This window comes from Leucopleurus acutus (genome assembly GCF_964270905.1).
Source record: "Leucopleurus acutus genome assembly, chromosome: 16".
Lineage (NCBI taxonomy): Eukaryota > Metazoa > Chordata > Mammalia > Artiodactyla > Delphinidae > Leucopleurus > Leucopleurus acutus.
Genome location: NC_139158.1, coordinates 36,401,089 through 36,522,984, shown reverse-complemented (window position 1 = coordinate 36,522,984; position 121,896 = coordinate 36,401,089). Strand labels below are relative to the sequence as shown.

Here is a 121,896-nt window from a genome sequence, read left to right as displayed (position 1 = left end):
CGCCAGAGCTGGGATTTGAACACAGGCATCTGACTCCAAGCTTGTGCACTTCCTTGGGGACAATCTGGCAACATGTTTAAAAAGTTCTTATGGACTTCCCTGGTGACACAGTGGTTAAGAATCCGCCTGCCAATGCGGGGGACAAGGGTTTGATCCCTGGTTCGGGAAGATCCCATATGCTGCAACTAAGCCCGTGTGCCACAACTGGTGTGCTTGTGCTCTAGAGCTTGTGAGCCACAACTACTGAGCCCTCGTGCCACAACTACTGAAGCCCACGTGCCTAGAGCCCATGTTCTGCAAAAGGAGAAGCCACCGCAATGAGAAGCCCGCGCACCACAACCAAGAGTAGCCCCCGCTCGCAACAACTAGAGAAAGCCCGCGCGCAGCAACGAAGAACCAATGCAGACAAAAATGAATAAATAAAAATAAATAATTTTTTAAAAAACTTATCAAAAATAAAATAAAAAGCTCTTAAGACATTTGCCTTCTTTTACTATTTTTTGAAATTTCAAGAAAGGGGATAATCAGATGTCAGGAATTTAGATACAAAGATATTTATAACGTAATAAAATTAGAAACAACCAGTAGTCAGTGGATTATTAATAGATAATGGCAAATAAATTCATGAAGGCCTTTGAATGACTCTGAAGAATACCCAGGAAATGACCTGGCCCCTGGAGAAAGGATTGGAGTTCGGTGGAAGCCGTGGCTGCTGAACCGAGGGTGGTGATCAGGGATCTGCAGAGCCAGGGCGGCGGTGGCGGGGTGAGGCGGGGGAGGAGGGAGCTAGGAGCCTTTGTAGAGGCAGTTGCAGGTTCTGCTCATATTTGGACTTGAGGAGGAGGATACAGGAGAACGCGGGAGAACTGGAGGACATGGCGGATGCAGAAGATGCGGAGAACGTGGGAAATGCCTGAAGTCCAGGTCAGGCAGGCCTCATGGCACCTGGACCTGCACCTGCTGGGAGCCCAGGAGCAGCTTTAGAGCAAGAGAAAGAAAGGAGGAGAAGAAGAGGGGTGTCCGGGGAGTGACGTTTTCTAGAGAGCAGCAGCGTCTTCATTCTGCCAACGTTAGGACGCGCAGCTAAAAGAGTGGGGGCTCTAGCGGGGCGAAGGGGGACGGGGGGAGGGCTGCGGAGGGTCGCAGTGAGCGGAGGGCCCGGGGCGCCGTGCAGGAGGGGTGGCGGGTGAGAGGCAGGGCGGGTGTCAGCTCGGAGGATGCTGGGCCACTCTGATCGCCACCCGCCAAGTGTCCAGGAAAGCAGCCCCCAGGCTCCGCAGCTCCCCGTGCGGGAGCAATCCCGGTCTCCACCGCCCAGGGTAGTCAGAGAATCAGTGTGCAGTGACTGTGTGCTGTGAGTGCGGGCTGGACCGATGGGCGAAGGCCGGGATGATGGACGAGGTCTGCACCTGTGGCGGGGGAGGGTCGGGGAGCACCAATAACGAGGGAGGGGCCAATGGCGAGGGCTGGACCGAGGGTCGGGGAGGGACCAATGGCAAAAATGCTGCGCCCTCAGGGATGCTGGGCGGAGCGGAATCAGTAGCTTTGATGAGCATACTGAAAGTTCTTCCCTCTGCTCGCTCAGAAGAACGACGGAGACGATCGAGGCCTTTAAACAAATGCTGTGACTTCCTCTGCGTGGAGCCGAGGTCAAACACTGGGGGAGGCCGTGTGGTCTCAGTTAAACCCACCCCCTCTTGTCCTGGGAGAGCCCCGCCCAAAACTCGAAGTCTGGCCACTGGAAGGCTGAACCCCGCCCCCCGGGGGGCCACCGCCCAATAACGGCATGGTCCTGCCCCCTCGCGAGCCCTGGCTCCGCCCCCGCGCGGGATTGGTCAGGCCGCCAGTTCTGCCCCGCGAGGGGAAGACCCGGAGAAATCGAGTTAGCCCAAGGAATGGGCCCCCCACAAGCCCTCTGCGCATGCTCGCTCCGTGACCCCAGCTTGAGGTGACTGCCCGAACCCAGACCGGGGCCCCAGGCACGGAGGCTGAGGGACCTGCCGCGGCTCGGTCTCCGGAGAGGGAGGGCCCCGCTGCCGTCGCCGCCCGGCCGGTGCCCGGTGAGGACGGGCCCCAGCGGATTGGGGAGGGTCTCGGGTCCCTGCCGGGCTCCTCTGGGGATCCCCAAGGGCTGCTGATGCTGGGGGGTGCCTCCCAGCTCTGCATCCCGGCGCTCAGGCCGCCTCCTTGTCCTTCACCAGCGATTCAGCTCTTCTCCTCGCTCGTCCTTCCCCAACCCACCCTACCCCAGGACTGAGCTCTCACACCCCAAGTCAGGGAGCCCCACATTGGTCTGCCTTTCCTTGACCGTGTCCGCCCCGCCCAGTACTGCCCCCGCGCTGCACCCATCCCCAGTCCCGTCCCATCCTTGTGGCTCTAGAGATGCTCGCAGGGATGGCAGTTGGAGGTCTGAGATGTTGGGGCGGGGGAGGCACTCCGGAGGCTTAGGAGGTGGCGGTAATGATGCGAGAGGAGAGAGGCGGGGAGCAGGGGCCATTTGGGCGCAGCATAGACAGGTCTTAGGACAAATTGCAGTGGGTAAGGAGGAGTAAAAGTAACTAAGATTCCAAGCCATGGTGATTAGGGTAAGGAGGTGCCATTACATGAAATTCCCACTTTGGGGAAGCTGTTCCCTGCACACTATAGAGTAGCAGTTCTTGACCCATTCTGGGTCTTACTGCTGCTTTGAAAATCTCCCTGTAAGGATGTGTACCTGCATATCTAAGTGGGTCCATCATCCCACCAGCAGCCCTCCAAGAACCACATGAGACAGCGATTATAGAAGGGGCATCTGTCAGTATCACTGGTAACTTGAAGACTTCACCCTTGCCTGCCTGCCTGCCTGCCTGCTCTTGAGAGCCCCTGCGAAGTTCACCACTACTCCCATTACATAGGTGAAACCAGCCCAGAGAGTGTAAGGGGTTGGCCTCTTAGCTGAGAATGCAGGTGTTGGTGGACTTTGATGGTATTTCTTTCCCATACATATGAAGGTAATGGTAATTCTGTTAATCCATCATCAGTTTCCAGGCAATGATCCTGGCTTTCTTTTTTTTTTGGCCACGCCATTTGTGGGATTTTAGTTCCCCAATCAGGGATCGAACCTGCGCCCTCGGCAGTGAGAGCAGGGAGTTCTAACCACTGGACCGCCAGATAATTCCCATGATCCTGGCTTTCAGAACCTCACCATCAAGGGATTGGACCTCGTATTAGTTATCTACTGCTGCCATAACAAATTACCACAAATTTAGTGGATTAAAACAATACAGCTTTATAAAAGTCATGCAGTGCTGGAGGTCAGAGGTCTGACATGGGCCTCACTGGGTTAAAATCAAGGTGTGGGCAGGGCTGTAACCCTTCCAGGGGACTCTAGGAGAGACAGTCTGTTTCTTTGTCTTTTCTAGAGGCCTCCAGCATTCCTTGGCTCATATCCCCCTCCCTCCACTTTCAATGCCAGCAACATTGAATCTCTCCTCTCGCTGACCCTGCCTGCATCATCACACCACTCTTTCTGACTCTTCTACCTGTGTTTCCTGCTTTTTAGGATCGTTGTGATTGTGATGGAACCACCTGGACAATCCAAGATAATCTCCTAGTTTAGTAACCTTCATGCCATCTGCAAACTTAATTCCCCCTTTGCCATGTAAGGTAACATATTTACAGGTTCCAGGGATCAGGACCTAGACAGCTTTAGCGATGGGCAGCGGGGAGGCATTATTCTGCCTCCCAAGGTGTCTAAGAGGCTCCTGCCAGTTCTTAACATTGTGTGGTTTGGGGTTTACACTGAGCCATCTTACAATATCATGACAGCTGGCTAGGATAAATGGGTGACTGGAGACCCATAGCAATATCAAACCATCCGACTGGGGATGCAGGTGGAGGGTGTAAAGTGAGTGAAGTAAGGTAAACTATTAAGCCTTTTGATCTTTTCAATTCATTTCTGCTTCACTTCTAAAACTTCTGTTAATTCAATGAACTTTTATTGAGTAAAAATTTAATTTTCAAAATAGATAAATAGCTTAAATAAATAAATAAATAGCTTAAAATAGCTGCCTGTCAACTCTTCCATTCACATCTCAAAAATAAATTGCTAGAAGGTTAGGGATGAATCCAGAAAAGAGACTGATCCAGCCTGAGGAACTGTCCACCCCTGTACATGGAGTGGTGGAAAAACAGTTCAGCTATGAACTAGAAATTAGAAACTTCTTAAACAGAGGGCCCATGGCATCATCCATTTTTCACAAAGTATCAAATCAAATAGGGTACTGGTAAAAAAAAAAAAAAAAAATGTAGATTCTCAGGTCCCTCTCCAGACCCACTGAGAAAGAAGTCTGGGGGTGGAGGAGTCCAGAACTGTGCATTTTTAACAAGAATTCTGGGTGATTCTTAGGTATCATGAAGTGGGGAAACCACTGATTATAGACTTAATTTCTCTTTTCTCAATACATAAGTTTTATTGAGATAATTTACATACCATGCAATTCACTCACTCACAATGTACAATTCAATGGCTTTTAGTAAATTCACCAAGTTGTGCAGCCATCACCACAATCAGTTTTAGAACTTTTTCATCACCCCAGAAACCCCATACATACTAGTATTCACTCCTCACTCTTCTGGTCCCCATCCCTCCCACCCCCAGCCCTAGACAATCACAAATCTACTTTCTGTCTGTATGGATGTTTCTACTCTATAGATTTTCTATAGACTCCAGGTCATTTTATAGAAATGGAGTGTATAATATGTGATCTTTCATGACTGGCTTCTTTCACTTAGCTAATCTTTCCAAGGTTCACCCATGTCGTGGCATGAATTTTTTTAATTATCAAATAATATTCCATTGTGTGGATACATCACATTTATTCATTTATCTGTTGATAGATATTTGGGCTGTTTCACTTTTTGGCATCTATGAATAATGCTGCTGCGAATATTCATGTACAAGTTTTTATGTAGACATCAGTTTCCATTTCTCTTGGGGATACACTTAGGAGTGGAATTGCTGGATCATATGGTAATTCTATGTTTAACCTTTTGAGAAATCATCAGACTGTTTTCCAAAGTGGCTGCACTATTTACATCCCCACCAGCAGGGTATGAGCGTTCCATTTTCTCCTCATCCTCACCAACACTTGTTATTGTCTGGGTTTTTTGTTTTGTTTTATTAGATCCATTCTAGTAGTATGAAATAGTATCTCATTATAGTTTGATCTGCATTTCCCTCATGACTAATGATGTTGAACATCTTGTGCTTACTGGCCACTTGTATATTTTCTTTGGAGAAAGGCCTATTCAGATCCTTTGCCCATTTTAAAAATTGAGTTATTTGTCTTTTTATTACTGAGTTATGTGTTCTTTATAAATTCTAGATACAAGTCCCTTATTGGATGTATGATCTGCAAAAATGTTCTCCCATCCTATGGGCTGCCTTTTAATTCTCTTGATGGTGTCCTTTGACTCACAAAAGTTTTAAATTTTGATGAAGTCAAATTTTTGTGTTTCTTTTTTGGTTACCTGTACTTTTAGTGTCGTACTGAAGAAAGCTTTGCCTAATCCAAGGTCAGGAAGATTTACTCGTTTCTTATTTTTTTTAAGAGTTTTATCACTAGCTCTCATAATTAAGTCTATGGTCATTTAGAGTTAATTATTTTTATGATGTGAGAAAGGGGTCCAACCACCTGGAGTTTCATCCCTGGACCACAGAGGTGTGGGCTGCTGGCCAGTGTTGTACACCAGGCCAGTCAGGGTGTGGGGGCAGGGTCCTGTGGGTGGGGCTTCCCACCATAACCCTTTCCTGCCCAGAGTGGTTCTCTGGGTTTTGGGGGGGGGGGGTAGGCAGTGTCTTTTCTGCTGGGCCCCATGTCCCCCCAGGTCCCAGGTACCACCATGTTGCCTGCCCTGTGGGGCAGGATGGGCAGAGCTGGGAAGGACCACATGGGAGGAGTAGGGGTTAGCTTATCCAGGGGCTGGACCAGGGACAGGAGGGATAATGAGACATCAATCCCAGGGGTGCCTGTGGTCAGGTGACTTGCTACCAGGAAGCATTTACCTGAGGCTACACCCCCTGGAGGTGGGGGTCCTCCTCTGTCGCAGTTGGGAGGGCTCTGCTTTCGTGTCTAGTTGTCTGGTCTCTGCTTTCATGTCTAGTTGACTGAGAAGGGGAGCTTGCAGGGGGCAAGGCACCCCAACCATGCACTGGCCTTGCACCTCAGGCTCCTCTCATGGATGAAGGGGTCTTCGAAGACTTTTGGGTGCGGGGCATGGACACCTCAAGCCATGTGCATTGGAGGGGCCCAGAGAAACACAACTAAAAGCCAGGTTGGAGAAACAGGTCTAGGGGGCCAAGTAAGAGTGTACGGGCCTTGGTGCTGCCTGAGTCCTGGACAGGGAGGGTGAGATGTCTGCCAAGGCGGCAATCTTGTTTCTGGGCCAAACTGGAAACTGAGAAAGACCCCGCCATCTGCCCACCACCCAATCACCCCCAACAGACAAAACAGCTAGCCCACACTGATGCCCCAGAGCCCCGGTCTCCAGGCCAGCGCTGCCCCTGTCATCCATTTTTTTCTTTTCTTTTTTTTTTTTTTTTGGCCATGCCATGTGGCTTGTGGGATCTTAGTTCCCTGACCAGACATTGACCCGGGCCCCCGGCAGTGAAAGTGCAGAGTCCTAATCATTGGACCACCAGAGAATTCCCTGTCATCCATCCTTTCTGCTTCTCCAGACCAGAAGCCAGGGAGCCCTCAGTGACTACGGATTCTCTGGACACCTCCACAGCCCTGTACCCACTCAGCTGAGGCAGAGCCAGCACCAGCTCAGGCACAAGGTCACTGCCCTCGTGGGGTCCTAGTGTCCCCTAGCACTGGGGCCTCTGGCCTGGGATGGGGGCTGGATCTAGTTGTAAATCTGGAGAGCTCTGCCTCCCAGGGCCCAGCCCATGTTCCTGGTGACGCAGTGTCAGAGTGAAGGGCACCGGGCATTCTGGGAGTATCAGTGACCTGAGCTCTTGTCCCCAAAGTACTTTTCCCTGAAGACTGGTGCTCAGGAAGATGGGTGTCCATTATCCTGGACAAGGTACCCCAGGTGCTGTACGGGCGGGCTCTGGACCCACCTTGACTGGACTCCCAGCTCTGCCTTCATGGCTGCGTGCCTCAGTGTCCTCATCTGTAACCTGGGTCAATGAGAAAGATCAACTTTCAATAAGATGGGGCTGAAGGTTAAGTGGAAAAACCTGCGGAAGCACTTCACCCCGTGCTCAGCACCTGTGGGCCTGGATTCCTAGTAACTTAGCTGTCAGCGCCTTGGTCACCCCAGTAGCCCCTTGAGAGCCCTGTTTGGGGCACATTTTGTAGATGGGAAAGTGAGGTTTGGCTGGGGGAGGTGACGGACCCAAGGCTACCAAGAGAGCAGAAGCACCAGCCCAGGGTTCTCTGGCTCCATTCAGGTCCTTTCCTGGGGGCACCGAGGCAGCCCCATCTGCCCCAACCTCCAGCCCAGATTCTTCCTGAACCCAGGCCTAAGGGCATCTCCACTGATGGGATTTTGCCTCCTGCCTTAGGACGGAGCCCTTGAACTGCTGGGTTCCTTCCAGGGAGGCGGAGGAGAAATCCATCTGCTGGGGCCTGAGCGTGGCCTGGGGGCCAGGCCATCGGTCCCGGAATGCCCCTGCCCGAGCCCAGTGAGCAGGAGGGCGAGAGCGTGAAGGCCGGCCAGGAGCCCTCCCCTGAGTCCCCTGAGCCGGGCACAGATGTCGTCCCCGCAGCCCCCAGGAAGCCCAGAAAGTTCTCCAAACTGGTGCTGCTGACAGCCTCCAAGGACAGTGCCAAAGTGGCGGGGGCCAAGCGCAAAGGAGTGCATTGCATCATGTCCCTGGGGGTGCCTGGCCCCGCCACCCTTGCCAAAGCCCTCCTCAAGATCCATCCCGAGGCTCAGCGGGCCATCGAGGCCGCCCCCCAGGAGCCTGAGCAAAAACGCAGCAAGCTGGACACAGGTGAGGCCCCAGCCCAGCGAGCAGGGCGGGAGCAAGACCTTCCTGGGGCCGAAGTCCCCTGTCACCTGGGCAGCCAGGGGGACAGCAGGCTCGGCTGGCTCAGGGGAGTATGTGTGTGATGTGAACATTTCTGCGTGCATCTGTCTACATTATCTCAGTGTGAATCTCTGCATGTCTATAGGCCTCCGTGTGTGTGTGTGTGTGTGTGTGTGTGTGTGTGCGCGCGCGCACGCGCGCGTGTGTTTCTCTAAGGTTCTGTCTCCCTATGTGTGTATTTGCCTAGGAGAGTAAGTTTGTGTGGGTTCTTATATGTCTGTGTTCCTGGGCCTATTTCTCTCTGTGTCTACTCTTATGTGTTTTTCATGAGATAGGGGCATCCCCAGCCACAAGCCTAGAGTTCTCAGGGGACCTGAGGGACCCCCTCAGGCTCCATCGCCTGCTGGAGTCAGGGACCCCAGAGCCTGGAGGCCCCTCTGCAGTGGGCCTGGCTCACCCTTGAGCCCTTCCACCAGCCTGTTCTGCTCCAAGTGCCTCCTCATGTCCACCTGCCTCTGCCCAGTGCAGAGAGGGTTCTGTCCTCAGTACCTGTGTGGAGGCAGGGCTCAGAAGGGCCAAGTCACCACCCTGAGGCCACCAGCTAGCTCACTGCAAAGGATGGGGGGGCCCCCTCTGGCTCAGAGCCCATTCTTCCAGCTGAGCTGGATGGGACAGGCCATTTCTACCCCAACTGAGACCTCTGCTCACTTCTCAGATCAGGCAGGCTCTGGGGCCATATGGACCCCACCCCATATGGCACCTTTGTGAGAATCAGGACAAAGTCACCCTTCCTCAGATGGAGAGATGAAGAGCGGAACAAGGGCTGCAGCTTGGCCCCATGGGCTCCCCTGGGCAGATGCTCATGGGCAGTCAACATCTCTCAACCTGCCTCTCTGTCTTTACCTCCAGACCTGTCCACGGCCCTCCCCACCTCCTGCCCCATCCTGGGCCAGGCAGCGGGGAGGGAGCAGCAGCTTCCTGATGCTCAGCCCAGATTTGGCCCAAAGTTTCCTGGAAACAGCCTCAGTGTCCCTGGGCCAGTGGCCTTTGGGAGCATGTCTCTGGAGTCAGCAATCCCTGCCCCTGCTCTGGCAGCTGGGACCCCCAGGTTTGCCCCCCACCCCTTCCCCCTTTTCCTTTGACAACAGCCTGACCCATCCCCTTCTCTTCCAGACGGAAAAGAAGATGGAAGGTTGGCAGGACAGCCTGCCCCCAGTCCCTTGGTGGATGGGGAGGAGTCCACCATGGGCCCCATCGTGTCCAGGGAGGACCCGTAGCCCTGACAACTGAGGGTGCATCCTGGCTGGGTCAGTGAACTTGGCTGCAACTTCTACACGTTCCACTGGGCTTCTGCCTGCGGCCCAGCCGCTGACTGATTTTCACTTTCAACGTTGTAATCTTTTTCTGATCAAGCATAATTTACTTTTGTAAGCAGAAAAAAAAATTAAAAAGAGAATAAAAGAAGCTGTACACTAGATCCCACCACGGGTAGGTTTTTAAAATTCCATGATTCTGGGTCCTTTGAGGTCCCAGCTCCAATCCCCACCCCCCTGCTCCTGGGCCTCCCCAACCCCCACCAGCCCTTACCTGGCCCTGCTCCAGGGCTTCCTGGCCTGGGCCATCTCTCAGGCCCAGGAGGGCTCTCCAGCGGCCTCCATCCCCCAGGGCCTCCTCAGCCTGGAAAACCCGACCACTGACTCAGAGACTAGGTGGAGTCTCTGAGGTTTCCACTTTCTGCTGCCTTTGGTGTCCAGCCCTGAACCCCTGGGAAGCCAATCCTGCCCCTCCCTGGCTCTCCTTCCAGGGCCAGTTCCCAGGAGGCCTCAGCCTGCTTCTTCCTGCTGGACCCTCATAAAGGCCACCTCCTCCAGGGAGCCACACAGGACTGACAGCCCCTGTGCACAAGGGCCCTGATGTCCACGGCAGCCCAAGGTTCTGCTGAGGAGGTGAGCCTGCGGTGTGAGGGGGCACGCCTGACAGAAGTGTATTGTGCCCCTGCCATGTTCCTTCTGGGTGGTTTGGGGGCTGAGGGAGATTCCTGGGAGCCTGAGCCCCTCCTCAGGTCCCCTGGGTGCTGCCCTGCTGGAGGGAAAGATGAAGAAACACTGTTCCCCTCCTTCAACCATAAGTCGGGGTCCCCTGAGAAAAGGCATCGGCCTCAAGTTGCTTCAGCCCACGTGGTCCTCATCATTTGAAAACTGTCTTTGGGCAAAAGGAAATGGATTACTTTTTAACAGTAGAGTTTAGAGGACTTATGTTTTCAAACATTTTCCAAATTTAATCAGTATCTGTTGACTCCCTCTTGGGAAAAGTGAGTTACACAGCACATCCGCAGCGCCCAACTCTCCATTTTGCTGTTATTTTTACAGCATAGTTGTCTGTAACAATTATATTCTGTAACCATAACTTGAAAAGTTGTTTTGTCTGAATTCTATATTTAAATAGATTCCCATCCCCCACAAGATTTCTCCTTTCCTGAGGCTCTGAGTCATCCTGGAGGGCTGGTTCTGTCAGTTGAGGAGACCGCCTGAGGGCTTGCTCTGGTTTAACATTTGGTGGTGGAGGAGGCATGGAGTAGAGGAGGTGGGGAGAGGGACTGGCCAGCCTCGACCCCTGCCACTCATCCTGGACTCCAGGCAGTCCTGGCCTGGGCAGGGTCACTGCGGGCATCCACTCCCCTGCATTTTGCTGTGGCACCATCGACCCCTTCTGCAGCTGCCATGGGAGCCTGGGGCGGGGGTGGCACTTGGGTCCCCAGTGAGGGGGCCTGGTTGACTAGGTGGCCCCTGGAGGCTGGGTGGGGGCACAGGAAGGGTGCACCTCCCTCCGGGGGCTCAAGCAGCCTGTGGTGCCTGTCATTTGCCAGGAGGGTGGGAAGCCACTGCCAAGCCAGGCAGGGAGCTCATACACTGGATCCGGAGGTGTTAAGCTTTTCTTATTTTTTAAATTTTGAAACATTTCAAACTCCCATAAAAGTTGAAGGAACATGCAGGCAACACCACATATCCCTCACCTAGATTCACCCTCCCTCTCCCTCCTAGTCCTGCCGCTTTCTTGCCTCATCACTTCTTGAGGACCTTAATGTCTGCTACACAGGACCTAGTGGTAAACAGGTCACAACCCCAGCCTCCCAGAGGTAGACAGGAGACACAGGACTTCCTGCTGATGAGTCCATGAAATCTGGGGCTAAGGGCTGCCCCGGAGAGGACCAGGAGCTCCTCAGCATATGACAGGTGCCTGAGGAAGCCCCGTGGAGGGAGCTGAAAGGTGAAGAGGGCAGGCTTAGGAGGAGTGAGCCCAGACGGAGTAGGACAGGAAGGCCACGAGGCAGGAATGGTTGGCAGAGGCTACTGGCCCAGGGCCTTGAGGCCACAGGTGGGTTCCAGGCTCATCACGGGTAGTAGGATGTTGGGACGGATTTATGCAGAGGAGGAATGTGGTCAGTGTCGTTTTACAAAACTCCCTTGGTGCCCTGAGGAGAACAGACTGGAGGGGGTCCCAAGTGGGAGCGGAGAGGCCGGTGAGGGCACCACCACAGCCCGGGGGAGAGCAAAGGGAGGGGAGATGGGAGATGCTAGAAGGGGACTGAGAAGGGCTCAGTGTAGGCCTCTTTTGGGGGACAGTGTTTGAGGGAAGACTGGCCTGCCCAGCCCGGGATGACAGTGCCATCCACCAGGAGGAGAATCCAAGGGGAGAAGGCAGCTGGGGGCAAGTGGCCTTCCAGTTCACACAGTTGGCATCCTGCTGGACGGGTGTGTTCCTGTTGGTCAAGAGTGGTTCCCACCAGTGTCAACGGAGCAGAAATCCCTCAGAAGTGGCAGATTGATACAAGTTCTGAGTCTCTGCACTCAGTGAGTGGGTGGGTGGGGGCATTAATTATGATGGGGATAAAAAGTAAATAGGATGACTACTGTACACTTATTTTTTAAATACTTATTTATTTGGCTGCACCGGATCTTAGTTGCAGCACATGGGCTCCTTAGTTGTGGCATGAATGTGGGATCTAGTTCCCCAACCAGGGATAGAACCCGGGCTCCCTGCGTTGGGAGTGCAGCGTCTTATCCACTACGCCACCAGGGAAGTCCCTACACTTACTTTTAAAAAATATATTGCATTGGTCTTTCCTTCAAACTAAAAAACAAACAAAAAAAGGTAATTCATGGTCATGAAAATAAACAGAAAATACTGATTATGAAAAAATATTACAAAATCTACAATAATTCCACCATCTAGAGATAAGTCTATGATAAATATTTTTTATATTCAGAAAATTGGGGTGATAAAGTGCCTTTTTTTTTTTTTTTTTTTTTTTTGCCGCACTGCGTGGCTTGCGGGATTTTAGTTCTCCACCAGGGATCAAACTCCGACCCCGGCAGTGAAAGCACGGAGTCCTAACCACTGGACCACCAGGGAATTCCCTATTTTTTTCTTAATGTATTACAAATGTCTCTCCAGCGTCCATTTTACAACGTACCACTACAGGGGTGGATCATTTATCCAACCAGTCCTGATTGTTGGACGTATCCGTTGTTTCCAGGTTGGCAACAATCCTTTCAAAAGCCTTGGGTGAGATTCCTGCACACGGATTGGACACAGCCACTATCATTCCACCCGCGGCCCGTGAATACCCGGCTCTCAGGCATCCTTGCAAACATCCGGTAATATCATTAAGAAGAAAATATTTAAAAAAAGAAGAAGAAGAAGAAAATATTGATAACGCCCCCCGCTTCATCTTGTATGCACAACCTCTGCGTGCTTTTTCCTGGGGGTTGCATTTTCCTTGGTTAGCTTGGAGAGCTGGTCCAGGCACGCTCCCGCTCCCCCAGCCGCCGCCAGGCTCAGTGTGGCTGATTCTCCTGGAGGCCGGGAGGAGGCGCGCGCGGACGCCGTCAGGCCCAGCAGATTCCGGACGCCCACCCAGGCCCTTTGAGGCCCGGGCACCGGCTCTAACTTGCCTTCTGCAGGGGCCAGGGATGATTCCTCAGTGACAATCCGGCAGATGGCCGGCTATCCGAAGAACGCGGGTGAGATCCGTACTCCTCGTCATCCTCAGACACTCCAACACAAGTCGCAGCCCCTCCTCCTCCCGGTCTGATTGCCCCACAGCAAGTACCTCTTCTAAGAGCCCAGGTGACTCATTGTTTATTATTATCTATTGCTTCTCCCCAACCCACCCCCCATAACGTAAGCTCAACGCCACCACGGCAGGGGTCTTTGTGGACTTGGGCTCCTAAGGTGCCCAGGGTGGAGACCTGGCAGGGGAGCGGGCGGAGAGGCGCAGGGTGCGGATGGGGTACGGCACTCGGAGCCCAGGCAGGGGCAGAGGTGCGGGGATCCAGAGCGCGCAGTCGGAGTTGGGCGGAGCGTAGGTGCGAGAGGAAGGCGCGGAGGATGAGGCAGTGGGAGGCGGAGGACTGAAAACAAGGATGGGAAAGGGGGCGGGAGAACGCGGGAAGGAGGGGATTCGACGGAGGATGCGGAGAACGTGGAAATGCGGAGCGGGCGGGGGACCAGGGCAGGAGGGCCCCATGGGACCTGAACCTGCACCTGCCTGGAGCCCAGGGGCAGGGGGGCGGCGGGGACTTCCAGCAGCAGCTTTAGAGCGAGAGGAGGAAGGCGGAGGGGAGGGGTGTCAGGGTAGTGGCGTTTTCTAGAGAGGAGCAGCGTCTTCACTCTGCCAACTGGGAGACTGGGGGCTCCGGCTGGGCAAAGGAGGGCGGGCGGAGGGAGGAGTCCGCGGGGCTGCGGAGGGTCGCGGTGAGCGGAGGGCCCGGGGCGCCCTTCAGGAGGGGAGGCGGGGGCGTCGTCGCGCCTGGGCAGGCGAGAGGCAGGGAGGGTGTCCGCTCGGAGGATGCTGGGCCGCTCCAGTCGCCACCCGCCAAGTGTCCAGGAAAGCAGTCCCCAGGCCCCGCAGCTCCCCGCGCCAGAACAATCCCGGTCCCCACCGCGCAGGGTGATCAGAGAATAAGTGTGCAGTGATTGTGCACTGTGAGTGGGGGCTGGACCGATGGGCGAGGGCTGGATAGATGGGCAAGGGTTGGACCAGTGCAGAAAAAGATGCTTTCCCCGCACGGAATCCCCTCAAAGGGGCAGATTTTTTTTTTCTGACGTTTTATTTTGACATAATTTCACACCTACAGAAAAACTGCAAGTGTACAAAGCATGCCCATAGACTTTTCACCCAGGTTCCCCAAAAGTTAGGAATGAAGCCAGCCACAGAAGCAATAGTGAAATTTAGAAACGTGTCCACAACTGCTGAGCCCGCGTGCCGCAACTACTGAAGCCCACGCTCCTAGAGCCCGTGTTCCGCAACAAGAGAAGCCACCACGATAAGAAGCCCGCACACCACAATGAAGCGTGGCCCTCACTCGCCACAACTAGAGAAAGCCCTCACGCAGCAACGAAGACCCAACGCAGCCAAAGCTAAATTAATTAATTTAAAAAATGCTTAAAAATTTTTTTTCTTCAAATAGAGTTGGAGGATTCTTCTGGTTAGAAAATCTATATCAGATCATGTGATCTGAAAAACGTTTAAATGTTTCCCCTGAATTTATATGATGTATTATGATGGAAAAAAATGAGATCTGGGCATCTTATAAAATACATTTGCCTGTAAAAAAAAGAAACTAGTGTCTAATAGGAAAATAACTAAACTGTGTAGCCAGCCATATGTAAATACGGTTATAATATGGGGGCGGTGAGTTTTACAATATACAGTTAGGTGGAAAAAGCAGGAATACTTGAAAATAATTGCCATGGAGTGTGTTTGCAATGATGTAAAATTTAAAAGAAGATTCATTTTCAAAAAGATTGACAAGAAAGATGACAACTGGAAACTCAAGAGACCCAAAACGAAAGGGAAAGAACGAAGTTGGAGAATTCACACTCTCTGATTTCAAAACTTCCTGCAAACCAACAGTAATTGAGTCAATGTAGTGCTGGCACAAAATAAACACAGACCCATGGATAGAATTGAGAGTCCAGAAATAAACCCTCACATTTATGGTTAATTGTTTTTCAACAGGGGAGCCAAAATAATCACAGAGAGGAATTAACAGTCTTTTCAACAAATGGCACAACTCAGATATCCGTATGCAAAAGAATGAAATCAGAGCCCTACTTTGCCCATAAAAACAAACAAACAACTCAAAATGGGTCTAAGTCCCAAATGTAAGAACTAAACTATAAAACTTTTTAGAATACATACAGGTAAATCTTTGTGAACTTGGATTAGGCAGTGGTTTCTTAGATGTGACATCAAAAGCACAAGCAACAAAAGAAAAAACAGATAAATTGGACATCATCAAAATTAAGAACTTTTGTGCTTCAAAGGACACCATCTTAACTGGGAGCAATAAAGTGAAAAGACAACCCACAGAATGGGAGAAAGATTTTGTAAATCATATATCTGCCAACGGAAGTGTATCTAGAATATAAATATAAAGAATTTTTAGGCTTAATAATAAAATGACAACTCAATTTTAAAATGGGCAAAGGATCTGAATAGACATTTCTCCAAAGAAGATAGGCAAATGTCAAATAAGCCCTTGAGAAGAGGATCAACATCATTAGCTATCAGGGAAATGCAAATCAAAACCACAATGAAAAGCCACTTCATATCCATTAGCATGGTTGTAATCAGAAAGACAGATAATAACAACTGTTGACAGGGATGTGGAGAAATTGGAACCCTCACACACTGCTGGTGGGAATGTAAAATAGAGTAGACCCTGTGGAAGACAATCTAGCAATTCCTCAAACGGTTGAACATCGACCCAGCAAATCCAATTCCAGGTGTATACCCAAAAGAATTGAAAACATCTGTCCACACAAATTTGCACATAATGTTCACAGAAGTATTAGTCATAGTAGCCAAAAAGTGGAAACAATGCAAACGTCAGTCAACAGATGAATGGATAAACAAATTGGGGTATATCCATACAGTGCAATACTATTTGACGATAAAAATAATGAAATACTACTGGCATGCTACAACATGGATGGACTCTGAAAACACTAGGCTAAGTGAAAGAAGCCACACACAAAAGATATATGATTGTATGATTCCATTTAAATGAAATGTCCAGAATATGCAAATCTATAGAGACAGAAAGATTAATAGTTGCTTAGTGTGGGAGGATGGGGGACTTGGGGGTGATGGCTAAAGGTTTCTTTTGGAGTGATGAAATTGTTCTAAAACTGAGTGTGGTGATGTCCGCATCTCTGTGAATCTATTAAAAACCATTCAATTGGTACACTTTAAATGGGTGAACTGTATGGTATGTGAGTTATATCCAATAAATCTGTTACCAAAAGATACAATAATAAACCTTTTATGTGTTAGCATAACATATTTTTATGAAAATCACTATATTTTCCAAATCAAAGAAATTTTATAAGAATGGCGTTGTTCTTTTTTTTTTTTTTTTTTTTGCACATCTCTTTAATGTAGGCTTAATGGAGGACTACAGGTTCTCATCTGTGCTTTGGCATTCAACCTGTTACACGTCATGTAACCTTTGGAATATCCCACAGGGACTTCCAGGAACCCCAGACTACACTTTGAGGACCATTTGCCTACTGTAAAATTCATATTTTTCCTCTTGTAATTAATAAATGTATTGTGGAGAAATATGTACTTTGGGAATATGTAAATACTAGTTCCTTGTGAAACTTACACCCTCCGGTCTTAGCGGCCATTGATAATTTTTGCCCGAATCAATTATTACTTACGATGGTCGCCAAAGGGTGATTTTCCGCATCCTTCCTTCTGCATTTATTAGCTGGCATTCTACTGTAAGAGCTTTCCCATCTCCCCATTTACTTACTTACATCACTATCGATCATGGCTTCTTATTTTACTCAGTTATAATCTGTTATTATCATTATTTAGTTTGAATCAAATTGACCCAGCTTTGGGGTAGGTCATTTTAAAGTTTCTGTGAAGTCCATAGGAAATTTCCTTCCGCTGGCTAACGAAAGTGACGGGCCTAATGATGCATTTAAATGACCGCTTCCGTAGTAAGTCAGAAAGAGAAAAACAAATATCGTATATTAACGCATATACGTGGAACCTAGAAAAATGGCACAGATGAAACGGTTTGCCCGGCAGAAATAGAGACATAGGTGTCGAGAACAAACGTATGGACACCAAGGGGAGGAAGTGGCAGAGGGGTGGTGGGGTGGTGGTGGTGAGATGAATTGGGAGATTGGGATTGACATATATACACTAATATGTATAAAACAGATAACTAATAAGAACCTGCTGTATAAAAAATAAATAAAATAAAAAAATTTTTTTAATGACCGCTTCCGGGCTTCCCTGGTGGCGCAGTGGTTGAGGGTCCGCCTGCCGATGCAGGGGACACGGGTTCGTGCCCCGGTCCGGAAAGATCCCACATGCCGCGGAGCGGCTAGGCTCGTGAGCCATGGCTGCTGAGCCTGTGCGTCCGGAGCCTATGCTCCGCAACGGAAGAGGCCACAACAGTGAGAGGCCCGCGTACCGTAAAAAAAAAAAAAAAAAGACCGCTTCCGCTCAGTGAGCTCAGACTCAAATCCTGGATCAGGTCTGGGGTTCTCAAGCCCCCCAAATCTCTTCTTCTCTGAGGGTCCACCGCCCCGGAGGCGACCCCCCCACCCCCGCCGTCCAAGCCTCAGGTCATATCAAAGCTCGGTCCCCGGCTGCCGCAGCCCAATCCTGGGCTTGCCCCGCCTCTTTCTCCAGCCCTGGCCCCGCCTCCCAGCGCCGATTGGTCCGGCCGCCAGCTAGGCACCGCGCACGGAAGACCCGGAGAAGTGGGGTTTGCCCAAAGAATGGGCTCCCCGAGGCCCCGCTGCGCATGCTTGCTAGGAACCCTCTAGTGCGCTCCTAGAGGACGGCTCCCCCGCGGGGCGGTGCGCGCTCCCTACGGCCAGCGGGGCAGCGCGCGCGGCACGGAGCTCGCTCCCGAGAGGGCAGGTGGGGGCGGGGAGTGGGCACCCGGGTTGCGGTGGCCGGAGGGGCCTGGGCCGCGAGGTCGGCGCCTGTGGCTGCGGCGGCCCGAGGCCAGAGGACCCGCCGCGGCTCGGTCTCCGGAGAGGGAGGGCCCCGCTGCCGTCGCCGCCCGGCCGGTGCCCGGTGAGGACGGGCCCCAGCGGGTCAGGGAGGGTCTCGGGTCACTCGGCGTGGCCGCGCCCCCAGCCGGGCTCTCCCGGGCGTCCCCAGGACTGCTGATGCTGCGGAGGGGGGTGTCCCCGGACTCTGCATCTCGGCGCTCAGGCCGCCTCCTTGTCCTTCACCTGCAATTCGCAGCCTCTCTTCTCCTCGTTCCTCCTCACCCCCCTCCACCCACCCGACCCCGGGACTGAGCCCTCACACCCCAAGTCAGGGAGCCCCACATGGGTTTGCCTTTCCTTTACCGTGTCCGCCCCACCCAGTACTGCCCCCGCCCTGGCATTCACCCCAGCCCCATCCAGTCTTTGTGCCTCTGGAGGTCCCAGTGACCTTGCACTTTTTGCTGTCGTTACACCTACTTCCACTCCTGCATACCTAGATTACCTGTTGGGGCTTTCAAACTTTTTTGACTCAACCTACAGTGAGAAATATATTTTACACGTCTGTAGATGCAGATTACTGAGCGATAAGTTTAAAGGGAGATTTTTACCCCAATCTCACATGACGCAGCCAGATCTACTCTACGTGGGTTCTAATTCCAACCTATCCTATCCTGTCCTGTCCTATTCTATTCTATTCTGTTCTGTTCTTTCCATTCCAAAAGTCTGTTGCTAACCCATTAAACTGATTTCAGGACCTAAAGAGTCTGACCACAGTTTGAAGCCCTTGCTTTAACGACCAGTCTTTTACTTCCGTTACCCCTTACCTTTGGAGGATGCAGAGGTCCAATAACAGATAATCATGTGTAAACTTAAATTCCAAAGAAAGGGTATATTTTTATTATTTTGACATTAATGCTTTTCGGGGCCAAAATCATCTCCAGGACTTGGTGCGATTCAGGCAGGTTTACCTTGTTCCTCTTCCCAAAAGCTCCTAGTCGGACTCGGGGAAGAGTTCGTATGTGGAGGCTAGATTATAGAGCGTTTATAATGGAGACGGACACTACTTTTATTGGAGAGGGAAATCTTTCAGCTTTAGGAACTCAGCACTGCGTAGGGAGAATCGGAACAGCTGGATGCCGGGCAGAAAAGCCATTTAGGAGGTGGTGGGTATCAAAGCCTTGAGGTAATGTGGGGTGGGAAGGCGTGGAAGATGGTGTGACCAGGTGCCCAGAGATGTGAGGACGAATTAGGCCTGATATGGGAGGCATGGAAATAGCCATGATTGTGCTCTAGGGGCGTTGGGGGATCTGGGGCTGGGAGTACTATTAGCTGGAATCTCCCTTTCTGTGTCCTCTGCCTCTAAGTTGCTTTGGAGCAGTGGTTCTCAAGCTACATGCAGCAATGTTGGTTGTCAGGATTTGGTGGCTGCTACTGGCATCTCGCAGGCAGAGGTCAGGGATGCTGCTAAACATCCTTCATTTCACAGGACAACCCCCCACAATAAAGAATTATCTGGTGCAAAATGTCAGTGGTGCCAAGGTTGAGAAGCCCTGCTTTGGAATAGAATTATTATTTTATTTTATTTTATTTATTTATTTTTGGCTGCCTTCGGTCTTCATTGCTGCGGGCGGGCTTTCTCTAGTTGTGGTGAGCGGGGGCTACTCTTTGTTGCGGTGCGCGGCTTCTCATTGCAGTGGCTTCTCTTGTTTTGGAGCACTGGCTCTAGGCACGCGGGTTCGGTAGTTGTGGCTTGCGGGCTCTAGAGCGCAGGCTCAGTAGTTGTGGCGCACGGGCTTAGCTGCTCCGCGGTATGTGGGATCTTCCTGGACCAGGGCTCAAACCCTGTCCCCTGCACTGGCAGGCAGATTCCTAACCACTGCACCATCAGGAAAGTCCCTGGAATAGAATTCTTAATCTTTAGGGAGATCACTGCCACATTCACCTCTCCCAGGACTAATGCCTGTATGCACACTCAGAGACTTTGCACATAATGGTAGGAGGGTCCATGAGCCAATCAGTGTGTACCTCTAATTTTCATAACTTGCTGGGGGTGGGGGGCGGGGCAGCTTTTGGAATCATCCAGGAGCTTTTTCAAACATCAGGATATTCGCTCCTCCCCTTTCCACTATTCAGAACCTCTGCTGGGCCTGGACAAAGTACTCCTTGTTCTTACATAATGATTCACAGTTTATGGAAGAATTTCACATACAGTATCTCATTTGCCACTTTTCCTGTTTCACAGATGAAATCAGCCCAGAGAAGTGATGGGATTTGCCCCAGGTCTCCTACCCAGCAAGTCAGCGCTAACGACGGGTGTTGGCGGACAGTGATGGTGGTTCTCACTCTTGTGTATGAAGGTAATTCTGTTGATCCGCCATCAGCTGCTGAGCGAGGCTCTGCCTTTCAGGATCTTAGGGCTTGGACCCACTGGTGTCTGAGAGGCACCTAACAATTTGTAATATTGTGTGTGTCTTGGGTGTTGGGTTTATTTGAGCAGGCAGTCTGAGTATTGCACTCAGATTGCTCTGTACCTCAATTTTGGGGGAGGGGAAACAGCATAAGAGAATGACCAACTGTAAACTGTGAGGCTCTCCTACTTTCCATTTACATCTGCCTGACTTAAAAATATTCTAGCCAACTCAATAAATCTTTACTGAGTAAAAATGGAATATTATGAAAAAACACATTAGGGCCCAAGTATTTACCTCAAAACAATGATCATCCAAAAATTAAAAAATACATTTAAATCCACCTAGAACAAATATATAAATTTATTGCAAATAGAAGTTTCATAAAATAATGCTCACTTCTGTTACACACAATGCAGATTGGTTATTTCCTATGTAATTTTTGAAATTGCTGCCTGGAACCCAAAGATTATAAGAGCAATGACCAGGGAGATTTGAAAAGCAGAGGCTTAGACCAAAACAAAGAAAATAAAACTCTTTCATACAGATACTAAATGAACACGTGTGTAAGCTTTTACTTAACTCATCAATCAAGGAAGCAATAAGATCTTACAACCAGTTTGCAGGAGACTCCAAAAAAGATTCTGGAAGACTGTAGATTAGGAATATTGACATGAATGTGCAAATGGAGGCAAAACCAGAGAAGTTACTTACTTATCTGTATTTATTTGCATGGCAAGAAAGAGAGAACGTGTCTACAGAACAGAATTATTTTACCTTGTTCCGTTATCTGTGCAGAGCTGCAGAAGTAGCTCAAAGGCAGCAACAGGCTAGAATCATATAACCTGAAAGGCTGTGTTCTAGACAAAACCCAGTTCTCCATTGAAGCACAAATTTTCCCTATGGCCTCATAATCTCAATGAAAGATATTTTTTGCATGAAATAAGGCTGGTCCAGTAAGATTGGGCCTGATTATTTACATAGGTGCGGCAGGCATGCTAATTCACCTCGTAGGCCATCTTGTGTTTGTTTTGCTGGAAGTCTCTGTGAGGAACCTCAGATTGGATTTCAAAAGTCTGGTATTTGTTATCCCAAGGTACTAAAGCCATGCCCAACGAGCTTTCTCCCCCAGATTTCACCTGTACTACTTAAAATTTGGACAAATTCCACTCTTCTTGAGGTCCCCAAAATATCTTAAGGTGTCTGAAACTTGTTAAATTGTTATTAAAGGATCATTTAAAAAGATGCAATCATGACTCTCCCACCGATATAAAATAAACAAATGTTAATGATTCTGTTTAATGCATTAATGAGGGAACCTGTACAATGTGACAGATTAAACGAGGTAATGTATGTGAAACACTTCATGTGTTGCCCTGCATAAAGAAAACCTCAAATCCTTATTAAGTTGGTCACTTAGCCTCTGGCCACCTAACCTCAAGGGCATCTATTCCAGTGTTTCTCAAAGCCAAGTCCATGATCCACTAGAACCAGGGTCTCAGGGGGTACTTGTTAAAAATCCAGATTCTTGAATTTTGCTCCAGACTCACCATCAGAATTTTGGATGGGAAATCCAGGCATCCGATTTTTTTTTTTTTAATATCAGAGAAAGGGTTATTGCAGGGCCAAGCAAGGAGAATGGGTGGCTTGTGCTCAAAACCCCCAAACTTCCGATGATTTTCAGGGAAAAGTTTTTATAGGCAAAATTTGGGGTGAGGCTGCAGGGTATGTGATTTTCTTCTGGTTGGTTGGTGGGGAGGTAACAAGGAGGGGCTCCAGGAATCCTGTGCTCTAAGCATCTGCATTTTTACCAAGTGCCCCGAGTAATTCTTATGGAGACCAGAATTACGTATACAAATAATTGAAATAAAAGCTTCATGAAAACTGTACTTAACCTCAGTATATGGGTGCACTCTTTCTGTTCTGTTTTATTTTTCAAGCGCTGCTTTTAAGCAGGTTTCTCAACCTTGACCCTGATGCTGTTTTAGACCAAATCCTTCCTGGGGAGAGTGGGGGTGGGGGGCTGCCCTGGGCACTGTGGGATGTTGAGCAGCATCCTTGGCTCCCACCTACCAGATGCCAGTAGCCTGCCCCACCCCCTAGTTATGACAACCAAAAATGTCTCCTGACCTGGCCAGATGTCACCTGGTGGGCAGATCACCATGACTAAGAACCACCAGTCTTAACCTACTGCGTTGATTCCTATGGGTTGGAATCCTCAAATTGAAAAGAACCATTTTAACTTATATTAAGAGTTTAGGCCCTGAAAACAGACACAGGAGTTTTGAATGCTGACTCTGTCCTTTAGTGGCCTGGCTCTCGGTCACAGGAATCTAAGAGTGAGCCTTAGTTTCCTCCTCTGTGAATGAAACAACAGCAGGCCTAATGGATGAGGGTATTTGGGAGATAAAATGGAATAAAGCATGCAAAGCCCTCGCCTAGTGCCAGGCACCTCATTGGTATTTGGTGAACATGAAATGTGTGATCACAGTCCTTCGGACTCTTGAAGCATGTGTGATCAGAAACCATCTGGGAAAACAGAAACTACCATAAGGTTTCACTGGGAATTTCATTGCTCTCCCTGGTGGTGGAAGAGCTGAGAAGCCACATGGGAAATGGTGAGCGACCCAGGGATTAGCAGTGGTGGGATGCCACCCCCACAGCGAGGCCCGGCAGAGCAGCCAGGGTGGCAGGCGGGACCCAGCAGAGCTGGAGCAGCCACCCCAGGCAGGTCGCTTCAGAGACACCCTCCAGTCTCCCATGGTGCCTCCGGTTGGCCAGATCAGCTGGAAGCCACAGTGCTAAGCCATAACATAGCTGGTTTGTAGGGCTGATCAATGCAGCTCTGAAGGCCTGACTCTCACTACCCGTATGGTCCTGGGCCACTCGCTTCAGGCCCGAGCCTCAGTTTCCCCAGAAACAGAGCAGGGATGATGGTGAAGGGAGATTGTTGGGTCCCCATACTTGAGGTACACGTGATGTTATAGGATTTTTGTTCCTGGCTCAGGTGCCAGCTTGAGGACCAACCACATGGCTCTGGGTCAGAGAGTATCCCTTTTGTGTCCCCTCCTCTCCTCCCCCACCCTTCCACCCAGGAGGCCTATGGGTCATTTATTTTCTCTGTCAACTTCCATTGTGTCTGTAAGTTTGAAACTTGGGTTTTCAAAATCCTTTTATTTTGAGTTAATTTTAGACTTTTTTAAAAATTGCAAAAAAAAGTACAAAGAATTTTCCTATACTCATCACCCAGTCTCCCTGAATGTCAGCATCTTACCTAACATTGTGCAGTGAGCAAATCTGGGAAATCCACGTTGGTACAAAACCATTAACCTAAACTATTGACCGTATGCAAATTTCACCAGCTTTTCCCCTAATGTCCTTTTTCTTTTCTGAAATCCCATGTTGCATTTTGTCCTTGTGTCTCCTTAGTCTCCTCCAGTCTGTGACAGGCCCTCAGCCTTTCCTTGTCCAAGATGACCTTGACACTTTCAAAGTGTCCTGGTCAGTTTTGTAGAATGTCCCTCCATGTGGGTTGGGGGTGCCACATGGGGGTGTGCGTTCTGGGCAGGAATATCACAGAGGTGATGCTGTGCCCTCCTTGGTGCATCTTATCAAGGAGGTCATGGTGTTGATGTGTTTTATTACTGGTGAAGTTGACCTTGAGCACTTAAGGCTGTGTATGCAAGATTTCTCCCCTGTCAAGTCATTATCTTTCCCTTTGTGGTTAATAAATATCTTGGGGGAAAGGTCTTTGAGGCCATGCAAGGCCCACAACACAGACTGCAAGGTACTTGATTTTCACTTGTTTTTCTGTCCCATTATCTATATTACTCTTTTTTTTTTAATTTCTTTGGATTTTATTTTATTTTAATTTTTTTTGGTGGTACACGGACCTCTCACTGCTGTGGCCTCTCCTGTTGCGGAGCACAGGCTCTGGACGCGCAGGCTCAGCGGCCATGGCTCACGGGCCCAGCCGCTCCGCAGAACGTGGGATCTTCCCGGACCGGGGCATGAACCCGTGTCCCCTGCATCGGCAGGCGGACCCCCAATCACTGTGCCACCAGGGAAGCCCTGGATTTTATTTTATTATTTTATTTTATTTTTTGGCTGCACTGTGCAGCATGTGGGATCTGAGTTCCCTTACCAGGGATCAAACCCATGCCCCCCTGCATCGGAAGGGTGGAGTCTTAACCATTGGACCATCAGGGAAGTCCCCTGTCTATATTACTCTTTATTTTCCTGTATGACACATCTTGCATAGGACTGGAATCCCTACTTTTCCTGAGAGTTATGGAGTTAAAGAAAAAAATTACCAAGCAAGGAGATGCAGCTTATCTTTAAAGTGTTTACTATTTTCCCACTGTAAAGTGTTCATGCACCTTGTAAACAATTTTGAGAAAACAAAAGAAATTTAAGGGAAAAAATTAATTGCTTTCCTTACTAGTTTTAACATTTTGAGATATTTCCTCCCAGTTATTTAAGGTTTTTTTAAAGTCACAAATACATACAATAAAGTTAGTCGATAAACAACAAATGTGACCAGACTTGAGACTTGAGTTGAGACAGAAGAAATGAAGTGGATTGAGGTCTAGAGGCAGTGTCATGGTCTAAGGAATATTTTGGTTTTTTTTTTTTTAAACCTTAGCTTAGAAAACATAGTCTTCGCCGATATGTTAACTGGATTTTGCTTTCTACGTAATATATTTTGTAAATACAAACGTTTTCAGAAGTCTTCCTGAATTATTTGTCTGATATGGAAAAACTCCCAAATTCTAGTTTTTAAACGTTGTGATACATCTAATTCTACCAAGGATGCTTTACGTGCATTTCAAGGAGCAAGATTGCCATCTTGTGGTCATCTTTTGGTATTACTGAGGATTTAGATTTGTGTTCATGTTAGGGGCCTGCGTTAGGTAATGCTTTGGTCCTTCACAAGGGCTCCATCTGGTCTGCAGGTGCGGGCTTCCCACTCTAAAGAGGAATAAAATAGCAAACATGTTGAACACATGTGTGTGCAACAGAAAATTACGTGTATATTAAAGGCACTAATACAAGAATGGAAACAGCTGTGCATTTGAGTGGCAGGCTCGTGGGTGATTTATGAGTGTCAGTTCTCAACATTTTAAAATGTTTTCTATGTAGTTTTTACAATATGATCTTAGCAACTTACAAAATATCTCAGTATATAGTCCATGCCACCCCTCTCCTTTGGTGAGGAAACCAGGCCCAGGAGTGAGAAGCCTGTTTCTGATGGAGAAAACTGTTTTTTATCCAAGTGACCCTGGGGACATGAGTCATACCTAGGAGGATTTTTTGTTTGTTTGAGATCTTAGTTCCCTGATCAGGGATTGAACCTGGACCCTGGCAGTGAAAGCACCAAGTCTTTTAACCACTGGACCACCGGGGGATTCCCTATAAGGTTTTTTGGGGGGTTTTTTTGTGGTACGCGGGCCTCTCACTGCTGTGGCCTCTCCTGTTGCGGAGCACAGGCTCTGGACGCGCAGGCTCAGCGGCCATGGCTCACGGGCCCAGCCGCTCCGCGACATGTGGGATCTTTCCGGACCAGGGCACGAACCCGTGTCCCCTGCATCGGCAGGCGGACTCTCAACCACTGCGCCACCAGGGAAGCCCTTATAAGGTTTTTTTTAAACAACCTTATTAAGATATGATTCACATAGCATACAATTCCCCCAACTAAAGTGTATAATTCAATGTTTTATTGTATTCACAGCCAATTTTATAACATTTTCATTACCCCAAGAAGAAACTCCACACGCCTTAGTATCACTCCCTAATCTCCTCCTCCCTCCCCTCCAGCCCCTGACAACCACTAATCTACTTTCTGTCCCTATGGATTTGCCTCTACTGGACATCTCACTTAAATGGAATTATACCACATGCTGACTTTAGTGTCTGGCACCTTTCACCGAGCCGCACTGTCTTCAAGGTTCATCCACATGGTAACATGTATCAGAACTTCATTCATTTTTATGGCTGAATAAATTCCACTGCATGGATAGACCACATACAGGCCAGAGCAGGTATTTCAGAGGGAAACACGGATTATGGATTGACCCAGCAGGTGCTGATCCTGCACGGTGGCCCAACAGGAGAGTGGTGTCTGCAGAGTTGGGGGGCAGCTGCCAGGCGGCCTGGGTGAGAAGGAAGGGGTATGGACTGTTCCTGCAAAGTCTAACTGTTGAGGGAAGGAGAGAGTCTTGTGAGGTTTTGTTTTAGGATATAGGAGACCTAAGAATATTAGGACCTGAGAACTCTAAATGCAAAGACCCAGAGGAGGCAGAGAGGTTTGGAGACCAGAGAGAGCAGGATATGAATGATGGAGAAAGGGCCCCCGGGGGGTGGAGTGCCAAGGGAACTGGACGGGACACTTCATTTACCAAATCAGGATAAAAATTGTATGCTGTCTTTATCCAGGCAGTGATGATGAGTCATTAGAGCTTAGGCAGCATCCATCCTCAGTGGATAAATTGTGAAAGAGAGAGAAATTGTAAAATTCAGAATCATGGAGGGATAACTTTAGTTAATCAGAAATCTGCATTGTATGGAGAACCTCATTCACCAGTATGGTACGTGGAGCATTACTATGTATGGTTTGTTATAGTTGGGTTTTTTTGGGTTTTTTTGTTTTTGTTTTTTTGCGTGTCTGTTAAAATATACCTTACAAAAATGTACTAGTTTGATCATTTTTTAAAAAAAATTTTGGAGTATAGTTCCTTTACAATATTGTGTTAGTTTCTACTGTACAGCAAAGTGAATCAACTATACGTATACATATATCCCCTCTTCTTTGGATTTCCTTTCCATTTAGGTCACCACAGAGCACTGAGTAGAGTTCCCTGAGCTATACAGTAGGTGCTCATTAGTTATCTATTTTATACATAGTATCAATAGTGTATATATGTCAATCCCAATCCCCCAATTCATCCCAACCCCCACTTTAATCATTTTTAAGTGTACAGTTCAGTGGCATTAAATACATTTGCACTGTTGTGCAACCATCACCACCATCCATCTCCAGATCTTTTTCATCTTCCCAAACTGAAACGCTCCCCACTAAACACTAACTCCCCATTTCCACTCCCCCCAGCCCCTGGCAACTACCATTTGACTTTCTGTTTCTATGAATTTGACTACTCTAGGTACAACATATATGTGGAATCATACAGCGTTTGTCCTTTTATGTCTGGCTTATTTCATGTTACAGACTTTTTAAATAAGTAATTCTCATTTGCTATCCTTTATACTTAATATTTTTATTCCTTTCACTGGGTTACCAGCCCTTTAAATGTGATAATCTGAGGGATTTAAAATTTGTGTAGCATGGCCCCTAGAGTTCAAGCGTTCAAAAGCACTTTGATATTGGATATTTCACAACCATTAGTATTAATTCATCTGTCAAAAAGCCAAAACTGACTAGGTTCAGTCACTTGCCAAGAATATCAGTTACTGCTGCATAACAAATGAGCCCTGATCTTATTGGCTTAAAATAACAGTAGTTTATTATTGATCAGGGTTCCATGGGGTGCCTGGGCTTGTTTCCCCAGGCTCCTTCTTGTGGCTACACAGAGCTAGAGGGTCTGCTGGACTGGACACTGGAAATGGCCTCCCTCCATGCCTGGCAGTGCCTCCATCCCTTGCATGTGGCCCTTCATACAGCTTCCTTCTCTGGCAGTCTCAGGGCCCCTGTCCATGAGGGTGAGGGCGTCCAAACCCCCACAGCGAGCTTCTGCCACTCTCTATTGGCTACGGCAAGTGACCAATGTGGGCTGGAGACCAGTCCAGATTCAAGACCACATGGCAAAGGGGCCTGCATACCTTATGGGAGGATCTGTGGTCATTAAACAGTCTACACTTTAAGGCCCTTTAATGGTTGAGAATGGGAACCGTCAATCGAATCGAAATTCAAGCCCACTGGCAAGGAGCCAAGCCTATCCACAGTCTGTAGTCAGCCACAGTTCAAGGTCTTTTGTTGCGCTGGAACTTGTTCCATATCCTTTGAGGTACAGAGATTTTAGTTGAGAGAATTACACTGACTCGGGGTACACATGACTCTGGGTACAGTTTCACGGGAATGTGGGTGTTCTCTGTCATGCCAACCCCCAGTGGCCTGAAGGAGGCCGGGCTTCGGCATCTGATCGCTTGAGACTGAGGCCATTGGTGTGTCGGGGTCCCTGCAGCCTCAACTCCTGTCCCTCTGCACGGCGGGGACCAACCGCATGGTCCTGTAGGAACATGCATGCTGGGTGGACAGTGACCGCAACGTTTTGGGGGCTTGAGTTGTCTGAAAGGCCTGTGGAAGGGAGGGCCAGTTTCTCTGCGCCCTCTCGCCCAGTTGAGGAGAGGACGCCCGGTGGAGACCAAGTTCATTCGCCCGGCAACCCGGAGCGCGCAAGCCCCGGAGGCGGGCTGCCGGCGGAGGGACGTGGGCAGAGACCAATCAGCGAGCGGGGGCGGGGGGCGTGGCTTCCCGCGTAACCCTTTCCCGCCCGAGCGGCTCTGCACGCGGAGGCGCCGGCGCTGTCTTGCTGCGGCCGGTCCCCATGTACCCGCAAGTCCCCAGTACCACTACATCGCCCTGTGGGGCGGGATGGGCAGAGCGGGGAGGACTGCACAGGAGGAGCAGGGGTTGGCTTGTCCGGGGGCCGGAGGAGGATGACGCTGGAGGACAGACCTGGCCGGGTACTCCCAGTCCTGTGTCCCGTTACCTGTTATCCGGATTTCCTAGAGTCTCGCCCCTCAGGACAGGGCTTTGGTGCTGCCCGGGGCTGGGCGTGCAGGCGGTTTGGGAGAGATTGTGGGGGACACGGCGCCCCCTGCACCTTCGGCCTTGGCTCCGTCTCCACGGGGACCCAGGAGCCCCGCGCTTGGGCTGACAGGCCTTGGGGAACTGAATGTGGGCCCCAGACCAGGAAATGGCGGAGCAGGAATGGGGGACCCAGGTATTAGAACCGTAGAGCTTGGAATGGGGATGACAGCTCACAGGTGGGGAAGCTGAAACGTGCTGGGAGGCCGCATCCTGTTTCTGGGCTAGTACTGATAGATGGGAAAGACCCTGACATGCACCCACCACCCAGTCCCCCAGGAAGACAAAACGGCCACTTATGCCCCCACACTGATGCCCCAGGGTCCCGGTCTCCAGGCCAGCCCTGCCTGTCATCCATCCTTTCTGCTTCTCCAGACCAGAAGCCAAGGAGCCCTCAGTGACCACGGATTCTCTGGACACCTCCACAGCCCTGTCCCCACTCAGCTGAGGCAGAGCCAGCACCAGCTCAGACACAAGGTCGCTGCCCTCGTGGGGCCCTGGTGTCCCCTAGCACTGGGTGCCCCGGGGCCTCTTGCCTGGGATGGGGGATGGATCTAGTTGTGAATCCAGAGAGTCCCTCCTCCCAGGGCCAGGCTCCTCCTTTGGGGTCTGCAGAGTGCCAGCAGCGGCCCAGCCCATGCTCCCAGTGACACAGTGTCAGGGTGAAGGGCACCAGGCATTCTGGGAGGGTTGGTGACCTGAACTCATGTCCCCAAAGTGCTTTTCCCCAACGCCTGGTGCTCAGGAAGACCGGTTCCTGTTATCCTGGATGAGGTACCCCAGGTGCTGTACAGGCGGGCTCTGGACCCACCTTGACTGGACTCCCAGCTCTGCCTTCATGGCTGCGTGCCTCAGTGTCCTCATCTGTAACCTGGGTCAATGAGAAAGATCAACTTTCATAACATGGGGCTGAAGGTTAAATGGAAACACCTGTGGAAGCACTTCACCGTGTGCTCAACACCTGTGGGCCTGGATTCCTAGTAACTCACAGCTGTCAGCACCTTGGTCACCCCAGTAGCCCCTTGAGAGCCCTGTTTTGGGCACATTTTGTAGATGGGAAAGTGAGGTTTGGCTGGGAGAGGTGACGGACCCAAGGCTACCAAGAGAGCAGAAGCACCAGCCCAGGGTTCTCTGGCTCCATTCAGGTCCTTTCCTGGGGGCACCGAGGCAGCCCCATCTGCCCCAACCTCCAGCCCAGATTCTTCCTGAACCCAGGCCTAAGGGCACCTCCACTGATGGGATTTTGCCTCCTGCCTTAGGACGGAGCCCTTGAACTGCTGGGTTCCTTCCAGGGAGGTGGAGGAGAAATCCATCTGCTGGGGCCTGAGCGTGGCCTGGGGGCCAGGCCATCGGTCCCAGAATGCCCCTGCCCGAGCCCAGTGAGCAGGAGGGCGAGAGCGTGAAGGCCGGCCAGGAGCCCTCCCCTGAGTCCCCTGAGCCGGGCACAGATGTCGTCCCTGCAGCCCCCACGAAGCCCACGGAGTTCTCCGAACTGGTCCTACTGACAGCCTCCACTGAGAATGGGGATGGAGTGGACTCCCAGCCCAAAGCAGTGCACTGTGTCCTGTCCTTGGAGATGTCTGGCCCTGACACCCTGGCTGGGACCCCCCAGATCCTGCCAGTAGAGGAACAGCAGGGGGCAGTCCAACCAAGCCCCCAGGCCCAGGAACTGAAACACAGCAAGCCAGACACAGGTGAGTTCCGGGCCAGCTGCCCCTGTCTGGCCACTTTTGTGGCCCTGCATGCTCAGACTTGGGCTTCGCATACTCCCCTTTCCAGTGAGGTGACCTTAGCCATCTCTTCCCTGCTCTGAGCAGGGCCTCCTGGACCTTGACCCAGGCTGGTGTGATGATCGCAGGACGTCATCCAAGGGCACCCCAATCCCTGTGTTCCCATCTGTGCCCCTGGCTCAAGCCTTGCTCTGTGTCAGCTGACCTGGCCCTCCCCTTGCCTTCAGCAGCCCCCCAGCCCCTGGAGTTCCTGAGGACCCCATTTGGGGGCCGCCTGCTGGTGCTGGAGTCCTTCCTGTACAAGCAGGAGAAGGCTGTGGGGGACAAGGTATACTGGAAGTGCCGCGAGCACACCGAGCTGGGCTGCCGGGGCCGGGCCATCACCCGTGGCCTAAGGGCCACGGTGATGCGGGGCCACTGCCACCCGCCCGATGAGGAGGGCCTGGAGGCCCGGCGCCAGAGACAGAAGCTGCCCAGCCCAGCCCTGCCCGAAGGCTTGGGGGATCCCCAGGGCCCCGGCGGCCGAGTGGAGGAGCCCCTGGAGGGGGTGGGCCCGTGGCTGTGCCCCGAGGAGCCGGAGCCGGCCCCAGGGCCAGTGCTGAGCAAGCCAGCTCCCGAGGAGGATGAGGGGCTCCGAGCCCTGTCGCTGCTGAGCTTGCCTCCCAAGAAACGCCCGACGCTGGGGACCGGTGAGTGCCCCCCCACCCCGGCTCTACTCTCAGGCAGGTGGGAACCACAGCCCTTTCCTCTGCCCAAAGATAAATGTGGGTCCCACGTGGCTTCATAATGTGCTCAAAGTCAAAACGATTTTTAAAATATAAATGTGTCCAAGTAATCATTAAGCCCAAGGGGTAGAACTAATGCTCGTGAGCCAGGCAGCCTAGGTCCTTCTGGAGCTTCCTGATGCAAAAACCTGAGGTTTATGGACCCCACGTGATTCTGGTAACCTTTGAAGTTTGGGAAGATCGGCCTGGTGGGAGGCTTGAGCCTTGTGCCCCAGGTTCAAGATCCAGCTCTGCCTCATGTAGCTGGGCAGCCTTGTTGAAGCGCTGCAGGTCAGGAGGTCGCTCCTAAGATGTGTGATAGCCTTGCCATTAGGGGATCTGGTGCTGCAGTGCCAGCCCTGGTCCAGTGTGTGTTGTCACTGAGTAACTGGTAGATGGAGTCTTTGCAGAGGTTCTTATTCTTTGTTTGTTGGGTTTTGTTTTGTTCTTTGTGGCAGTTTTTATTACCAGTAACTGGGAGGTGGGCTTGGTCCCATAGGCTGGGTGCCTCCAGACCTGGAAAGGATTGAAGGATTTAGGGATTTAAGGCGGCTGCTGTGCTGGGTGCCGGGGGCTGGGTGAGAAGGACTTGTCTTTCACTGTGTATCTTTTGGTCCCATTTCATTTTATGGCGTGTGCATGTGTTATTCGATAATTAGATACAATTTTCAAACAAACCTTAAGAAAAAGTATGGCCGGGAGTGACTGAGCAGGCAGGGTGTGGCATCGGAGGCAGCTTGGCCCTCTCCAGTGTGTGACCTGGGACGTGGTGCTTGACCACCCAGAGCCGTGGCCTCCTCACCGGCCACCAGGAGAGGAGCCACACAGCCTCCTTGGGGCACTGGGTGGGCAATCAGTGGGGATGCATCCAGGGCCCTGACCTGCACGGTAAACTAAAGGAGCAGAGCTCTGCCAGCCTGCACCTGCCCAGCCCCCTCTCCACTTCCTCCTCCAGGAGGGCCCCCGCCCCTGGAGTTCCTGAGAACCTGCTACGGGGGCAGCTTCCTGGTGCACGAGTCCTTCCTCTACAAGCGGGAGAAGGCTGTGGGGGACAAGGTGTACTGGACGTGCCGGGACCACACGCTGCATGGCTGCCGCAGCCGGGCCATCACACAGGGCCAGCGGGTGACTGTCATGCGTGGCCACTGCCACCCGCCTGACGTGGAGGGTCTGGAGGCCCGGCGGCAGCAGGAGAAGGCCATGGAGTTGCTGCGGGCCAGGCCGGGCGGCCCCGGGGGCCAAGTGGACAAGCTGCTCCAAGGCGTGGACAGCCTGTTCTACCGCAGGGGGCCGGGCCCCCTGACTCTCACAAGGCCCCGGCCCAGAAAGCGGTCAAAGGCCAAAGATCAGGACCTCCTGGCCCAGCCGCAAGGCGAGGAGGACCAGGACGAGGACCTGGGTGAGTCCACACCCGCTGGCCTGGCGCTCTGCCTGCACTCCAGTCTTGCTCCCCGAGGTCCCAGGAGGTGGGAGGGGGGCGATGCCAGGCCTGGCCCAGCCCCAGGCCCTGCTCCGGCTCACACCCCAGCTTCCAACCTCCCTCCCCTGACCCCCTCTCCCATTTCTCCCCAGGAGGCCCTGAGTTCCTGAGGACCCCTCTGGGGGGCAGCTTCCTGGTGTACGAGTCCTTCCTCTACAGGCGGGAGAAGGCGGCCGGGGAGAAGGTGTACTGGACGTGTCGGGACCAGGCCCGCATGGGCTGCCGCAGCCGAGCCATCACCCAAGGCAAGCGGGTGACAGTGATGCGAGGCCACTGCCACCCGCCCGACCTGGGGGGCTTGGAGGCCCTGCGGCAGCGAGAGAAACGCCCTGGCACGGCTCAGCGAGGGAGCTCTGGTAGGCCAGACCGGGGAGCGGCCTCGGGGGACAGTCAGAAGACCCAGACTGCCCACCCTGTTCCCTCTTGACCTCCAGCAAGCATCCTCCCCGTCCTTACTGGGGACCCTCTGGAAGGTTACAGCTCCCTCCTGTCTCATCTCCCTACCCCCACACCCCCTCCTGGTCCACCTCACCTTATCCCCAAGTCGATTAGGTGACTTGGGGCATCACCCTTTCTCTTGGGCAGTGGGCCTCACTCTCCTGCTCAGACCAGCCCAGAATCTCTGCAGCACTTGATCAACCCAGGCTCCCTTTCCTCCTTCTCATCCTTTCTTTTTTCTTAAGAATGTATAGGATTTGGGGCTTCCCTGGTGGCGCAGTGTCCGCCTGCCGATGCAGGGGACACCGGTTCGTGCCCCGGTCCGGGAAGATCCCACATGCCGCGGAGCGGCTGGGCCCGTGAGCCATGGCCGCTGAGCCTGCGCGTCCGGAGCCTGTGCTCCGCAACGGGAGAGGCCACAACAGTGAGAGGCCCGCGTACCGCAAAAAAAAAAAAAAAAGAATGTATAGGATTCATAGAGAAAGCTAATTGCACAAGCTGGTTTCTCATTTTTCCAGTGTGGGTGGCTGACACCGTGCCCAGTAATAAGCACGTCCTACAGATGTGGCTTAAGGGCTGAAGGTGACCCGTTCCTGTCATTGACTTCTGTTCTCCTCCAGCTGTTCTGCCTGATCATCTACCATCGTCCCTCTGGGCTCTATGACGAGGGTCACAGCCCCCCTCCTCCCACCTTTGTCGGCCCCACAGTGCTTATGTTTGACTCTCGTGGCCACAATAACGTGCATATTCCGGCTCATCTTGCTAAGAGCAGCCTCGGCCCAGCCTTCTCTGCTCCCTGCTCTCCCTCGGGGGTTCCCAGTCCCATACTTTTCTGAGTCATCTGAGTCGCCTTTAGAGCCTTTTTGGCCCTAAAATTCTCTCAAACTCGAGATCTCTGATTTTTTTTTTTTCTGACTCTTTTTATCCCATTTCCTTATAACTTCTATGTACCTAGGGATGATCTAGCCTCGCCCCGTCCTTACCCCCAACTCCCACCCCAAATAACCACTCAGCCATGGTTCCTTTTTTTGTTTTCTTCCTTCCTTCCTTCCTTGCTTCCTTTTTTAATTTTTTGGCTGTGCAGAACGGCATGCAGGACCTTAGTTCCCCAACCAGGGATTGAACCTATGCCCCCTGCAGTGGAAGCGCTGAGCCTTAACCACTGGACCACCAGGGAAGTCCCCTTTCCGTTGTTCCTTAGGGCATCTGCTGCCCTCTTCCCTAAAGCGTGCTTCCTTCCATTGCTGTCAACTGTTTTTTTTATTTCCTGTTGACTTCCGACCAGAGACGGCAAGGACCCAGCAGTTACCCACTGCCCCCTCCTCTCGAGGCAGCTGTTGCACTTTTTTTATTTAATAAATTTATTATTTATTTATTTATTTTTGCCTGCTTTGGGTCTTTGTTGCTGTGGGCAGGCTTTCTCTAGTTGTGGCGAGCAGGGGCTACTCTTCATGGCGGTGTGTGGTCTTCTCATTGTGGTGGCTTCTCTTGTTGTGGAGCACGGGCTCTAGGCACGCAGGCTTCAGTAGTTGTGGAACGTGGGCTCAGTAGTTGTGGCTCGCAGCTCTAGAGCACAGGCTCAGTAGTTGTGGCTCGCGGGCTTAGTTGCTCCGCGGCATGTGTGATCTTCCCGGACCAGGACTCGAACCTTGTCCCCTGCACTGGCAGGCGGATTCTTAACCACTGCGCCACCAGGGAAGCCCCACTGTTGCACTTTTGTTCTATAAATCTGTCCACGGCTGAGTGGGAACACACTGCAGTGGAGGTGTGGCTGTTTGTGGCTCCTTTTCCATGGTTGTCTGGTGTTTGTGCTCGAATGACTGCATCTTTCCAAGGTGCATACAGGGGGTCTTTGCTTGAAGGTATAGGGTCGTGTCTCCATCCCTGTGGTACCTGGCTCTGCTGGGGGCACTTGGGGCCTTTTCAGGCCGGAAACCATGTCCTTCACTTGTAAAAATTTTCTCATGTTCAATGACTTTCGAGTCCCCATTTTTCTGACATTTCCTTGATTTTGCTTTCCAGTCCTTCTATTTAATTTTTAACTTTCACTCTTGTATTTGAACTCCTTTGCATTCCATCCTCTGAGGAGTGCAGCGGCCCTGCCATCCAGCCTCTGGCAGTGGCCTTGTTTTCTCCAACTACCTTTTCTGTATGAGTTTCTTTAGTCTCTGCCATTCAGGGTGAAGCTTCTCTCTCTTTTTTTTTTTTTTTTTGGTCAACTGGTGAAATTTTCCAGCCAGGTGCATGCCATTCAATTTTCTGTCGATCACACAGTTGTATAAAGCAGCAAAACTAAAGGGGGAATGATTGTTGTATACACTTTAAATTGCTTTGCATGGTCTCATTTGTGATGCTTGGTGTAAGAGTCTTGACTTTTTCATCATGTAAGATGGTATGAGAACCTTTGACCCACGTGGCCAGTGGTCCTTAGCCAGGTTTAAGGAGAGACCCACACGCTCCGTATGTGGGTGCCGACCAGGCGACCCTCGAGACCCCAGGCCTCAGAGCCCTAGGACCAACCTCCTGCAGCGATTTCAGCCTGGCTGCCGGCTCCAGGGACTTGGGCAGGGAAACAGGGAGTTTCATGTCAGTGCAGACTTCCTCCTCCTCCCCCACACCCCAGACTCTTCCTCCCCCAGGGCGGGCACCTGTCTTATTGCTCTTCACGCAGACAGTCCTTGTCAGTCCCCCTGTTTGGGGCCTGCCCTAGACCCCTACTTCGGAGGGACCTCGGGCCTCCCTAGGTTTGGCCACTGGACTCTGCTTGTTCTGAGAGTCACCCCCTGAGGCTGGGCGAGCTCTTGCTTTGCCAGGTCTGTGACCAGGTGACCCCCTTTGCCCAGCGTCTAACCTGGGTCAGCATCTCTGCCATCTCCTCTCCTCTCTGAATTTCTGGCCTCACGCCCTGTGCCTTTTTCATCCCTCAGTGAACATTTTCATTGGGTGCTGGGGGAGCAGAAACATGCCCCACATCATATACCTCCCCTTCGGCCACTCACCCCCCACCCTGGCCCCCCCTTCTCCAGGGCATTCTCACCAACCCCCCACTATGGCTGCCATCCCTGCTGCTGTGCTGACGGACCCCCGAATCCTCCTCCACCCCTCCTGTGTGGTCCTGGTGCCTGGGCAGCGGGAAGGGAGTCCTCAGAGCAGAAGGGCGTGGCCACCTTCCAGGTCCCCCGTCTCAACACGTCAGGACAGTGGCCCAGGCCGCTCCCTGCCTCCCCTCCTGCCCTCAGGTCAAAGCCCACCCAGCCTGGCTCCCTGGGTGAGTGGACCCTTCTACTGCCCCACTGCCCACCACGCACAAAGGGCTGCACGCAACTCCCATTTCGCTCCTGGTTGCTTATCCCCCGTAGGGCCTGTCCACTAATTCCTCCAATTTAGCAGGGGCGAGAGGCCCTTGTGCCATCCCATTGCCGGCACCTCAGATAAGACACCGCCTTCCTGCAGGCGCCGCGAGGTGGAGGAGACGGACTCTGCCTTCAGCGATCTCCACCTCACCAGTCTCCCGCCTCCCTTCTCTCCCAGGCTTGGGAAAGGAGCCCTGGGAGCTCAGGCTAGGCTGAGTCTGGGGGATGGGGGGCCTGTGTCCTGGGCTGTGAGGAGGTAGATGCAGCGTGGGGTGGGGTCCGTGGGTCTCATGCCAGGAGCCATGCTGCTCTAGGCTCTGAGAACGGGGTCACGGCCCCCCTCATTCCTCGGCTCCAGGCCTGGCTCCAGGCTCTTCCTCCCCCGACCCCCTCTCCCATTTCTCCCCAGGAGGCCCTGAGTTCCTGAGGACCCCTCTGGGGGGCAGCTTCCTGGTGTACGAGTCCTTCCTCTACAGGCGGGAAAAGGCGGCCGGGGAGAAGGTGTACTGGACGTGCCGGGACCAGGCCCGCATGCGCTGCCGCAGCCGAGCCATCACCCAGGGCCAGCGGGTCATGGTGATGCGCAGACACTGCCATCCGCCCGACCTGGGGGGCCTGGAGGCCCTGAGGCAGCGGGAGCAGCTCCCCAGCCCAGCCCAGAGGGAAGGCTCAGGTGTGGGTGAGAGGGGCGTGGCACGGGCCGGGCCCCGGTCTCCCTGCTGGCCCAGCAGCCCCTGGGGACAGCTCAGAACACAGGCTAGAGGCTGCCTGCTGGGACATTCCTCCTGTGGCCCATGTCCAGTGGTGTCTGTCCTCCTGGTCTGTGGGCTCCCTTAGGGCAGGGGCCACATCTGGACTCCACACTAATGGCACTGGTCCTCATCTGGGATGCGCTGTCAGTGGGAGAAACCCACTCAGACCACTGGAGAAAACGGGGCCAGGGGCTGCAGTGGCATTACTGGCAGCTGCAGGAAATGCTCGGCACCCATTTGTGGGGCAGTGCTCCTGGACCTGGGGGACCCTCTGTCTCCCCTCTCCCTCCCCACCCCTGCCAGTGCCTTCAGCCACCCCAACCCCAACATGTCAGGAGCTTTCAGTTCAGATTCTTAAAAGTCTCAAAAGGGAGAATTTGATTGGTTGCCAGCTGGCCAAGGGGAGGGTGAACAGGGAGCCGGAAGGCCCCTAGTGCACTGTCCAGACCCACCATGGCCCTTCCAGAGTATTCCATTTCAGCCCAGCCCCTGCCCTGGGGTGCTTGCTTGCCAGCCAGCATGAAGGCCGAGCAGGGTCAGGAGAGGCCCGCAGGAAAGCTCAGTGTTTGGGCGGCTGCAGGGCCAGCCTCCCCGATAGCACTACAGCCATCAGACAGACAGCCAGTCTGCACTCCAGGGCATCAGGGCCGTGGTGGCTTGAGCTTCAGTCCCCAGGGCCCTGCAGCACAGGCTGGGGTGGAGGGCAGGGACCAAAGAGGGACCTGTGGGGGTTGGGGGGTCTGCAGTTTCCTGGCTGGAGCTGGCTGGTGGGACAAAGGAAGCAGTCTCCATCCCTGGCACCCAGGCTCTGTCCCCTGCTTCCAAGGCCCGGCCCAGGCACCCCACTCACACGTCATGTTCCTTCCAGAAACCCTCCAGCCCCTGGAGTTCCTGAGGACCTCTCTCGGGGGCAGGTTCCTGGTGTACGAGTCCTTCCTCTACAGGAAGGAGAAGGCGGCCGGGGAGAAGGTATACTGGATGTGCCGGGACCAGGCCCGCTTGGGCTGCCGCAGCCGGGCCATCACCCAGGGCCAGCGGGTGACCGTCATGCGCAGCCACTGCCACCTGCCTGACCTGGCGGGCCTGGAGGCCCTGAGGCAGCGGGAGCGGCTCCCCAGCACAGCCCAGCAGGAAGACCCAGGTACAGACAGGAGTGGGGGCGAGAGAGCTGTGGGTATCTTGGTCTCTGCCAGCCCGAGGTTCAGACACCTCAGGCGACAGGCACTGTCTGGGGACCTTTGTTCCCTGGTCTTCCTGCCTTTCCAGTCTTCTAACCTTCCTCTCTACTGGCTCCTTCTCCTGAGCCTAGAAACACACCTAAATTGGTCCCATCCTTAAAACCAACTCCCCTTGTAACTGCCATTTTTTTCCTCTCTTTTATACTAAGAGGTCCTAACTTTTTATGGGTGGTAGTATCTTTTGAAAATCTGATGAAAAAATATAGACCACCCTAGAAGAATATACTAATGTGTGTGCACACGCAAACATGAGTGCTCCCGTGCGTGCACACACACACGTAGTTTTGCAAATAATTAACTGTATCAAACTGAAAATGGGTTCCCTTCAGATAAACAGAATGTAAAACCAGTCTTTTTTTTTAATTTTTGAATTTTATTTTATTTATTTTTTATACAGCAGGTTCTTATTAGTTATCTATTTTATACATATTAGTGTGTATATGTCAATCCCAATCTCCCAATTCATCCCACCACCACACACCCCCCGCCACTTTCCCCCCTTGGTGTCCATATGTTCTCTACATCTGTGTCTCTATTTCTGCCCTGCAAACCGGTTCATCTGTACCATTTTTCTAGTAAAACCAGTCTTTAGAAAGCATTATGTGTCTCATATTAATTCATGGAAATATTAAAGGGCACATCTTATAAAATACGGGAATGAATCCAAGTTGTATCAAACAAACAAAAGAAACTTGATTTCTGTTTAAAAAAAATTTTTTTTCCATGAGAAAGCCACTGTTCAGCTTAACCAAGGAGGAGGCGCTGTGGTTTGCCTTTGTTGGGGTGAAGGGCGTGCCATCTTTGAGATTGTTGCCTCTCAGTCTTTTTGGTGACAAGGTGAAGACTGACTCAGGATCTCCAGCAGTTTATTTTACCGGGCATAGGTAGTTTTGGCATCAGAAAACCAGAATTTCCCTAATGACTCCCCCAATCAGAGTCATTCCACCTGGTTTTCATCCTCAAGGCCTTGAAGTCATCGTTCCAGGAGGTGTGCCTTTGCCTCTGGCAGCTTCAACAAGAAAAGAATTATTAATCCATGTTTTCAATGTTTTTTACTCAGAAAAGACAAAACTTCTGCCTGAAGTTCAACTGTGCTTCGAGACTTGTGCTCCTGAAAGCCAACAGAGCTATGGGTAACTGTATTACCATAATCACAAATTACACAAAACTTAGTGACTAAGAACAATAAATATTTACTGTCTGTCACAGTGTCTGTGGGTCGAGATTTCAGGAGTGGTTGGGTGGGGTGGTTCTGGGGTTTAAGGAAAGATGTCAGTGGGGGTACACCCATCTGAAAGCTTGAGTGGGGCTGGAGGAAGTGCTTCCAAATGGCCTGTTCACTCACATGGCTGTGGGCTGGAGGCCTCAATTCCTCACCATGTAGACATTTCCTTAGGGCTGTTTGAGTGCCCTCAAACATGACAGCTATCTCCCCCCAAAACAAGTGATCCAAGAGATCCAAGGGAGAATGCAGAGCAAGAAGGAGGCCACCACCTAAAGCAGAATTCACGTCCTTCTCAAGCACATGTGGGACAGTCCCCAGGATGGATCATATCTAGGCCATAAAACCAGACCCCACAAATTTTTTTATTTATTTTAAATTATCTATTTATTTATTTGGCTGCACTGGGTCTTTAGTTGCAGCATGGGGGATCTTTGTTGCAGCATGCAGGATCTAGTTCCCTGACCGTGTACCAAACCCAGGCCTCCTGCATTGGGAGCGCAGAGTCTTAACCGCTGGACCACCAGGGAAGTCCCCAGACACCACAAATTTAAAAGGATTGAAATCATGCAAAGTATTTTGTCTGACCACAGTGGAAAGAAATTAGAAGTCAATGACGAAAAAATTTGGGAAACTCACAAATACATGAAAGTTAAACAGCCTACTTATAAGTATTACCAGTGACTCAAAGAAGTTACAAGGGAGATTAGAAAATACTTTGAGGGGCTTCCCTGGTGGTCCAGTGGTTAAGACTCTGCACTTCCATTGCAGGGGGCACAGGTTCAATCCTGGTCGGGGAACTAAGATCCCACATGCTGCATAGCGCAGCCAAGAAAAATTTTTTTTAATAAAAATTAAAAATAAAGATCTTGGGCTTCCCTGGTGGCACAGTGGTTATGAATCTGCCTGCCAAAGCAGGGGACACGGGTTCGAGCCCTAGTCCAGGAAGATCCCACAAGCCGCAGAGCAACTAAGTCTGTGCACCACAACTATTGAGCCTGCGCTCTAGAGCCTGCGAGCCACAACTACTGAAGACCGTGCACCTAGAGCCCGTGCTCTGCAACAAGAGAAGCCACTGCAATGAGAAGCCCGTGCACCGCAAGGAAGAGTAGCCCCCACTCGCCGCAACTAGAGAAAGCCTGCACACAGCAACGAAGACCCAACACAGTCAAAAATAAATAAATAAAATAAATTAATTTTTAAAAATAATAAAAAAATAAAGATCTCAAGTCAATAACTCAAACTTACATGTTAGAATAAGAATGCTAGGAGAAGAAAAACAATGTAAACCTAAAGCAAGCAGAAGGAAGGAAATAATAGCTATTAGAATAGAAATTAATGGAGTAGAGAATAGAAAAGTAGGGACTTCCCTGGTGGTCCCGTGGTAAAGAATCCGCCTTCTAATGCAGGGGACACGGGTTCAATACCTGGTCGGGGAACTAAGATCCCACATGCCACGGGGCAACTAAGCCCGCATGCCACAACTACTGAACCCACGCGCCTCAAATAGTCAGCCCACATGCCGCAAACTACAGAGCCCATGCACTCTGGAGCCCATGCACCACAACTAGAGAGATGCCTGTGCGCTGCAATGGAGAGCCCATGCACAGCAACAAAAGGTCCCATGTGCTACAACAAAGATCCTGTGTGCCGCAACTAAGACCCAACGCAGGCAAGAATACAATAAATAAATAAATAAATAAATAATATATTTTTAATGTTAAAAAAAAAGAAAATAGAGAAAACTAACAAAACCAAAAGTTGTTTCTTTGAAAGGATCAACAAAATTGACAAACCTTTAGCTAGACCAGAAAAACCAATTATAAGGAAATACTGTGAACAATGGCATGCCAACAAATTAGATAACTTAGATGAAATGAAAAAATTCCTAGAAACCTACCAAACCTGATTCATGAAGAAATAGAAAATCTGAGTAGACTTAAACCAAGTACAGAGATTGAATTAGTCATTTTAAAACTCCCCACAAGTTAAGACTCTGTGCTTCTGCTGCAGGGTACACAAGTTTGATCCCTGGTCAGGGAACTAAGATTCCCGCTTAGGCCTAGATGACTTAATTGATGAGTTCTACCATATATATATGTTATATATATATATATAACATATATATTTATAGATATATTATTTACATACTTACATACTATATAGATATAGATAGATAGATAGATAGATAGATAGATAGATAGATATTCTTCTTTTTTTTGGCCACGCGGCCTGTGGGATCTAGTTCCCTGACCAGGGATCGAACCAACCCGGGCCCCCTGCATTGGAGGCATGGAGTCTTAACCACTGGACCAACAGGGAAGTTCCAAGTTCTACCATATATTTAAAGAAGACAGATACTCTTCCCAAAAATAGAAGAAGAGGGAACACTTCCCAACTCATCCTGTAAGGCCAGCAATACCCTGTTATCAAAACCAAGCAAAGACATCACAAGAAAAGAAAACTAGGGACTGCCCTGGTAGTCCAGTGGGTAAGACCCCATGCTCCTAGTGCAGGGACCCTAGGTTCGATCCCTGGTTGGGGAACTAGATCCTGCATGCATGCCACAATGAAGAGCCCACGTGCCTCAACTGAGATGTGGCAGAGCCAAAATATATTAATTAATTAATTAAAAGAAATAAAACTATAGAGCAATGTCTCTTAGGAACATAGAAGTAAAAATTCTCAACAAAATGCCAGCAAACTGAATCCAGCAACATAAAAAAGGATCATACACCATGACCAAATGGGACTTATGCCAGGAATGCAAGATTGCTTTCCCAGCTGTAAATCAATATCATACAGCTTGTGTACAGAACAGATTTAACACAGCAGGCCTGCAACTTCTGTCCTTAGAACAACCTGCTTGCAAGGCTGACCCTTAGCTTCCAGGGTCAAGGTCAAGGATGTTTCCAGGACTTGACCCTGATACTATCCCTAAGTGATAACAATTGCTCACTTTTACCTTTTTGTACAAAAAAAGCAGCCACAACTACTGAAGCCCATGCTCCTAGAGCCCATGCGCTGCAGGAAGAAAAGCCACTGCAAGGACAAGCCTGTGCACCACAGTGAAGAGAAGCCCCCATTTGCCACAACTAGAGAAAGCCCGCGCGCAACAACGAGGACCCAACGCAGCCAAAAATAAAAAAATTTTAAAAAAAACAAACTTTAGTGCTTCAAATAATACCATCAAGAAAGTTGGAAAAGACAATCCACAGAATGAGAGAAAATATTTGCAAATCATATCTGTTAAAGGACTTGTATCCAGAATATATAAAGAATTCTTAGGGAATTCCCTGGGAGTCCAGCAGTTAGGACTCAGAGTTTTCACTGCCAGGGCCTGGTTCAATCCCGGGTCGGGGAACTAAGATCTTGCAAACCACAACAATAAAAAGACAAATAATCCAATTAACACGTGGACAAAGGATGTGAATAGACAGTTTTTATTTCAAAGATTTTATTTTTTTTATGAAGTTCAAGATATACTAATGGCCAATAAGCACAATTAAAGATGTTCAACGTCATTAGCCTTAGGAAATGCAAATCAAAACTACAATGAGGGGCTTCCCTGGTGGCGCAGTGGTTAAGAATCCGCCTGCCAATGCAGGGGACACGGATTCGAGCCCTGGTCTGGGAGGATCCCACATGCCTCGGAGCAGCTAAGCCCATGCACCACAACTACTGAAGCCCACGCACCTAAAGCCCATGCTCCGCAACAAGAGAAGCCACCGCAATGAGAAGCCCACGCACCGCAACGAAGAGTAGCCCCTGCTCACTGCAACTAGAGAAAGCCCATGTACAACAATGAAGACCCAATGCAGCCAAAAAAAAAAAAAAAAAAAACTACAGTGAGCTAGCACTTCACACCCACTAAGATGGCTAAATCAAAAAGACAGACAATAACAAGTGTGTACAAGGATGTGGAGAAATTGGAACCTTCATACACTCTTGGTGGGAATGTAAAATGGCACAGCTACTTTGGAAAACAGTCTGGCAGTTCCTCAAAATGTTAAACAGGGATTTCCATGGCGGTCCAGTGGTTGGGACTCCGCACTTCCAGTGCAGGAGGTGAGGGTTCAATCCCTGGTCGGAAAAACTGCATGCTGCGTGATGCAGCCAAAAAAAAAAGAAAAGTTAAACATAGAGGATTTGTTCACCCAGTAATTCCACTTCTAGTTGTACACCCAAGAGAATTGAAAACATGTGTCCATAAAAAACTGTACATCAATGTTCATATCAACATTAAACATAATAGCCAAAAAGTGAAAACCCAAAATATCCATTAATGGTTGAATGAATAAATAAAACATGGTTCATTCATACAATGAAATATTACTTGGCCATAAAAAGGAATGAAGAACTGACACACACTACAACACGGATGAACCTCAAAAACGTGATGATAAGTGAAAGAAGCCAAACACAAAAGACCACAACTTGTATGATTCCATTTCTATGAAATGTCCAGAATAGGCAAATCTATGGAGTTAAAAAGTAGATTAGGGACTTCCCTGGTGGTCCAGTGGTTAAGAATCCTCCTTCTAATGCAGGGGACGCAGGATTGATCCCTTGTCAGGGAACTAAGATCCCGCATGTGGAGGCACAACTAAGCCCGCGCTCTGCAAGTGCAGAGCCCATGCACTCTGGAGTCTGCGTGCCACAACTAGAGAGAAGCCCATGCACTGCAACGAAGAGCCCACACTCCGCAACGAAAGAGCCCACACTCCGCAACGAAAGATCCCACGTGACTCAACTAAGACCTGACGCAGCAAAACATAAATAAATAAATAAATAAATATTTTTTGAAAAAAAGAAACTAAATTAGTGGTTGCCTAGGGTGAGGAATGTTGGGGGGTGTAGCTAAAGGTTATGAAGTTATTTATTTATTTATTTATTTATTTATTTATTTTGGCCACACCGCATGGCCTGTAGGATCTTAATTCCTCCACCAGGGATTGAACCTGTGCCCTTGGCAGTGAAAGCTCGGAGGAAACCATAAACAAGACCAAAAGACAGCCCTCAGAATGGGAGAAAATATTTGCAAATCAAGCAACTGACAAAGGATTAATCTCCAAACTTTATAAGCAGCTCATGCAGCTCAATAACAAAAAAACAAACAACCCAATCCAAAAATGGGCAGAAGACCTAAATAGACATTTTTTAAAAGAAGATATACAGACTGCCAACAAACACATGAAAGAATGCTCAACATCATTAATCATTAGAGAAATGCAAATCAAAACTACAATGAGATATCATCTCACACCAGTCAGAATGGCCATCATCAAAAAATCTAGAAACAATAAATGCCGGAGAGGGTGTGGGGAAAAGGGAACACTCTTGCACTGCTGGTGAGAATGTGAATTGGTACAGCCACTATGGAGAACAGTATGGAGGTTCCTTAAAAAACTACAAATAGAACTACCATATGACCCAGCAATCCCACTACTGGGCATATACCCTGAGAAAACCATAATTCAAAAAGAGTCATGTACCAAAATGTTCATTGCAGCTCTATTTACAATAGCCCAGAGATGGAAACAACCTAAGTGTCCATCATCGGATGAATGGATAAAGAAGATGTGGCACATATATACAATGGAATATTACTCAGCCATAAAAAGAAACGAAATTGAGCTATTTGTAATGAGGTGGATAGACCTAGAGTCTGTCATACAGAGTGAAGTAAGTCAGAAAGAGAAAGACAAATACCGTATGCTAACACATATATATGGAATTTAAGGAAAAAAATGTCATGAAGAACCTAGGGGTAAGACAGGAATAAAGACACAGACCTACTAGAGAATGGACTTGAGGATATGGGGAGGGGGAAGGGTAAGCTGTGACAAAGCGAGAGAGAGGCATGGACATATATACACTACCAAACGTAAGGTAGATAACTAGTGGGAAGCAGCCGCATAGCACAGGGAGATCAGCTCGGTGCTTTGTGACTGCCTGGAGGGGTGGGATAGGGAGGGTGGGAGGGAGGGAGACACGCAAGAGGGAAGAGATATGGGAACATATGTATATGTATAACTGATTCACTTTGTTATAAAGCAGAAACTAACACACCATTGTAAAGCAATTATACCCCAATAAAGATGTTAAAAAAAAAGAAAAAAATCAAAAAAAAAAGAAATTAAATTAGTGGTTGCCTAGGGTGAGGAATGTTTGGGGGTGTAGCTAAAGGGTGTGAAGTTATTTATTTATTTATTCATTTTGGCCATACCTCATGGCCTGTAGGATCTTAGTTCCTCCACCAGGGGTTGAACCTGCGCCCTTGGCAGTGAAAGCTCAGAGTCCTAACCACTGGACCACCAGGGAATTCCCAATCTCACGTTTTAAAGGAACTGCTGTGATGCATGTATATGAGTGTGTATAAAAATGATCTGGTTGATGGTGATCTCTAGGGGAAAGGGATTACAGGAATCCTTAACTTTCTTGATTATCTCTTTCCACCACGTTTGGATTTCATGGATATCATGAATGTGTGTTTCTTTGTCATCAGGAAGGTGGAAGATACACATCTGGACAGCGAGTCCCAATGAGGCCAGCCTCCTCCTGGACTCAGCAGAGGAACCTCACATGTCACCTGCGTCAAGGATGCTCCAGGTCCACACAGAACCCCGGCATTTCCCACCACGTTAGATTTTGCTCGACAAAACCTCTTTCACTCTTCCAAAGCATCCACGGCCTTCACATTTCCTCAAGAGGCCTCCCAGGAGGAACACTTCGATGGTGTCTCCCTGCCGACAAAGAAGAGCCCCAGGAGCTGGTGGCCCGCAGCTGTGTGTGACGTGGAGTGACGTGGGGAGGGCCACGGCCACCAAAAGCTCTGAGGAAGGAAGCATCGTTCACAAAGACACCTGCCCCTGCCCTGATGCAAATACCCATCTGTTTTCAGAGCCCACGGCTTTGCCAAGGGCTTTCCTTTTGGGTGTGGTCCTGCTTCAGCTCCACAACGTGGAAAATCATCGTGGAGGCCACTTCAAGACGAAGGTGGGGCACGTTTGGGGAAGTTCCTGCTTCCTCAGGCTGAGCTGCCCCTGCGGTTCCAGCCGCCCCAGGTGTTTTCCGGGCAGGTGCCAGGTGGGCCTTCATGCTCCTTGGCCATCTGCTGCCAGGGTGTGGCTGTCCCATTAACAGAGCAGGCCGAAACCAGAGGCCTTGCTACACCCTCTGTTAGAGTTCCCTTTGCTGTTTTCCAACTTAAATTAAACCCAGTGTCCACAATCCCCAGGGCAGGTGTTGTTCAGGCCCTGGAAGCCAGCCTGACGGCTGCAGGAAGCCAGCACTGGGCAAACTCCACCGGGGTCGCCCACATTCGCCTGATGCAGGAGGAGAGGCAGACCCCGATGACAGCAGGTGCAACCCCTTCTCCTGTCTGATGGCACGGCAGGGAGACAGCCTGCAGGGAGCAGTGATCCCATGTTCCCCACGAACTCCAGAGACTGCTGCTTGCTAACAGGGCCGCATCCTCCCCAGCGGGCTCCTTGAATTGCAGGGGGAGCACACGGTGCAGGCTTCCTCCCACCAAGCTGGCCATGCAGCCTGCCGTCCAGCCATGGGACAGTGACAGCTCAGACACCCCCCACTGTCCTTCTGCCTATACATTTCCTGCAATAAACCTGATTTTATATCTTACTGTGTAGAGCTGCTGTGCGTCCACATGCCCTTTGCAGCAACAGGTGGCCACCAGAAAGGCATACACTCCACATGTCTCAGTGCCACGTGGTAGGAAGTGATGGAGTTTGGCTGGGCAGAGGGAAGCCTCCACACCTGGGGCAGAGTCTGGTCACCTGGCCCAGGTGCCCGCTGGACTAGGACCCACCTAGTCCTAGTGGTGGGAGTCCTCGGAAAGGTTGCTGAGGGGTCTGCTCCCAGCGCACGGGGGGACAGTGCAGCTTCTGCTGGCCATTCCCCAGCCCCCGTGGAGCTGAAAGAGAGGCCTTGATCCTCTGCTGATTCATCCCAAGTCCTCCCTGACTTGTTTTCATAAGCTGTGGCAAGCTTGAAGTGGAACTGGCACCCCCAAGCCAGGGCAACCTTGACCCCCAAGACCCTGGCTACCTTCCCAGGCAGGTAACTGTCCCATCTCTTGACCCGACTACCGGCTCCATGGGGCCCTCACCCACCAGCCTGGCCAGCAGTCATGGAGATGGTCCAGCAACGTGACAGCCCACCTCCCAGGTAGGAGGCAGGAACCTGCCAAGAGACCCATCATGCTGCTGGCCGCCTGCAGTGGACACGCAACACAGGGGCTATGTTTCGGGCAGTGCTCTTGGCCATGGAGCACGCTGCCCCGAGAGAGTGAACTGCCCATGGCCAAGGCCAAAGACAGCCCTGTGGGAACAGATGCACCCCAATCCCAGACCCACAGATGTGCACATCCACGGGAGGTGACCACACTTATAGAACGGCACCTGAACTTAAAAGGACAGTCAAGTCTGTGCCAGCACCAGCTGGGTCTCTGCTCAGTCCCACACAAAGAGGAACCTCACACAGGCCTGAAGTGCCCGGAGAGAAGCACCGAGTCCCAGCAGCCAATGTCACCCAAACGCCTGCAGGGTCACTGGTTTCCCACCCTCCACAGTAGGGCTTCCACGGGGCGCAGGGTAGGCGACTACAAATCTCGAGTCCCATGACTGTCACCTTGGCTGGGCTCCAGGCCCAGAGTCAGAGGAAGGACTCAGGCTTGTCCCTCTGCCCCCATGCTCACATTGACCAGGGCCCAGCCACTCATTCTCATCTCTGCACCTGCTTTGACCTTAGAGGGCAGATGGATGGTCCATGTTGCTCGGACCGAGGACTCCCCAATGGACATGAATTTGGCTACTGCTGCCGCCTTGGGTAGCCCCATGGCCACTCACCACCCACCACCAAGCCCCAGAGGCTCCCCATCATACAGCCACTTCCTCCACGGTTCCAGAGCCAGCAAGATGTCCCCTGCCCTATCCCTGTCACAGAGCAAAGTGCACAGAGGCAAGTCCCTCTTGGAAGCTGGCCCCTGGTGGACAGCGACAGCTGGGCGTGGTCCTGCCCTCCTCCTTCCCTATTTCCACTCTGCTGCTAGTTCCCCCAATAAACCCTGTTTCATTATGTCTGCACCACGTGGAGCCACTAATATATCTCTGTGTCTCTTTGGGTGATGGCACAACAACATCTCAATTATGAAATCTGAAATAAAAAGTTCATAAGGAGCAGCGAGACTGCCAAAAAGTTACTCAAATTTTAAAAATGGGCCAGCGGCTGGCTCTAGGGTCCCCAGCCCTCAGTCTTGTCCCTGGGGTTGTGAGGTGAGCGTCACTGAAATGCTTCTCCTGGCCCAGCTCCCCCTGCCCACCCAGCCCAGCCTCCTGTCCCCATGTCCTCTGTCGAGATGGCTCCTGCTGGGTAGCACCAAGGACTTCCTTGTCACTAAATTCAGCGGGTGCATCTCAGAGTTCACCGCCTGCACTGACTGCCCCTCCTTAAGCCCTGCAGACCTGAAGGTGGCTCCCAGGTTCTCTGCATCTCCTTTGAGGGCTCCTTGGTTCCCACCCAACCGATAAGCAAGGTGGTTGGTGTTCTGGGGACTGGACCTCAGCCCTTTTCTGAACAGCCATTTTCAGGGTTCACGGTTTGTCAATCTGCAGCCCCAGCTCTGCCCTCCCTTCTGCAACCAAACCTGTGTGTCCAGCTGCCCCCAGGACCTTGACCCTGGATATCCCACGGTCACCAGCAGCAAAGGTGGAGAAGGGGAGTGTCCTCATCATCCCCCTCCTCTGACAGCTCCACCACATAAGTAGAAACCCAGAGCCGTCCTTAACACCGCCCTGCCTGTCCCTAGGTCCCGTCAGCTATCAGTGCCACAAGTGCCACCCTGCCTAGTTCTTTCTTTCTTTAGTAACAGCTTTATTGAGGTACAATCCGCACACCATAGAGTTCACCGACTCAAGTGTACGATTCAGTGACTGTTAGTACATTCAGAGTAGGGCCTCCGTCACCTCTATCTAATTCCAGAACATTTCATCACCCCGAAAAGAAACCTCAGACCCATTAGAAGTCACTACCTCTGCGGTTTCTTTCCCTATGTGTTAAGGCTAATGGGGTTCCTTCCTCTGGTGCTGGGAGAATTTGGGGAATCCAGGTGTCTTAGTCCACTCAGCTTGCCATAATATACCATAGGCCCCAGAGGGGGGATTTTAAACAACAGACATTTATTTCTCACAGTTCTGGAGGCTGGAATTGTGAGGTCAGGGTGCGGGCATGGTTGAGTTTTGGTGAGAGCTCTCTTCCTGGTTTACAGTTGGCCACCTTCTTACTGTGTCCTCACATGGGGAGCGGAAGGGGGGTAGGCCTAGCTAACTTTCTGGCCTCTTCGTATAAGGCACTAACACATCATGAGGGTTCCACCCTGACTGGAACACCTCCCAAAGGTCCCACCTCTTCATGTTATCACATTGGGATTAGGGTTTCAACATGTAAATTTGGGGGGGACACAAACATTCAGTCCATAGCACTAGTAAGGCACACATATGGTAAAGAAGACTGTTAGTCAATCCTTGTATTAATAAACATCCCTGGGCTTCCCTGGTGGCGCAGTGGTTGAGAGTCCACCTGCCGATGCAGGGGACACGGGTTCGTGCCCCGGTCTGGGAAGATCCCACATGCCGCGGAGCGGCTAGGCCCGTGAGCCATGGCCGCTGAGCCTGCGCGTCCGGAGCCTGCTCCGCAATGGGAGAGGCCACAACAGTGAGAGGCCCGCGAACCGCAAAAAAAAAAAAAAAAAAGAAAAATAAACATCCCCATCCCTAGGCCCCTGAGTCACCTAGAGCCCCAACCCTTCACTTTTGTGACCACTGCAGCATCCAGTGTCCCCTCTGCAATCTGTCCCCATGATAGCCAAGGGCTTTTCTAAAATGCAACCCCAGCATACAACACCTGCCCCAGGTGTTCTCTCCCAGGTGTCCATATCAGGTATGATTACCTGGTTCAAGGACCAGAAGCCAGAGGTACCCAAGGGAGTCTCTGGAGACAAAGGGTAGGGCGGCTGCCAGCCTCAGGCTGCATCCTCATCACAGCTCTGCAGAGCCCAGCCTCTCCTGGCTGTCCACCCTACTGTTCCCCTGAGGGCTCCGAGGGCACTAGAACAGCCCCTCAGCCTTCTCCCATTAAAAAAAGGCTCTGGCTGCTGGAAGGGCTGTTCAGGGTAACCATGGGGAGTTGGACCTCAGTTAAGAGAGCTATTAGTCCAAGTAGGAGATGGTGGTGGCTCGGACTAGAGAACTAGCAGCAAGGATGGAAAAGTGACAAGAAATAAGTAACATGTTATGAGTTGAATTGTGTCCCCCCAGAATTCACATGTTGAAATCCTAACCCCTAGTACCTCAGAATGTGACCTTATTTGGAAATAGGTCGTTGCAGATGTGATTAGTTTAGACGGGATCCTACTGCAGTAGGTTGGGCCCCTAATCCAACATGACTGGTGTCCGTATAAAAAGGGGAAATTCAGACACAGACATTCACACAGGGAGAATGCCATGCGGAGGTAAAGGCAGAGACTGGGGTGATTAGTGGCTTCTAGGAGCCAGGGAATGCCAGTGACGGCCAACAAGGCACCAGAAGCTAAATGAGAGGCATGGAACATTCTCCCTCCCAGCTCTCAGAGGAACCAGCCTTGGAGACAAGAACTGTATGAGGGTGGGGGGAATGTATTAGTCCAGGTAAGTTGTGCCAGCTGCTGTAACAAGCAAGCCCCTGATCTCAGTGGCTTAACACATAGATATTTATTTCTCCACTCATGCAGAATCCCACGCTGATACTTCTAGTTGGTGGGCTCCTTCTACAAGGTCGCTAGGGAATCTGGCTCCTTCCACCCTCCCCTAGGCCCTAGGTATCCCCTCTATCTAGTTGGTGAATGAAGGAGATAGAAACTGAGGCTATTGTAGACCAGACCTGGCTGGGGTCTACATCAGTGCTTTTCAAACTTTAACACCTGGGGATCTTGTTAATGCAGGCTCTGATGAAGGAGGCATGGAGTGGGGTATGAGAATCTGCATTTCTAACAAGCTCCCTGGTGATGTCAATGCTGTTGATCTGGGCCCTTGCTTTGAGAATTGAGGAGTGAGAGGCATCACTCCTGCCCATGCCTCATAGCCAGAGCTCACTCCTGTGGCTATACCTAATGCAAGGGAAGCAGGGAAATGAAGTTCAGCTGTTTGTGCAGGAGCTGGAGGAGCCAGGGTCAGTAAACAGGCAGGGGGGCAGGTAGGGGCCAGGCAGTAGGGACCCAGCCCTCCCACGACAGTGGTACCATTGCTGCGGGGAGACCAGGGGGAGGTCCTGCCTGAGACCATGGGTCCCTCGGCAGGCAGCCTTTCTGAACTCCCTGGAAGTGGTGGGGGCGAGAGCCCAGGCCTTCCTTAGTTCAAGGTTCTGTGAGCCACCTGGGACTGGAGCTTGCAGTGGGGATACTGCCTCTCATCTTGGTGCCTCAGTCCTGGAACTGAGCACCCCCTTCTTTTCATCCAATACCCCTTTTGCAGGAGATCAGCCTGGCAGTGGGGGCCCAAAGTACAGTGGACCAGATGGACAGCCCTTTTTAATCAACCCTCCTGCCAGAAAAGGGGTCAGTTCTTCCTCCACTCCACCACTGACCTTCCTTCTGCACGAGGGGTCCTGGTCGTCTTTGTCCTCCACCCCGCCCTTTTCTCAGGTGACTCCTGGGAGCAAGGCTCCCCATGCACCCCCATCACCCAGGCCTGCTGCACCAGGATGCTGTCCCTGGGCCAGAGCCTAGGACAATGCCACGGAGCCACAGCAGCCCCCAAGCTCACAAGCAGAAGGGAGAAGGGGGCCAGGTCCATGGGTTTTACTACTCCCTCCTTAGATAGGTTCCCTGCGCTGGGCTAGCCTGCGCTGGTGAGACTCCCAGTCCATTGCTCAGCAGGGCCAGGAAACCGGGAGGTGATCCCGGGCCAGCGTGGCAGCTGAGAGGGTCCCCCCAGGAGGCAACCTGGGCACTGGCCTCCAGCCTCAGCCAGCCAACTGCGTTGGGATAACGCCCCCCCACACACACACACCTCCCCCCAGCCTGTGTATGAGGCACAGGCTCATTCGAAGCGAGGTCTTCGCGGGTCCAGTCACCACCACCAGCACTGTGGCTTTCCTAGAATCTTCTCTGCGCCCCCGATCTGGGGCGGGGGAGGAGTACGGCGGGTACTGACAGAGCGGAGACAGGTCCTTGCAGGCTGGACAGCCTGGTGGGGGACTGGTGAGGGGTGGGCAGGCCAGACTGGGAGGCAAGATATCGGGGCCGGGCGGGCCGCTCTGGGCCCCAGGCCACCACCCATCTCCTTCCCGGTCCCCGCCCCCGCCCTCCCACGCACCTGCGCTGGCCTCTCCCCAAGCCCTGGGGGCAGCCGGCGGGCGCTGCTGAGAGATCAGAGGACTCGGAGGAGTCGGGCCCAGGGGGAGGGGGCGGGGAATTTCCCCCCACGCCTGCCTGGGCCTGCTCCCCCTCCCCCTTCCCCGCCAGGTGGGGGGGGGCACCGCTAGGGGAATTCCACCGCGCTGCGAGGGCTCCGGCGAGCCTGGGCTGGGGGTCCTAGGGAGAGGAGGAGGAGAGGAGGGAACAGGCTGGGACCAGGGGCGCAGCTGCCTTCCTCCCCAGACACCAGCTGCCCCTGCCTGTCCCAGACTGAGCGGCCACCATTCCAGCCCGTGGGGCGGGTGCGGGGGCAGGGAGTGGCGCTTCCTCAGGCCAGAGGCGTCGGGACCTGGGAAGGGAGAGGCGTGAAGATCCGAAAGAGGGTGTGCGTGTGAGCGTCTCACAATGAATGGGTGACTGAGTGGGAGAGCGTGCCTGCACTTCATTCAAGGGTGTCTGTGAGCTGGGGACTCCGGGTGCCCCGGGGACGTGTGGCCTCAGGAGAGGGTCCTGTGTCTCCCCCATTAGGGTCGTTCTGTCTACCAGCCTGGCCGGGCCTCCTCCACACGCTCCCGCAGGAACCTTCACCGACCCTGAGAGGAGGAAGGGAGGGGAGGCGCGCTCCGGGACACAGAGGGTCCCGGAGATGGGGGGCGGGCGTGGGAGGCGTCTGGACCTGCTGCCTCCGCTCCAGTCTCGGGCGGGGCTTCCCTGCCTCGGTGGGGGGGGGGGACCCGTGGGGAGGGACGCCAGGGGGGCAGGAGACAGCGCGTCGGAGACCTGGGCGAGGGAGACTCAGAGAGCAAGAGGCAGAGGGAGGGGGCGGGTGTGGAAGCCGAGGCAGGACCCCGAGCCCGGAGAGGCAGAGACGGAGAACATCCCTGGCCAGAGATCGTCCCCCCGGAGAGACTCCCAGTAGGGGCCGGGGCAGAGAGACGCCTTCAGGGCCAGAAACCCTAGGAGGCAAATACCCCTGGGAGATATTACCGCCACCCCCCGCCCCAGATAGAGAGCGCCTCGCAGAGCGGGGACGAGGACAGACTGTCAGAGGACAACGCCCCCCAGGCCTCCTGGGAGACCCCGGAGCAACCCCAGGGGCGACAAGGGCCTTGTGAGGGCCAGGGCGACCTCTTCTTGGTTGGGGGCGATGGGGACACGGGCCCCGCAGGGCCTCCTCCTCCTTCTCTTGCTCCGGCTGCTGCTGCCACGCGGGACCTCAGCTGGGAGCCTGCATAACCCAGGTGAGTCGCGGCCCGGCGACTGGGCCGAGGTCACCATTCCCTCCTCGGCCTCCGCGCCTAGAACCCGAGTCCCACTGGCGAGGGGGCAGAGCAGGTGGTGGCAGCAGCTGAGCAGCCCGAGGGCCCCGTGGGCGCCGGGGGCGCTGGCTGGGGAGCTGGGTGGGAGTTGGCATCGGAGTGTGGGGTGAGGATGCCCGGCAAGGGTCAGGACCTCCCAGGCCCCGCCGTCGCCGTGCAGGCCTGTCCGAGTGCTTCCAGGTGAATGGCGCAGACTACCGCGGCCACCAGAACCGCACGGGCCCGCGCGGGGCTGGCCGCCCGTGCCTCTACTGGGACCAGACGCAGCAGCACAGCTACAGCAGCGCCAGCGACCCCCACGGCCGCTGGGGGCTGGGCGCGCACAACTTCTGCCGGTGAGGGGCGGGGCCTTCGCTGGGGCGGAGCTGGGTGCACTATTACAGGCGTTGGCCCGGAGCTGGGCCTCGGCATGGGCGGAGCAGAGGTCTCTGCTGTGCCGGCACAGGGGCCATCTCGAGGGCCTGGGGGCGGGGCTTAAGCGTGGGGTAGAACCTTTTCTGACCTGGGTCGGGCCGTAGGCGCATAACTTCTGCAGAGCCTCAGGTCAGGCCTGGGCACTCAAGGCGCCCATAAGGGCGTGGCGTAGTCAGAGGGCAAACCCTGGAGTGAGGGGCCGGGCCCTTGGCTCACATCTTCTTTTGAGACACATCTACTGGTGGTGACGGAGGGATTGGGGGTTCAGAGCCACAGTTTCGGTCTGAAGCGGCAGGGACCGAGCTGCGCGGGAGGACACTTCCCTGCTGAACCTCAAAGCTTAGGGCTCATCACTTCTGCTTTAAAGCAGGATTCCAAGACAAGGGACTTGGCTGAGGCCCATGGCTGGGTGGAGGACTAATACTACAAATGGCCTCAAAGTCTTCATAGCCTAGCAACAGCTGAAGACCTAAAATCAGCCCCCAGGGCCCTTTAATGACTTCCCAGCGTACACTCGGAAGTCGACATCCATTCTGGTGGGCAAACCAGAATTTGCTCGAACACACACGGTGGCCGTTTTGAGAATAAGCCGTGGGTCAGGGCTGGAATTTGCCATTCTTGGGACAGGAGGATCCCAACTATTTCTCCTGTACCAACAGTAACCCAGATGGTGATGTGCAGCCATGGTGCTACGTGGCTGAGACAGAGGAGGGCATCTACTGGCGCTACTGCGATATCCCCACGTGTCATAGTGAGTGGGCCGGGATGGACAAGGGTGGAAGCCGGGCTGCCTGGGCAGAGTTCGCTTTTGGAGGCGCCTCACTGAGCCTGACTCTGCTGCCCCCTCAGTGCCTGGGTACCTGGGCTGCTTCGTGGACTCCGGGGCACCCCCGGCCCTCAGCGGCCCCAGCGGCACCTCAACAAAGCTCACTGTCCAGGTGTGCCTTCGCTTCTGCCGCATGAAGGGCTACCAGGTATTGCCCACCTGCCCAGACCGGTGGTGACCCCTGACCTTGACCTCAGGACCAAATCAACTTCGAACTCTGAGGCCAAACCTTGACACTAATTTCTGAACCCCCAGCCCGATTCCCACTTCCGACCCCAACCCCTGGCTCCCACTACCCCACCCCCACCCCAGCCCCTGTCTCGGTGGTCACCCAGTCTGTGCTCCCAGTTGGCGGGCGTGGAGGCTGGCTACGCCTGTTTCTGTGGCTCTGAAAGCGACCTGGCCCGGGGACGCCCGGCTCCGGCCACCGACTGTGACCAGATCTGCTTTGGCCACCCGGGCCAGCTGTGCGGCGGTGATGGGCGCCTGGGCATCTACGAAGGCGAGGAGTGGGCAGGGATGAGGGGCCCGGGTGAGGGGAAGAGTCTGAGTGAGACTCAGCGATGCCGTGACAGGGGGCGGGATCTGGGAAGGGAAGGCGGTAGGTTGGGGGCGGGGCTTAATAAAGGGATTGGGTTGAGGACTGGGCCCGAAAACGGGACTGGGCTGAACCTGGGGCCAGGGGTCTGGGTCTGAGGACGGGACCTGAGAAAGAAGTTGTTTGAGGGCGAGACTTGAGGGAATTAATAGTTTGACAGCGGGGCCTATGGAAAGGGTTGGACGGGGTCGGAGGAGGGAGTTGGGCTGAACCTGGGGTGGAGGCGGGGTCCGAAGATGAGGCTGGTCTGTCTGGGGCGGGGCCTAGCTGGGAAGGGGCGGGGCTCTATGTAGAAGGAGGAGCCCGCCGGTCTCCGGGTTCTGACCGCCGGCCCCGCCCACAGTGTCCGTGGGCTCCTGCCAGGGGAACTGGACTGCACCTCAAGGTGTCATCTACTCCCCGGACTTCCCGGACGAGTACGGGCCGGACCGGAACTGTAGCTGGGCGCTGGGCCCCCCGGGCGCCGCGCTGGAGCTCACCTTCCGCCTCTTCGAGCTGGCGGACCAGCGCGACCAGCTGGAGCTGCGCGACGCCGCCTCGGGCAGCCTGCTCCGCGCCTTCGACGGCGCCCGCCCGCCGCCGCCGGGGCCGTTGCGCCTGCGCTCCGTCGCACTGCTGCTCACCTTCCGCAGCGACGCTCGCGGCCATGCGCAGGGCTTCGCGCTCACCTACCGCGGTGAGGCCCCGCCGCGTCCCCCCTCAGCCCACTCCCCCGCCAGCCTGCCTCACACCCCTCTCCGCAGGGCTGCAGGACGCCGACGACCCTGCGCCCCCCAAGGGCTCGGCCCAGACCCCTGCAGGGCCCCCCGACGGGGCCAACGTGAGCTGCAGCCCCCGGCCTGGAACTCCAGAGGCCGCGATTGGGGGTGAGACGGGCGTGGGAGGCGGGAGAGAGTTTGGGGAACAGACCCTTCCAGCCCTGTCCTCACCGCACTCGTGTGCCCGCAGCCCAGGTCTTCTTGACGGTGACGGCCGTCTCAGTGCTGCTGCTGCTGCTGCTGTCCCTGCTGCGCCTGCTGCGCGGACGGTGCGCGCTCTGGGGCAGGACCTGAGGGCGGACCTTGCCGGGAGCCTGACGCCCCACCCCGGTGCCCCGGGGCGTGGGGGGCCCTGGTGGGAAGCTAGGGCCCACGACGGGAACAGGGCTGGAAGGAACTCCTGGGTTCGAGGGACGAGGATCACGCGTTCGAGGGACGCGTGGGATCACAAGCGAGCAAGGTGCTGGAGGTGAGGTTGGTTGGGGGTTCGGCTGACGTCTGCTCCCTCTCTAGGAGCTGCCTGCTGGCTCCGGGTAAAGGGCCCCCAGCGTTGGGGCCTTCCCAGGACCCCGCAAGAAGCTGGGCCGTTTGGTACCGCCGGCCTCGAGGGGTCGCCCTGCCCTGTCCTCCCGGGGACCCCCAGTTTGAGAGTCTAACCGCGAGTTACCGGCCATTGAGCGCCTCCAGCCAGAGTTCCCTGCGCTCACTCATCTCTGCTCTCTGACTCGGGACCCCCAGGGTCCACTGAACCCTCCTGCAGCGGGATAGACTCCTGAGACCCTTTGCCACACACTGCCTACCTTGGCCTTCTGCCCCTTTGAAGTTTGGCAGCTCGGCCTCTAGTCATCTCAAGGAGGCCAGACGTTGGACAGGAAGCATCTGGTGCTATTATTGGGAACTTCACCTGACCCTCGGGGTCCAGATGGTCAAGGCAAAAGGGCAAGAGGAATTCGACTTCCCTCATAAACCTGGATACCTGGGTCTTTGAGCCCCTTCTGGGGTGGTTCTGGACTGCTGCCCAAAGTGAAATGTGAGAGGTCAACAAAAGTGGTCAAAAGACTAATCATAGATTTTGAATAAAAGACCTATTTTGGTACAGGGCTCCGGAATTTCTTATGTGTGGGAAGAGCTATGAGGGTACAGTGCCAAGAGTGGTTGTGTACATGCAAGTTAAAGGCGTTCATCGCAAAGAGTTTCATGTAGCAGCCTGGAATGCAGAGGAACCGCGGAGGCGGAAGGATGAGTGGGCGGGGTCCTGGAGAAGGGGAGGAGGTGGAGGCCGGTTGTCAGCAGGGTTAAGCAGAAGAAGGGATGCCTTCGTAGACCTGATTTAGGATGAACCCTGGTGGGGACCGAACTTTCTTCCCTGGCCTCCTGCCCTCTCTCCCTCTCCGTTTCCTGCCCGTCCTGGGCGGGGCCGAAGATGCGCCTTTGGCTTGAACAGTGAGCGACTTTGGCCCAGACCAAGCTCGAAGAAGCCTGGCCCGAAGGGCAGGGCCTCACTGGAGGGCTCCGGGCACGTCAGGCACACCCCTAGAGGCCCGGGCATCTCGGCACGCCTTGCTGCGCTCCGGGGAAGTCGGGCGAGTGGAGATATCACCCGTGGAGTAGGGGCGCGCCGGCTCTAGACCTGGCCCGTCCGAAAATCCCGGGTCGGCAGCACCTTGGACAGAGACCGAGCTGTGGGGTGCTGCAGGGTGGAAGGGCTGTGCCCGGGAGGGTGAAGGCCCAAGGGTGAGTCAACCTGGGGGTAGCGCGAAAAGCCCGGGCGCAAACTGCAAGGGAACGCGAGCCACCGGGACCCAGAAAGTCGGGTCCCAATCCAACAGGAACCCCATGCAAATAAGACTGGGACCGCATATATTATGCTAAGACGCTGAAGGTCTGGGCGGCTGCCAGGAGGAACCTCCCAGTCGGCCGCGCCCATTGGCCCTCGCAGCCGCGACGTCAGGAGCCCAGAGCGCGAAACCCTGGCGGGATGGCGGGGGCGAGCAGCTGGGGCGGAGCCTGGCGTCCCCTCCCGCGTCCGGCCGCGCCCGTCCTCCCGGCAGCCCAGAGACTACTGGCCGCTGCCGCCGCCACAGCAGCCGCCGCGAGCTGTCCCTGCACAGCGCCTGCCAGCCGCACTGCGCTCCGGATTCCTGTGCGTCCCCGGCCTCCGCCCAGGCGTGGGGTCGCGGGGCCCGCGCGTGCGCAGCGGGGCACGGGCCGGGACCCCCGGACCAGCGCGTGCGCGGACCGAGCACTGGGAGGTGGGCGGGCGCAGGGATGAGGCTCCGGGTGCTGTTGGCCCGCTGAGGAGACCCGGGGGCAAGAGGAGCGCGGACCGACTTCGCCCGGCCGGGCCATGGCGTTCCTGGCCGGGCCGCGCCTGCTAGACTGGGCCAGCTCGCCGCCGCACCTGCAGTTCAACAAGTTCGTGCTCACCGGCTACCGGCCGGCCAGCAGCGGCTCGGGCTGCCTACGTAGCCTCTTCTACATGCACAACGAGCTGGGCAACATCTACACGCACGGTGAGCCGCGCCCCTCATCCCCCATCCGCGGCAGCCCTGCCCGCGCCGGGCCGGGGGCCCGAAGGCCGAGGAGAGCCCCAGCGCCCAGGTCCTGGGCTGCCCCGGCCCTGGCACGGCCAGGAGCCGTGGTGACAAAGCTGCCATTGTGCCGATCGTCGCTGCCCGCGTCTGCTCCCCCGGCGGGGCCCCCGGGGCAGGCGAGGGAAGCAAAGTCGGAGACCGAATCCGCTTAATCCCTCTGAGCCCTGGGAATAAGGAATCTGGTTTCCGGCCGCTTCGTAATCCCTGCGCCCTGGCACCCTCTACCGCCAGCACCCGTCCCGGAGATGGGTGTTGACTTTGGCGAGGAGGGGCCCAGGAGGAGAAGCTAGGCCCCGGCCGCCCTGCCGCCCCCGCCCGCCCATAGCAGCCCAGCCGCCGGGCTCCGCCTGGTGGCGGCTCCTCCCCCCCTCCGACCCCGCCCCGGGCCCCTCCTCCGCGGCCCCGCGGAACTGTGCTGACACAGCCCTGCCCGTCCTTGGCCTACCCGGGTGGATAGAGGTGCCCTGAGTGCGCTGGGACCAGCCTTGGTACCTGCCCCCAGGGGGACTGTGGCCTGGCTAGACCCTGCCAAGAGTGGGCAGTCAGCGGCCACAGCCTGCCAGTGCCGACCTTTGACCCATGTGAGGGCAATGCCAAAGTGCCTGCAGGAAGTGGTAGGAATGGTTCTGAAGGCCTGGACTGGGAGGACTGGAACTCCCTGAAAAAGTGCCTGGGTAGAAGATGGAACAGGGTTCTTTCAGCCCCCTGCCCTGCCTGGCCTCACCTGCTCTGGTGGACAAAAAGGCCCACAGCCTCCATCTGTCTGGTCCCTTCTGGAGAGGAGAGGACATAGGGATTGGCAGGAGCAAGATAAGTGGCCCTGGGATCTGTTGTCATTGCCTACATGTCGGATTCAGAACTCACCTTGAGATCATGCCCCCTCTGGCTTCTGCTGATATATACCTAGGCCAGATTGGGGAGTGGGGGCCCCCTGCTTTCCTGGGAAGTGGTGTGGTGGCTGCAAGGGTGAGACCAGCTTGGGAGTCAGACTGCCCAGGGCTCTGTGCTGCTTCATTGCTTACTTGCTGGGGTTCCCTGGGGCAGGTTACTCAGTTTCCTCACCTATAAAGTGGGAATAATGGTCTCCCCTTCCCAGAACTATTGTGAGCTCTGCTAAATAAAGTTACTGAAAGCCCAGAGCCTGCCTCTGTCCAGGGCCGGCCAAGAGTTGGCCAACAGCCTTGTCAGGACCTGTCTTGCTCCCATCCCTCTAGCGTGTGGCCTCATTGAGGACATGACTTGTCCTCACTGCTGAAGCTGTCTGATGGAAAACTGTCTCCCTCCCCCAGGGCTGGCCCTGCTGGGCTTCCTGGTGCTGCTGCCCATGACCTTGCCCTGGGGTCAGCTGGGCAAGGATGGCTGGCTGTGGGGCACACACTGTGTAGCCTGCCTGGCACCCCCTGCAGGCTCTGTGCTCTATCACCTCTTCATGTGCCACAAAGGGGGCAGCCCTGTGTACACTCGGCTCCTTGCCCTGGATATGTGTGGGGTCTGCCTCGTCAACACCCTCGGTGAGCCAAGGGATGGGGTGGGGGGCGGAGGGCTTGAAGGATGGGAGCTGGGGGTTGGGTACACTCACATGAGCCTGAGATAGAAAGGGCAGGTATCAGGGAAACTGGAAGAAAAAAAAAAAGGGACAAGGGCAGGTGGATCCCCAGACTGATGTGCCCTCTCCTGCCTCTCTCCTCTGTGCAGGGGCCCTGCCCATCATCCACTGCACCCTGGCCTGCAGGCCCTGGCTGCGCCCAGCTGCCCTGGTGGCCTACACCGTGTTGTCGGGTGTGGCAGGCTGGCGGGCCCTCACCGCCCCCTCCACCAGTAGCCGGCTCCGCGCTTTTGGCTGGCAGGCTGGCGCCCGCCTCCTGATGTTTGGGGCCCGGGGAGTGGGGCTGGGCTCTGGGGCTCCAGGCTCCCTGCGCTGCTACCTGCGCATGGATGCACTGGCACTGCTTGGGGGGCTGGTGAACGTGGCCCGCCTGCCAGAGCGCTGGGGACCGGGCCGCTTCGACTACTGGGGTAACTCACACCAGATCATGCACCTGCTCAGCGTGGGCTCCATCCTCCAGCTGCACGCTGGCGTCGTGCCTGACCTGCTCTGGGCCGCCCGGCACATCTGCCCCCTGGACTGAGCCACCTCCCGCCCGCCATGCCGGCCTGCTCACAGTCTTCTAGGGCCAACAGCACCATGCTGGCTCCCTGGATGCTTCCAGCAAATGGGACTTCCTAGCGGGGAGCCCTCGTCTGTTCATCCATTCTTCCCTGTGGACTAGCCTCTTTTACTCACACGTTGGATCTCCACTTCCCCTTCCTGCCTTCTTCCACGGGACTTATAGGCTGAAAGGAAACCTTCCCTTCTCTGGGCCTGTTTTTACCCTCTGTGACCTGTGAGGTTTGGGCCAAAGGGACAGTTGGGATCCTGCCAGCCCAGAGCCATCACCCACCCTGACCCTCACATAAGGCACCTCACAGCTGCCTAGCCCAGCCTCCTGCCCTCTGTCTGTCCACTCTGCATGCTGGCCCTCCCAGCAGCCCGTTCTCCCTGCTGTCCAGAGACTGGAATGAGGGGTCTGGACAACAGGACTAGCCTCTTATCCCAGGACCTAGGGGCAGGAGGGTGGTGGCTGCTGCTTTTTCCAAGCAACTGGCACAGAGATGTAAAGAGCTGAATGGCCCCGGACCCAAGCCCCACTGGACTGAGGGCACCCTCCACCTTGAGTGCTCTGAAAGCTTGACCTGCCCAGCAGGGACATGCCTGCTCAGGAAATCTTTGCTCCACACAGTGGGTGACTCCCAGCTCCAATCTGCCAGCCTGGGGCTTGGGGCCTTGCAGCAGAGCTCAACCTTGGGCCGTCGCAGGGGCCTCAGACCCTGGGCAACGTCAGTAAGCGCCGTGTTGCCATGCAAGCAAGCTTGGGTACTCCCAAGATTCAAATACCTTTTATTAGACACGGCCAGGCAGAAGGGACCACTGGAGTTTCCAGACGGACCCCAGCCTCCAGGAGGATGGAGGGAAGGGGCTAAGAGGTTAAAAGTGCCGAGCCTGGGCCTGTGGGCTCAGGTTGGGCCCAGTGAGTCCTCAAACAGGCTGAGGAGGTTCCGAGGCTCAAAGGCGGGGAAGGTGCCCTGTGGAGGCTCTGAGTCAATGTCACTTAGGTCCAGAGAATCCCTAGGGGGAGAGAAGAAAGAGAAATGACTCTCAGGATCCAAAAGCTGCCCCCTCCCACCCCCTGGGACCCTGGGCCCGCTCACCTCAGCGTGTACCTGCCCCGGGAGGCAGGGGAGCCACTGCAGGGGGTGGAGGTGCTCCCGGCAGCACTGGCCAGGATGGCCTCTGGAGAGAGCGAGGGCCTGCGGGGGGTAGGCAAGACAAGCAGGGTGTTGAGGGGAAGGGAGGAGGCCACGGCTGGGTGGGAGCAGCAACACCAATCCTGACCCTGTGCGGGCTCCGAGCTCCTGCCTGACACAGGCAGGTGCCATTCTCGGACAATGGGCATTGGTGGACATTGAAAGAACACTCTGACAACTTCTAAAGTCTACCTGACCACACTCAAATGCCACCTCTGTCCCTTTTCAGAACACATGGGCTCTGACTGAGCTGACTTTGAAATGACCTTGTGGTATCTGAAGCTCATCTGGCACTTTGCCTGCTATAAAGCGCCCCCATGGCAATGGGGTGACATTCTTGTAAGGAAGGGGTTAATGGCGTGATTCCTTCTGAGAACTGTCTGCCCTGAGCTTGTAGTTTCCTTTGCAGTAGTTTCTTAATTACAGCCTCTCACTTGGCCACCAGGCATGTGGGACTAAGGAATTCCTCCCAGGGCGGGAGCTCACCAGGCTCTGGGGGTTTTGCGCCCTAAGAGGAAGGATAACACCTTGCCCTTTGGTACTGGCAGCCTCTGGGGGGTGGGGGCTGCACCGCCTGCCTTTCCCAGCAGGTGCTGTGGCCCCTGTGCTGCTCCCCAGCATGGCAGCACCCTCACTGTGAGGTTGCCAGTTCGCCCTGCTCCATACGGCCCCTGGTCCACACACTGACATTAGAAGAAACAACTGCATTCAAACTAGGCCAGGCCGCACCCCCACCAGCCTTGGTTTCCTTACCGGCGTTTGATGGGGGCCAGGTTTGTGGGAGGAATGCCGGTTCACTACTAATTCCCGTGGGGCTGGGGCCTGGGCCTCGGGCATGGGGTTTGGCCATGCTGACGGCCCGTCTCCCCCAACTCCCAGCCGCCTGCCCAGAGTCCTCACCCACCCTATGCTGTCGTCATCCCAGTTGCTGGCGAGGCTGCTGTCCAGGAGGAGGCTGCAGGGCGGTGAGCCAGGTGGGGTGGCTGGCGGACCCAGGGGCTGCAGCCAGCTGGCAGGGTGTGCCAACCCGTGCCAGAGCCAGCATAGCAGGGAAAGCAGGGCCTGTGGGGACAGGGGGCCGAGGGAGGCTAGGTAGACCCTGGGCCAAGGAACAGAGCAGGGCCGCCCATCACCTTCCCTGGCTTACCTGCCACAGGGCCCACCCTCGACTGAGGGCCTCGGCAGCCATGTACCACAGGACGGTCCAGGGCCGCGGCTGCCTGAGCATGGGCAGGGCCAGCAGGGCCTCGGCTGTGGCCCGCAGCTTGGGGTCAGGTTCCAGCATCATGGTGAGGACAGAACGCAGCTCAGAAGACAGGCCTGTCCCCGGGGCAGGGCCACATCAGAGGTGATGGGGCCTTGAGCCTGGCAGTCCCTTGCCACCAGCCACCCCCCATGAGAGCCTGCCCTCCCTGTGGCAGTGCATCCCCTCCAATCCTCTCCTCCCACTCACCAGCAGTGAACTCAGGGGGCAGGTAGCCCTGGCGCAGCTGCTGCCAGCCCTCCCCACCATGGGGCAGCTCCATGTTGCACGCCACCTCCAGGATGGTGAGACCCAGGCTGGGAGGGACAGGGACAGAAGAGGGGCAGGGTTGACTTCGAGACACAGAACCCAGAGCCCCAGGCTACCTCCAAGAAGAAGGGTAGGAAAGGGATGCTATCTTCCACCATGAGCCAGGGAGGTGGGGAAGGAGGGGCTGGGGGCCCTAAGAAGGTCTCGGCAGGGCTGATGATGGGGACTATATCATGGAGCACAGACCCCGGGCCCAGCGTAGCTCACACACCACCTACCCCCCCACCCCGCCCCAACAGGACTGGCACTCTGGTCGCTGTTGTTAACAGTGATGTTCTCATCATCCTGTTGATGTGACTGGATGCTACTGTCAGAAGCAGAGCAGTGGTGACCAGCATGGACCTTGGAACCCAGCGCCTGGTCCAGGCCCAGCCTCACCACCTGCTCACTGTGGACTGGGGGAAAGTCCCTTAACCTGCTGTGCCCAATTCCCCTGTGAATGGACTAATAATAGTCCCTCCCTTGGAGGTGTGGTGAGATGAGTGAAGAGACAAGTGAATCAGGTAAAGTGGCTCCAGAGGGTTCTCTGATTAGCTTAACTCTCCAGACCCCTCTCAACTAGAGGGCGGGACCCCCAACCCCTTGGGGAAGCATCTCCCAGCAAGTCTTCCTGACTTTGGGCTAGGATGGTGACCCTCTGCTGACCACTCCCCCGCCCACCAGGAAGAGCCTCCCACGTCGAGCCCTACCTGAACACATCTGCCGCTGTCCCATAAGCGCCTTGAAGCAGCTCGGGGGCCATGTAGCGAGGGTCTCCCTCCTGGGCCTCGCTAGCTCCGGATGCACCCAGCTCCACCAGCAGCCCAAAGTCACCCAGCTTGCAGCGGTCCCGGGGCCCCAGGAAGATATTGGAGGGCTTGACGTCAAGGTGGACCAGGCCTTGGCTGTGCAGGTGGGCCAGGGCCAGCAGGATGTCCCGCAGGTAGCCCCAGACCTGGGCCTCGGGCAGGCTGGCGCCCCAGGCCTCACAGTGCTGCTGTAGGCTGGGCCCACACAGCTCTGTCTGCAGGTATAGGATGCCGCCCTCCTCCCAGGCTTGCTCCAGCCGCACGCAGCATGGGTGCTGCCCCACCTTCTCATGGCCGCCAACCTCGGCCAACTTGCGGGCCCGGTCCTTGGGGCCCCGGAAAGGTGACATGCAGCGCTTCACGGCATAGAGCCGGCCGTCTTCCTTGGAGCGCACCTGGAAGCGAGGGGGAACAACCACTCAGGAGGACAACCCAGATGATTCTGTTAAGATTTCACGTGTGCGGAAGGTATGGCATGGCAGCTACCTTAGAGTGACCCCCACGTGTGCAAGAGCAAAGCTGGACAAACCTCCACCCCAGGTGCTGGTTTGCTGGAGACCCAGCGAAAGAAGAGACAGGGCAGACCTCTAAGTACAAGCCCAGGAGAATGCGTTAAGTAAAAAAGCTGCCTACAGAACAGCACGGGCAGTGTGGTCTGCCATGCGGCATATGAGATGGGTTTGTTTCTATCTGGTCAATTCCAGAGAAGTACAGAGAAAAGTCTGGAAGGAAGAACGCCCACCTGAGAATCACCGTGGTTTCCCCTGACCTAGGGGCCTCTGTACTTTTTAACAAAATTGTCTTCATGTAGCTTGTGTAAGGAAAACTACCATTTTAGAGGAAATATACATGATTGGAAAATATATTTTAAGAAACAAAAGGTGGCATGGAGGTGTCGCCTGAGTGCTTGCAGCAGGAGGGAGGTGGGGTGGGCACTGCACTGGGGGCGGGAGGTGGCCTGGCTCCGGAGCCTTGTGGAGCTTGCCAAGACCCCCACACGGCTGGCACCAGGCAGGAGGAGGTGGCAGGTGAGAGCCATCGCAAGGCGTGCCAGGCTCTGGACAAGGGGAGAGTGTGTACTGAGGGGGCCTCAGAGGGGCCTGCATGTGGGGTTATGAGAAAGCGGCCAAGTCCAGCACTGAGGGGAGCCCGCCAGCCCAAGAGGTGGGCCGTCAGGGGAAAGGAGGGGAACAGGCTTCCCAGGACACTGTCCCATCCCAGCCAGGGTGGCGAGGCGGCAGGGGGTTACCCCAGACAGGCCTGGGGAGCTGTCACTGACTCACCTTGAAGACCTCTCCATAAGAGCCGTGGCCCAGGCGGCCGAGCCTGTGGAAACTCTGCTGGAAGAAGGACTCCGGCCGGCTCGGGTCATACCCGGGGCTCTGCAGGGGCTCGGAGGCTCGGCCTTGGAACGACACCCGCCGGGGCTGGGGCTGGTGCCAGCCTGGGGTCCGAGGAGGGAAGAGGCGGCTGATGGGGATGCTGCCCTTGGCAGGGGGCCGGGGTGGGAGGCTCCGACTGAGACCCCGAGACCTCTTGAGGGAGAAGCCAGGTTCTGCATGGCGGAAGTAGGCTGGGACCGGGACGGGGGTGCCACTCAGGGGTGGCGGGGTGCCCTCTTCGGGCACAGGCATGTCCAGCACAGGAGCCCCCAGAGTTCAGAACAGTGTGTCACTCAAAACAGCACCTGGTCCTATGGCCCCAAAGAGGCTGCAGAAGAGAGCCGAGTCTACGCCACACACACACACTCTGCTTTAGGCATGGAGGCGGTGGGCACAACAAGCACCTGGTGGAAAAAGGTATACAAATGTATGCACGCCTGCAGGTGGTCACCTGCACCTTGGGGGTTAGAGACACATAGACTGAAAACCACAGGGTCGTGTCCTGGAGGTTCCCACAGTCCAGCAGAGGTTAAACCAAGGCATGTTCTGGAGCCAGACCATACCTGTGTGCACATCTCTGCCTTGTTTGGCCCTAAAATATCCCACCTTGGGGAATTCCCTGGCGGTCCTGTGGTTAGGACTTGGCACTTTCACTGCCATGACCCAGGATTCAATCCCTGGTTGGGGAACTAACATACCACAAGCAGGGTGGCATGGCAAACAAACAAACAAACAAATAAATAAAACATGGCCAAAAAACTAAATAAATAAAAATTAAAACTTAAAAAGAAAAAATCCAGGGACTTCCCTGGTGGCACAATGGTTAAGATTCCGCACTCCCAACACAGGGGGCCCGGGTTCAATCGCTGGTCAGGGAACTAGATCCCACATGCATGCCACAACTAAGAGTTTGCATGCCACAACTAAGGAGGCTTCTGGCCGCAACTAAGACCTGGTGCAACCAGAAAAAAAAAAAAATCCAGCCTCTTCCAAGACTGTAAGGTAGAAATATTAACACAGGTCTGCTATCCTTTATCTCCAATTCCAAAGGAAAAAAGAAAGTCTAGGGCTTCCCTGGTGGCACAGTGCTTAAAAATCCACCTGCCAATGCAAGGGACATGGGTTTGATCCCTGGTCTGGGAAGATCCCACATGCTGCGGAGCAACTAAGCCCATGTGCCACAACTATTGAAGCCCGCACACCTAGAGCCCGTGCTCCACAAGAGAAGCCACCTCAATGAGAAGCCACCTCAATGAGAAGCCCGTGCACTGCAATGAAGAGCAGCCCCCACTCGATGCAACTAAAGAAAGCCCGCGTGCAGCAACGAAGACCCAATGCAGCCAAAAATAAATAAATAAATAAATTTATATATTGAAAAAAAAAAAAAAGGGCTTCCCTGGTGGCGCAGTGGTTGAGAGTCCGCCTGCTGCTGCAGGGGACACGAGTTTGTGCCCCAGTCCGGGAAGATCCCACATGACGTGGAGCGGCTAGGCCTGTGAGCCATGGTAGCTGAGACTGCGCGTCCGGAGCCTGTGCTCCGCAACGGGAGAGGCCACAACAGTGAGAGGCCCGCGTACCGCAAAAAAAAAAAAAAAAAAAAAAGAAGAAAGTCTGAATTTCAAATTTCTTTCTTGCTTCCTTTTTCGTAGTTAAGGTGCTAAAACTCAGTTAGTGGGGTTTCGCTTCCAGCTCCATGTAGCAGAGGCTAAATTTCAGCTGAGTGTAGCAGAGAGGCTGGGGGCTTCCTCCTTTCACCAGCCCCTACTCAGAGAGACAGGCACCACTGTCCCTGTCCCTAGCTCCAGAGCTGTGGCTCAGGAGATTCTGCCTGGGGAGAGGCAGGTCATGAAACAGAGAGCTCCAAAGCTCTCCCTGCAAAAATGTGACTTGATTAGAAGTAGAGTGTGAGAAGTTCAAGCCTAAAGGCCCTCTCAAAATCAGTGGAGGTTTTGGTACTAAGCAATTAGGAGGAGGCCGATACCTCCATTTGCACTACAAGTGAACCACAGGACAACTAGTTTACCAGAGAGAACTGGGGAAAGAGACAGCTAAGAAGAGGCTTCCTGAGGTTAGAACAAACCTTAAACACTGAACTCCAAAGCTACCCCTTTAGGGACTTCCCTGGTGGCACAGTGGTTAAGAATCTGCCTGCCAATACAGGGGGCATGGGTTCGAGCCCTAGTCCGGGGAAGATCCCACATGCACCACAACTACTGAAGCCCATGCACCTAGAGCCTGTGCTCCACAATGAAAGAAGCCACGGCAATGAGAAGCCCAAGCACCGCAACGAAGTGTAGCCCCCGCTCACCACAGCTAGAGAAAGCCCACACACAGCAACAAAGACCCAACGCAGCCAAAAAAAAAAAAAAAAAAGCTACCCCTTTAAAGCCCAAATTTGACTGGATCAGTCTATGGAGCAATTGATGTTCCAGGGCATTGTCAAAAACAACAGAGCAATCATCCAGCAATTGGTGGGGCCTGACAGCTGGGTATGATCAGGGAGAAGACAAACAGAGCCCCCCTAAAACCACTAGTGTCCCAGGGTGACTGTGCACATGCCCAAGGCTGGGCCCTCTGAGGAGCAAAGTCAAAGGCTTCACATTGTTTAGGAAAGAGACATCACTACAGTGGTCCAGCCACTTTAAACAAGCAAAAACAATCCCAAGCCCCCAGGGGTAGGGTGAGGAACCAATATTCACAGTTGCTACAACATACTATCTAAAATGTCAAAGAAAAATTACAAGATATGCAAAGACGCAGGAGAGTGTGACCCATACACAGGAAAAAAAACATACAGCAAAAACTCCCTGTAAGAGAGACCAGATGTCAGATTTAACAGACAGACTTCACAGTAGCCACTATAAATATGTACAAAGAACCAAAGGAAACCACACTTGAAGAAGTAAAGGAAACACAATGACAACATCTCATTAAATAGAGAATATCAATAATGAGATAGAAATTATAAAAGAACCAAATGCATAGTTGAAAAGTACAATGTCACTGAAATGAAAAAATTCACTGGAGGGGTTCAACAATAGATTTGAACTTGCAGAAGAAATAATCAGTGAACTTGAAGATAGTTTGATAGAAATTATGCAATCTGAAATACAGACAAAGAAAAGGGAACCAAATCTCAGAGAAATGTTAGGACAGCATTAAGTGAATCAACATATGCATGATGGGTACACCAGAGGAGAGAAGAGAAGGAGCTGGAAAAGTATGGATTAAAACTTCCCAAATGTGATTTTAAAAATATTAACATAGCCAAGAAGCTCAATGAACTTCAAGTAGGATAAATGCAGAGATCCACACACAGACACACCATATTAAAACTGCTGAAAACCAAAAACAAGGGGAAAATCTTGAGAGGAGCAAGAGAAAATGACTCATCACTGACAAGCCCCCCCCATAAGATTAACTGTTAACTTCTCAAAAGAAACAATGGAGGTCAGAAGGAAGTGGGATGACATATTCAAGCACTAGGGGGAAAATTTGTCAACCAAGAATCCTATATCCAATGAAACTATCTTTCAAAAATAAAGGCAATAAAGAGGGCGTCCCTGGTGGCGCAGTGGTTGAGAGTCTGCCTGCCGATGCACGGGACGCGGGTTCGTGCCCTGGTCTGGGAAGATCCCACGTGCCGTGGAGCGGCTGGGCCCGTGAGCCATGGCCCCTGAGCCTGCGTGTCCGGAGCCTGTGCTCCGCAACAGGAGAGGCCACAGCAGTGAGAGGCCCTCATACCGCAAAAAAAATAATAAATAAAATAAATAAAGGCAAAAAAGAGATTCCCAGATAAACAAAAACAGAAAGAATGCATTGCTAGCAGACCTGCTTTACAAGGAAAACTAAAGGAAGTTCTTCAAGCTGAAACAATGTGATCCCAAACAGTAATTCAAACATACATGAAAAAAAGAAAGAGCACCAGTAAAGGTAATTATGTAATATAAAAGACAGTATAAACGCATATTTTTCTCCTTTCTTCTTTTAACTGATTTAAAAAGTAACTGTATAAACTATGTATGTAACTGTATTGTTGGGCATATAATATATAGAAATGTAATATACTTGCAAATAACAGCACAAAGATTTAAGTGTGTGGGAACAAAATTATATTGGACTAGAAAATGACACCAGATGGTAACTCAAACCCACAGGAACAAATGAAGAGAACCAGAAATGGTAAAAAAGAAGGTCAATGTAAAACAATTATACATATACACTTGCTTTTCTTTCTTCCCCCAATTTCTTTAAGAAATTAAAGATGATCTAAATAAATGGAAAGACATTATATGTTCATAGATCCAAAGACAATATAAATAAAATGATAATACTCTCCAAATTGATCTACAGACTCAGCACAATCACTATCAGAATCCCAGGTAGCTTCTTTACAGAAATTGGCAAACTGATCCTAAAAATCATATGGAAATTAACAGGACCCAAAAGAGTCAAAACAAAGTCGGAGGACTCACACTTCCCCATTTTAAAACTTACTACAAAGCGGGACTCCCCTGGTGGCGCAGTGGTTAAGAATCCGCCTACCAATGCAGGGGACACGGGTTCGATCCCTGGTCCGGGGAAGATCCCACATGAAGCCCGTGCACCACAACTACTGAGCCTGTGCTCTGGAGCCCACATGCCACAACTACTGAAGCCTGTGCGCCTAGAGCCCACGCTCTGCAACAACAGAATCCACTGCAGTGAGAAGCCTGCGCACCACAATGAAAAGTAGCCCCCCTGTCGCAACTAGAGAAAGCCCACACAGCAATGAAGACCCAACAAAGCCAAAAATAAATGAATAAAAATAAATAAATGAATTAATTAAAAAAACTTACTACAAAGCTACAGTAATCAAAACAGTGTGGTACTCACATAAGGATAGACATGAAGATCAACGAAATAGAATTGAGAGTTCAGAAATAAACCCTCACATTTATAGTCAATTGATTTTGACAAGGGTGCCAAAACAATTGAGCAGAAATAAAACAGTATTCTCAACAAATGGTGCTGGGACAACTGGATATCTACATGCAAACCTCATTTAGCAGAAAAATCTGACCTGGCCTATTCTTCCCTCTAAGTGTAAAATAATAATATATTTCTTGACAGAAATATTAATGTGTTTGATTATGAAATGATGTCCCAGACCCATGAATGGATGGTGTTACATATAAATGTTACACGTACCCTATTAGCTTTCTAAAATGGGAGACATTTTGAATTCTGAAACACACCTGGCCTCAGGGGTTTGTGGACCTGTAATGCTAACTTCATGGAAGCCTTAGTCTAGTGTCTGGCATGCAAATCCCTCAGTAACTGTTATATAATAAATAATATATAATAAATAACGCTCTGAGTAGTAATTGAAAGAACACACAAAATACAGTGGTCCCACGGGTGTAAGTGACTTTTGTATTGGAGCAAAGAGGGCTACTGTGTTGCTATAATGTTATAATTGAAAGAATAACAAGAGGAAAAAAGGAGAGAAGTCCAATTTTGAGAGGAGCCACAGTTTATCAAAAGATTCCATACTTAGCAGGGGGTGAGTCAGTGACTGAAACTGGAGGGAGCAGTCATCTGAAGGGTACTCTCCAGTGCCTAGGAAAGTGAGGCATGAGGGGAGGGACCCCACAGGGGCCTGCATGGGAAGACTCACCCTACAGCCTGTGGGTACCCTCCCTCTGCCTCTATGCATCTCAGGAATCCCATCCCAGAGTTTCTCAAAGTGAGGGACCAGGGTGTCAGGAACCCCTAGGGTGTTGGTTAGAAGTAGAGCCTCCGGGCCCAGCCATATCACATTCAGGGACATTGGGCACCTGTATCTTAAACCAATTCTCAGATCATCCCAATGTCACGTTCTAGCACCATTGGCATGGCCAAACAGCTTTGGGGGTGGGATGGGGAGGGAGGAGAAGCAGGGGCTCCCGGTGAATCCAGGGTGGCCCTGAGCAGAAACCAGGCCGGGATGAGCTCTGCAGCTTTCAGGGGCCTCACCCTCTCACTGGGCAGGACACATCTGCTGACCACGGTCTATCGCACTAGACTGTGAGTTCCTCCTGGTCAGGGCCACAGCTGATTCACCTCCGCGGGCGTGGGGAAACCCTGGCGAATAAAGTTGAGCAGACCAGCTGTCACGGGGGAGGGGCTGTAGATGGAAGGTCGGTGGGGGCTTTTCCTGGGAAGGGACGAGTAAAGGGGGAGCAGTCGCTGTGGAAGGGGGCTCCCAGAAAAAGAGGGAGGCCGGGAAAGGAGGAGGGCAAGGACCGTCTAGGGGCAGGAGCCGCTAGAGGGGAAGTGGGCGGAGCCGCCAGCGGCAGGGCTGGCCCAGGGAGGGGTGGGGCTGTCGGAGAGGTGAGGAAGGAGGCGGGAGGGGTTGGGGGTGAGGTAGATCCGGGGAAGGACTGTCAGGGGGCAAGGTGTTGCGAGGAAGGTAGAAGGGAGGAGAGGGCGATCCCGCCCGAGAACCTTCAGGGCCGGGTATGGGCTCACCTGGGGCGGGAGGGCGGGACGCAGCTCAGCAAGGTCCCAGATTCCGGGTCGGCGGAGGGCACAGGAGCTCTCGGAGCGGTCCGGGGTCTTCGGCCCACCGCTCCCCAAGCCAGGGCGGGAGGATTCTCCGGAGGGGGATCGGCCCGTGAACGCGCGCGGACACGGCTCGCGCCAAAAATTCCAAACCGGCCTCGAGGCCCCGCCCAGGAACGCCTCTTACCCCCGGTGCAGCCTGTCAGAGGCGCACAGCCTGCTGGGGCTCCGCCCCAACGTCCCTGCGTGCGCGCCTCCGACCCCGCCCCGCCGGCTCCGCGGCCGAGCGCTCTCACTGCGCAGGCGCGAAACCTTCTCTGTGCTGGCCCAGGTCGGCTGTGGCTACGCGGTGCCACCTAGAGGCTGAGGCGCCACGCTGGGTCTGAGCCTGCTCTTGGGTACTCCCGCCTGGTTCCCAGGACCCCGAACGACCTCCGGGCGTCGACCGACCTCCAGACCCAGGTGCCGGCACCCACGGCCCTCGCTGGGCTGCCTTAGTTTTCGCATCTATAAAGGGAATGGTCACTGCGTTTCGCCCCGGAGGTGTAGCCCCAAGAGGCGGTCACTTGGGGCTGCACAGGAAGTCGCTGCCGCCTCCGGGTCCCGGCGAGGTGGAATGCCCTGGGCTCAGTGCTCCCTCCTCATGCCTGCCTTGCACCGTACTGGGGATGCGGTGGGGATCACACACACCCTCCACCTGCGGAACGCGCGGCTTCGTGAACCAGAAAATTCTGCCTTTTCCAGGAAGCCTCCCTGTCTCCAGGCCTCGGCCACCTCCGAGGCAGCCATTCCCATTCTTTGGATCTGAGACTTAAGCACAGCTCAAACCTCCCTCAGCCCCTTCCTGGCTGAACGACCTTGGGAAGGCCCTGGGCCTTTCTGAGCTTCAGACTAGTCTCCTCTCCTGTAAAAGTGGAGCTGATTATGCTTCCTTCACCGAGCTGGAGGTTCAAATAGCATGATCCCCTTAAATTTCTTAGCAGGGGGGTTGCTTCTTCCTCCATCGGAGGGGACTTTTTATCTGTTTAACAGGATCGAGGGGAGTCACTCTTCCAGGCCACCCTCCCTAGAAAGCTCCCCATCTCATCACGTCTCCTTTCCCACCTTCTTTTCTTCTTTTTTTAAAAAATTTTATTTATTTATGTATTTTTGGCGCACTGGGCCTTTGTTGCTGCGCGTGAGCTTTCTCTAGTTGCAGCGAGCGGGGGCTACTCTTCCTTGCTCGGGCTTCTCACTGCCATGGCTTCTCTTGTTGCAGAGCACAGGCTCTAGGTGCGTGGGCTACAGTAGTTGTGGCACGCAGGCTCAGTAGTTGTGGCTCATCGGCTTAGTTGCTCCACAGCATGTGGGATCTTCCCGGACCAGGGCTGGAACCCGTGTTCCCTGCATTGGCAGGCGGATTCTTAACTGCTGCGTCACCAGGGCAGTCCCCCACCTTATTTTCATATAGCATTTATCTCTATCTGAAATTCTATCGTCTATCAGTTTATTTGTTGATCATCTGTCTCCCCAAGTCTCTGAAAGGTCATGGACTGCAGGGCTCCCAGTTCACTGTGGTGCTTATACCTTCAGGGAACACTCTCCACTGCATGGACCAGTGCTGGAGGGCCTGGAATCCTGGGTTAGGCCCAAGACCCAGAGCTTTTCTGGGGGCTGCAGCACCCCCTCCGTGTGCCCTTCTTTGCATTAGCATATCTGGTAGCCACGGGCCAGCCCCTGTCACTCAGGCTGAATCCTTGTTAAAGACCCCAGGCTTGTCCCCAGGAGACCCCAGGAGCAGGCAAGCCCCTCTCCAGCTGCCAGCCCCTCTGCCAGTCCCATCTCCGGGAGTCCTGGGCTCAGGTCCGAACGTCTAATTCACAATGACTTAAAAAATAATTTTTTAGGGACTTCCCTTGTGGCACAGTGGTTAAGAATCCACCTGCCAATGCAGAGGACACGGGTTTGAGCCCTGGTCTGGGAAGATCCCACATGCCGCGGAGCAGCTAAGCCCATGCGCCACAACTACTGAGCCTGAGCCCTAGAGCCCATGAGCCACAACTACTGAGCCTGTGTGCCGCAACTACTGAAGCCCATGCGCCTAGAGTCCGTGCACTGCAATGAAGAGTAGCCCCCGCTCGCCGCAACTAGAGAAAGCCTGTGTGCAGCAACAAAGACCCAACACAGCCAAAAACAAATAATAAATAAAATAAATAAATTTTAAAATAATAATTTTTAAATTCACAAACATGCTTTAATATAAAGTTAAGTACAGATAGCAGGTAAGAGCATCGACCATGGAGTCAGGGAATTTAAGGCTCTAACCCAACTCTGCCACACAGAAGCTGTGCAATCATGGGCAAGTTGCTTTATGTCTCTGGGTCTGTTTCCACATTTGTAAAATGAGGATAATAATAATAGTTCATTCCTCCTTGGGGTGTATGAGCAGTAAATGAGAAAGTGCATGTGAATAAAGGACAGGGTCAAGCACACAGTAGGAACTTACTCACTTTTTAATAATAATAGTAACACTCCCTCGTGCATATAGTGTTTTGCAGTTCTTAAAGCACCTGCCTGGACCTAAAGGAGGCCCCTGGAGAAGACTCAGACCCAGGACCTCTGCACCCACCTGGGGGGGTCACAGGTTTGAGACCAGAGCACTTGGCAGAGGCTCGGTCCAGGAGGAAGCCCCCCAACCCCTGCCCAGGCTCTGGACTCCCCGGGTCCTGGCCACACATCCAGGTGATAGCCAGCTTGAACAGCGCGCCCCCGTGTGACCTGTCACAGAAATAGCACCGCGGGCCCACCAAGACCGCATTCACCACTCACCAGGGATGGGGCCACAAAATTGGACTAATGTGACTTTAGAAAGGCAAGGGACTTCCCTGGTGGCGCAGTGGTTAAGAATCCTCCTGCCAATGCTGGGGACACAGGTTCGAGCCCTGGTCCGGAAAGATCCCACATGCTGTGGAGCAACTAAGCCCGTGTGCCACAACTACTGAGCCTGCACTCTAGAACATGTGAGCCACAACTACTGAAGCCCACCCTTCTAAAGCCCGTGCTCTGCAACAAGAGAAGCCACCGTAATGAGAAGCCCGCGGACCACAACAAAGAGTAGCCCCTGCTCTCCACAACTAGAGGAAGCCCACGAGCAACAACGAAGACCCAATGCAGCCAAAAATAAATAAATAAGTAAGTAAATAAATTAACAAGAAAGAAAGAAAGACGAGGAAAAGACGGCCACATGTGCAAACATGGCTACCCTAACAGGAAAGAAGCGATTGTGATGGACACTTCTGGGGAGCTGGCTGTGTTCTATTTCTTGACCTCTGTGCTTTATAGGTACTTATTATACTGTATGTTTCTGTCTTGTGCACACTTTGCAATGGCATAAGTTTTGTTTGTTGGTTTTGGCCATGCTGCACGGCTTGTAGGATCTTAGTTCCCCAACCAGGGATTGAACCTGGGCCCATAGGCTGTGAAAGTGCTGAGTTTTAACAACTGGACCACCAGGGAAGTCCCTGGCATAGGTTTTTTTAAAAAAATAATCTGAGGGCTTCCCTGGTGGCGCAGTGGTTGAGAGTTCGCCTGCCGATGCAGGGGACACGGGTTCGTGCCCAGGAGCGGCTGGGCCCATGAGCCATGGCCACTGAGCCTGCGCGTCTGGAGCCTGTGCTCCGCAACGGGAGAGGCCACAACAGTGAGAGGCCCGCGTACCGCAAAAAAAAAAAAAAAAAAAATCTGACAGGTAGGAGAGGGAGTTAATAGAAGTCAGCTTTGCACAGTGCACGTGCTTGGGGGTGACAGAGGTGTCCTAGAGGTGGCCAATACAGGGATCTGGGCTGAAGTCACCAGCACCTCCCCCTCTGCCCCCCCCACACACACACGCTGGGCTGCACCCTTGCTGCTCGCTTCCCACAGGAGGGCCTGCACCCTGGGAGCACACTCACATGAGAGCACATGTGATGTGACTATGCCTGGGGCACCCACCTCCCCCGCACAGACCCACCTGTGAACAAGACCCCTCTGTTCGAGCTGGGTCCCCTCAGCCAGGCACCCCGGCACAGCACCCCACAGGCCCACCTCCTGCCCCACCTGGCAGGTAGCCAAGACCTGGAGTCCTGGAGGCTGGACCTTTACTGGCTGCTGGGAAGGGCTCAGGGGTGGCCCCTGGCCTCAACCACTCCTGACAGCCGGGGGCAGCTGGGATGGTCCACTCAGGTTCCCTGGGGAGGGCTTTCCTGCCAGACCACCTGCTCTGCCCCATGGCCACAGGCACCGGCTCCCTGGCCCACTCACGGACGGTGACCAAGTGGCCTATGATTAGCCGACTGGGCGCTGGGTTCAGATGCAGATCGGGTTCACATACCAGCTCCATCTGGCTGGGAGCTTGAGCAGAAATCCCACTTTCCTGAGTCTGTTCACTCTCCTCTAAAATGGGGGAGCTACTTCTCACCCCATTTTGCAGATGGGGAAACAGAGGCAGAGAGAAGGGACTTGGCACAGATTTTACAACTAAGCAGCGGGGCTGGGATTTGAGGCCGGGCAGTACACAGGCCTCCGCCCTCTGCTCATCCACACACTTCTGGTCAGCAGCAGCCCCTGTTACCTCAGATGCCACTTTGCTGTCTGCCCACCTTGCGCCAGTCTAGGCCCAAGGTGTCTGCTTCAGACCTGGGATAGCTGAGGGCCCCCTGCACAGACCCAGACACACAGACACATGGCCCACCCTGCAGGGCGCCAGGGAAGCTTGGCCCAGGAGGAGGCAGGCGGGGAGACTAGGAGAGGCCTCGCAGGAGGTACAGTCTGGGCGCCTGCTTGGCCACTGCCAGAGGGAAAGCCAGTGCCTGCCACCACTGCCAGGCTGCCTGGGTGCTGGCATGGGCCTGTGAAAAATGCCAACCAGTCTGGGGCTTTGGGCCAGCTCACTCCGCTCAGGACTAGGGCCTGGCCCAGTTGGGCACCTCCGGCCCCTGCAATGCCACCACCCCGGCCCCCGGCAAGGCCAGTCCCCTCAGCTTACCCCCAGCCCCACCCTGGCAGGACAGCCTGAGAGCACATGGACCACTTAGAGTGGGTTGAGAGAGCCCCTGATGGAGCTAGGTCCTGGGCTACCTTTTGCCCCTAGGTGTGAGGGGACATGGCCCAGCCTCCGAATAGAGGAGCAACTTTGAGGCGCCAGAGCTGGGAGCCCAGGGCAAGGTGACAGCTGGGGTGTCGGAAGTGCAAGTTGGAGGCCCAAGGAGCGCATCGCCTAAAATGGCACAGCCCGTGTCAGTAGGCTCCCTGCCAACTGCTCACAACAGCACCACCTGCCAGGGTGGGAATTTGGGGGAGGCCAGTTGAAGGGAGGCCAGGCACCTGCGGGTCAGACATCTTCTGAACATGCAGCTGTGCTAAAGGTCCCTCAAGCCACCCCCTCAGCCCTCTACCTGGGCTGGGGTCCAGGCCCCAACTCCTGGCATTTCCCAGGCCTACCTCTCTGGGTCTCCCGTGCTCGGCTCCCCACCAAGCCCCCTGCGCCCAGGCCCCAGCTCCAGGCTCATCCGCCCACCTGAGGAATGGAGAGTGCTTACTAACCTCCAGGTACCCTTTTTGCACTCCTGCCCCCACCGCACCCTAAGCAGTTCCCCCTCCCCCAGATTCTGTCCCTAAAGTTAGAGTCAGTGCAGATGGAGCAGAGCAGGAGATGGAGGTGAAGCTGGGAGGGACTTGTGCAGCAGGTGGACCCTGGCTGAGCCTTCAAGAAACAGCAGAGACTCTTGGACAGGCTGAACATGGGGTGACCCATCCCTGTGTGTCACCATCCTTCATGGAAGGGAGGCTCAGTCCCACTCTTGCAAGCCCAGACTCAGTTGGGGTCAAAGGGCTGTCTCCTGGTGTGATCACTGCGGTCTCCAGGGTTAGATGGGTTAATAGCCCAGCTCCTCTCGTGGACACGCCTGCCTGTGGGATACAGTGATACAGTCCTGATACAGTCTGCTACACTGTCCCCTGGCCACTTGCCTCTGTAATACTGTCTCCTTCCTGTAACATAGTAACTCATTCAGAGCCTCCCCTGCCAGCCACGCCCACATTTCTGGGCCTGGCTCACCCCCACCCCCACCCCCAGCTGTGTTTAGGCTGGGCCTGGGGTGCCTGCCTGCCCTCTCCAGCTGCTGGGGGGAGCAGCTGAGCCCTCCAGGCCTGGCGCCAGGGCCCCAGTCCCTGACAGGGGTGGAGGAGCCTGGGGGGCTAGGTGGGGGCCTGTCCCGGCTGTCAGCACCCATGATGGATGAGGGGTGAGCAGGGAAGAGGCCTGAGGGGGTGGGTGGGGGCTGCCCCCTGGGGTCTGCCAGCCCAGCGGAGCCTCTGCTACTCACAGTGGGGGGAAGTGGGTGTGGGCCCCCACATAGCAGAGGTGTTTAAAGGCCCAAAACGTGGGTGTCCTCTCACTCTGCCCTCATCATGAGCATCTAGGCCTTCCCCTCCACCCTTTTCCTGCTCTGCTTGACTTCTGAAAGCCTGCAAGGCTGTGAGAGCAGGCAGCAGGGCTGCTGGCGGGTCTGGGCAGCTGAAGTTGGGGCTTGGAGTGTAGGTAGAGCATTGGGCCAGATGCTGGGGCTCCAGAGAGAAGGAGGGGAGGGTCTGTGAATCTGGGCTGGGCAGGGCTTTGGGAGACTGGGGGATAGATGCCTGGGGTCCCTGCCCTGAGTCAGGACCCCCCTTCCTCCCCTAGGGCTACCTCCATTGTCTCCTAGCCTGGGGAAAGGTAAGTGGATCCTCCAGGCTCTGGGGTCAAGGAAGAGGGCCTGGTCTTCCCCTCGCAGGGGTCTGGGAGTTCTCTGGGGGAGCACCCCAGATGTTCCCTGCTCTGGGATCCAGATCTGGGGCCCAGGAGAACACAGGGTCATCCGTGTCTTCCTGGCAGGTGACCTTGTTCACGTCAGCTCAAGTGTGAGAAACAGACAGCTCGCACCCTTGGAACTGAGTTGAGATGGGGCAGAATCTCAACCCTGCATGTGAGAACATCAGGGCTGGAGGAAGGCCTGGAGTTGGTTGTGCGGGGTGGGGGTGGGGCAGATTGCGACAGGAAAGGGGAAGGACATCGCTGGCAGTGACATGAGGCAAAGGCGTGGAGGTAGGACAGGAAGGGAGGAGACAAGGCGAGTTGGGGCGGGGCCAGGGGTGGGGTGTCCGGAAAGGCCTTCCCTCCAGGGACCTGTGGGGCCCTACAGGTGGGAGAGGGGCTTCCTCCTGAGACCTGACACACCTAAGCTGCAGGAGAGAGACTTCGGGGCTGGGGGACGAGGATGGGATTTCCAGGAAGGGAGGAGTTCAAGTAAGAATGGAGGCCAGAAGTGCAACTGCCCCTGGAAGAGGGTACAGGGGGATCTGCTCCCAGGGGTATGGCCCAGACGCCTCCCTCCATGCCAGGGACTCTTCCACTTCTCCTGCCCCTGCCACCAGTCTGCTCACCCTCCAGTGACCCCAGGGCACCTGAGGCCCAGAGACGGGGGTGTGCTCTCTTGCTTTGCAGGGAGCATCCAGATTCAGCTCTTTGCTGCCTCCTAAGTCACCCTCTCTTCCTGACCCCACAGGCTTAGGAGGCTTGAATGGCTATCCATCAGGTAAAGCTGGCTGAGGGGTGGCGGGCGGGGCAGCTCTGTGTCCTCGGAATAAGAGCAGGGCACCCAGCTCCTGGCCCCTCCTGCCCCCCAGGCTCAACTTCCCGTTTCCCCCACAGGCTATGGCCCCCCCAGTGGTCTAGGAGCAGGTAAGGCATGGGCAAATGGGATTTGGGTCTGGGGGAGACAGCCATCTCAGAAACACTTAAGGACCACACTGCTGCACTTCCCCCCCCCACCCCAGCCCTGGGTGGAGAAGCCCGCCCACCACCCTTCCTGCAGGCCTTGTCCTTTCCCTCCTACATACCTCTCCCCTGCCCCAGGAATCCACCAAGGCGGTTCTGTTGTCTCACCATGTACACGCCTCGGGGGTACAACTCTTTCCTGTCCCTGCTTGTTCCCCAGTTGCCCACAGAACCCAACTCCAGGGCGGGCAAGCCCGGCTCACTGCAAGGCCCTGGGCCAGCTCAGAGCCAAAAGAAGGAAGGAAGGGGAGTGAGCTCCCAGGAGCCAGGGCCCCTCCTGTGTCCCCCACCCTTCTTGGGAAGAATGGACTGGAGCTGAGTTCCCACAGGCCCTGGCTCAGAATGGCTATGGGGTGGAGGGTGTCCTGGGTCTCTCACCGGCTCACTGGGTCTCCCCCAGGCTTCCGAGAGGGTGTTTAACCTCAGAAGCCAGGTGGGCCCTGCTTGGCCCTGGCTCTCTCTCTGTCTCCCCACCCTTCTCTCACACCCCTCACCTCTATCTCTTCTCCCAGGATTCCGCACTGGGCATGGGCTAGAAGCCCAGCCAGGTGAGTGGTGGAGCTGGGCATTGCCCATCCCCCTGCTCACTCCCAGGCCTCGGAGCAGAGGGCAGGATTTGTGAATGATTCCAGGGGGTGAAGGGACAGACAGAGAGCCTTCAAGTTTGCTGTTTCTGGTGGGGTCCAAGGGTCCTGCACCCTCACCCCAAACCCACCCAGTTCATGGCTTCCTCTCCCCACAGGTCCTCCAGCTCCCAATGGCTAGGGAACAGGTGGAGGTGGGGCCAGGATTCTAGGGGCACCCCTGACATGGGGTCTCCTGAGACCCTCAGTTGACCCCCATCCCCCTCTCAGGCATTGGAGGGGTCGTGAAACCCCAGAAGTCCGGTGAGCCTCGCCCTACCTGTCTCTCCTCATCTCTCTGCCCCTCTCCCTTACCCTCTCCTGCCCTGTGTCCCCAGGTGTCTCTCCAGAGTTTAGGAACGGGAATGGGCTGGGAGTCAGGGCCTTCCCAGGTGCTGCCACCCAGCCAGGTGAGGAGGTTCCGGGAAAAAGATGGGTTTGGATATGAGGGGTGGGGAGGATACCACTGGGTCTTCCCCCAGGCTCCCTCAGGGCACAACTGGTGACTCACTGGAGGCAAAGGGAAAGACCAAAACTGTTCCAGTTGTCTGGTTTGGGGAATGGAGACCAAGGGCACCCCTGCTCCACCCCTACCTCAGCTGGGACCACAAATGCCCCCACCTTAGCCCTCAGCTCATGGAACCCCAGGAAGAGGCTGGTTCCCTGGGGTGCCCTCATCTACTGCATCTCTCTCCCCAGGCTTTTGAAGGGGGGTGAAACCCCAGAAGCCAGGTGAGACCTGCTCCATGACCGCCCCTCTGCCCACCTCTCCATCTACCTGCCCTTTGAAGCCCCAGCCCCTCCCCCCATCCTTCCCTCTGGCTCTGTCTCCCCAGGATATGGAAATGGGCTGGGAGCTGGTGACTTCCCAGGGCTGGGAGCCCAGGCAGGTGAGGGCACCTGGGGCACCACCCTGTGGTCCAGGGAGGGGGAAGGCGTGAACAGAGCTGGAATCAGGGAACCCAGAGAGAGTTGCGTTCTGGCGGGAGGGCAGGGGCTCAGCCTGGGAGGGGGCATGAAACCTCCGAAGCCAGGTGAGCCCTGCCCTGCCCATCTTGGCACTCTCCCCACCCATTTCTATCCTGGCCCCTTCTGCCTGCTCCAACCTGCCAGCCCACAGCCAACAGTGCCACCTCTGTGTCCCCAGGATTTGGGAGCAGAAATGGATTCAGCATTGGTGCTTTTCCAGCCAGGGGGCTGCAGGGAGGGGCAGGCAAGCGGGGTTCAGGGTCCTGGCCCACACTCTTAGGAGAGGGGCTGGTAGGGGTCAGTGTCAATTTCTCTGTCACTCCCCAGGGCTGGGAGGGGGCATAAGACCTCAGAAACCAGGTGCGGGGGAGCCCTCTCACCCTGTCCCCAGCCCTGCCACTCTGCCACCCTCCCAGGGACTGCTCCCTTCATTAGCCGCTGCTGCCACTCCTCTGGCTTGAGCTGTGGTCTTGGGGAGGCTCTTCCAGACTTCCAGTCCCCTCTCTGGGCATGCTCCAGGGGAATAACTTTTGGGGGGCACAAAGGTTGTGGGATGAGGACACCACAGGAGGTGTGGGCCCACCCAGCACTGGCTGGGCTCCAGCCTCTACCCTCCTCCTCTCCACAGGCCCCGTGGCTCAGAATGGCCAGGGACCAGGTAGGGGAGGGGTGGGAGGAGCTGGAGGCACGTGCTTGGGTTCGGGGTTCACAGGAGCTCTAGGCTCCCTCACCGAGTCTCCGTCTCTTTCTCAGGAATTGGAGGGAGCGTGAAACCTCAAAAGCCTGGTGAGCCCCACCCTGTCCCTATGTCCCTGTCCTCTGCCCCCCATCGTCCCTCCACCCCCACCCCTGCTCCCCTTACTCACTCCTGCTCTGTCTCCCCAGGACTCAGCAGCAGGAATGGGCTAGGAGCTGGGGCCTTCCCAGGAGTTGGAGCCCAGCCAGGTGAGGGCACCTGGGGTCCTAGAAAGGAGGGAGGGGGAGGGCAGAAACTTGATTTCTTGGGGGAGAATAAGGGCTGGGAGGGGTCCACATTGCATGTGGCTCAGTTCTTCTTTCCCCAGGCTTAGGAGGGGGCATGAAACCTCAGAAACCAGGTGAGACAGAGACCCTGCCCTTCCGTCCCACCATCTTAATTCTGTCCCTGTCCATCCCTGTCCTTGTCCCCATCCCAAGTCCTCCCCCAATCCACTGCTCACATATGGCTTTTCCTCTCCAGGACAGGGCATGGGCCATGGCCTGGGGGCCCAGCCAGGTGAGGGTGGCTAGGGCCCAGGCTGCTGGGGGAGGGAGAGATCACTGCTGGCCACCACTCTGGGCTCCTAACAGGGGGCCTCTTAGAGGCTCACTCATTCCACCAACTTTCCCAAGTGCCTGCCTGAGCCCGACCTTGGCTGCACACTGCAGACCGAGCCGGTCAACCCTGACCTGGCTGCAGACCCGCTGGGCCCAGTGCCCAAGCCAGGACCCCCAGGTGCTGTTGCAGGCTGTGGTCAGGACTGGGGGACAATCCACCAGAGGTGGAAAGCCAGAGGACACAGCCCGAGGCTGGAGGCCTGGGGGGACTTGAACCTGGCAGTGGGACACACCTTTGTGGTTTTAAGCAGGGAGCAAAAGACCTTGTCTACCTGGAGTAGGCAGGGGTTGGAGAACTTGGGGAGGAGTCTGCTGGCGTTTCTGGGTGGGGGGTGGGCTTGGGTCCTGGCATCCAGAGTGGGAGCAGGGAGGAGCGAGGATGTTAAGACCCCAGGAATCTTCTGGGCCAGAGGGATGGAGGAAGGCTGGATCTGGGATCCCATCTCTCAACCGCCTTAGTCTCCCCAGCCCTTTTCCTATCACAGGTCCCCCCAGTGAGCTCCCCACCCCTCTTGTGAACCTAGCTAGGTTGAATGGAGGGATGTTGAAGGGGAGGGCAGGGGTCTGGGTAGGCGGGGAGGCTGGGGCTCACTCTCACTTCAGTGCCATCCAGATTTCCTGTGTCACACCCACCCCCCCATAGGTCTCATAGCTCTAAATGGCTTTGGACCAGGTAGAGAGGGGACCAGGGCTGAGTTGGGGGGGGCGGAGACCCAAAGGTGGGGGTTTCTGGAAAGGAAAACGCCAGAAGCTAGGTGAGCCATGCTCTGCTCTGTTGGGCTCTGTCTGTCATCTCTGCATCTGTGCTCCTGATCTCTCAGGAGTCCTGAGACTCCTGATCTCGCCTGAGTCCCTGATCTCTCCTCAGGCCTCTTGCTCTGTCTCCCCAGGGTTTGGGACCGGGAATGGAGCCCAGCCGGGTGCGACCCCAGAGCTCTAGGGGTGCAGGGCTCACCGAGGGGGTGGCTGATGCAGGGGTGGAGGTGCTGTCCCTAGCTCTGAGGGGACGGGGATCCGGGTGGACTCACTGGACAGTCTCCTTCTCTTCCCCAGGCCTCCGAGAACTGAAATCTCAGAAGCCAGGTGAGACCCGCCCTCCCATCTGGCGTCACACAACAAATACTCCTTCAACAAACATCCCCAGGGCAGCCCAGCCAGGTGGGGTGGCAGGCCTTCCCGAGCCTGGGCAGCAGGAGGAGGCAGGCAGGAAAGAAGCGTGAATGTAACGGGGGCATATTCTGGGGAGGTGGAGGCAGAGGCGGGGGCCCGCTGGCCGTGCCCCACTGAAAATCTTGAGCTGGGGCATCTGAGAGAGGACCAGAGAGGGTACAGGCTCTGGAAATGGCTGGGGGCCAAGGAGGCGGGAGCTCATGCCCAGAGCAGAGCATGTGGTTGGTAAGGGGACGTCAAGGTGTCCACCTTCCTGGCTGGTTGGTGTGGGTGGTGGTGGTGACACCAACCAGACGGGACTTAGGCAGCTGGGATGGCATTCAGGCTCCACAGGGAGGCTGGACCCCAGGAGGAGGCCGAGGGCCCGGCTGGGGGTGGGGTTGGGGGGGAGAGCTAAAGGACCTTTCTTTGTGCAGGGGCCTCAGAGAGGCTGTACCCAGAGCCCCTGTCTCCTGCCCCCAGGCCCTGCAGCTCAAAATGGCTATGTAGCAGGCAGGGGTGGGCCTGCCTGGAGATGCTAGGGAGGTCCAGGGATGGGGCCAGGAGCCCTAACCTGCCCCCCGTCTCTCCACCAGGCTTCGGAGCTAGTGTGAGACCCCAGAAGCCAAGTGAGCCTTGTCCGGGCATGTCTCTCCACCTCCCTGCAAACCCTAATCTCCCCTCCCCCTATTCACACACCCGTCTCCATCTGTCCCCCCAGGATTTGGGAATAGCTACAGGCTGGGAGCCCAGCCAGGTGAGACTGGTGGGCTCTGGGGTGTGGTCCACATCTAGGCATTCTCTCCCATCTCCCAGGCCTTCAAGAGGCAGGAATGGTGAAGGATTAAGAGGGGGTCAGGGAGAGCCTCCAGGGTTCTGGCTTGGCTCTGTACGGGGGATCACAAATCCTTGCCTCTAACTTAGCCAGGGTCCCCAACCCCCTGCTCATCCCTCCATCCCTCACAGGCCCCCCAGCTCAGAACTGAGGGGTTGGGAGAAGCTGGAGGCTGGGCGAGGAGGAGAGAGGAGGGGGCGAGGTGGTCCCCACCCAGACTCTGTTCTGAGGGTCCTCTCCTGGGCTCCTTGGAGAGGACAGAGTTGGTAATGGAATGCAGCAGAGGAGGCTCCAAGTTTTCTGGTCCCTAAACTGGGAGGAAAGGGAAGCCCAGTTTCTGGCCTCCTGTGTTCCTCAACCCCTCCCCACCCCCCGCACCTCCTGCCCATGCCCACAGGGTCTGCGGTTCCCATGCTACGGACCAGGTACAGGAGTGGGTGCTGGGGGCAGATGCCAGGGTTCTGGAGGAGAGGCTCAGAGGGGGGTCATGGGTCCCTTACCTGCTCCCATCTCTTTCTTCTCCAGGCATTGCTGAGGCCATGAAGCCTCAGAAGCCAGGTAAACCCTCCCTTTCTCTCTTACCACCCTGTGATATTGTGATTTATAAGAAGAAATATGTATGTTTAATCTTCCTCACATTCCTGGCACTGTGCTCCTGAAAGCTTTGGAATTTCCTGGAGAGAGGAGAGAGAGAGAGAGAGAGAGAGAGAGAGAGGGAGGGAGGGAGGGAGGGAGAGAGAGAGAGAGAGAAGGAGGGAGGGAGGGAGAGGGATATGTCTTCTGTTATGTTAATGAGGTGACTTTTGGAAAGCCCCTAGGTCATCTGAGGGTGGGGGCTGGTTGCCAGGAAAAGCAACCATGTGATTGGAAGGTTGGAACTTTCAGTCCCACTCCATGACCTCCAGGGAGGGGAGAGGGGCTGGAGGTCAGTCACCACTGGTCAATGATTTAATCAATCATGCCTATGTAATGAAGCCTCCATAAAACCCCAAAGGAACAGGATTTGGAGAGCTTCTGGGCTGGTGAACACCTGGAAGTGCTGGGAGGGTGGCTCTTTGTGCCTTCCCACGTGCCTTGTCCCTTGCATCTCTTTTAACTGGCTGTTCCTGAGTTATATCCTTTTATAATAAATCGATTATCTAGTAAGTAAAGTGTTTCCCTGAGTTCTGTGAGCCGCTCTAGCAAATTAATCAAACCCAAGGAGGAGGGGGTGGTGGGAATCTCTGATCTACAACCAGCTGGTCAGAAGCACAGGTGACAACTTAGACTGGAAATTGGTGCTTGAAATGTGGGATGGGGGTGGGGGGAGAAGTCTGAGCCTTTGACCTGTGGGATCTGATGCTGTCTCCAGGTAGTCAGTGTCGGACTTGAATTAAATTGTAGGACACCCAGATGGTGTCTGAGAATTGCTTGGTGGTGTTGGAAAAACCCCAGAATTGGACTTGGTGTCAGAATTGGACCCCCCACTTCTCTTACCCCCAGAAACTGTCTACTGCCCCCACTTTATTCTTCCTCATAACCCCCCACTCTGTCTCCCCAGTTTATAGGAATGGGCTGGGAGTTGGAGCCTTCCCAGGTGAAGGGCCCCAGCCAGGTGAGGGGGGCAGGGTCAGGCCCTGCAGTTCTGGGAGGTGGGGAAGAGGGGGCACAGGGCACACTGGGCAAAGAGGAAGAGAAGGGGCAGGGTGGGGTCCACCTGTCACTCAGCCTCTGTCTGTCTCTCCCCAGGCCTGGGAGGGGGCTTGAGCCCTCCGAAGCCAGGTGAGTCCATCCCTGCCTCCCTTCTGCCCCTTCTGAAGTCTCCCCCACCCAGCCCCTGCCCTCATGCCCACACTTCCTCCCAGCATACATATCAGGGAATGGGCTGCAGCTCCCTCCAGGTGAGCTCAGTGGTGGCCTCAGTAGGGGAGACAGAGGGCTCCTTTCTGGGGAAGGGCTGGTCGGGTCTGAGGCAGCCTCTGTCTCTCCTGCAGGTCTGGGAGGGGGTTTGAAACCTCAGAAACCAGGTGAGCCAGAGCCCTCCCCATCCCTGTCCTGCACCTCCTCCTGTTGTCCTTCCAGAACCCCCCTGCCCAATACTGTCCCTCACATCCCTGCTTTTCCTCTCCAGGATATGGCAATGGCAATGGGCTGGGGGCCCAGCCAGGTGAGGGGGCAGGGAACAGAGGGAAGTGGGGGGATATTGGAAGGTGGAGGGCAAGGTGGGCAATAGCAGGAACCACATCAGGTGGCTGAGTCACCTTGTCCCCAGAGCAGATTGTGGCCCGTGGGAGCTGGGCTTTTTCTGGCCTGGCCACTCTCTCCCCTGGAAGGTGTGTCTGCCCTAGAAGCCACCACAGGCGGGTGGCTTGGCCATGTGGAGGCCAGGAGGGCAGCCTGGGGGCAGCACTGGCCTGGGCTCACTGCCCCCTCCCTTCCTCCCCATCTAGGTCCCTGCAGTGGTGGGGTCCCTCCGTGGCTTCTTGCCAGGCCTCCCACTCCAGGGATCCCTTCAGATAAAGCAGGTGGCTGGGGCCTGAAATCCCAGCCCCCTCCCCCAGTGCAGAACGGCAAGTTCCCAGGTCAGTGCGGATAAGGGACCTGAGGGGCCCTGGCGGGTACCTGGTCCCAGGAGGGGCTGGGCCTGGCTGGGCCACTCAGAATCCCCCAGGCCTGATCTCCAGCAAGTCAGTGAGGAAAAGCCTGAACTCTGGCCCTGAGACCCCACATGACCCCCAATATGACAGCTCCCCCAGCCCCTTCCCCCATGGCAGTCTGCGACATTCCACACCTGCCCCACCCTGGGCTCACTCCTGTCCCCTGGCTTTCCTTCTAGTTCCTACTCCAGCCATCCAGTAGGGGCCGAAACCTCAGGAAGCAGGTGTGCATCTGCCTTCCCTGCCCCACCCCATGCCAGATCAGATCATTCCTCCATCTCCCTTGTTCCCTGGGTCATCTCAGGTGTTCAGGCACTTTAAGGGCCAGGAAGTCCCTCTCCGAGTCTACCCTTGGTATCTCTTGCTGCTTTCATATCTCATTTCTTCTGGTTCCATTCCCTGTGGATGAGGAGAGTCCCTTCCTCCTCAGAGTCTGGAAGGTCCATACTGGGCCCCCAAGGAGTTTGGGAAAGTCTGGGTCCTCCCTGCTCATCTCCATTCCCCTCACAGGGTACCAGCCTCCGAATGGCTACAGACCAGGAGCAGAACTGGGTGAGGAGGCCCTTCGCCTGAGTTCTCCCTCCTCTCCCCTCCAACAGCGCAGGAAGCAGGGAGGCGAAACCGGCTATCTCTGACCCCTGTTTCCTCTCCCCCAGGCTTTGGTGGTGGCCTCAAGCCCCAGAAAGTCGGTGAGCCCCCGGGTCCCCATCTTGGGCATGAGCTATGTCTCCCTCACAGTGAGTGCTCCTTGTCTGTCTGTCAATCTCCATCCTTATCCACCCAGCGATTATGTACTATGCACTGGACCACAGTGGTGGCCAGAGCCAGGGGGATCCTGTCTCAGGTGAGGGCAGAGTGACAGACTCAGCAGGCAGAAAGGGAAGTGCCCAGAGGGAGGGAGGGACAGCTTCCAGAAGGTGGGCTCCACTGGGTTAGCTGGATGATGGTGGGGGATTGTGGGAGGTCCTCTCTAGGCTGCCTCTGAGTCAGTCTGTCTGTCTGCCCCTCCCTGTCCATGAGCAGGTCACCCTGGCCCCCCCCAGTGCTGCCCCCGCCCCATTCCAACCAGCCCCTCTCCCACCGCCGTCCTACAGGTTTTGGTTACAGGAATGGTGGTCTGGGATCCGGGGTCTTCCCTGAGGCCCGCGCACAGCCAGGTGCCTGGGGCTGCTGGGTAGGGTGGGGTGGGGGTTTCTGGGCTCAGGGGCTGCTCCTGCCTCTGACCTTCCCTTTCTTCCTCCAGGGTTCCCTGGGACTGATGGCTTTTGGAATGGTGAGTTGGACCCAGGGGACACCGTGCAGGGGGTGGGGGAAGGGATGTCCAGGGGCGGGGCAGGAGTCAGCCTGGTCTCTTGCAGGGTATGAGAGGGCAGCAGTTGTGCGCCCCAATGTGGCTGCTCCAGCCCCTGGAGGAAATGGTAAGAAACGTTGGGGGAGCAGAGGGAACCCTAGCAAGGGTGGCGGGGACCAGGCCGAGTGGGTGAGGGACTCTGAGACCCTGGAAGGACTGGGGCATCCTGAATGTACAACTCCAGTGGGCAGGAGTCCCAAGCCGGCTCTCCTCCTTCAGGTCAGGCCGGGGCCCCGAGGGGCTCTCCCTGGCCCTCCCTCCAGCCCTGGGAGGCCAACTTGAGGCCTAGATATGGGGCCAGAGGTGCATATCCAGAGGTCAGGAGCCAGCCAGGTAATGGGGTGTGTGGGAACGGGTCATCAGGGGTCGGGTAGCTGTGGAGAACTGGGCTCTGGGCCCTGGGGCTAGCCGTACAGCCCACCTTATAGCCCTGCAGAGATGGAGGGAGGGCACTCCTGGTGGAGGGAGTAGCAGGGGGACAGGAGGGACTCAGTGTTCTCACCTCTGCCCCTCCCCCCAGGGCCCTATGGGCAGCTGAGGCCAGAGCTGGGCCCTGGGCCCTTAGGTGAGTGGGGGTCTCCCAGGGCCTGGGGTAAAGCTGGGGTGGGCAGGAGGACTGCGAAGTCGTCTGGTGACTGGGGTGCCCTGGCTTGTCTGTGTGCCTTAGGGGGCCCTGAGGTGAAGTGAGGCAGCAATGGCCTGATGGGAAATGGCTACGGAGGTGAGAGGGAATGCAGGGCCCCTGCCCCCACTCATCCCATGCCACCATCGTTGCCCCTCCAGGCTGCACTGGGGGACACCCCCAGCCCTCGGGGGGGACATATAGCCAGCTCTCAGGCTACCTGTGTGTGTCTGCTGGGTGACTGGCCTCAGAGGCCAGGGGAGGGAGAGGACTCATGTCCCCCAGGAGGTAAGGAGGGAGACAGGGCTCACCACGGCCCTGCTCTGCCTCTTCCCAGGCTGCTGCCCTCTTGGGAAATGCTGAGCTCCAGAGCAGATTTACTGCCCACTCTGAGCTCCTCTGTATCAGAGCCTGGTCTGCCTGGCGAGGCTGGCCAGACCCTCGGGCTTGGCCTCTGGCCTGGGGTCTCCTGTGGGCTGGAACTATCAATAAAGACAATGTGCTTCCCTGTTTGCCTCTGTGGGCTGTGTGCAGGGGATCACTGTCTGGGTTGGGGGCCAGCTGGGGGCCCCTTATTCATTCCTTCAACAAACATCAACACAGCTGTGTGCCAGGGGCTGTGCTCCAGATGGGAGAGATGTGAGAACTCAGGCCTGCCCTTGGGGAGGGGGGCATCACGTGGTCACAATCTGGCGATGGAGCCATGTCCAAGTTAGGGGACTTGTGCGTCATTTGTGTTTTAATTTATAATTAACTTATTAAAATGATCCAACTAAAAATCTCATTTTCCTTAAGCCATTATACTTGCTTCCAGACCTCATTTTATTGATTGACCTTATAATGTGGATGTAAAACTCACTTCACATTCTTTGATTAGTACTCAATTAGATTATAAATTTGACAGATCAGCTTCTCCCTAAATATTTAGCATGCTTTACAAGCCTGATTAATTCAATTCCCTTAGACACTTCAAATAATTACACACATAATCTACTTGATTTCTTAACAGGGTGAGGGGGTGGCGTACGTGTGTACAAATCCAACCAGCAACTTCTTCCTAAGCACTTAAGGGGCTTTTGGAAATGAGCCCCTCTTGGAAATGAATAAATTAGACATTTAATATCTCAGATTACTGAACACTTTCAAACATTTTAAAAAGCCAGTTACTAATCCAATGCCAATAATCAGTGCTACTGGATTGCTTCGTTTTCTCATCCCGTGATTATAAGTTTAATCACCCAGAAATGTGTAAGCAAATTACTCTCCTAGGCTGGGTCCAGAATGGAGGTTGCACAATTGGGGATTGATCTGCTATTCTGAACTTTGACCAAGGGCTTGGCTAGTCCTGGAACCAGTCTCTTTGAGACTCTGTTCTGAGCTGTGCCTTCCCAAGCCTACACCTTTTGCAATCTGGTGAAGTTTTGTCTTAACTGAAGAATTCCAGCTGAATAGAGTTGAGGGGATTTGGCACCCTATGAGGAACTCAGCTTGTCTTTCTGTGGCCTGATTTAGGATAACAAGTGTAGACCAAAATCTGACTGCAGTATGCACAAGGTTTTGGGTTGAACAACCTTGAGGAGTGTAAATGTATAAACATTATTGGAATTCCAGACTGATTTCTCTTAGCCTACCTCATTTAATTTGCTCTATTTGAGAATCATTATAGACTTTTGTTTTTTCACAGAAGTATTGATTCTTTAAAAATATAATCTTGGGCTTCCCTGGTGGCGCAGTGGTTGAGAGTCCGCCTGCCAATGCAGAGGACACGGGTTCAAGCCCTGTTCTGAAAGATCCCACATGCCGCGAGCGGCTAGACTCATGTGCCACAGCTGTTGAGCCTGTGCTCTGGAGCCCGTGAGCCACAACTGCTGAGCCCACATGCTGCAACTGCTGAAGCCCGTGCGCCTGGAGCCCGTGTTCCACAGCAAGAGGGGCCACAGCGGTGGGAGGCCCGCGCACCACAACGAAGCGTAGCCCCTGCTCTCCACAGCTGGAGAGGGCCCGTGGACAGCAATGAAGACCCAACACAGCCAAAAATAAATTAAATAAATAAATTTATTAAAAATAAATAAATCCTGGATGTCATTTTTTTTTTTGTCATTTCTTTAAAAAAAAAAAAATCATCTTGTGTTTCTCTGACCTGAGGTGTGGAATAACCCACATCGTCTCTTTACTGGAGAACAGGATTAAGAGGAGCGTTTGGGCACAGGGGCCACAGAGAAGATGGTCTCAGTGAGGGCAGTGGATGATATCCTTTCTAACCCACTGAGAAATGTTCTAATATTGTTTTTTTTTTAATTAATTTATTTTATTTTTGGCCGCACTGGGTATTCATTGTTGCATCCGGGCTTTCTCTAGTTGCAGCAAATGGGGGCTACTCTTTGTTGTGGTGCTCGGCGTCTCATTGCGGTGGCTTCTCTTGTTGCGGAGCAAGGGCTCTAGGCGCGCCAGCTTCAGTAATTGTGGGTAGTTGTGGCTTGCGTGCTCTAGAGAGCAGGCTCAGTAGTTGTGGTGCCCGGGCTTTGTTGCTCTGCGACATGTGGGATCTTCCTGGACCAGGGCTCTAACCCGTGTCCCCTATATGCACAGGCAGATTCTTAATCACTGTGCCACAAGGGAAGGCCTCTAATATTGTTTGTTTTTTTAAAAAATAAATTTATTTATTTATTTTTGGCTGCATTGGGTCTTTGTTGCTGTGCATGGGCTTTCTCTAGTTGTGGCAAGCAGGGGCTACTCTTTGTTCCGGTGCACAGGCTTCTCATTGTGGTGGCTTCTCTTGTTGTGGAGCACAGGCTCTAGGAGCACGGGCTTCAGTAGCTGTGGCACACGGGCTCAGTAGTTGTGGCTCGCGGGCTCTAGAGGGCAGGCTCAATAGCTGTGGCGCAGGGGCTTATTTGCTCCGTGGCATGTAGGGATCTTCCCGCACCAGGGCTCGAACCCGTGTCTCCTGCATTGCCAGGCGGATTCTTAACCACTGTGCTACCAGGGAAGCCCTCTAATATGTTTTAATAAATATTTCTATATTCCAATTTTAAATAGATTGACCATTTCTCATTTTTTCCTGATTGTCACCCATCTGTGTTGTTTACAACCGTTCTTAACAACGTTAACACAAATGCTGCATGTCAAGCTTTGCTTTTGAATTGATATCGTTTCATCTTTTCTGTAAGATCATTCATTGGGAATTTGCGTAGATCTTGACCTACACCAGGAGCATCATTCCAGAATCCCTAAGGGCAAACCCCCCCAAAAAAAGAGATCCATACACTCTCCACATTGGCTGTTGTAGGGAGGGAGGGCGGGGCTGTAGAGGGGGTTGCGTGGCTAAATGGACCCTCAGGCCAGTTGGGGGCGCCCACTGCACACGCAGCGCCTGGCCTCAGGGATGGTGAGGGGTGGAGCCTGCGGCAACTCGGAATACTATGATTGGCTGGAACTGAGGGAGGGGAGGGAAGAAGACGTTGACAGAGAGTGCTCCTGCCTCTGACTGGCTGCCAGTGACAGCTCGTGCCAGCCGGCGGGAGAAACGCACAGGTCGCCGGCGCATTGGCCTTTGATTGGGTGGAGCGCGGTGGCGCACGGCTCCGATTGGCTGGGTCTCTCGCAGGGCGGCGCGTGGCCACCTGCTGGAGAAACAAGGCCTCCGCGGACTATGCGCGCTCGGCTCTGGCGCGGCGGTGGTGGCCAAGCTGGCGTCCCGGCTTCCTCGCTCCCGCTCGCATCCGCGGCTGGCCCGCGCCCGCGGCCACTCGCGGTTAGGCCGGGCCCGCGCATCTCTATCCCTGACCCCACCGCCTGCTCCGTCCCTGCCGCACCCGCCGCTGCCCGGACTGCCGCCCGGCCTGAGCCCCGCGCCGCCGCCGCCGCCTCCCTCGGCGCTCGCGCTGGCCGAGCTGCCGCCGCTGCCCGCGCTCCCGCTGCGGCCCAAGCCGGTGGCGCCCTGGGGCCCCGGCGCCCACATGGCGCTGCCCGACCTGCCGCCCGAGGCCTGGTCTTCCGCGCCGCCCGCCGCCGCCCTCGCCCTGCAGGACCTGCCGCGCCTCCCCGCGCCCGCGCCACCGCCCTCGCATCTGCCGTTACCGCCTCTGCCCGAGACCGCGGTCGCCGCCACGCCAGGGCCCGTGGGCGCGCGCGGCCGCCCGCCACTCAACACCGAGCCGCCCCCGCAGCCGCTGCCGCCGCTACCCACGCGGCCCTCGCCTTTCAACCTGCAGACACCGCCTGCGCCGCTAGACCCCTGGCCGCTCGACCCCTGGCCGCTCGACCCCTGGCCGCTGCCCGCCTTTCCCCCGCCGCTGCCACTGCCGCCCCCGCCTCCGCACTTTTTCCTGTAGCCGCCGTGCTGAAGGCCCGGCCCTCCCCGCCCCGGAGGGGCTGCGGGCGGGTGAGTTGGCAGCCCTGCCTGGATTCAGAGGCTATGCTCCTCGCCGCCTTCCCCGCCGGCAGGTTCAGGGGCATGGGTCGGGGTCCGGCTTGGGGAAGAAGGAGGGCGTGTCGGGAGCAGCCCAGCTTTGGGGGAGGAAGGAGCAAGTCTGAAAATAAGCTCGTTTGAAAATTGGGGCCATTTCTTCCATTTTTTCTTACTATCCTACAGGAAGCCTTTTGCCTGGTCATTTGAGAATGTAACTAATTCCTTGTAGTGATAAACTGGCTGGTGATCTGGGCAGGTGGGGCTGGGATCCCACAGCACGCGGCTTGAGGAAATGAAAACAAAATTTAAAAATACTTTTACTAGAGTACGCAAAATGTCTCATTTTCCCTTGTACAGTAAAGGGTTTGGATGTCATCGCTAAGATCTTTCTCTGCTGAAGTTTGTATGGCTTCTTGGAAACTCAGAACCTGCCTTCCAAGTCTTAAGAAGTCAAACTTTCAGCTGAAATAGATCCTGGGGTCCCTTGGGCCTGGGCGCACGGGGAGAACAGCGGTGTTGATGGACAGTCGATACTGGGCCTTGGAACAAGAGTGTCACATGCAAGGGCTCTGAAGTCATCCCCAAGGGACAGGAAAGCTCCCAGGGTGAGTCATGAGAGGAAGCCCCTGTTCTCTCCTCATCCTTACTACCTCCCTTCACCACCCCCACCCCCTTTCTCCCCACCATGTACAACGCAGAATAAAGTTCCCTTTGTTACTCAGGTGGCTTGGGCTCAAGTAACCAGGCAGACGTCCTATCTCAGTGGGCTCTTCTACAGCAGCTCAGGAGTGGTATCAGGAAGCCAAATTGACCTTGGGAGACCTCTGAGAGCCTGGGACCTGCCAGCAAGAAAGGCAGTGTATGAGTTTCCTGAGACTGCTGTAGCAAATCACCACAAACTGGGTGGCTTAAAACAGAAATTTAGTCTCTCTTGGTTCTAGAAGCTGCAAGTCCAAAATCAAGGTGTCCCAGGGCCATACTCCCTCCCAAGGCTCTAGGGGAGGATCCTTCCTTGACTCTTGCAGCTTCTGGTGGCTCCAGGTGTTCTTGGTTTATGGCTGCATCACTCCAATCTTTGCCTCCATCTTCATATGACCTTCTCCCTTGTAGCTGTGTCTCACATCTCCCTCTTGTTTTTCTCTTATGACACCTGTCATTGGATATAGGGCCCACCCTAAGTCCAGAATGCTCTCATCTTGAGATCCTTAAGTACACCTGCAAAGACCCTTTTTTCAAATAAGGCCATGCTGACACGTTCCTGGGCTTGGGACTGGACATAGTGTTGGGGGCCACCATCCAATCCATACAGGCAGTGTGCTCTCCCTTGTGGGGCTGGCCCACCTGCCCCGCTGTCTTTCAGCTTCCCTAAAGCCTGTGTTAGGCCCTACCCCTTGCTGAACCTGAGCCTTGGGTGCCCTTGGAGTACTCACACAGGATCCAAAGGTGCTAGTGCCTTGATAAAACTCTCACTGGCACAGGAAAAAAAGTAGACCGACTTTCCCCTTTGCTGAATTGTGGCCGAGTTCGCATTCCTGCCAGCTTGCTGCTTCCTCTATGCTCTTTATGTCCTGTAGCCCTCCCCACTCTGAGCTGAGAATCAGACAGTAAACAGGAAGGACAAGACTGAATGTGGGCTCCTAAAGAAGACAGCACTCTCAGAGCTTCAGATGGCTAACTGCTGCTGGTTGTAAGCTGACAATTACGACTGATAATAAAGTTCTTACCCAGTCAATGGAGTCGGCCCCAGTTTACAAGTGAAACTGCCATTGTGCTCTTGATGAAATACTCCCGTCCCAAGTTAATACCTACAATAATACCTAAGGTGTGCAGGGCACTTGCAGCCCAGCCAGTGCCTTTGGCAACCCTGGAGGTAAGCAGGGCAGGCTTCTCCCTCTGGTTTGTAGCCAGGAGACACCCGAGATTAGGCAGACGTGACTTGCCCAGCAAGGTCCTGGGGTGGGGTTGACACCACGTCTGACCCCAGAGTTCACTGATCTGCGTGCTGCGAGTGGAGAGCACTCTTTGCTTTCTGAGACGGGGACATGGACACGGTGAAAGTGAACCCGGGTGGAGGGTGGCTTCCCGTGTAATCAGATACAGATGTTGTTCTGTGCAGAGACTTCCCCATGACGCAGGGAGCCTCGAGGAGTGGGAGGAGGAGGGGATGGCTGGCTCTGGAGGAAAGGACAGGATGCAGGGAGGATGGCTTGAGGGAAGCTCAACATGGTGCGGGGTGGCCCGGCTGGGCTGCGGGCTGCATTGCCTTCGGGGAAAGAGGCACCAGGAGGCCCAGCTTACTCTCAGGAAGCTCAGCCAGCGTTGCTGGGCAGGGAGCTGGAGGCTTTGAAGTCAGTCTGGGGTTGCATCAGGCTTGTCCTGTTTCCCACGTGTTCTCTTGGCCAAGTTCCTTAGCTCTCTGAGCTTGCTCCCTTGTCTGTAAAATGGGGGCGTAAGTCCCTGAGAATTATTATGGGATGTCAGTGTTTCCTCTTTTCCTTTTGGTTCAGGAGCCAGGGGCTTTCTACCTGCAACTTCGGGGCCTCAGGTGCCTCCCCAGGGAAATGGGCGATGCAGCCTTTGGGGTTGTTGTGCAGCCCCCATAGCTACCTCCATACCCTTCCTGGCACCATGGTGGCCACAGTCAGTTCCCCTCTTTTGTCCTGTTCCCCTGTAAGGGGAGCGAGATGGACAATAGGATTGGAGTTAACCCCCTCCCACTTCACCTTCATCTAAGCTGAGCTGCAGTCTCTTCTGCCCACCTGAGCCTCCCACCCCTCCTCCCTCCCAGAGAGAACAAAGGTTAGTTTCGGTTCTGTCACTCCCTGAAGGGGTGAGGAGGACAAGCCCCCCTCCACTTCCTTGGTTTCCTCCCTCAGTGGTACAGCGGGGAAGGTTCTCCTCCCCCACCTCTTTCCCAGGAGGTGGCGGATGAGGTGGGGCTTCCTGCGGACTCGGTAAAGTGTCATTGAGATGGTAACTACACAGTGGGGGTCCCGGCCTCTCCTGTCCGTAGCCTTCCAGCCCGAGTCCCAGGCCCAGCCTAGGCCCCAACTTTAACCCTTTGGTTCCCAGATCCAGCTGAATCCAGGTTGACCAGAGGACCTAAGAGAGGGCCTGGGGCCTCCCAGCCGTGGCCTAAGGAGGGCTGAGGGCTGAGGGTGGGCAGTACATTCCTGCCCAGGTGCCCTGGGACTCTGACCTCTGCTGCCCATCCCCCCCACACACACACAGTGTGCCTCTCCTAGTTCTCTGACAAATGTCCCCACATTTACTCTCCGTCTAGGCTGTGGAGGAGGCGCCTTATCAAGAGGGGGAAAAGGGAGACAGGTGGGAGGAAGCTGAAGCTGCCCTGTGCCCGGAGGCAGGTCTGGCTGGGATTGGTTTCTGGGGGCGGCGGCAAGAGGGGTGTCTTCATCCTCTGACCGCCCACCTCCCGTGTGGCAGTGCAGGGGTAGAGTGTAGACATGTCGGGCCGAAGAGGAAATGGGATCTAAGAAGTTTAGGGTCCTCATTGTGCCATCTCTGGGCACCACGTTTACCTGGTGTGTGTAGTGCCCACACCAGGCCCCATCACGACGTTGGGGGGAGGGGGTTGGAGCTGCCCGTGGAACTGGTGGGCCCTTAAAGCAAGGCCCAATTGCAGGCTGACCAACTGTCCCCATCCCCTGCGACCCCCCTACAAAGGACTCAGTGCTCAAACCAGGAATGTACTAGGCAAATCAGGATGAGTTGGTGACCTTATGCCCAAGGCAGGAGGCAGACTCTCTCCAGGCCTGGGGAAGGAAAAGGCCCTGGGCTGAGGCTGCCCAGGATGGGAGGCCTTTTGTGCGGTTCGGTGGGCCCTCCAGAGATCCGGGCTGGCTGCTGCTCCCTGACACCTGCCTGCCCAAACCTGTGTGACTGGATTCCTGGTGGCCCCAGAGGGAGCCCACTGAAGGCTTGCCTCTATTTGCCCTTCTTCTCAACCACCCACCTACCCCATGAAGTCTGAGGCCTGGGGGCGTGAGGGGGCACTAGATGAGCTGGACAACCTGCCCAGGGCTCCCCCTGCCCATCACAGCCAGCAGGGAGCTCTGGCCGTGTCCCAGCCAGCTAGCATCAGCACCCTCCTCCTGTCTTCAGGCCGGGGCCACCAGGTCAGCCCATACCAGTTTATCTCTGCCCCTCTCTGGGGAGGCACCCAGTGTGGAGAAAGCGCCAATCATTGGCGTCCGCCTATCAGACCCACTGGCTGGCACTGGCCTCAGTTGTTCCATTTTAGGGGGAGGCGTTCTTGTGCTTTTCTGGGGCACCCACCCCTTTGCAAATCTGATGACGTTATAAACCTCTTTTCCAAAAAATTGCTAAAACCCATTCCCAGAAGCAATGCAGCCACTTGAAATTAGAATCCTTTATAAATGAAGCCCCACTGGGTAGGTGAGGAGGCACCTAGCACCCCTCCCCTCCCTCAGGGTCGTAGAGTGGTGCAGCGGCCAGGTGTGCATTGGGGGGCCTCCCACCCCTGCCCCCACAGGCCAGGTGAGCTCCAGCTTCCTCAGGAGGAGGGCGGGTGGAGAGGCTCTCCCCCGGGGGTCCTCTCCACCACCCTGGAGAGTGGAATTTTCATCAGCCCCCAACTCCCTTTTCACACAGTAATCCTCAGTTCTTAGCACCCAGGGAGGGCCTTGAAGGAGCTCATGGCCCGCCCCAAATGAGGGGCTCCTGTTTGTGCGCTTCTCAAAGGGACCTTTGACCCAAGGAGGCTAAGGACCTTGACCTTCCATGAACTGGCCCTGGGTTGGGGGCAGGATTTGAGCCATGGTGTGTGTGACTTCCAGGCTGCCCCCACGAGGGGAGTCACAGGCTCTGAGGGGGTCTTCAGGAGGGGTGTCTTTCCTGAGGACTGTGGGGCAGGGCTCAGGGACGCCCTCCTCTGTGGTGTCCCACTCCCCGAGGAACAGAGTTGGGTGCTGGGGCTGCACCCCCACGGAGGGCTCACGCCCCTGCTACTCTCCCCCTTCCCCCTCCCCCACCTGCACAACGGGCTCTTTGTCCCTGGCCCCCAGACACCCTCAGCTCAGCCCCCAGATTCAGCAGCAGGGGTGGGGATGGCACACCTGAGCTGATGTAGAAGTTGGGGGTGGTGGTTTTCTAGGCCATTGCCTGGGTGATGCCACCTGAGCTGAGCGCCAGGCACCTGTTGCTGGGGAACAGTGCGGGCAGGGCCCCTCCCTCGGGAGCCGCCAGCGCCACTGGGCTGAGACGGGAGACGGATCAGATTCCAGAGAGTCCCCGGTTGGCGGGCAGCTGGACAGGGGCGGGGTGTGTGATACTGGGGAAGCTGGTACGTTTGCATCACGGGGTGGGGGAGAGCAGAGACAGCGGCGGGCGGGGGACAGGAGGCTCCCCAAGATACCCTCCCACTTCTGTCCTGAGCCAGTTCCTTTATGGCCCCCATTCCTTCCTCCACAGCCGGTCCTCAGTCTCCCCATTCCTTTGTCCATGGGTTCCTATGGCATGGATGTTCTTTCTTCCCCTGTTCCATCCTGGTCATGACCCACCCCCGCACTGACCCTGAGGCCCCCATCCCATCCCCAGCCCCGCCTCCTCCCATCACTCTGGCTTCCCCAGTCTCGGCCTCTCTGCTCCTCCCCTGCCTTGGCCTTAAAACCCCGCCTGCAACCGGGAGCCAGCAGAGTCCCCAGGTGGCACTGCCAGGTGAGCCGCTCAGCGTGAACCTGCACCAACTCTGGGGACACATCTCTCTTCAGCCTGAAGGTGGGTCGGGAGGGTCCGTGCAAGCTGGGTCAGACAGGCGGCGGTGGGACCTGACTGCAGGGTGGCAGGAGCAGCCGCTGGGCATCTGAGGGGCGACGGGCCCCTCGAAGGGACACCAGCCGCTCAGCTGAGCAGGACTTGAGGTTGATTTGTGTTTGTGGAGGTTCAGAGACACATCTGTGAGGGGCACGGAGCGAGGAGGTGCCTTGCCAGAGGCTCACAGATGTGAGGACTGTCTTGGTCAGAGGACGCTGACTTACGCTCCGCAGCATCGGACCCACTCCTGCAAATCAACCAGGCCTCCTAGAGTTGGGAAGACCTAACTGAGGGAACAGATGGCTTCGGCTGCTCTTGAACTCCTGGGCATGACCCTGGCTGTGCTGGGCTGGCTGGGGACCCTGGTGTCCTGTGCCCTGCCCCTGTGGAAGGTGACCGCCTTCATCGGCAACAGCATTGTGGTGGCCCAGGTGGTGTGGGAGGGGCTGTGGATGTCCTGCGTGGTGCAGAGCACTGGCCAGATGCAGTGCAAGGTGTACGACTCGCTGCTGGCGCTGCCCCAGGACCTGCAGGCTGCCCGAGCCCTCTGCGTTATCGCCCTCTTGCTGGCTCTGCTTGGCCTGCTGGTGGCCATCACGGGTGCACAGTGTACCACCTGCGTGGAGGATGAAGGCGCCAAGGCCCGCATTGTGCTCACCGGGGGGGTCATCCTCCTCCTCTCAGGCATCCTGGTGCTCATCCCTGTGTGCTGGACCGCCCACGCCATCATCCAGGACTTCTACAACCCCCTGGTGGCTGAGGCCCTCAAGCGGGAGCTGGGAGCCTCTCTCTACCTGGGCTGGGCGGCATCTGCCCTGCTTATGTTGGGCGGGGGCCTCCTCTGCTGCACATGCCCCCCGCCCCAGATCGACCGGCCCCGGGGACCGAGGTTGGGCTACTCTATCCCCTCCCGCTCGGGTGCATCTGGGCTGGACAAGAGAGACTACGTGTGAGGTGAATGTCCATGGAAGCCTGCTGCTTAGAACCTTGACCCTGTGCTGGATGCCCTGCCCTAATCCTTGCCTTCTACTGTCAATCCCTTCCCCAGGTGAAACCCACTTTCCAGATGCTGGAGCCCAGCCCGGCTGCAGGGCTAGTCTCAGCGGGCCTGACTGAGTCTAGACCCTCCTCAGGGTCCCCACCTCCATCCAGGCAGGGTGCCCTGGCCTGCCCCTGCTTCCCCCAATTTTCTCTCTTCTGCTGTCTCCTTCTTCAGGCTGGCCCTCCTCTTCCTGAGCCCTCCCCTGCCCCCAGAACCTGGGCCTCACTCAAAGGGCAGTAGCTCCTTATGCCCTCCCTGGCCTGGAGTTGGTCCCTTCTGACCTGGCCACTACCAGCATCCAGAGGCCCAGGACAGGTCATCTGGGAGCAGCCACTCTCCTCCAGGCCTGGAGGCCCTGCCCATCATCAACCCCCCTCACCCCCACCTTTGAGTAGGGAATAAATAGACCATTTGTAACCCGGCTCCTTTGATCTGTGGTTGGGCCGGGAAAACCTGATGGCCTCTCCTGGGTTTGTCTGGCCAAGGCCTGCTCCAGGTCCTGACCAGTGGGTAACCTCACTCAGGCCACGCAAGGCACGGGGGCAACACGGGAGGTGAGTGACTTGTGCCCACCTCCTCCTGCCAGGCTGGCACTCAGCAGACCCCCAGCAACACCAAAGGCAAGTAACCAAACAAAATGTGCTTTATTTAGTAAAAACTGGTGAGTGGGCAGGACATGGCAGAAGTGCACAGGGGCTGGGGATGGGAGGGTCAGGGGTCAGCACAGGGGGGACATGACTCAGGATGGAGAAGCCAGAGGTCAGAAGACTTGGAGGTGGGTGGGTCTTTGGTAACTTATCACCTGCTCCTCTAGAGGCTACACGTGGCTCAAAAGCCCCTGGGGGTTCCAGAGGCCTGACCAGCAAGGGAAGGCTTGTCTCTGCAGGCCTAGGGAGGCCCTAGCCCCAACATCAGCAGGAACTCTCGGGGACAGGATGAAAGCACCTGGATAGCAAGCACCCTTCACATGGGGCCCAAAGCTCCAGGTTGGTCTCTAAGATGGGGGTGTCCAGGGTGGAGAAAGATCCAGAAACTCTGAAGCATCACCTCTTTGGCTCCATCATCCAAAGGTGAGGAACGCCAGTAGCAGAGCCCAGGTGGGTTATCAAATGGATTAACCACCGTCCCCCACCAATATAAAGCAAAAACAACACCAAAGCTGTCATGGATCACCATTGCCATGGCTCCAGCTCAGAGGGTTAGGCTCCACTCTCAAGGGAGCCCACACTCCCCTTCCCGAATTAGACGTAATTCTTAGTGGGGTACTCAGAGGGACCCCGAGAGGCAGTATGTGGGGCTGAGGCCGAGTATCGGGCCATATAATGGCTGGAGCCCCGGGACCCCCCAGAGGGGCAGGTGCAGCACAGTAGCCCCCCACCCAGCAACAAAAGGCCAGAAGCTGCCCAGCCCAGGTAGAGGGAGGCTCCCAGCTCCCGCTTTTGGGCCTCGGCCACCAGGGGGTTGTAGAAGTCCTGGATGATGGTGTGGGCAGTCCAGCACACGGGGATCAGGGTCAGGACTCCTGAGATGACAAAGATGATCCCAGAGATGAGCACCAGACGGGCCTTGGAGTCCTTGTCTTCCACACAGGTGGTGCACTTGGCCCCTGCGAGGTAGACCAGCAGGCCGAGCAGGACCACTAGGAGAGTGATGACACAGAGGGCTCGGGCAGCCTGCAGGTCCTGGGGCAGCGCCAGCAGCGAGTCGTACACCTTGCACTGCATCTGGCCAGTGCTCTGCACCACGCAGGACATCCACAGCCCCTCCCACACCACCTGGGCCACCACAATGCTGTTGCCGATGAAGGCGGTCACCTTCCACAGGGGCAGGGCACAGGACACCAGGGCATTCACCCAGCCAAGCAGTGTCAGGACGATCCCCAGGATTTGCAGACCAGCAGAGGCCATGGTGAGGTTGAGGTTGAGGAGCTGCACTGCGGGACAGAAGCAGAGTAACGTTAAGATCAGCTGGCCCAGCCCCTGGTTCCCAGTGAATGCTAACCCCCATGCCACATGCCATGGCCACCACACAGGACACCAAGAGTATGAACCCTGGGAATCAGGACACCGTGTCCTGTAACATGGGCAAGGCATGCTCCCTGAGCCTCATTTTCTCATGCGCAAAATGAGCATTTAATGCTTTAGTATTTTTTTTTCCCCAGACAGGCACTAGTTTATAAGAGTGAAAAAGTAAGCAACCCAGTCCTAGTTGTTTTGAGTGCAAATGAAATATAAAGCCTATGCACATGCTTGCCCATGGCTTCAGCCACTTTGGGTACAAAGGGGCAAAAGGGATGAAACAATAGAATGCAGTTTTTTGGTGGTTTCCACAGGGTTAATGGGTGGTAGGTTTGCTCTAGCCATGAGTTTCAGGCTTAAAACTTAGTTTTAACACCAAGAAAAGAGATACAAGTTTCCTCCCAGCACCCAACATAAATGTCCAAACCCTTCACCCCAACTTGGTTCTGTACCCCATACAGGCGGTTGCCAGTTTGATCTTAAGATCTTGTGTACATGGTGGCCAGTCAGCCCTGGCCTTGCCTGCCACTGCCTGGCCCAAACCAATCCCACCCAGTCAGACCCTGGATGGGGCAGGAGAGATGGAGGGAAACAAAAACAAAAACAGCCCTCCCACCCCGAAGCACTTCCTTTCCCAAGGCCACCGGCTGCCTCCCTGGTTCCTGCCCTTCTGTCCTCCCCTAGGGGGGCCACAGAGCAGACCCCCAAGGTTGGTGACATTTTTTTGTGTATTCTTGCCCCAAGTGCCATTCTCTCAGGACACAACTTCCCTAAAAGAAGTTACCACCCTTGGGGTCTGTCCAGTGAAACATCTCCTCTGGGGCAGCCCTGGCCCCCTCACATCCCACTTCGTGTTGGAGGTCGCCGCGGGGGATCCCTTCCGTTCAGGGTCCCGTTGTGGCTCTCCATTGCCCAAAGTTCCCGCGCACGGCTCGGACCTAAACTTAGCACCGGCCCCACCAGGGTGGCCAGAGGGCAGACTCTCCACTCATTTGCACCCGTCCATAACCCGGGCCGAACTCATGACCTGGGGGGAGATAGGACGCGGCGGGCCGTATGGCGCTAATCCCAAACCCAGTGTCAGCCCTCCAGGACTCTGGCCGGGTTAGGGCCGGGGCCACGCCAGACTAGGCACCCAGCACCTCTCCCTTACAAGCGTGTCCCTGCTCTCGACCCCTTCCCTTTCCACGCACTACAGGCTCGGCTCATCCGAGGGCGTCCCCTCCCGCTCTCGATCCCTATTTCCCTTCTGAGTCTGGCCCGAAGAAGGGTGTCCTCAGCCCCCCGGCCTGGAAGCCGCGCACCCTGGAAGGTTCTAATGGCGGCGCTAGCTGCAGGGTCCGCTCCCGCAGGTGAGGGGGAAGGGAGCCCCGCCCCAGAAGGAAGCACAGGTGGGGGAGGGGCGCCTGGGTTTCGGTGCCTTTGTCCCCGGGCTGGGGGGAGGGGCGTTTAACCCTTCCGCCAAAGGACCCCATTAGGGCTTTGGTGCAGCCCCCCGCCCAGGGGCTCCTGGCCCTGGGTGGCTGCCGCCCAATCAGTTCAGGTTCTTCACGCGCACCCCAACCCAACTCCGCCACTCCCCCTGCCCCCCTATCTTCGAGGCACCTACCCCCTCCCCCACGACACGCACACTTCCCCCAGGCTCACCTGCAAAGGAGTCCACCAAGATTCGGAGTAGCAGGCGGAGTGCTGGGACTGGGGCGGAGGCGGGGGTCTTAAAGAGGCAATGACGTCACCGGACCACCGCCCAGGGGAGGGGCAGAGACCCCAGTCCAGACCGCGGCGGACGCGCGAATCCCAACCTCGTCAGTGGGGGGCGCTCGAGCCTGGAGCCGCTGCTCCCCCATCTGGCCCGGGTGCAGGGCATCAACTGGCTGAAGTCCGGCAAGCAGTGGGTCAAGGGGCAGGGTATGGAGCCGAACAGAGCTTGGGGCTCGACTCCGGAACTCACCTAACCTTCCCGAGCCTCATTTTAGTCTGAAAAATGGAGACAACAAGCCCACATTTTACTATGTAACTATGTCCTAAGGTAGAAATTAAAGGGCACAGTATTATTATTTTTGTTGTATTTGTTGTATTTTGTTGTATTGTTATTATCATACCCTCGGGGCCCTTAAGAAACAGCTTTCTCTGTGCTGGGTTGTTTCGTGTCAGATCCGCCCTCTCGCCCAACATGCACCTCCTGGGCTTCCGCACCGAGAAGGCAGGGCCAGATCTGCATCCCTTTGGCGTTCTGGCCGCTCCCGCACAGAGACGGCGTTTGTTGAGCGAATAACTGAACTTAGAGGTCCGGGCGGGACCCGGCATCTAGGGGTGGATCATGGGGCGGGCAGAGGCTAGGGATCCGCCCCGGAAGGCGGGGGCGGGGCCGCTGCTGTCTGCCCCGGTACGCGGGCGGCCAGCGCAGACTGCAGCCGCCGCCCGACGAACACCATGTCTCCTGGCCCACTACGCCCGCTGCCGCGGCTCTTCGTGCTGGGGCTCGGGCTGGCGCTGCTGCGCGCCGCGGCCGGGGAGCGAGTGCCAGGTATGCCCGGCCCGGGCTGGGCGGGAGGGCGTGGGAGACGGAGGACTCCCAGGTCCGGGATCGGGGAGCCGTCATTGGGGGCCTAGAGGAGGGGGCAGAACTGGGGGGACTAGGCGGACATGGGGATCCGGGGTCAGGTGGTCTCCAGACACCGCGCTCCCTGGCCAGGAGAGGTCCCATCTCGCTCCCAGCTTCATCCGTAGTCCGGGCCTCAGTTTCCCGCCTGTCCAACTTGGGGGGCGGGGGAGGCTTCGGTCCTGAGTCTGGACTCGGAAGTGGAGAGAGAAGAAAAGTTTGAGGGAGGGATGTCCCGTCCGGTAAGGTGGCACGCCCCCAGCCTGATCAATACCGGGTCTGCCCACCCCCCTTAACCGGAGAGTTGGGGGGGTGCTGAGAGGCACGGAGGTCTGTGCCCCCCATACCATGTGGGGTGCCCCCTTCCATCCGGTGACTTCAGTGCCCAGCTATGCGGGGGGAGGGACCGGGGTCGGGCCCGGTGCCCAGGAATGAGTCACCCGCCGGCGGCGGCGGGGGGGCTGTTATGGGGACCTGACCCACTCCCCCAGTGTCCCGCACTACGCCCCCCTCTCCCCCGCGCTGCCGTGTCCCGGTCGGGCCGTGCGGTCACCTGTGAGGAATGTGGAGGGAGGGCGCCGGTGACTCACGTTATTCGAGCCGGCCGACCCTGACCTCAGCCCCAAAAATAGCCGCCCCCCGCCTCTGACTCGTGGCCCCCTCCCCAGGCACCACCCCCTGCTCTCGCGGCAGCTCCTGGAGCGCGGACCTAGACAAGTGCATGGACTGCGCATCGTGCCCCACGCGACCGCACAGCGACTTCTGCCTGGGCTGTGAGTGGGGGCGGGGCCAGAGGCGAGCGGACCCCACTCTGGGGGAGAGGGTTGCTGGGTGGAGAGGGGAGCAGATCTGTGGAATTAATTGGGAGAGGCTGGATTGAGGAAGGGGCTCTGACTGGGGTAGGGACCAAGGTGGAGGAAAGGCTTAAGGCTCCGATCTAGGGGGCGGGGCTGGTCCCTAGAGGGGCGAGGTCTGACTTGGAGTCCCGCCCCCAGGCGCTGCGGCCCCTCCAGCCTCCTTCAGGCTGCTGTGGCCCATCCTTGGGGGTGCCCTGAGCCTGGCCCTCGTTCTGGGGCTGCTTTCCGGATTCCTGGTCTGGAGACGGTGCCGCAGGAGAGAAAAGTTTACCAGTAAGTGTGCCCCTGCCCGCCCGACGGCCCCTCATCATTCCTCAACAACTCCCCCGCTCCTGATGCCCCTCTTCTTATCTTGCAGCCCCCATCGAGGAGACCGGCGGGGAGGGCTGTCCTGGCGTGGCCCTGATCCAGTGACAGTGAGCGCCCCCTGCCAGCAGGAGGCTGCGCCCACTCATCATTCATTCATTCATTCTGGAGCCAGCCCCAGCCTCCCAGACACAGCCAGAGCCAGGCTGCTCCAACCACAGGGGTGTGGAGGGATGGGGGACAGCGAGTCACCTCTCTGAGGCCTGGGTCCAGGCTTCAGAAGGGCCTTCCAAGGTGTCTGACTGCCCTGACTCTGGCTCCAGAATAGAAAAGGAGACCCTGGCTGGCTCATGCCAGACAGCTGACACTAAGGAACCACAGCATTTGCACAAGGGTCCCCCCACCCCCACTATGGCCTGGGGGCCAGGCTGACCTGAGAGACAGACACAACATCAGGACCCACCCACTCAGATGTACTGAAATTCCACCAGGGGGTCTCAGCCTGTGGGGCTAGGGACCTGTTCCTAACTCTAGGGGGCTGGCCCTCTAGCACGGCTGGCCCTAAGACACTGCCCCTCCAACCCCCAAAAGGGGGGAGATATTTATTTTGGGAAGAAAGTTTGGAGGGGGAGAGAATTTATTAATAAAAGAATCTTTAACTTTAAATGGTTTGGAGAGTGGCATGATCCCAGCCTGACTTCCCAGAGCTGGAGGGAGGAGTGAGTCAGCCGCGGGGGTGGGGGTGAGGCTCTGACTCACACATTCTCAATGCCTGAGCCCAGCCTGCCAGGACCTGGCTGTGCCCTGACCGTTTTCCAGGGAAGATCTTGAGGAGAAACCCCAGCATCCAGCACCCCTGCCCTGCCCTGCCCTCCCTTTCCCAAAGGCCCTGGGTTCCACACTGTAGCCTTCATTTGCTCAGCAATCTTTATTCAGTTCTCTGGGGAGGGGACGGCTCCCTTCCCATGCTCCTGCGCCTCCCACCCCAGGGCTCCGTGGGGCTCAGTGTCCTCTGTTGGGGGAAGGTCCTGGTGCCCAGAGGCCTGGTCTGGAGGAAAAGCAGGGCAGCTGCTCCCTTCGTGGGAGTGCTGGCCTCCCCTGCTGTGGGGAAGAAGGAAGGTGGGCAGGGGCACTGCCCCCCAGCACTCAGAGCTCCATTATGTCCCCAGCTGGGGTTGCAGGATAGTGGGGGCTGGGGGTGTCCCCCAGCCTCAGCAACCGGAGTGCCTCAGGGATCAGGTTCCCAGGGTAGCACCAGAGAAGCAGCTCAGAGCAAGGGCTTCTGGAAGAGGAAATGACAGTCACGGCACAGGGCTGAGGCTGGACTGGCAGAGCCACACCCCACCTGGTACAGGTCCCCAGGGGCTCCTGGACTGCTGGCACCTTCCAAGGAGCCAAGTAGGGAAACAACAGAGGTTGGCTAGAAGCTAAAAATAGCAAGATGAGGCAGAGCCTGGAGATTGGCTCTGAGGATTGGGTATGATCCTCCAGAAGGCCCAGCTAGTGGATTGTGGATTGTGCCTACCTGAGTGGGGGCAGAGCTGGGGGGAAAGCCATGGGGGGGCTGCAGTAAGGGTGGTCATTGTGCAGGCTGAGTCTAGAGAAATGGGTGACCATGTTCTCCTCAGACAGGAACTGCTTGCGCAGGGGCTCCCTGGGGAGAGACGAGGAGGCAGGCAGCCTGGGATATTCAGAAGAGAGGTAGTCTGATGGGGACCTGAGGTGACAGAGGGCTTGCTGGGAGTCCCTCCCTGCCCCCAAACTCACTGCTCCTCCTCCAGGCGACGCTTGGTACTCATGGGCACAGGTCCTCGGAGAGGGGAGCTGGGAAGAAAAGAGAGCCAGGAGCACCCCACCCTCTTGGACCCATCCCCAGGATCTGCCCAACTAAGCCTGCAGCGTCAGCCAGGAGCCCCCAGCCCAACCCTGTCTCAGCTGACGCCTAAGTCACCTCCTCTCCCAGACCATCCAGAAGCCTGCCTCGGAGTCTGTCCAGAGTCTGCAATCCTGTCTTAACTCATGCCCAAGCCCTGCCGATAAACCCCACCGCGTGTCATCCTGCAGACCAGCCCTGAGGGCCCAGCAAAGCTCCTGGGCCCCCGGGCCAGGCCCACCCAGGGCCCCAACACACACCTCGCGTCCAGACCTCGGGACGCCCCTGAGTCAGCCCGCGGGTCGCGCCGGGCCCGACCCTGGGGGCTTCGCTCCAGGGGTTGCTGCAAGATCATTGGTGTTCGGGGTCCTGAGAGCGGAGGGGTGGGATCCGGGCGACAGGGGCGGAGCCTCCGAGGGCGTGGCTCAACACGTGGGCGTGGCTTTAGGCGCGCGCGCGCGCGGCCAGGTTCCACGCAGGCGCGGAAGACGGACGGCACGCGACTGGAAGGCGGGTCGGTTTAGCGGGGTAGGGGAGGGGAGGCAGGGGAAGGGACCTGGCGTAGTGGCGTTGAGGAGGGCGCCACTTAGTGTTGGGACCTTCTTGGCGGTCACCTCCGCTCCTGAGACTCGGGTTACGCGGCGGCCGCCTTCACGCCGGACCCGCCACCAGTGTTGGGTAGGTGACGCGCCGCGAAAGGGAGGCGCTCGCCGGTATTTCCGGTCTCGTGAGGCTTCGTCGCGCGCGGAGCACTCTGGGACTTTTATTTCTCGAGATGGAGCGAGCCATGCCGCAAGCGGTGCCTCTGGGTCAGGTGAGGGGGCGTGATGCGTGGTACCTTCTGGGGTTTGTAGTCCATGCCCGGCTCCGAAGGGGCCGGCAAGGAGTCGTGCGCTCAAGACCCGTTTTGCGTGGGCTGTTGGTGGGACTCGGATCCTGACCCGAGGGAGGGAGAGTAACCCAGAAATACCTCAGGGGCCTAACATGAAAGTCAGGATACGGATTAGGAGTCAGTACGTTTTTCTGTATTGGAGTAATAGAGCCACTTTTTTTTTTCTTTCTTTTTTTTTTTTTTGCGGTACGCGGGCCTCTCAATGTTGTGGCCTCTCCCGTTGCGGAGCGCAGGCTCAGCGGCCATGGCTCACGGGCCCAGCCGCTCCGCGGCACGTGGGATCCCACGGACACGAACCCGTGTCCCCTGCATTGGCAGGCAGACTCTCAACCACTGCGCCACCAGGGAAGCCCCTAGAGCCACTTTTTAAGCGGTTTCTCCGAGGCAGCCCTGTGCGAAGCTTTTTATATACAGTAGCTCATCCAATCGTGACGAAATCTCCAGTGGGCTCCTTTTGACAGTTGAGGAAACGTGGAGGAGAGGCTGAGTCCTTGGTCAACAAAAGTTCCAATAGGCATCAAGCCTCAACTCTCCCCTTTCTCACCTCCTTCTTCGAGCCACTCCTGGGACTATATGGACAGGTGCCTGCTTGGTGGGCTATAAAAAGGAGAACTGAGAAGTCAGTGCGGTGGGAGGCCGGACTGCGGCGGGAGGCCGGACTGCAGCAGGGGAAGCAGGAAGGAGTGTGTGGTTCAGGGGTCCCAGACGCCCCAGACAGCCTTCATCCAGCCTCTCTCCACAGATGGAAGTATTTCAGGCCCTGCAGCGGCTGCACATGATCATTTTTTCCCAGAATGTCTCACCCTGTGGGAAGTTCCTGGCAGCCGGCAACAATTACGGGCAGATAGCCATCTTTAGGTACCCTTGCCCCTGCTCCCCACCATCCATTAGCTCTGGCACTTGGTCCTCCTGGGGCTGATGCCCCCTGCTTCTGACTCTCAGGCCCCTCTCCTTTCAGCTTGTCTGCTGCTTTGAGCTCTGAGGCCAAAGAGGAAAGTAAGAAGCCTATGGTGACCTTCCAAGGTGGGTGCAGGCATTGAGGCCAGCTTAGGGAACCCCCGGGTGGACGAGAGGAGCAGGACAGGGTCACTCAGGTTCTGTACTTCCATTTAGCCCACGATGGACCCGTCTACAGCATGGTCTCCACTGATCGACATCTGCTCAGTGCTGGGGATGGGGAGGTGAAGGCCTGGCTTTGGGCAGAGATCCTTAAGAAGGTGAGTGTGGAGCTGGGGGAAGGGTGAGGTGCCCAGACCCAGAGAGAGCCTTTGAGGTCACCCAGTGTTTTCCTCCATGAAGGGCTGTAAGGAGCTGTGGCGTCGTCAGCCCCCATACAGGTGAGCCAGGCCCATGTGGGCAGAGGGCATGTGGGGGTGAAGGTACTGCCTCACAAGAGCTGACTCTGCTTTCCCTCTCCCAGGACCAGTCTGGAAGTACCTGAGATCAATGCTTTGCTTCTCGTCCCCAAGGTTTGAGCCCTTTTTAATCGGGGCTCTGCCCTGCCCTGTTTTGGGCCCAAATTTTAATCCTTCCCCTCTCCCTGTTCTGACTTGACATTCTCTTCTGACCCCATCCTTCCTTCTTCTGCAGGAGAATTCCCTCATCCTGGCGGGGGGAGACTGTCAGTTGCATACGATGGACCTTGAGACGGGGACCTTCACAGTGAGAGGGCTGTGGAACTGGAGTGGCAGGGGCGGGGTGGGGGAGCAGGGGCAGCAGCATCCTTCCTGGATCTTGTCCTGACACTGCCCCTCTCCCTGCAGCGGGCCCTCTGGGGCCACACAGACTACATCCACTGCCTGGCACTGCGGGAGCGGAGCCCCGAGGTGCTGTCAGGTGGCGAGGATGGGGCCGTGCGGCTTTGGGGTAAGGGAATGTCTGATTGGAGGGAAAGATGGTGGTAAGGGAAGCTGGGGCAAGGAGGGTACTTTTTATGGTTCTTCCCCCACAGACCTCCGCACGGCCAAGGAGGTCCAGACGATTGAGGTCTACAAGCACGAGGTGAGGGCACACCCCATGCTCTGTCCTTCTTCCTTCCTGGGCATCTCCTGTGTCTTCACCTCCTCCTCTATTCTCCTCCTCCCTCCCAGGAGTGCTCGAGGCCCCACAATGGGCGCTGGATTGGATGTTTGGCAACTGACTCCGACTGGATGGTGAGCCGGGCAGAGTGCAGGATGGGGTGGCAGCTCTGGGCCCTGTCCAGCTGAGAGCCTGTGGTTCATGGCGGCTGGGGACCCCCACCTTTCTGCCCAGGTCTGTGGAGGTGGTCCAGCACTAACCCTCTGGCACCTTCGATCCTCCACACCCACCACCGTCTTCCCCATGCGGGCACCACAGAAGCACGTTACCTTCTACCAGGACTTGGTGAGGCCCTCTGTCTTGCTTCTGCCAGCCCTGCCCCGCTCCCCCTGCAGCCCTGAACCCTGAGGCCCCTCCTTGTCTTCCACAGATTCTATCAGCTGGACAGGGTCGCTGTGTCAATCAGTGGCAGCTGAGCGGGGAGCTCAAGGCCCAGGTGCCTGGCTCCTCCCCAGGGCTGCTAAGCCTCAGCCTCAACCAGCAACCAGCAGCCCCTGAGTGCAAGGTGGGTTCAGCAAGGGGCAGTGGGGATCCTGGGAGGCCAGGGCATGTGGGCAGGTCAGTCACTCCCCTCTTGCCTCTAGGTCCTGACAGCTGCAGGCAACAGCTGCAGGGTGGATGTCTTCACCAATCTGGGCTACCGAGCTTTCTCCCTGTCCTTCTGACCTCCAGCAACACCCCCACCTCCATCTCAGGGGTTCGGAGTGGTTTGGTTTTTTCTTTTTTTTATACTAATAAAATTTGGGGCATTTTTTTTTTCATGTGCTTTTTTCCCAAGAATGGAGGCCAAGTCAGTGCAATGATTTATATATTACTCTGTCTGAGCTTGATAGATAAATACGCACCCTCAACCCTGTCCTGGAGCATGCCGGGGGCCAGGGGGCCTAGTCCCTGGAAAAGATAGACTTATATAGATTCGAAAAACAGCTCTGCCACACCTGCCCCTGCCACCCACCTGGGGTCCCTGGTCCCCAAAGCTGGCCCCTGCTCCCGGTGAGCCCTTGCCCAGCCTCTCGGGGTGGAGAGGGCACCAGCCGCCTTTGGCAGACAGTCGGGGCCCGTTGCTCCGTTGGCCAGAAGAGGAAAGTGAGCCAAAGAGAGCAAAGGTGGCCCCCTCGACCAGGCGCTCAGGTCCTTCGGAAGAGGTTGCTGAAGAAGCCGCCGGCGGGCCCAGGGCCCAGGCGCAGCGAGGGGCGCGGCGGGTTGCGGCTCGGGGCGGATCCAGCCGCACTCAGCTCTTTCTGGCGTTGTGATCGCAGCTGCTGCCCGATGACCACCTGCATGTCGTCCTGCGGACAGGGCGGCCGGGCCGGCAGGTCGGGTCAGCGTTTGGCACCGCCCCTGCCGGCACCGCCCCGCCGGCACCGCCCCGCCGGCACCGCCCCTCACCTGCCAGGCTTCCAGCTCTTGCGTCAGCGCCACCTTCTGGCGGATGGTGCGAAGCAGCTCCCGGGAGAGGGAGTCCCGCTCCAGAGAAACGCGGCTGAGCTCCAGGGCCAGTTCCAGGGACCTGCAAGAGCGAGGGGCAGAGAGCAGGTACGAGGGCGCTGGGGCCTCAGCGAACAGTGGTGGTTGGGGGCTCCTGGACGCAGGCGGGAGTGAGGCCGCTAATACCGAAACCAGGGAGGTTAGAGGGCCCTTGCATCGGAGTGGGGACAATTATAGCACTCGCGGGAGGGAATCCGAGACCCAGAAAGGCCAGAGTGTCCTGGGGGCCTGCAGCCCACCCTGGGGCGGTGGTGGATGGTGGCAGATGCTCACTTGTTCACAGCCTCGTCCCGATCCGAGAGGGCACCGCTTAAGATCTCCTCGGGATCCTCCTGCGCCCGCAGTTCCTTCTGCCTTTGCAGCTCCTCCCGCAGGGACTGTAGCTCTTCCTGCTGCAGCGCTATCTGCGGACAGGGTAAGGTGCAGAAAGGCAGGTAGGCCCCTGAGTGCCCCAGCTCTTACTCTTCCAGGCAGCCTGGACTCCAGCTCGCCGCCCTCCCGCCCCCTCCCCCACCCCCCATCCCTGCCTGCTCCACAAACAACCCAGACAGTTGTGGTCGTGTGCTGGAGATGAATTTTCTGAGCGCCTAGAGGGGTGGGGCTGGTCGGGGCTAGATGGGTGGTATAAGCCTGCAGGAAGGATGCATGGAGAAGCATTGGGAGGTGGGACTAAAGGGGCAGTGTAGTTCAGGAAGTCTTCCTGGAGGAGGTGACATACAGGCTGACTCTTCAAACATGATTGCAAGTTTGTTGGGTTGAAGGGCTATCCAGGTAGAGGGGAATTCGTGGGCAAAGGTTCGGAGATGTAGATGGGAAAGAGAAACTGACATTGAGAGGGGCTTTGCGTCCAGTACTATGCTCCCCCCACCTCATCCTGCAACCGGACCACTTCCGCCTCCTTCTCTTCCAGTATTTCCGCTGGGCTCAGGGATGCTCGCTTCCTGGGAGGCTCCAACCTCTCCTCCTGGGGCGAAGGCTGGTGGCTGGATGCCTCTTGGGTCTCTGGGGGCAGAGTGGCCTATTCACCAAAGAAACTGGTCAGTGCAGTGTCAAACCTCGTGGGAAAAAAAGGAGGAACGGAGTCTGCAGCCCTCCTGGATGGTACGTGTAGGGGCTGGTGGGCCGAGAGCTCACCAGAGCATCTCCGCCTCTGTCCGCGTTCTGGTCTTGGTCCTTGCTGTCGAGGCTATGGGCAAGCTCTGACTGAAGCGAGGCTCCTGAGATGTTGGCGTCCTGGAGGCGCGACTCCTCCTCCAGCTCCGAGACCCGCCGCTGCAGCCTCCGCAGCGCACTCAGTGCCTCCCCCGCCTCGGAGCGCGCGAGTTCCAGCTGCGACCAACCCACCACAGAGTGAAACAAGGGCGGTCAGCCAGGTGCTCCCGCCACCGGCATCCCGCGGCCGGCCCACAGGGGGCGCCGGCACGCCGCAGAGAGTCAGGCAGCCCCGCGCGTCCGCGCAGCCGAGCGCTGAAGTTGGCTCCCACTCCCGGATCGCTGGGCTGCCTTGGGCTGCGCAGTTACCCTCGGCAGACACTAATTTCCTCCCCTATAAAGCAGGGCGCCGATGGGTGCCCCGGCTTCAAAGTCTCCCATCACCGTCCCTCCAGTCCCACCCCACCAGGTCACCTCGAAAAGCCCCACCCCCTCCCCCGACCATACCAGTCTACCTTCTAACTCTCTCACTAGTGCTATCATCCAGCATTGACTGATCCTTTCTTCTAAGCTGGGCAATGTGCTGAGTGTCTCACACCCTTACCACAGCCATGTACCATTACATCCCATCTCACAGATGGGGAAACTGAGGCTGGTGTTCCACAATAGTAGGAAGGGACACTGAAATAAGAACCCAGGTAATTTGACCACAAAATGCAAACTCCTGAGATCTCAAACATCAAGCCATACTGCCTCTTTTCATTTCCTTTCCTCCATTTTCACAGCCCAGACCTGGTCCAGGTCCCTATCATCTCTGCCCTGAGTTCTGGCCTCAGCCCCATCCCTGGCCTCCCAGATGCCAGTCTCTGATGCATTCTAAGATTACTGCCCCTGCTCAGTAGCTTATGGCTCCCACTTGCCCTTGTGCTAATGCCTGTGCTCTTCTGGCCCAGCTGTTAGGGCTCCCAGTGACCCAGCTCTGGTGTCTTCTCCCAGGAAGCCCTGAGGCAGTGGCCAAGGCCCTGGCTGGATGCAGCTGCCCACCCCAACCCTACTAGTCACCTCCAGACTGTGCTCGTGCCTCTCCCGCCGTAGCAGCAGCAGCTCCTCATGGGTTGCCTGTAGCCTGCCCTGGCCCTTTTCCACCTCCTCACACAGACCTCGAATCTGGGCCTCCAGGTCCTGTCGGCGACTCTGGAGCATCTGATTCTGGGGAAAGGCCTCAGAGCTGGAGTGGAAGGGCTAGGCCAGGCACAGACAGCTCCCAGCCAGCCTTCCAGGCTCAACAGACCCAGCTGGCACTCACCTCCCCCTGCAGACATTCCAGCCGTGTCCTCAACTCTGCCCCAGCCAAGGCCTGGGCCTGGCACTGACCCCGAAGGCCATCCAATTCTCTCTGAAGCTCCTGCTCAGTCTGGGAGGCCTGAGGGTGGGGGGAGGCAGTGGAGCCATCAGCTGGCCCAAGCTACAACACCAAGCCCAGTGCACCCACTCCCACCAGGACCCAGGTATCTGCCACTCCTTCCCAGGGACCCGGGGTCAGAGCCGTCCCACCTGGGCCAGCTGCTGGCTGAGCTGGAGGTTCTGTTCACTGAGTTCACTGAGGGCGCGTGCCCGCTCCCGTCCGCTGTCCTGCTGCTCAGAACGCTGCTCCCCCAGCTGGGCCCGAAGGGCCTCCACGTCCCCCTCCAGCTCCACAGTCCTGGCCTCCCACTCGGCTCCCCGGGCTGCCAGGCCTCGGCGGAGCTCATGGTTCTCCTGCTGCAGCCGCTGTGGGGGCCGGGACAGAGGGTAGAGACAGGGAGAGGTGAGACTGGAGGGGACGCAGGGAGACAGAGACCCAAAGAAAGTCCAAGGGGGGTCTGAGACAAGCCTGAAAACCAGAAACATGAGAGAGCCGGGGAGGAAGTGGGCAGAGGGCAAGACACAGCCTCAGACAGTAGAGGAGGAGGGGGAGCAATAGAAAGAAGCTTCCAGGAGGAGCTGACCCTGGGCCAGAGTTGGGCGGGGCTCCCTGATGCCCACTCACCTCTGGCTGCCACCAGGGCTTCTGGACCCGAGGGCGTAGGCGCTGTTTGTGGCGCCTGAGTCTGGCAGAATTGAAGCCTCGGCCCATGGCCTCACACACCTGGGTTCCAGGGGCTCGGGAGGTTCGGCCTCTGCCCAGCCTCTCTGTTCCGTCCCTCTCCCCCAGCTCCTCCTGGCTAGCTCCCTCTAATTAACCCTGGTTAGCCACACCCTGGCCCCAGGCTTCTGCCTGCCCTCCCCCAAACCTGTCTAACCAGCAGGGGGATGCTCCTGGCACACCCAGATGCCCAGCTTGTGGAGGCAGGCAAGTCAGGGGGCCAGCGTCTCCTGCCTCCCCGTCATAGACTCTCCACGCAGGAAGGTGAAGCTAATCACAGCTGCTACAATGATTAGCAGGCATTCCTGCCAGGGCCTGTGCTAGCACTTTATATTATATTATTTTATTTACTCCACGAGACTTAGACTCCTTAACATCCTCATTTTACAAATGAGGAAACTGGGCCTCAGAGAGGTTAAAAGCCTTGCCCAAGGACACACAGTGAGTTAGTGGAGCCGGGATTCTAACCCAGGCAGCCAAGCCCTTAACCAAATACTGTGGGGGCAACACAGCTCTAGGATGGAGCCCACAGATTCGGGGTCTGATTGTCCTGGCCGTTGTCCTGCTCTGCTGCTGCTTTGTGGTAAGGCAAGTTCCCTAATATCTCCAAGTCCCATCCATCCATCCATCCATCCATCCATCCATCCATCCATCCAATATTTCCTGAGCTCACCCTGTTTTGGAGTCTTTGTCAGCAGTAAGTGAGACCACCAGGTTCCGTGCCTGAAGCAGCTTAGAGTCCAGAGGCAAATGGACACTTCATTGAACCAGGTAGTTTCAGAGGGGGAACATTAAGAGCTCTAAAGAAACCCTGGTAAGTGATGAAAAGGAGTGGGGTGGGGTGGGGATCCTTCAGGAGGAAGTGATGTCTGTTGACTCCTGCAGGGCAAGAAGGAAGAGGGCTACAGCAAGGGACAGCAAGTGCAAAGGCCCTGAGGCAATAAGCGTGGGTTGCTCAGGGAACTGAAAAAAGGCCCCCTCTGAGAAGGGACTGCGTGGCTGAGATGACTGACGTCAAGGAGGTCACAAGGGGAGGAGTTTTGGTTTCATTCTAAATGTGAGGGGGAGCCACTGAGAGATTCTGGGCAAGGACTGAAATGATCTGATTTGCGATTTTTGAGGATCCCTCTGGCTTCCCCATGGAGAAGGGGCTCAGGGGGCAAGAGTGGAAGCTGAGGACCAGTGAGGAGGCAGCTGCAGTGTCTGGGGCAGATGATGGGGCTGCGGCCAGCTTGGAGAGACGGTGAGAAGTGGGTAGACTCACAATCTAGTTTCGAAGAAGAATCAACAGGGCCTGCCAGTGTGGGAGGGAGAGGTCACAGAGATGTGCAGGCTCTGGTCCTATGGCGGGAAGCTGGGGTGGGGACAGCAGGGGATGGGGTCATGGAATCCAGTGCCACTTATGTTGAAATGCCCATTAGGTGGCCAGGTGGGGAGGGTGTGGGGCCGACGACATGGATACAGGAGTCAGTGGTGTCTAGGGTGTTTAGGGGACCAGATGTGACCCCCAGGGTGAGAGTGTGGCTGACCACAGCCTGGGCAGAGGGAACTGTTCATATCTCCCAGAGCCGGGTGAGAATTGACTGAGATGATGCATGGAAAGTGCTTAGCCCAGAGCCAGGCAGGGAGAGAGCCCAGGATCTGTTGGCAATACTGCTGAGGAGACAGACCCAAGATTCAGAGAGGTCCAGCAGCTTGCCCAAGGTCACAAAGCCAGGCAGGGATCTGAACCCAGGTCCTGTCTTGCCCTCAGAGCCCATGTTCTTAACCACTGGGCAACACTGCCAGGGAGGCTGGTCCCAGACCTGAACTGCTGTTCCAGAGACATCCCCCTGCCTGGCTTTCCTCTCCCTGCCCCCCTGCCTGGTCCCTCCCCTGTCCTCCATCCCCCCAGCCCTGCCCTCTGCTGTCAGCTCACTTCCTCATGCTCGGAGTGCTGGGCGCTCAGCATCTCCAGCCGCCGCTGCAGCTCCTCATTGCGCTCCAGAAGCATCTTGCCAAGCTCTGCGGCCAACAACAGGTCTTTCTCCTTCTGCTGCAGCTGCAGGGCCAGGTCCTCGGGCTCCTCAGGCCTTGGGCCCCCTCCCAGGAATGAGTCCCGCCGCTCCAGCATGAAGGGGAAGAAGCCCTCATTGCTGCTGGGGGAGGTGCCCCTGGAGAGCAGCCCGGATGGGAAGCTGGGCCCTTCTGGGGAGCTCATGGTGCCTGCAGTGTCTGTGGGGACAGGTAGGTCTGTGGGGAGAGGTAGCTGCATGACACTCTACACCGCAGCCCAAAGGGGTTCACTGCCCTGCCCCGCACCCCCACCCCCACCCCCCACACACACACACTGGCCAAGACGTGGCTCTCCTGCAGTTCTTCACCTGCCTACTGGCCCTCTCGGTCCTGCAGCCAGGGCCTCCCTGGGCCATGAAGGGTTAATGATCTGTGTCTTGGCTGTCCAGCTCCTTTAATGTCCCCAGGGTAAACTGAGGCAGGGAGAAGCAGGAAAAGAGCTGTCCAGGCTTCTGCCTCTAGCAGATGTTTTCTGCTCCCAGGAAACCTTCTCCCAGTGCTCCAGGACCACACGCCACCCCAGTGACAGTCCCCACCCCCCTCTTCCCATGACCCAGCTGTTCTGGCTCCCAGCCTCTTACCAGCTGAGAAACTCTTCCCAGAACCCAGGTTCTTGGGACTCAGGACTCTGCGATTAGTCCAGCCTCTTCTCCCAAGAATACAGGGCCTTGTGAACTTCCGTGTCCTGAGCCCTTAGCCCCCAGAAATCCAGCACCCTCCCTTTCCAGAAGCCCAGGCCCAAGTTCCCTGCCCCCCAGCCCTCCTGGCCCTTGTTTTCCTATTTTCTCAGGTCCCCATCCTGAACTTAGGTGCCCAGACCCTCAGCCCACCCCTTCTGGATTGCTGGCCCCAGTCCCCCAGATTCCAGGCCCTGAGCGGGTGGGCGGGCCAGCGAGGTAACAGGTTGTGCCGGCACTGCCGCCCGACCGACCGTCCACTCCAGGTTTCTGTTTACTTCCCACCTGGCTTTGGGGATGGGAGCCTGGTGGCACTCCCCTAGGGCCGCCAGGGCCCGCAGTTCAGGGGCTCCAGGGCTCAGGAGGGAGGGGACACATGGGGCTTTCCTGGCATATTACCCCTCTCCAGCACTCCTGAGGTTCTCCACCCCCTACGCGCGCACACACATCTGTCCCTTCCCCTCCTCCCCTCGCCATGTGTCCGACCCTAGGCCTACTCTCAGGACCTAGGCATCAGCGGCAGTCCCAGCCCAAATGCCCCCCGGCCAGGCTGGGGGTCTCCCTGACGTGGCCTCTGCAGGCCCAACACCACTCTGGGACTCAGGGGTATCCCTCCTCCTCACCCCTCCCGGCACCGAGCTACCAGTTATTAGCACCTCAGCCCAGGCGTCAGGGTCCCCACGCCTCGACCCCCAACCCTAGGCGTCGTTAGCCCAGCCACCGCCTTCCTGCCTTCCTTCCTGCCCGCGTCCCCCGTTTCCCGGCCCCGGGAGTCCGGCCCGGCCGCTCCTGCCCCGCCCCATGCCCCACTCGCCCACTCTCTCCGGCCCGGTCCGCCCAAAACTTGAAGGGCCCCCATCCTCGGCGCCCCTTAGGCTCTCACCCGACGACGCCGGGCTCCCTCCGAGGTACCCGCGGCCCCGGTCCCCTCTTCCGGAGACGGCGCCAGGTGAACTGCCCGCACAGGTGAGGGGGCGGTGCCACGGGCAAGGCTGGGGCGCCCCCTGGTGGCCGGAATGGCCAGGTGGGGCCCAAATAAAGTCGCCTCGACCCAGGTCAGAGCCAGTGACCCATCTTGCCGCCATCGGAAAACGACAGGGCCCATTAACTGACCACCTGCTGTGTGCAGACCCCTGAGTATATATGTCAGCTCCTTTCCCCTCACAACTTCCCTTGTGGGATAGGAAATTATTAACAATAACAACAAATCTAACATGTATTAATGCTAAGTAATATGCTAAGTAATAATATCTTCTTATATGGGGATAACTTCTTTACTTTCATGACATCCTAATGAAGCAGGAACTACTATTATCCCCATTTTACAGATGAGGAAACTGAGGGCCAGGGAGAATCT

The 121,896-nt window shown here is 55.6% G+C and overlaps 11 protein-coding genes and 1 long non-coding RNA gene across 23 annotated transcripts; 8 read left to right on the top strand and 4 right to left on the bottom strand.

The window, feature by feature from the left end:
- Positions 1-7,631: 7,631 nt before the first annotated feature.
- Positions 7,632-9,485, top strand: FLYWCH2 (FLYWCH family member 2). Its single transcript, XM_082856953.1, has 2 exons — positions 7,632-7,984; positions 9,194-9,485. Exons 1-2 carry the CDS (start codon positions 7,654-7,656, stop codon positions 9,295-9,297), a joined length of 435 nt encoding a protein of 144 aa, XP_082713079.1. The 5' UTR covers positions 7,632-7,653; the 3' UTR covers positions 9,298-9,485.
- A 7,647-nt stretch (positions 9,486-17,132) lies between these two features.
- LOC309973729 lies at positions 17,133-29,725 on the top strand. Its single transcript, XR_014326834.1, has 3 exons — positions 17,133-18,137; positions 20,298-20,412; positions 29,663-29,725. It is a non-coding gene; the product is annotated as an uncharacterized lncRNA (long non-coding RNA).
- Positions 29,726-29,737: 12 nt separating this feature from the next.
- Positions 29,738-40,179, top strand: FLYWCH1 (FLYWCH-type zinc finger 1; the record flags this gene model as incomplete). The annotated part of the gene is made up of 8 exons (XM_082858131.1): positions 29,738-29,764; positions 30,547-30,981; positions 31,245-31,706; positions 32,737-33,180; positions 33,354-33,617; positions 37,462-37,725; positions 38,673-38,945; positions 40,103-40,179. The coding sequence occupies exons 2-8, from the start codon at positions 30,648-30,650 to the stop codon at positions 40,177-40,179; spliced, it is 2,118 nt and encodes a 705-aa protein (XP_082714257.1). The 5' UTR covers positions 29,738-29,764; positions 30,547-30,647.
- Positions 40,180-54,822: 14,643 nt separating this feature from the next.
- KREMEN2 (kringle containing transmembrane protein 2) lies at positions 54,823-58,314 on the top strand (the record flags this gene model as incomplete). Of its 4 annotated transcripts, none has more annotated exons than XM_082856413.1 (9): positions 54,823-54,916; positions 55,155-55,329; positions 56,068-56,159; positions 56,258-56,382; positions 56,700-56,736; positions 57,176-57,508; positions 57,576-57,698; positions 57,781-57,859; positions 58,104-58,314. In XM_082856413.1, the coding sequence occupies 9 exons, from the start codon at positions 54,823-54,825 to the stop codon at positions 58,312-58,314; spliced, it is 1,269 nt and encodes a 422-aa protein (XP_082712539.1). The 4 variants fall into 4 exon arrangements, with proteins under 4 accessions (XP_082712539.1, XP_082712538.1, XP_082712541.1 ...); XM_082856412.1 differs by having other exon boundaries at positions 56,583-56,736; XM_082856415.1 differs by lacking the exon at positions 57,781-57,859 and having other exon boundaries at positions 58,104-58,246.
- A 1,384-nt stretch (positions 58,315-59,698) lies between these two features.
- On the top strand, positions 59,699-62,714 carry PAQR4 (progestin and adipoQ receptor family member 4). Of its 3 annotated transcripts, none has more exons than XM_082856245.1 (3): positions 59,699-60,103; positions 61,474-61,695; positions 61,880-62,714. In XM_082856245.1, the coding sequence occupies exons 1-3, from the start codon at positions 59,938-59,940 to the stop codon at positions 62,311-62,313; spliced, it is 822 nt and encodes a 273-aa protein (XP_082712371.1). In that variant the 5' UTR covers positions 59,699-59,937; the 3' UTR covers positions 62,314-62,714. The 3 variants fall into 3 exon arrangements, with proteins under 3 accessions (XP_082712371.1, XP_082712373.1, XP_082712372.1); XM_082856246.1 differs by lacking the exon at positions 59,699-60,103 and adding an exon at positions 60,792-60,850; XM_082856247.1 differs by lacking the exon at positions 61,474-61,695.
- Positions 62,715-62,921: 207 nt separating this feature from the next.
- On the bottom strand, positions 62,922-67,524 carry PKMYT1 (protein kinase, membrane associated tyrosine/threonine 1; the record flags this gene model as incomplete). 4 transcript variants are annotated; one of them, XM_082858277.1, is made up of 7 exons in its annotated part: positions 62,922-63,350; positions 63,434-63,532; positions 64,434-64,591; positions 64,677-64,849; positions 64,983-65,089; positions 65,792-66,285; positions 67,174-67,524. In XM_082858277.1, 7 exons carry the CDS (start codon positions 67,522-67,524, stop codon positions 63,239-63,241), a joined length of 1,494 nt encoding a protein of 497 aa, XP_082714403.1. In that variant the 3' UTR covers positions 62,922-63,238. The 4 variants fall into 4 exon arrangements, with proteins under 4 accessions (XP_082714403.1, XP_082714404.1, XP_082714402.1 ...); XM_082858278.1 differs by having other exon boundaries at positions 63,446-63,532; XM_082858276.1 differs by having other exon boundaries at positions 62,922-63,411; positions 63,471-63,532.
- A 34,148-nt stretch (positions 67,525-101,672) lies between these two features.
- Positions 101,673-102,326, top strand: CLDN9 (claudin 9; the record flags this gene model as incomplete). The annotated part of the gene is made up of 1 exon (XM_082856170.1): positions 101,673-102,326. The coding sequence occupies one exon, from the start codon at positions 101,673-101,675 to the stop codon at positions 102,324-102,326; it is 654 nt and encodes a 217-aa protein (XP_082712296.1).
- Positions 102,327-103,656: 1,330 nt separating this feature from the next.
- Positions 103,657-104,322, bottom strand: CLDN6 (claudin 6; the record flags this gene model as incomplete). The annotated part of the gene is made up of 1 exon (XM_082858275.1): positions 103,657-104,322. One exon carries the CDS (start codon positions 104,320-104,322, stop codon positions 103,657-103,659), a length of 666 nt encoding a protein of 221 aa, XP_082714401.1.
- A 2,515-nt stretch (positions 104,323-106,837) lies between these two features.
- Positions 106,838-108,864, top strand: TNFRSF12A (TNF receptor superfamily member 12A). The gene is made up of 4 exons (XM_082858045.1): positions 106,838-106,960; positions 107,704-107,808; positions 108,031-108,165; positions 108,251-108,864. The coding sequence occupies exons 1-4, from the start codon at positions 106,867-106,869 to the stop codon at positions 108,304-108,306; spliced, it is 390 nt and encodes a 129-aa protein (XP_082714171.1). The 5' UTR covers positions 106,838-106,866; the 3' UTR covers positions 108,307-108,864.
- Positions 108,865-109,235: 371 nt separating this feature from the next.
- HCFC1R1 (host cell factor C1 regulator 1) lies at positions 109,236-110,432 on the bottom strand. Of its 2 annotated transcripts, none has more exons than XM_082857613.1 (4): positions 110,332-110,432; positions 109,966-110,022; positions 109,724-109,879; positions 109,236-109,480 (listed from the first exon to the last, which is right to left on the bottom strand). In XM_082857613.1, exons 1-4 carry the CDS (start codon positions 110,424-110,426, stop codon positions 109,345-109,347), a joined length of 444 nt encoding a protein of 147 aa, XP_082713739.1. In that variant the 5' UTR covers positions 110,427-110,432; the 3' UTR covers positions 109,236-109,344. The 2 variants fall into 2 exon arrangements, with proteins under 2 accessions (XP_082713739.1, XP_082713738.1); XM_082857612.1 differs by having other exon boundaries at positions 109,724-109,852.
- A 1-nt stretch (position 110,433) lies between these two features.
- On the top strand, positions 110,434-114,074 carry THOC6 (THO complex subunit 6). 3 transcript variants are annotated; one of them, XM_082857609.1, is made up of 13 exons: positions 110,440-110,885; positions 111,706-111,821; positions 111,922-111,986; positions 112,077-112,180; positions 112,263-112,300; positions 112,384-112,432; positions 112,554-112,625; positions 112,727-112,829; positions 112,915-112,964; positions 113,054-113,116; positions 113,217-113,327; positions 113,413-113,547; positions 113,627-114,074. In XM_082857609.1, exons 1-13 carry the CDS (start codon positions 110,847-110,849, stop codon positions 113,705-113,707), a joined length of 1,026 nt encoding a protein of 341 aa, XP_082713735.1. In that variant the 5' UTR covers positions 110,440-110,846; the 3' UTR covers positions 113,708-114,074. The 3 variants fall into 3 exon arrangements, with proteins under 3 accessions (XP_082713736.1, XP_082713735.1, XP_082713737.1); XM_082857610.1 differs by lacking the exon at positions 113,217-113,327 and having other exon boundaries at positions 110,434-110,885; XM_082857611.1 differs by lacking the exon at positions 111,706-111,821 and having other exon boundaries at positions 110,441-110,885.
- Positions 114,075-114,169: 95 nt separating this feature from the next.
- On the bottom strand, positions 114,170-120,007 carry BICDL2 (BICD family like cargo adaptor 2; the record flags this gene model as incomplete). The annotated part of the gene is made up of 9 exons (XM_082857209.1): positions 114,170-114,331; positions 114,432-114,552; positions 114,804-114,934; positions 115,399-115,548; positions 115,665-115,859; positions 116,745-116,891; positions 116,989-117,105; positions 117,237-117,452; positions 119,726-120,007. The coding sequence occupies 9 exons, from the start codon at positions 120,005-120,007 to the stop codon at positions 114,170-114,172; spliced, it is 1,521 nt and encodes a 506-aa protein (XP_082713335.1).
- Positions 120,008-121,896: the final 1,889 nt, after the last annotated feature.

What these genes read in the sequence shown, in the direction of transcription:
- FLYWCH2 (XM_082856953.1), top strand. Translation starts at nt 7,654, where the DNA reads ATGCCCCTGCCCGAGCCCAGTGAGCAGGAGGGCGAGAGCGTGAAGGCC. An exon ending in ACGCAGCAAGCTGGACACAG is followed by an intron (nt 7,985 to 9,193) that starts GTGAGGCCCCAG and finishes CTTCTCTTCCAG; the next exon opens with ACGGAAAAGAAGATGGAAGG.
- TNFRSF12A (XM_082858045.1), top strand. Translation starts at nt 106,867, where the DNA reads ATGTCTCCTGGCCCACTACGCCCGCTGCCGCGGCTCTTCGTGCTGGGG. An exon ending in GGCCGGGGAGCGAGTGCCAG is followed by an intron (nt 106,961 to 107,703) that starts GTATGCCCGGCC and finishes CCCCCTCCCCAG; the next exon opens with GCACCACCCCCTGCTCTCGC. An exon ending in CAGCGACTTCTGCCTGGGCT is followed by an intron (nt 107,809 to 108,030) that starts GTGAGTGGGGGC and finishes TCCCGCCCCCAG; the next exon opens with GCGCTGCGGCCCCTCCAGCC.
- PAQR4 (XM_082856245.1), top strand. Translation starts at nt 59,938, where the DNA reads ATGGCGTTCCTGGCCGGGCCGCGCCTGCTAGACTGGGCCAGCTCGCCG. An exon ending in GGGCAACATCTACACGCACG is followed by an intron (nt 60,104 to 61,473) that starts GTGAGCCGCGCC and finishes TCCCTCCCCCAG; the next exon opens with GGCTGGCCCTGCTGGGCTTC. An exon ending in CTGCCTCGTCAACACCCTCG is followed by an intron (nt 61,696 to 61,879) that starts GTGAGCCAAGGG and finishes TCCTCTGTGCAG; the next exon opens with GGGCCCTGCCCATCATCCAC.
- THOC6 (XM_082857609.1), top strand. Translation starts at nt 110,847, where the DNA reads ATGGAGCGAGCCATGCCGCAAGCGGTGCCTCTGGGTCAG. An exon ending in TGGGGCCGTGCGGCTTTGGG is followed by an intron (nt 112,830 to 112,914) that starts GTAAGGGAATGT and finishes CTTCCCCCACAG; the next exon opens with ACCTCCGCACGGCCAAGGAG. An exon ending in TTACCTTCTACCAGGACTTG is followed by an intron (nt 113,328 to 113,412) that starts GTGAGGCCCTCT and finishes TGTCTTCCACAG; the next exon opens with ATTCTATCAGCTGGACAGGG.
- HCFC1R1 (XM_082857613.1), bottom strand. Translation starts at nt 110,426, where the DNA reads ATGATCTTGCAGCAACCCCTGGAGCGAAGCCCCCAGGGTCGGGCCCGG. An exon ending in CGTCGCCTGGAGGAGGAGCA is followed by an intron (nt 109,880 to 109,965) that starts GTGAGTTTGGGG and finishes TGAATATCCCAG; the next exon opens with GCTGCCTGCCTCCTCGTCTC. An exon ending in CCAGCTCTGCCCCCACTCAG is followed by an intron (nt 109,481 to 109,723) that starts GTAGGCACAATC and finishes TTCCTCTTCCAG; the next exon opens with AAGCCCTTGCTCTGAGCTGC.